The sequence below is a fragment of the Perognathus longimembris genome, chromosome 7 (assembly GCF_023159225.1).
Source record: "Perognathus longimembris pacificus isolate PPM17 chromosome 7, ASM2315922v1, whole genome shotgun sequence".
Taxonomy (NCBI): domain Eukaryota; kingdom Metazoa; phylum Chordata; class Mammalia; order Rodentia; family Heteromyidae; genus Perognathus; species Perognathus longimembris.
In genome coordinates, this window is record NC_063167.1 from 46,821,967 (window position 1) to 46,966,145 (window position 144,179).

At 41.1% G+C, this 144,179-nt stretch overlaps 3 protein-coding genes and 2 pseudogenes across 8 annotated transcripts; 3 read left to right on the forward strand and 2 right to left on the reverse strand.

The window, feature by feature from the left end:
* Positions 1–6,848: 6,848 nt before the first annotated feature.
* On the forward strand, positions 6,849–70,935 carry Il12rb2 (interleukin 12 receptor subunit beta 2). Of its 2 annotated transcripts, XM_048351545.1 has the most exons (15): positions 6,849–6,924; positions 8,647–8,916; positions 11,723–11,837; positions 12,878–13,062; positions 15,121–15,263; positions 18,509–18,659; positions 27,818–27,897; positions 44,412–44,631; positions 48,979–49,179; positions 50,222–50,320; positions 50,408–50,566; positions 56,707–56,844; positions 59,695–59,785; positions 64,123–64,222; positions 69,554–70,935. In XM_048351545.1, exons 1-15 carry the CDS (start codon positions 6,849–6,851, stop codon positions 70,088–70,090), a joined length of 2,565 nt encoding a protein of 854 aa, XP_048207502.1. In that variant the 3' UTR covers positions 70,091–70,935. The 2 variants fall into 2 exon arrangements, with proteins under 2 accessions (XP_048207502.1, XP_048207503.1); XM_048351546.1 differs by lacking the exons at positions 50,222–50,320; positions 50,408–50,566.
* Positions 70,936–80,155: 9,220 nt separating this feature from the next.
* Positions 80,156–96,396, reverse strand: Serbp1 (SERPINE1 mRNA binding protein 1). Of its 5 annotated transcripts, none has more exons than XM_048351551.1 (8): positions 95,971–96,395; positions 92,254–92,404; positions 91,168–91,308; positions 90,973–91,044; positions 90,345–90,419; positions 88,210–88,387; positions 83,996–84,169; positions 80,156–82,273 (listed from the first exon to the last, which is right to left on the reverse strand). In XM_048351551.1, exons 1-8 carry the CDS (start codon positions 96,281–96,283, stop codon positions 82,217–82,219), a joined length of 1,161 nt encoding a protein of 386 aa, XP_048207508.1. In that variant the 5' UTR covers positions 96,284–96,395; the 3' UTR covers positions 80,156–82,216. The 5 variants fall into 5 exon arrangements, with proteins under 5 accessions (XP_048207508.1, XP_048207505.1, XP_048207507.1 ...); XM_048351548.1 differs by having other exon boundaries at positions 90,345–90,464; XM_048351550.1 differs by having other exon boundaries at positions 90,973–91,062.
* Positions 96,397–118,175: 21,779 nt separating this feature from the next.
* LOC125354321 (NADH dehydrogenase [ubiquinone] 1 alpha subcomplex assembly factor 4-like) lies at positions 118,176–119,385 on the reverse strand. The gene has a single exon (XM_048349935.1). The coding sequence runs from the start codon at positions 119,368–119,370 to the stop codon at positions 118,792–118,794; it is 579 nt and encodes a 192-aa protein (XP_048205892.1). The 5' UTR covers positions 119,371–119,385; the 3' UTR covers positions 118,176–118,791.
* An 8,776-nt stretch (positions 119,386–128,161) lies between these two features.
* LOC125354322 lies at positions 128,162–128,600 on the forward strand (annotated as a pseudogene).
* Positions 128,601–130,745: 2,145 nt separating this feature from the next.
* Positions 130,746–132,086, forward strand: LOC125354323 (annotated as a pseudogene).
* Positions 132,087–144,179: the final 12,093 nt, after the last annotated feature.

Below are 144,179 nucleotides of genomic sequence, written 5' to 3' on the forward strand. Positions count from 1 at the left end.
CTAAGGATCATGGTTTGAAGACAGCTTGGGCAAAAGTCTCCATGAGACTCTTATCTCAAACTCACCTCTCAAAAAAACTGGAAGTAGAGCTGTGGCTCAAAGAACTCAGGTACAGTGTCCAGGCCCTGAGTTCAAGCCCCACAACCAACAAAAAAGAAAGAAAGAAAGTATGCTAGGTATGTGACTCATAGTCAAAATCTTAACTATGTAGGAGGCAGAGATCAAGAGGATTACTGAAGCTACCTTGGGCAAAAAGTTAGTTCATCTCAACCTACAAAAAAAGCTCGGTGCTGAATGTAATGGCACACATTTGTCATCCTAAACACCCACAAAGTGTAAATGGGAAGATCACAGCAAGGCCAGCCCAGGCAAAAATGAGACCCTGTTCAAAAATATCAAAGGCACGGGCTGGGAATATGGCCTAGGGGCAAAGAGTGCTTGCCTCCTACACATGAAGCTCTTGGTTCAATTCCCCAGCACCACATATATGGAAAACGGCCAGAAGGGGCGCTTGTGGCTCAGGTGGCAGAGTGGTAGCCTTGAGCGGGAAGAAGCCAGGGACAGTGCTCAGGCCCTGAGTCCAAGGCCCAGAACTGGCCAAAAAAAAAAAAAAAAAAATCAAAGGCAAAGTGAGATGGAGGCATGGCTCAAGTGGTAAAGTTCCTACCCAATAAGCATGAGGCTCTGAGTTTAAAGGAAGGAGGGAAGAAATGAAACCCCAAAGAAGCCATTCATTACATACTAAGTTGGAAAACTAACAATAAACGGCCAAAATATTACTAAAGAACAAGAGTTATTCTAGCAAGGTCTATATAGTATTCTCTCAGTCTCAACTTTCCATCCTTGAAGATGAGGATAAAAACTTTTCTTCTAGCACAAGAGAGTTTCTTTCATAAAGGGTAAATAAGAGTGAGATAAAGTCTCAAGAACTTTCGTGTCTGGGCTGGCTTTGAACCCCTATCAGGTCTGTTTCCTGAGTAGCTAGGATTACAGGAGTGAGCCATCAGTGCCCAGCTGAGGAGAGCATCCTTTAATCTCTTCACTACAGTATTAAAAACTTGCCAATGATGCCAGCCATAATGTAGCAGAAATGAATGTAGCTTATGAAAGTAAACTAGCAATGAAATAGAAGGATTAGGAAAACCCTGCCTAATTGTATTCCTGTTGCTTGCCTCAGATTGTGGCCCCTGCCCCTCAAGAGCTTGGCAAGCAGTGGCTAAAACAGGAAGGACCTCAATAAATCACTTCTACTTAGTGTGGTAGGTGTTAAGATAGGAAGATGCTGGATGCTACAAGAATACAGAGAGGAGGTTTTGGTCTGACCTGAAAATGCAAGTAAGGCCACATGAGCGGCTCTGTTGAGGAGCATGTCAGCAGCATTATCCCTGGATCTCCGCAGTGGTTTCTGGCTGGCCTGGGGGAGAAGCCATAAGTCACTTCCACCATGGACATGTTTCCTGTGGCAGGGATTTGTCTACTGCCTTCTCCAGTTCCACATGGCTGTTTGCAGCTGCCCTTGTCTTGTCTCTATGGGCAGGGGCCTGCAGCTTTGCCATCAACACTCCCTCTCAGGAAGGCTCTTCTTGAGCCCCAGCTCCTCCTAGAAAGCACTCCCTGACCAGCTCTTCTCTGGCCTCTGTTGCCTCTTATCTGTTCTTCTGTAGTGACTATGTGAAAATGCATGTTCCCACCTCCCTGGTTGTCAGTTTCTGCACTCCAGAATGTTGTTTCCCTATGAACTATAATCCTGTCTGTCTTGTACCCCTATTTTCTGAAACGTAGCAGTGGTTTCATTACCAGAGTGGCCTGACAATGTAAGGAGAACCACATGAATTAGAGACACAGAGCATGATAGGCATAGGAAGTTCAGAGACACTGTTTGCTCAGAATTGTTACATGATGGGATGTCAGCAGACAGTGGTGGAATTTATTCCCAGATGCCATTGTATGCCTAGACCTTGAATGTGTGGGTTAGATTGGGAGGGGGCAGCTAATTTTGAATTAAATGTGCATTTCTCAGACATTTTAAACCAAGACTCATAACAATTACATTTTATGCTGACTGTAAACTGAAGTTCACGCCTAGCTTTTGGAGGCCACTGCATTCCTTGGCTCATAGCCCCTTCCTTCATTTCAAACTCAGCAGTGGGAGTTGAGTCCTTCTTGCATCATGTCTCTCTGACCAAGTCTTCTATCTTCCTTTTGTACTTTTGGGGACTCACATGATGTGATTGGCTCAATGTGGGCAATCCAAGATAATCTCCAGGCCATTAACTTTAATCACATATCCACGTTGCCATGTCAGGTAACAGAGACACAAGGTCCTGGGGATTAGAGATGGACTCTTCAGTTGTTCTTTCTCCCTGCCATTTGGAGATTTCTATAGCTCTTATTCTTTCGTCTCCCTCCTCACTCTCCTTAAGGACACTTATTGGCACTAACTTTCATCTGGTGTTAAATGCAGTGAACAATAGTCAACGTTCTTCTTATCATAGTCTATGTTCTAATATAGGAGACAAATAACAAGTAATTAAGAAACCAGATAGTTACAGATTGTGCCATGAAGACTGTAAATAATATGATGAATAGAGAATAATAAGGAAGATTATGTTGATCAGAGAGAACCAGGAAGAGGCTCTCTGATATGATCTGACATAAGTCAGTCAGAGCATATGGGAGGACACAGGCAGCCAAGGGCCTATATCTTCCCAAGAACACCTGAAGGCCAGTGGAAAGGATACAGGTGCAGGGGTGGGAGAGGTCGTGCCATGGCTGAGAGACATTGTATGATAAGGACTTTGGATTATATTCTAACAGCAATGAGAATCCACTGGAAAGTTTTACATTGTGGTCATGTAGAGTGAGTTTCTAAAAGGTAGTTGGTGCTGTAAAAATGACTTCCAAAGGTCAAGGATGGGACATGTTAGAGGGCTTTTATAATCTAAGGAAGAGATGTTACCGGTTGAGACAGTAGGGTGGAAAGAAGGGGTAACTGCTGGTATTGTAGCAACATAGAAACCTGATTGTCATTCACAGAGATAGAAAAGTCTTGGGAAAGAACTGGTTTGGAGAGAGGGGCCAAGAATATGACTTGAATTGGTTAATATTGAGAAGACTGTTAGACATCCAACGGGTAGTGATACTAAGGCCACAGATAGGGGACCAGAGCTCCGAGGCATATTTGAGTTGTAGATCTGCATCTGAGGGGCTTTAGCTGCATCTGAATCTGAGGGGCCAAGGGACTGGATGACATTCCTATGGAGAAAGTAGAAATAAAGCAAAACCTATATCCTGAGTGTGCTAAGGGCCTCATAGTGTTACATTAACAGAATGCAGAAGAGCACCCAGCAGAGACTACACACAAGATGCTTATGCTACTAGGGTCTTCCAGAATGATGACCAGGCTATAGGAGGGGTCAAAGTGACCCTTTTTAGAGCCATATGGGGAGCAAGAATGCTGAGTCTCTGTGAATTAGAAAATAAGACCTTTGGGAGCCGATTAGACCACAGGGAAAATCCCATATGTGTAGATTAGTGCCTGGGCTGTCTTGCTCTATCTACCATGTGAGGACCCAGCTAGAGAGCACCAAGAACCAGAAAACAAGTCTTCATCAGATACAGAATCACATAGCATCTTTTTCATCTTTTTTTTTTTTTTTTTTTTGCCAGTCCTGGGGCTTGGACTCAGGGCCTGAGCACTGTCCCTGGCTTCTTTTTTTTTTTTTTTGCTCAAGGCCAGCACTCTGCCACTTGAGCCGCAGAACCACTTCTGGCCGTTTTCTAGATATGTGGTGCTGGAGAATCTAACTCAGGGCTTCATGTATACAAGGTGAGCTCTCTTGCCACTAGGCCATATTCCCAGCCCTCACATAGCATCTTGATTTGGGACTTTTCAGTCTCAGATGGCTACATGTACATGACCCACCAGCTCCTCTCCAGGTCTTCTGAATGTGTTGTTGTTTCCTTTATTTGTCTGTTTGTTGTTTTGCTTTCTAGTCCAGGCTGCCTGGCATTATACATGAGTGCCACTGCATGTGTCTTCCAGCCTTCTGTTGGCGCTCAGAAGCTTCACTAAAATGGGGGTTTGCATTTTTGCTAAAAGCCCTGGAAAAACTGGGATTCCAGGGAACATTCCTGAATATACTCAAGGCAGTTTATGACAAACCAACAGCAAGCATAACTCTAAATGGTGAAAAACTAAAGCCATTCCCTTTAAAATCAGGAACAAGGCAGGGATGTCCACTCTCTCCCCTGCTCTTCAACATAGTACTAGAATTCCTAGCCAGAGCAATTAGGCAAGAAGAGAATATAAAGGGGATCCAAATAGGAAAAGATGAAGTTAAACTTTCTCTCTTCGCAGATGACATGATCCTATACCTAAAGAATCCCATAGACTCTACCCCCAAGCTACTAGAGCTGATACAAAACTTTGGCAAAGTTGCAGGATATAAAATAAACCTTCAAAAATCAACGGCCTTTCTCTATGCTAACAACCCGAAGACCGAGGCTGAAGTCAGGAAAGCAACTCCTTTTGCAATAGCCCCCAAAAACATAAAATACCTAGGAATAACCTTAACCAAAGAAGTGAAAGACCTCTTTGAAGAGAACTTTAAAAGCTTGAAAAATGAAATTAGGTCAGAACTAAGAAAATGGAAAAACCTCCCATGCTCCTGGATTGGGAGGATTAATGTAATCAAAATGGCAATATTGCCAAAGGCTATCTACAAATTCAATGCAATACCCATTAATATCCCAACACCATTCTTTAATGAAATAGAGGAAGCAATCCAGAAATTCATATGGAACAATAAAAGACCTAGAATAGCAAAAACACTCCTAAGCAGAAAGAACAGTGCTGGAGGAATTACAATACCCAACTTCAAGCTGTATTATAAAGCTATAGTAATAAAAACAGCTTGGTATTGGCACCGGAACAGGCCTGAAGACCAATGGAACAGAATTGAAGACCCAGAATTAAACCCACAGAACTATGCCTACTTAATCTTTGATAAAGGAGCTAAAACAATAGTATGGAAGAAAGATAGCCTCTTTAACAAGTGGTGCTGGCAAAACTGGCTCAACACATGCAACAAACTAAAACTAGATCCTTATATATCACCCTGCACCAAAATCAATTCCAAATGGATTAAAGACCTTGAAATCAAAACAGGCACCCTGAAGACACTAAAGGAAGGAGTAGGAGAAACACTTGGGCTCCTTGGCACAGGACAGAACTTCCTTAACAAAGACCCTGAAAGGCTGCAAATCAAAGAAAGGTTGGACAAATGGGACTGCATCAAACTCCAGAGCTTCTGCACGGCAAAGGACATAGCTCTCAAGATAAACAGAAAGCCCACAGACTGGGAGAAGATCTTTACCGGACATTCAACAGACAAAGGCCTCATCTCTAAAATATATGCAGAACTAAAAAAATTACCTTCTTCCAAAACAAAACTGCAAAGAACCAATAGCCCCCTCATCAAGTGGGCTAAAGACTTACAAAGAAACTTCTCTGATGAGGAAATGAGAATGGCCAATAGACATATGAAAAAATGCTCTACATCACTGGCCATAAAGGAAATGCAAATCAAAACAACATTGAGATTCCATCTCACCCCAGCAAGAATGTCATATATCAAGAAAACTAATAATAACAATTGTTGGAGGGGATGTGGCCAAAAGGGAACCCTACTTCATTGTTGGTGGGAATGTAAACTGGTTCAGCCACTCTGACAAGCAGTATGGAGATTCCTCAGAAGGCTCAATATAGAACTCCCCTATGACCCAGCAGCCCCACTGTTGGGTATCTATCCAAAAGCCCACAAACAAAATCACAGTAATGCCACCAGCACAACAATGTTCATCGCAGCACAATTTGTCATAGCGAGAAGCTGGAACCAACCCAGATGCCCCTCCATAGATGAATGGATCACGAAAATGTGGTACATTTACACAATGGAATTTTATGCCTCTATCAGAAAGAATGACATTGTTCCATTTGTAAGGAAATGGAAGGACTTGGAAAAAGTTATACTAAGTGAAGTGAGCCAGACCCAAAGAAACATGGACTCTATGGCCTCCCTTATTGGGAATAATTAGTACAGGTTTAGGCAAGCCATAGCTTGCCAAGTAGGCCAAATAGCTATACCCTTGGAAACACATAAGATGATGCTAATTGAAATGAACTCCATGTTATGGAAACAAGTGATATATCACAGTTGTAACTACTTTCAACGTCCTATGTGTATGTGTAGTTTCTATTATTGATAATGTTTTGTATCACCTTCCTATGTTTGTACCTACACTATCTCTGTAATCTTACCTGAGTATATTGGAAACCGTGTTTACTGGTATTGGAAGTAGGAAATTCAAAGGGAATACAAAATTCGAGAGACACAGGGTAAAAAAAGAGAAATAACTACAAAAGCAATACTTGCAAAACTCTTTGGTGTAAGTGAACTGAACAACTGGGGGGGGAGGGAAAGGGGGGGAGGGAGGGGGGCATGAGGGACAAGGCAACAAACAGTACAAGAAATGTATCCAATGCCCAACGTATGATACTGTAACCTCTCTGTACGTCAGTTTGATAATAAAAATTTGAGAAAAAAAAATAAAAAATAAATAAAATGGGGGTTTGAAGTTGCTGAGATTCTTCTGCTTACTAATAGGAAATTTATTTTTCATTATAAAAATGACAAACAAAATCTTAACATGGAGAAACACAAACTGCTGCTTTAAGCTCCTCTGAATAATTTGGGTTCTGGTATTTCCTGAATGTATTTTGCATGAATGAATTTGTTTTCTTTTACAAGGAGAAAAACAGAGTTGGATTCCGAAGTTGATTGTTGATGGCACTTGCTGTTAGAGAATGCACACTGGCACTTGTTTTTATAACCACGTGGCTGTTAATTAAAGCAAATTTAGGTAAGGTACTTATATAAACTGATATGCATAAGGATTTGTCCCTTAAACTCTCAATTACAGATGCACTTATGGTAAATGTCCCAAGTGGCCTTTTATAGTCAGTGTTTTGTTGTTTAAATGTAGGGTTCTAGTTCTATAACTAATGCTCATTTTATTTCATTAATTTAATGATTTATTTAAGAGTCCAGTTATATCAATTGCTTTTAAGAAAGTGACTGGGCAACTCAGTTAGGCGTCATGAATGCATGGTGTACATGAAAGTCCATTGTATCACAAGGCTGCTCCAGGGGAGGATGTGATCTAGAGGTTCAAAGCAAGCCTGTGCAGAAAAGCCTACAAGACTCCATATACATAAACAGCAAAAAGGTAGAGTGGAGGTATGGCTCAAGTGGTAGAGTGCCAACTAAACAAATGGGAGGTCTCAAGTTCAAACTCTCATACTCCCCCCCAAAAAAGGACTTTTTTTTTTAAAGATTGAGAGTTTGTTTTTGGTTTTCAAACCCGTTCGAATCAAAGATCAAACATGGAAGACTAAGGGTGAGACTTCATTTTTATTTAAAAATAATTTTCATTATTCTTTACTTGACTTAAATAACTTCAAAAAATTCATCTTGTTAGTTGATCCAAGCAATCCTCCAGTTACTTACTCATCCTGGTAAAACACTGTCATTGGAGGCTCCATATCACATTTGAAAATTAAGAGTGAATCTGTATTGCCCAGATTCTTTTCATTGAAGCTTGTCAGTGAAATGTTTCTAGAAATAAGCAAAGGGCCTCTGTTTTAAACAGGGGCTTAACATGGTATCTAGAATGCAGGATATAATACAGACAACTCCTCTGAAAATAGGAATGCATTTGTGTCATTTATATCATCTTAGTGAAATACTGAAATATGAATTGCAAATCCTAATTTTCTTCCTCCTTTCTCTTCCTTCAACCTCTCTCCCTCTCCCTCTCCCTTTCCCTCTCCCTCTCCCTCTCCCTCTCCCTCTCCCTCTCCCTCTCCCTCTCTTTCTCTCGTTCTCTTTTATTTTTCTGAACCAGGTTCTCATTACATAGCCAAGGCTCTCCTGGAACTCTCAATTCCCCTGCCTCAGCCTCCCAAGTGCTGGAATTACAGGCCCACGTCACTATGTCAGCCTCCCAGATTTCCATCCTTGACACCAATTATACTCACAACAGAGCCTTTTAATATTTTCTTTGTCATAAAATAATGAAAATTATACATCTCTTATATTGATAAAACAATGTAAATGACACATATTTGATACTGCTCATATATGTATTAAGAAAAAGAATTATTCCTAAAAAATCTTCCTGAGGTTTGCAGTAGTCTTTTAAACTGGTCTCTTGTGTTTTTGTTCTTGCTATGAGGATTGAAGTAAGCCATTATAAATGACACACAGCCATGGAAAGCAGTGTGATTTATTCTGGGAAGCCTTTTCTAGTCTGGTGAATAATTTGCTTATAAGAAAGGCTGGTTTTTCCTGGGACTGTGTTCCTGAATGTTCTTCAAATTCTACTTGGTCACCATTTTCCTACTGATAGTTCTAACTAGAGCATTAGTGTTTTGAGAAGGATGCATACTTAATTCAAACACAGGCTTTAGTATGGCTGCCTTTGTTCTCACCATACCTCACTACTTCTTCCATAGCAATGGGGATGATGGGTGGATTTCATTTTACACTCCAGGCTGACATGACGCCCTCCTTCCACCTGCAGATGTATGCCCGGAAGGCGATGTCACAGCAATGCCTTCCCAGGAGATCTCCCTTGGGTCAGCCATCAATATTTCCTGTTCTCTGAAGAACAATATCAGTGCTACCAGGTTAATCCTCTACAAGAACAAGAAAGAAATTGCTTCTCACCGAGGTGATTCCATCAGTGCCCCAGTCACTGATCTCCCCCTGGGGAAAACCGTGTTTGACTGCAAGCTGGTCTCTGCCAACACGGCCAAGAGACACGTGTGTGGAGTCGAGGTCTCAGTTGGAGGTGAATGGTTTTTCCGAATTCCTAAAGAAATGATGGTGCTGGTTGTGTGTTAAGCAGAAACCAGACACAAGAGAGAATTCTTCCTTCTCTCACCACATGATGTATTTTATTTTGATTACTTAGTGACAACCTCCAGAGTAGAATTAGGGTCTTATTTATCCCTCTCCTTTCTTTCTCTTTCTCTCCCTCCCTTCTTTTTTTTTCTTCTCTTTGGTTTCTCCCTCTCCTCTCTCACTCCTCTCTTCCTCTCTCTTTCTCCTTTCTCTTTTCTCATCTTTCATTCCTCTTTATCTTTGCTTTCACCCCCTTTCCTTTCTCTCCTCTCCCTTCTCCCTCCTCTCTCTTTGCTCTCTCTTCTCTCCCCTTTCCCTTCTCTCTTTCTCTTTTCCCTTCTTTTTCCTCTTTTACTTTCCCTCTCCTCTCTCCTCTCTCACTCCTCTCTTCTCCCTAACCCCCCTCTTCTCTTTCATTTCTTCTCTGTTTCCTCCTCTTCACTCTTTCCTTTCTCTCCTCTCCCTCTTCTCTCCACTCTCTTTGCTCTCTCTTCTCTCTTTGTTCTCTTCTCTTTTCTCTCTCTCCCTCTCTCTCGTACTTATTTAGCTGCTGCCCTTGAACTTCAGTGCTGGGAAGGAAATGGATGTCTGCAATCATACCATAGTACCTCTTTGACTTTGGAAGCTGGTCTAAAGCTACAACCTCCTCAGAAGAAGGACAAAGATCTCTTTCAATGTATACAGCTCATACTGACAGTACATGGCTAAACACCTCTCCCCTCCCTTACTTCATACACAGTCATTCTTCCATCCATGCTTACCCCTGATCCCTGGTACCACTTATAGCAAAGATTAAAACAATGACCATACTTATAGTCTTTCCTTGGCTTCTCTAGGAAACTTCCTGGACATGCTAATACTTCAAAGAAGAAAGGGACTTGTATAGTCCCCAGGGAAGCAAGAGTGAGGAGGGGAGCCTAAAAAAGAGTGAAGTGAAAAATAGGTCATGGGAGATGGTTCTGAGATGAGTCTCTAGTGGGTTTCGTTGCCATGCAAACATCATAGAGTACTTTCACAAACTGAATGCTTATGACATCATTGGGCCATATGATCCTATGAGACCACTGCCAAATATGTGATCTGTAATTGACCAACACATCATCATGGGGCACAGCATGGTATAAAGTACTGATGTTACTGAGCTGGTAATAGTTTCAACAGAAAGCGTACCTGGTTACTGGGCCTTTTAGGGACATCCTCAGAAAGAGCATATGAAGCTGTGAGCTTCTGGCTCATGCCTGTAATCCTAGCTATTCAGAAGGCTGAGATCAAATCAAGATTTGAAGCCAAACTGGACAAGAAAGTCCGTGAGACTCTTAACTGCAGTTAACCACCAAAATGCCAGAAGTGGAACTATGGCTCCACTAGCCTTGGGCAAAAAAAAATCTCAGGGACAGCACCCAGGCCCTGAGTTTCAGTCCTAGGACTGTCACCAGAAAAAAAAAAATGATGTAAAAAGGAAATAGAAAATATACTCTAAACTTTTAAAAAAAGACAGGCAAGCAAACATTAATCAAAAATACAGGACAACAAAATAAACACCTAAACTCTAAAACATAGATTTTGAAGGAAAAAAAGAAATAATCATTACAGAAATAATTCAGGAAAAATTTCCCAAGTGGAAAGATCAGCACTCATAGAATATTAACACATTGAGGATCCAGAAGGATGAATGAAATACATCTCAGTGGATGGTAACACATGCTACACACCTATAAGTCCAACTACTCAGGAAGCAAAAGTAGGAGAACGGTGGTCTGAGTCCAGCCTGGGCAAAAGTATGAGACCCTAGATGAGATAAGTGGGTAGACAGTTTGACAGTGTTTATCATGTGAATGGACACAATCTCTCTCTCTCTTTTTTTTTAAAATTCTGTCAGTCATGGAGCTTGAACTCAGGGCCTGGGTGCTATCCCTGAGTTCTTTTGTTCAAGGCTAGTGCCCTACCACTTTCAGGCACAGTCCCAGTTTTCTGGCGGTTAATTGGAGATAAGAGTCTCACAGACTTTACTGTTCCAAATGGTTTTGAACCTCAGATCTCAGCTAGGATTGCAAGTGAGAGCCACCTAAAGCTGATGGCTCTAAATTTTAAGTGTATTTTGGGAGCTTTGTTTGGGTTGATTCATTTGTTTTTAAACAGGTCTTACTATGTAGCCTAGGCAGGCCTCAAACTCATGATCCTCCTCCTTCAGCCTCCCTAGTACTTGGATTAGAGTTATACATTATCATATGTGGCTTAAAGGTTTCTAATACTGACTTGGCTTCACTCTTATGCTAACTTATTATCTCCAGGATGGTGGAGCTGGTACTGGGTGCACCTGCCCTTTTAGATGGTAGAATATAGACAAAGGGTTGGACTTGTCAACCATACCTGGGCTGAACATTGGTTCCACCACCTCATAATTTTGTATTCCTTGATCCTTTGGTTCATCTCTCTGAGTCTTTAATTTTTCTCTTTGATAAAATTCTGATAATAATATCACAGAATACTGTGCTACCTCATTGAGAAGAGCTGCACATAAGATCCCTAGCCTACGACTTGATAGATAGTAAGTGATTAATTGATATTTGCCCCTATTATTACTCTTCTTATAAGAAATTCATGCCTTTAGGGGAAAATTTGAACCTGATGGAATCTGTTTTCACCTAGATTGGGGAGGATTTGTGAACTTGTTGGTGAATCTTAACAATTCAGACTGCAATCTCCCCCACGTGATATTTCGAAATGCAAAGTCTTGCTATTTCTTTCTAAAGTTGTTCCAGAGCAGCCTCAAAACTTGTCTTGTGAACAGAAGGGAGAAAATGGGACTGTGGCCTGCATGTGGAGCCCTGGGCGAGACACTCATCTAAACACCAATTATATGTTACAGTGAGTGGAGACTGCATACGGATGACCTTTTAGCTATGCCTAACAGTCCATCTCTACCAGGGGGAAGCAGAATTGGATTCTCTAGACAATTAGATTCCGAGAAAAAATAATTCTCAGGTTCATCAATGCAATCTCATTTAATCACCCAAACTGGGAGATGTAACCTCTGAGTCCTGAGCTCCCAGAGTTTCCTTTGGGTCACCAAGGCCCAAATAAAGGATGCTTGTCCCTGCTCTAGTTGTAGTCTTGGAGTTATAACTCTCTCTTGTCATTGTTTTTCACTAGCTTGGAGAGGTTTCTCTTTAAGACATAGTTGGCTTATGGTAGAGTCCACAGGGGAGATTCTGTTCCTTGGAGTAGATTCCACAATCCCATCACAGACTGAGCTGATGGGCCCTGTAGCTGAGTGTGCAGGACTTGGGGAAGAGCACATGAATGACCACTGCTTTAGCCGCTGAGATACCAGGAGCTGACATTACTGTGTAGTAGATGATGCAGTGGTTACAGAGTCTTCAATAAAGGCTGAAACTCCCCTGGGGAGCCAAAATGACAGCCTTGACTTTCAGAATTCAGTGTAGGCACATTTACTCATATATATGAACATCAAAAAATAAATATGTTATATCAAAAAATGGATGAAATACAGTTTTATTTATGAGAACACAATGCAAATATTCCTGTGGTGTATCTCCTATTAACACTAAGCTTTAAAAACTCTAAAGTTTTAGAGGTTGTAAGCATGGCTCAATTGATAGAACACCAGCCAATGAACAAAGCGTCAGGTACCAAGATTGAATCCCAGTCTTGGAACAAAGGAAGGAAGGAGGGAAGGAAGGAAAAGGAAGGAAGGAAGGAAGAAAGGAAGGAAGGAAGGAAGGAAGGAAGGAAGGAAGGAAGGAAGGAAGGAAGGAAGGAAGGAAGGAAGGAAGAAAGGAAGGGATAAAAAAATTCTAAAGTTTTAAATGTTTTGTTCTTTTATACTAAAAAGAGAAAGTAGCTCTTAAAGTATTGTGCTAAATGCAATTGTGTTTTGTTTATAGGTTAAATGGACCAAAAAATTTAACTTTGCAGAAGCATTGCAATGGGCATTACTGCAAGCGCCTGGACCTTGAAGCCAGCCTTACCCCTGAGTTACCTGAATCCATGTACACAGCCAAGATCACGGCCACCAATCGTCTTGGAAATTCCTCTTCACTTCTGTCTACATTTACATTCTCTGACATAGGTACATTTCACCTCACCTTTTGGCATTGTTGTTCACTGACACATGATACTTATTTTAAAACCATTCACAACTTCATGTGTGCACACACACACACACGCACACACACATGCACTACTGTTGAGACCTGAACTTGGAGTCTTGTGCTGTTACGTGGCTTTTCTGCTTAAGGCTGGTGTTGTACCACTTGAACCATACCTCCATCTCCAGCTTTTCTGGTGGTTAATTGAGGATAAGAGTCTCATGGACTATTATGCCTAGCTTGGCTTTGAACCATGATCCTCAGATCTCAGCCTCCTGAGTAGCTATGCGTACAGGTGTGAGCCACCAACACCCAGCTGAAATCATTCATATCTTCTGTGTGTAGTTATAAGAGGGATAAAGGCTAATGGTAAGTAGCTTATAGGCACAGGGGAGAGATAAAAGTTACTGTGATGTAAGTAAAAGGCACATAACTCTAATGAAGAGATGGTTTTACAAATAAACTCTACTAGAAAAATAGATGCCTGACTTCAAACCTCATGAATTCATCTATCACCTATGGTATCATTCACTGGAAAGAGACATTCAAGGAGCTTAGTTTAGGCTGGGCACAGTGGTCCGTGCCTGTAATTCTAGTTGTTTAAGAGATAGAAATGAAGAGAATAACTGTTGAAGGCCAGGGAAAAAAGTTCATCAAATTCCGTTTCAACCAATAGCTGAGTATGGTCCTGTGCATCTGTCATCCCATCTATGAGGGAAACTGAACCAGGCAAAAAGTTCATGATGAGATCCTATTGCAGCAAAAAACAGTTGAACATGGTAGTATGCACTTATCATCCCATATACTTCAGGAAATGTAAATGGGAGGATTGTAGTCCAGACCAACTAGGGGAAAGGTGAGATCCTGTCTCAGAAATAACCAGAGCTAGAGCTGGGTGATCATGGTGCATGCCTGTAATCAATCCTAGCTACTCAGGAGGGTGATATGTGAGAATCATAGTTCAGAGCCAGCTCTGGCAAAGAAAAGTCCATAAGACTCCAATTAGCCAGTAAAAAGCTGGAAACTGAATTATGACTCAAGGCTCAAGTGGTAGAGAGCTATCTTTAAGCAAAAAGGAAAGGCTCAAGGTCAGCACCCAGGCCTCTGAGTTAAGCTCCAGAATCAGCATGTGCACAGGCACATACACACACACACACACACACACACACAGAGAGAGAGAGAGAGAGAGAGAGAGAGAGAGAGAGAGAGAGAGAGAGAGAGAGAGAGAACTAAAAGGGCTGGATATGGACCATGAAACCCTGAGTTCAAACCTCAATAGCACCAAAAAAAGAAGAAGAAAACAGTATTTTATCCCAATGGCTACTCCATAGTCCAGAGATTAGATGTGTGTGTAATTTCTGAGCAAGGTAAAAACTATAAATAGAATTATCGAAGGGCAAAAACATATTGCTCTGAAAATACCCCTATCCCTCTCATCAGCTTAAAAGCTGGTCTCAGCTAGTGTAATTGGTCCAATTGTACCAGAAGCCATTTTCAGACAGCCCAAATTCTGGCCAAACCAAATAATCCTGGGCTTCTGGGCTGCCTGAAGTTTCCACCTCCCCCTGGGAGTCTCTCTTCTCCTTTCCTGCCACTCCTCCCTTCATACATACTGCTACCTATGCATCTGCTCATAGGCATTCACTGAACTCTTTTCTCCACTCTTCTCCCCATCCTGCCTTGTATCTCCTCACAAATACTCATCTCTCAGCCACCTTCTCTACTACCCCAGCCCCCTGTTCTATTCTTCTATTCCCACTGCTATGAATTTTCCTACCAACATTTCTTTACCTCCTGAGGCAATCACCACTAGCCACCTCTGCCTTCTCTGCCACTGGAACCCTTGGGATTGGCACATTGGTTTTCATTAAGTTATGAGCATAAGCAAAGCCAACACATCCACTAGCTCATAAACATAAAATTGGATTAAGGGATGTGTAGGTAAAATCAACTCTTTTTTCTTATAGCTCATGTAAGTATATAAGGTGATTACTGACTATAGTCTGACTTGTACTTTTTTTCTTTGTCTTGGTCACTAGTGAGGCCTCTCCCTCCATGGGACATCAGAATCAGCTTTCTCAATGCTTCTTCGAGCAGATGCACCCTTCAATGGAAAGATGAGGGCTGGGTATTGCTCAATCGACTTAGATATCGGCCCCATAGCAGCAGGTTCTGGAATATGGTAATGTTCTTTAAAGGGAAGGGGACATAATTAAGGGGTTCTCAGTATTGTTGCGCAGACTTCTGGCTTACTGTATGAGAAAAATATGGATTTGGGAGTATTTAGCCTGACTACAAATGAGTTCAAGACCAGCCTGAGATATGTAGTGAGACACTGTTGAAAGGAAGGAAGGGAGGGAGGGAGGGAGGGAGGGAAGGAGGGAGGGAGGGAGGGAGGGAGGGAGGGAGGGAGGGAGGGAGGGAGGGAGGGAGGGAGGGAAGGAGGGAGGGAGGGAGGGAGGGAGGGAAAGAGAGAGAAAAGGGAAGGGGAGGAGGAAAATGAGGAGGGAGAGTAGGAGAAGGGGGAGGATCAGGAAGGAGGAAGATACACAGCCTGAAGGTATACCTTGGAGATCTATCAGATAACCATGTATACTTCTATTTATTAAGAAATACCAGTCAGTATGGTAAAGACACATCCACATCCATGCTCATTGCTGCACTATTCACAATGGCCAAGTTGTAGAAACAGCCTACATGCCCTACAGTAGATGAGTGGGTTTTTTAAAATGCAGTATATATACACAATGGAATTTACTCATCCATTAGAGAGAATAATATATGTCACTTGCAGGGAAATAGACCTAGAACAAATCACGTTGTATGAGATAAGCCAAGCTCTGAGCAACACATGGCATAGGTTTTTCTCTCATATGTAGAAGCTAGATCTAAACTATAACTGGACATGATAACTTATACAAGACCCTAAGCAATCACACACAAGCAAACAGGCTGAAGGAGGATACTCTTAGGGGAGGAAACCTGAAGACATACCTCTTCAGAACATCTAACCTGCTATTTATTAAAACACATTCTAGAAAATAGAAGCATGAGTTTTGTTGTTTGTTTTCCTTTTCAGTTTTTTTGGGGGGTGGGGCAAAAGGAGGGTGCAGAAGTGGAGGGAGGAGAAAAATCATGATATCCAATAAACACTGGCTACTCTGGAGGCTGAGCTCTAAGGAGCTCAGTTTGAAGCGAGCCTGGGCAAGAAAGTCAATGAGATGTTTATCTCCAATTAAGCACTAGAAAAGCCAGAAGTAGAACTGTAGCTCAAGTGGTAGAGCAGTAGACTTGAGCAAAAAAGGCTCAGAGATAGTGTCCAGGCCCTGAGTTCAAGCTCCAGGATTGGACAAAAAAAATCACGATCACTAATTCTGAATTTTTTAATATTTTCTTTTTTTTATGTAGTTGTACAAAAGAGTTGCCATTCAATAAAGCATTTCATGAATACAGTGCATCTTGATCTATGTCACCCCTTTCAACATTCTCATCCACACCTTCCCCTCACTTTTCTTAATTTTTAGGATATATATATATAATACCATATTATATATATAATGATTCTGAATTTCTTAACTCACAGGTTTTTGTAAACCAATATTAATTTTCTACAGTTATTTTTAAAGAATTTATTTTTCCTTATTTTTCTACCTCCTGCCCCCATTATTGTGTTTTAACATTTTTTAAACATTAGAAAGAGGGGCTGGGGATATGGCCTAGTGGCGAGAGAGCTCGCCTCGTATACATGAGGCCCTGGCTTCGATTCCCCAGCACTACATATACAGAAAACGGCCAGAAGTGGCACTGTGGCTCAAGTGGCAGAGTGCTAGCCTTGAGCAAAAATGAAGCCAGGGACAGTGCTCAGGCCCTGAGTCCAAGGCCCAGGACTGGCAAAAACAAACAAACAAAAAAAAAAAAACATTAGAAAGAAATATTACAGGGAGAATGTCCACAAAACCTTACAGAGAACTAAATATTCCAAAGAAAAGAGATATATAATTTGATATAATAAATGAATAACTTTTTGCAATAAAAAATTCGATTCTAATTCCTTCCAGAATTTTTGTAAAACCCAATGACTGATGAAAATCACAAAAGATCGGTTCTACAGGGGGCTGATACTTAGGATGGATTAACTAATGAAAATTTCCTTTTGAAGCCAGTTGTATGTCTGTGTTAAAACATTCATCATATGCTAACTGTAACCAAATGAATAATTATTTCTAGTGTAGAAACCTCTCCAAGGCTTTTGAAAATTGATAGTTTTCAACTTTCAATTCTTAGCTGATTTCATGATCCCCCTGGGAACCTAAACAGATGAGATCTGTCCCAAGAGATTTTGTTTCTGCTTTTGCTCTTCAACAAGAAGTTATTATTCTAGGTTGACATATTCTCAGTAACCAGTCACTGATACTTCTCACTGAATAGTGGATTTGAAGAGTCAAAAAGGTCACAGGTTCTGGTTTCTCCCTTTAAAAAAAAGTCGGTTGTGGGGCTTGACCTCAGGGCCTGAGTACTGTCCCTGAGCTCTTTTGCTCAAGGTTAGTGTTCTATCTACCTACCACTTTGAGCCACAGCTCCACTTCTAGTTTTCTGGTGATTATTTGGAGACAAGAATCTCGCAGACTTTCTTACCTGGGCTGGCTTCAAATTACAATCTTCAGATCTCAGCCTCCTGAGTAGCTAGGATTACAGGTGTGAGCCACCAGCGCCTGGCTTGGTTTCTTCCTTTTATGTTAAAAGTCTTTATGTTAATTTGGTATAACCAATTTAAAAAACACCTTATGTGTCCAGCTATTCCATTATGTTCTTCTATGAGATTAACTGACTAGTTCTCATAAATACCATGTGGTATTTGTCACTAGGGGTCAAGCAAGGATAGATGGAAAGAAATTCAGTAAGATGCATCAACACATGGTAGACTGGACAGACCCATTTCTGATTCTTCTTCAGCCCAATAGAGAGACTATAAGTTAGCATAGTTTATGGTGCATTTCCAGTAGCCAGAAGAGTATGAAATGATAACATACAAAAAAGATTAGTGTTTGAGCCAGGTGCTGGTGGCTCAAGCTGTAATCCTAACTATTCAGGAGGCTGAGATCTGAGGATCAAGGGTCAAAGATAGCCCAAGCAGGAAAGTCTGTGAGACTCTTATCTCCAATTAACTACCAGAAAACTGGAAGTAGAGCTGTGGCTCAAGTGGTAGAGCACCAGCCCTGAGCACAAAAGCTCAGGGACAGTGTCCAGGCCCTGAGTTCGAGCCTTACAACCAACCAAAACAAGCAAACAAAAGATTAGTATTTGAAGACATGGAAATGCTTATTACCCTGATTGATGATTATACATTGTATACATTCATTGAACCATAATGTAACCCATAAAAACATACAAATATACATTCAATAAAAAAATCTTTTCTGATTAAAGGTTAATATCACAAATGCCCAAAGAAAACATGATTTGCTGGATCTAAAGCCATTTACAGAATATGAATTTCAGATTTCCTCTAAACTACATCTTTATCAAGGAAGCTGGAGTGAGTGGAGTGAATCATTGAGAGTACAAACACCAGAGGCAGGTAAGTGTTGGGGAAGGGGGAGGGAAAAGAGTAAACACAAAGAGAAAACATAAGGATTTCCTCAGAATAGAATCTCAGAAATACTGGTACTGAATTTTAAAAATATGACTGCCTTAATTGATGCTTAATCAACTTTGACCAGTAAATTTTGGCATTAAGCCATGAGATTGTTCAGGGACATATGTATATTGATAGAATTTTTAGCAGTAGATAAAATGCCACTCATCACAAGTGTACTAACTTATACCTTGTAATGTTTCATTAAACTCTTTCCCTATTTCTCTATGGTCTCCATAACTCTGTGATTCTACACAGCTATAAACTAGCAATGAATCACTCCTTTCTCTGTAAACCTTGATGAATTTTATCATTTTTTATTCTCTGATACTTAAAAAGACTCTATAAGACATACTTAAACTTGAAAGTAAGCTCTGAAGAATATATATATGTGCATGTATGTATATATATTATTTTCTTTTTTGGGTACTGAGGATTGAACCCAGGATACAGTACTTGCAAGGCAAGTGCTTTGCTACTGAGTTACATCACAGCCCTGAAGACAATATTTTAAAATAAAAGCAATATCCAACAATATTTCCTCCTTCAAATATTATAATATTGCAATTCTTTAAGCTTTTGGTGCTCAGATGAACATACCACACCCAACAGCTATCAAAAGTATATCAGGTATAATTTTGGGTCTGATGGACTTTTTGCTAAATATTATGATTTTATTGGTGTAAAGCAAACATTTCATTGAAACACAAATACTTACATAAACTTAATGTCCGTATTAATGGATCTTTAAAGAAACAATAAGTAGCTGTTTCACCAGAAGCCTGTAACTCACATCTGTAATCCTAGCTACTCTAGAGGCTGAAATCTGAGAATCATGGTTCAAAGCTAGATGAGCAAGAAAAGCCTGTGAGATTCTTATCTCCAATTATCCACCAAAAAGTCAGGAAGTGGAAGCTGTGGCTCAAGTGTTAAAGCACTAGCCTTGAGTGAAAAAGCTAAGTGACAGTGCCCAGGCCCTGACTTCAAGTCCTAGTACCAGGGCATGCATACACACACACACACACACACACACACACACACACACACACACACACACACACACACACACACACCTATCTGAATATTCATTTTTAAGAGCCAGGTTGTTCAGTCAGTGGGTGAGAAGTGGGCAGAGCTGGTGGAGGAGCTGCTTTATCTACCAGGACTGTCTGATTAAAAGATTAGCTTCTCATTACAAAGGTAACCTACATCCTCAAAGACCCAGTGGCTATTGATCCCTTTCTTGGAGCTGTGTCGGTCAACAAGATTTTTTTTTTTTAAGGTGTTTTTTGTTTTGCTTTTTTGCCAGTCCTGGGGATTGGACTCAGGGCCTGAGCACTGCTCCTGCCTTCTTTTTGCTCAAGGCTAGCACTCTGCCATTTGAGCCATAGCTCCACTTCTGGCCATTTTCTATATATGTGGTGCTGGGGAATTGAACCCAGGGCTTCATGTATGGGAGGCAAGCACTTTTGCCACTAGGCCATATTCCCAGCCCCGGTCAGCAAGATTATTTACATTTCAGAATGGCTAGGTATGGACCCTTGAAGAGGTCCTCTACTGGCTTGTGCTAGTAAAGGGATAAACTAAACAAGTTCTTACAAACATGGTAAACTTCTGGAAACATCATACTGTGCTTTCACTAATGTGGAAACAATTATTTGACTGGCTGACGTAAGTGGCTGATTTTCTGTCACTGAAATATCCAAGCAGCATTTTGAAAGCTCGCCAGGGTGCTGCTATGCCCAGAGAAGGCCATGTTGAATGCAAAGCAGTAACTGACCAGGGCCTCTCACAACATTGTGTAAGTAGCTGTAGGGTTGTTGAGTCTGGGATTTGCAACGCATCTTTAAATTAACATCTTAATTTTGACAACCAATGTTCGACAGTGCAAGAGTGACTAAAATACACAAAGTTCCCATGGAAACCCTAGATCATTGTGAAATTTGACATGAATTGGAGCTAAGGTGATAGTCCTGTTACTGATGTTATAAATGGCAGTTATGTACACTCCTGTTGCCAAACGTGAGAGAAGAGACACACATTACATAGTTACTCAAGTACATAAAAGTGTAGGAAAGATAATTTATTAAATTAAACATGAGGTATTCTTAAGAAATAAGCAAAAGTACACTGAATTCAATTAAATCTTATTAGTATAATGATGAGGAATGTGTGAGTCTCATGTTAGATACATGGTGAATCAATTTAAAATATTCAAGTTTGAATAGTACAGGTAAAGGAGAAAGAAGTAAATCAAAATTTTATACAGATACACTGGGAGCTGGTGGCTCACATCTGTAATCCTAGTTATTCAGGAGTCTGAGATCTAAAGGATCTTGGTTCGAAGCCAGCCTACAGTTAATGAGCAAAAAGCTGAAAGTGGAGGTGTGACTCAAGTGATAGAGTGTTAATCTTGAGCAAAAAAAAGCTAATCAAGAGTTTGAGGCCCTGCATTCAAGCCTCCGTAGCAACACACACACACACACACACACACACACACACACACACACACGTCTAATATTTTAATGGAAATAAAATAGTATATCAATACCTCTCAAAAAAATCCACAATTGGCTGGGAATGTGGCTTTGTGGTAGAGTGCTTGCCTAGCATGCATGAAGCCCTGGGTTCGATTCCTCAGTACCACATAAACCGAAAAAGCCAGAAGTGCTGTGTGGCTCAATTGGTAGAGTGCTAGACTTGAGCAAAAGAAGCTCAGGGACAGTGCTCAGGCCGAGTTCAAGCCCCAGGACCGGAAAAAGAAAAAATCCACAATTAATGCCATGATATAAAACAGTTCGTAATTTTTGTAAATTTGATTAGAGGAAAAAAACCCATTGCTTTTGATCTGGAACTTCTTAATGTAAGAAAATTAATAATCCATGTTTTTGGAATTCCTCCCAATGTGCAAGAATCTAAATGCTTTTTCCTGAAAATTATGAATGTGTGCATATGTGAAGAAGCCTTTTAGTGGCATTCTTTGAACTCTTATGGTTTTGGTAATCAATGCCACTTAGAAATAATGTTTCAGAGGCATACAAGGTCCTAAAAGAGCATTATACCTAGCAAACCATTTGTAGAATAATCTTATTTTCTTCCTATATTAATTTCATTTCTCTATATTTAAAATTAATCTATTTAAAACATGACAGTGAATCACCTCTCACTTTTTGATAAAATGTCTCAAATTAATGTTGATCCATTTGCTTCCTGATTGTCATTATAATCCAGAGTTTTGCCTTTTATTTTTCTTTTCTTTCTTTCTTTCTTTCTTTCTTTCTTTCTTTCTTTCTTTTTTTTTTTTTTTCCGCTGTTAGTCTTGAGGCTTGCACTCAGGGCTTGGGCGCTATCCCCAAGTTTTTTTACTTAAGGCTAATGCCCTAGCACTTGAGCCACAGCTCCACTTCTATCTTTTTTGGTGCTTAACTGGAGATTATTGATTAAGAGTCTCATGGACTTCCCTGCTTGAGCTGGCTTGGAACCATAATCCTTAGGTCTCAAACTCCTGAGTAACTAAGATTACAGGTATGAGCCACCAGCTCTTGACTGAGCTTTGCCTTTTTTTTTTTTTTCTCAAATTTTTATTATCAAACTGACGGAGCTTTGCCTTTTTATACATAGTCAAAGTAACATATATTTTTTTAAATACCTCATGACTTAGGTTTTGTTTGTAAATACAGATAAACAATCCTTAATGTTCCATATTTTACATCCTAGTCCGTGGTAGTTATTAACAGGCTGATAAATACATGGCATCATGTTAGACTGAACTCTAAAATAGGGACTTGCAAATTCTTGTCATTCTTATTCATATTTAGTAAATACCTTTTTAAAGCATTTACCTCTTAGCTTTACAACTCCTTTGAGACAAGGCAATAAATCTAAGGTCCTATGAAATAAACCTCAGTCATAGAGTATAGCAACTCACAATGGTCATGATTCAGTCGTGGGCTGAGAGCAGATCCAGGAGACCATTTCTTTCCTCAAAGTAAATACCCCAAACTCAACACACAACGAGCACCTTGCCCTTACCTTGCTCTTACTACACTCCATGGGCTCCCTTTCTGTCTCAATCTCCCTTTCCTCAGTTTGATCTCTCTGTGGCTTATTGTTGGGCTGTTCACTCTTACTCTACACCATGGTTTTCACCCTTCACCACTGTTTCGGTAATCAGTTTCTTTATGAAACACTAACTGATGTAAACTTAAAAGGTGTGAAGTTTTTTTTCACACTTCTTTCTTTTAACCCTTTGAAGGTGTACTCATGTGTAACGACATTTAAAATATTACTCATAAGCTTTTTTTAGGTACTCTCTAAAACTGTGAATGATTTATGATTGAGCTCTTTCTCTTGTGGTTTTTTGATGGTTAATTGGAAATAAGAGTTACATGGACTTTTTTTCTTCCCCAGGATGGCTTTAACTCTCGATCCTCAGATCTTAGCTTCCTGAGTAGCTAGGATTATAGGTGTGAGCCACTGGTGCCTGGCTCAAAATTAGGTTTGAATACAGGTATCACAGCCCAGAGACTGTGCATCAAGGAGCCCAGGAGGTGAATGGCTCCTCTTTGTCTTGATGCTCTGAGCAGGAATTGATCAGGAGAAGGCAAAAATAAGCCTACCATGTTTCATGTGGCCTGCTACCTGCAAGTTCTCAAGCAAGGCCTTTGCCATATTTTCCTCTCGGTTCAGGTCTCCAATCTCACAGTAGAGAGTTCTCCTCTTTTCCTCAGTGTCCACTAAAACAATGATAACAACAACAAACAGACAAACATGCACAATCCTACTTTCTCTTGTTTAGCTTGTTCTTAAAGGATATTGGTGTATATCAAATGGAACACTGGAAAAGATTTCATCATGACATTTCCACATACCTCACTTTGCTCAGATTCACTCCTTTATGACTTTCTCATTCCCTCTACTCCTGCCCCTTGAGCTATTGCTTTCTGCCCTGTGATTCCATTGCTGATCTCAGAGGCCTGCACTTGGCTTGACTTAAGATGTGAATGCCAGTCTGAGAAGCAACACAGGGCCCGGCTCTGCTTTGTGTACCACATGTATTGTTTTTGTAGAGTCCTGTGATCTCAGCATCCTAGGAAGAATGTGTGCCTAGGAAGTGGCTGAAAACCGTCTCCTTTCTTTGGTTGCCTGTGCCTTTTTTCTTTTTCTATCTGGGCTCATTTGTACATAGATGTCCCAAGTCTGCTTCCTGGGCCACACTGCAAGGTGCTGAGGAAGTGGTTTTCAGAATGTTTACTGGGAACTTGCCTCTCAGTTTTCTCTGCAAAGGTAGATAGAACCTTTGGGATGGAGAGATTGGGGGGGAAAAGGCATTAGGAAAGAACAGAGAGGATGTTTAAAAAAAACAAAACAAAGAAAAGAGGACACAGCGGCAGAAAAAAGTGACAAAGGCAGAGAAAAAGCATCAAGAGGCCTGGAATAGAAGGATCATAGAGAAAGCACAACATTTCTCAGAACCAGGCAATTGTGTGACACAGAGCAAGAACTGTGGACTGGGATCACATGTTCCTGTGGCTTCTAGAATTCATAGTTCTGGGCCATTGAACTAAGTCCCTTAACCTCTCAGCAGTTCCAATTTCAAAGGATGAGAACAAAAACTGCTAGAATTGCTGAGAGCTTGCCAGGTGCTATTACTCTTTTGTTTAATTTTCAGGGCAGCCTATATCATGTGATATAGAGAAATATTCTAGTTTGACAGATGAGGAAGTTGGCCAAAGGTCACGGTTGGTGTGTGTTTAAGATCACAGAGCCAGGTTTGGCTTGTAGACGCCTGCCAGGCCCTGTGCTCACAACCACTGTCTGAGCTAAGCCCTCACTGAAGCTCTGTCATATACTCACGGGCTGTGACATGATTGTGATGGGCTGCCATCCAGAAAGGGCTGCCATGTTGCCTCCCCAGCTTCCCCCTCAAGCCTAGTTTACTTCTGCAGAAGGATGCACCCTTGGCCAAAACTCAGGCAAGCAAGCACACAGAGCAGGCAGGCTGCTCCCCATCCATGCCTAGTACAGCAGATTCTGCCCCTCTGCTCAAATTGTCCCAGCTCAGGTTCATGATTGACTGCTGTGAAGAAGGTAAGATTGCATTAAATGGCCATTGGGACAGAGTCCAGGCCCTATTCAAGCCCTTAGACTGAGCAAAGAAAGGGACTTTGAGATAAGACTAACAGTACACAAGTAGTCTAAAAACATATACCCTCTGCTATTTTCTTGAACAATCTGAGATGCCTTAAAAAAAAATCTTACATTTCAAAAAATCCTTATCCTAAAGAAGATTTTCCCCCCTTTCTTTCCTTGCTGATATTGCCTTAGCAGAATAATTAACAAGGCTGGGAACATGGCTTAGTGGCAAGGGTGCTTGACTCCTATACATGAGGCCCTAGGTTCAGTTCCCAAGCACCACATATATAGAAAATGGCCAGAGGTGGCGCTGTGGCTCAAGTGGAAGAGTGCTAGCCTTGAGCAAAAAGGAGGCAGGGACAGTGCTCAGGCCCTGAGTCCAAGGCCCAGGACTGGCAAAAAAAAAAAAAAAAAAGAATAATGAACAAGCTACCAGACCAATGTATGATTTTTATTTTTGCCAGTCCTGGGGCTTGAACTCAGGACCTGGACACTGTCCCTGAGGTTCTTTTGCTCAAGGCTAGCACATCATGCATGCTAGGCAAACACTCTACCACTAAGCCACTTTCCCAACCCATCATCTTAAGTTTTGTTTTTTGTTTTTGTTTCTTTTTTTTTGTCAGTTGTAGGGCTTGAATTCAGGGCTTGGGTGCTCAATCACTGAGCTGCTTTGTGCTCAAGGCTAGCACTCTACCATTGAGCTAAAGAGCCACTTTTATATGAACTTTTAAGCAACCCACTTTGATAGAAGAGATGACCTTCACAATTCCCTCGCTTTTATTTTCTATTTTCTTCAAACTCTTTTTTTTTTTTTTTTTTTTTTTGGCCAGTCCTGGGCCTTGGACTCAGGGCCTGACCACTGTCCCTGGCTTCTTCCCGCTCAAGGCTTAGCACTCTGCCACTTGAGCCACAGCGCCGCTTCTGGCCGTTTTCTGTATATGTGGTGCTGGGGAATCGAACCTAGGGCCTCGTGTATCCGAGGCAGGCACTCTTGCCACTAGGCTATATCCCCAGCCCCTTCTTCAAACTCTTTTAATGCTATTTTATTGGCAGCTGTATTAAACAATTAGTATGAAACACAAGTTTGGATAGGGAAGTCTCTATGAATCTATGAATTAGTCTCCATATGAGTTAGTCCCACAACACCCAATTAAAGCCATTGTCCCTATTACAACAATGAAGGACATTAGAATTGAAGGCAGCACTACCTTCCATTTTCTAACAAGCTAGCAAGAGGGTCATTTACATCTGGTTCTGCTCTATTTAACCACAAAAGCCCCAAGCAAATGTCCCCCACAATACCAGCAGACTTCAGCTCTAGCAGGGCTGAGAGCAGATGCATTCCCATCTCCTCAGAAGATGGGCTTTCCCTGCACCCAGGTACATTTCCCAGGAACTTGAGTGCTCCTGCTGCCTAGAGAGGAACAGGGCTAAGTTAGAATGAATGGATGGTGATTTAATGACTAAGGTGGCTTTCATCAACCTCAGGAAACAGTAGTGACACTGTCCTTGGATGAGGGTAATCACGCATGCCATGCCAGCAGGATCCATGGTCCATCTCAGAGGGAAGGAGACAATCTAAGGTTTGGGGCAACCTGCTGCACATGCATAACAACTGCTTTTATTTAAAGTGCAAACAGAGGCTGGCAATGTGGCTTAGTGTTAGAGTGCTTGCCTAGCATGCATGAAGCCCTGAGTTTGATTCCTCAGGAAAACAAACAGAAGCACTGTGGCTCAAGTGGTAGATCACTAGCCTTGAGCAAAAGAAGCTCAGGGCAGGCTGGGAATAAGGCCTAGTGGCAAGAGTGCTTGCCTCACATACATGACGCCCTCGTTTCGATTCCCCAGCACCACATATATAGAAAATGGCCAGAAGTGGTGCTGAGGCTCAGGTTGCAGAGTGCTAGCCTTGAGCAAAAAGAAGCCAGGGACAGTGCTCAGGACTGGCAATAAAGTGCAAATAGAATACTTTATCCATTGCAACCATGTATTTGTCCCACCACACTGAGTTTCAACAGCTATGACCTGTCTTAAATCTTTTACCCCCAGTATGGTTACCTCAGAATGACTGCTTTGAGGCCTCACGAGGCCATCCAAGCACACCAGAGTAGTGGGCTCCCCTAACTCTAAACAGAATTTTCCTTTTCCCTTTTGCCTCTTATCTCTGCTGCCTTCTCTTATCAAGGTGGTAGAACTTTCTAGAAATTGCCATATGCCTAGATGGAACTTTCTGTTCCAAAGGACGCTCATATTTGACCACTGTCTCAAAGCCTGATTCTCACTTCTTTCACCAGTTCAGCCTACATTTGGGCATTAAAAAGATAATTTTAACCAATTTGTTCATTTGGTCACTCATTATTTAACAACTATTTCTAAACGTTGTTCTAAGTGTTAAGAATGATATAAGATATATATAGGCTGTCCATTCAAGCATTTCTTTGTCTAGTGATCAAAAACTAAAGTATTGCACCTCAAGGTGAATTCAAGAGCAGAGATAAATACAAATTTTTTCATTTGTATTTGTGTTCTACAGGTTCTTTTTAATAATATGTAAATATTTTTCCTGTATCATTACTTTTCTGTCAAGAGTTTTTTCCCATTTCATTACAAAAATAAATGGCCACACATTTATCATTTTTAAATATTTTATTATTCCTTAGGTTTTTATTAATTACTTATGTACAAAGGAAATCATGCATTCATATGTTTTAAGGGTAAGTTAGGAAATGAATCTCCTCATTATTTTTCAAAACTTTCACAACTTTTGGGCCAAAGATATTCATGCTCACGGTTATTTTTTATTGTTTTGTTTTAATTTGGGAAAAAAATACAAAATAAAATACTCATAAACAAGACATTGAATGTATCCTATAATCCTGTTTCTAGAATCATTTATTGAATGACCAATTGACTTGTAAAATTGTCCTATTTTATATGAAAATACTTTCCTCCCTCCTTCAAATCAGAGCCTACTGGAACATTGGATGTCTGGTACACGAAGCAATACATTGACTACAATAGACAACAGATTTCTGTTTTCTGGAAGGTAAGTTTTCAAGGTCAACTTAAAACTCAAGGAAATTCTATGCAAATTATTCTATATTTTCAAGACAGTGGCTTTGCTATGTAGTTTCTGATTTTTTTTTTTTTGACTTCTGGTTTTTCTTTTTTTATTGTCAAACTGATATACAGAGAAGTTACAGTTTCATACTTTAGGCATTGGATACATTTTTCGTACTGTTTGTTACCTCCTCCCTCATTCCCCCCTCCCCCCTCCCCCTTTCCCTTTTCCCCATGAGTTGTCCAGCAGAATTACACTAAACAGTTTTGCAAGTATTGCTTTTGTAATCGTTTGTCTTTTCTACTCTGTGTCTCTCAATTTTGGTATTCCCTTACAGTTTCCTAGTTCTAATACCTGTATACACGGTTTCCAATGTACTCAGATAAGATACAGAGATAGTGAAGGTACGACGACAGGAAGGGCATACAAGAGGATCATCAATAATAGAAGCTACGGTTTCACATCACATGTTGAAATAATCACAACAGTGATATATCACTCATTTCCATAACATGGAGTTCATTTCACTTAGCATCATCTTTTGTGTTCATAAGGGTATAGCTATTGGGCTCTTGTGATCCTCTGCTGTGACTAGCCTAAACCTGTGCTAATTATTCCCTATGAGGAAGACCATAGACTCCATGTTTCTTTGGGTCTGGCTCACTTCACTTAGTATAATTTTTTCCAAGTCCTTCCATTTCCTTACAAATGGGGCAATGCCATTCTTGCTGATAGAGGCATAAAATTCCATTATGTATATGTACCACATTTTGCTGATCCATTCGTCTACTGAGGGGCATCTGGGTTGGTTCCAAATTTTAGCTATGACAAATTGTGTTCTTTTGGGTAGATGCCCAAAAGTGGGGCTTCTGGGTCATAGGGGAGCTCTATGTTTAGCCTTCTGAGGAATGAAAAAGTGCTCTAAATCACTGGCCATAAAAGAAATGCAAATCAAAACAACATTGAGATTCCATCTCACCCCAGTAAGAATGTCCTGTATCAAGAAAACTAACAATAACAAATGTTGGAGGGGATGTGGCCAAAAGGAAACCCTACTTCATTGTTGGTGGGAATGTAAACTGGTTCAGCCACTCTGGCAAGCAGTATGGAGATTCCTCAGAAGGCTAAACATCGAGACTCTTATGTCCAATTAACTAGCAAAATTCCAGAACTGAAGGTGTGCCTCAAGTAACAGCATGCCTGCCTTAAGCAAAAAGCTAAGAAACAGCCCTTAAGCCCTGAGTTCAAGCACACACACACACACACACACACACACACACACACACACACACACACCCTCCAACATTTGTCATTGTTAATTTTCTTGATATAGGACATCTTACTGGGGTGAGATGGAATCTCAATGTTGTTTTGATTTGCATTTCTTTTATGGCCAGTGGTGTAGAGCACTTTTTCATATGTCTCTTGGCCATTCTCATTTCCTCATCAGAGAAGTCTCTTTTCAAGTTTTTAGCCCACTTTTTGATGGGGCTATTGGTTCTTTGCAGTTTTGTTTTGGAGGAATGTAATTTTTTAGTTCTGCATATATTTTAGATATGAGGCCTTTTTCCATTGTATGGCCAGTAAAGATCTTTTCCCAATCAGTGGGTTTTCTGTTTATCTTGTGAGCTATGTCCTTTGCCCTGCAGAAGCTCTGCAGTTTGATGCAGTTCCATTTATCCAACCTTTCTTTGATTTGTCACATTTCTGGGTCTTTGTTAAGAAAGTTCTGTCCTGTGCCAAGGAGCCCAAGTGTTTCTCCTACTCCTTCCTTTAGTGTTTTCATTGTATCTTTTTTTATTTCGAGGTCTTTGATCCCTTTAGAATTGATTTTGGTGCAGGTGATATATAACAATCTACTTTTAGTTTGTTGCATGTGTTGAACCAGTTTTGCCAGCACCATTTGTTAAAGAGGCTGTCTTTCTTCCATCCTATTTTTTTAGATCCTTTATCAAAGATTAAGTAGGCATAGTTCTGTGGGTTCATTTCTGGGTTTTCAATTCTGTTCCATTGGTCTTCAGGCCTGTTCCGGTGCCAATGCCAAGCTGTTTTTATTACTATAGCTTTATAATACAGCTTGAAGTTGGGTATTGTAATTCCTCCAGCACTGTTCTTTCTGCTTAGGATTGTTTTTGCTATTCTGGGTCTTTTATTGTTCCATTTCTAGATTGCTTCCTCTATTTCATTAAAAAATTGTGTTGGGATATTAATGGGTATTGTATTGAATTTGTAGATAGCCTTTGGCAATATTGCCATTTTGATTATATTAATCCTCCCAATCCAGGAGCATGGGAGGTTTTTCCATTTCTTTAGTTCTGCCTTAATTTTGTTTTTCATGTTTTTAAAGTTCTCATCATAGAGGTCTTTTACTTCTTTTGTTAAGGTTATTCCAAGGTACTTTATGTTTTTTGAGGCTATTGAAAAAGGAGCTGCTTTCCTGATTTCAGCCTCAGCATTCAGATCATTAGCATATAGAAATGCCATTGATTTTTGAGGGTTTATTTTATATCCTGCAACTTTGCCAAAGTTTTGGATCTAGTAGCTTGGGAGTAGAGTCTATGGGTTTCTTTAGGTATAGGATCATATCATCTGTGAGAAAGATTAACTTCATCTTTTCCTATTTGGATCCCCTTTATATTTTCTTCTTGCCTAATTGCTCTGGCTAGGAATTCTAGTACTATGTTGAAGAGAAGGGGAGAAACCGGACATCCCTGTCTTGCTCCTGATTTTAAAGGGAATGGCTTTAGTTTTTCACCATTTAGAATTATACTTGCTGTTGGTTTGTCATAAACTGCCTTTATTATATTCAGGAGTGTTCCCTGGAATCCCAGTTTTTCCAGGTCTTTTAGCATAAATGGGTGTGCCTTTTCTGCATCCAGAGATATAACCATGTGGTTCTTTACCTTGCTCCGGTTGATGTGGTGGATTATATTAATTGACTTGCATGTATATTGAACCAACTTTGCATCCCTGGGATGAGTCCAGTTTGATCATGGTGTATGCTTTTTTTTTGATGACCTGTTGGAGTCGATTGGCCAGAATTTTGTTGAGAATTTTTGCGTCTGTGTTCATCAGTTAAATTGGTCTATAGTTCTCTTTCCATGATGAGTCCTTACCTGGTTTTGTGATGAGGGTTATACTGGCTTCATAGAATCTGTCTGGTAGTGAACTTTCTCTTTCAATTTCATTGAAGAGTTTGAGAAATATTGGTGTGAGTACTGTTTTGAAGGCCTTGTAGAATTCTGCTTTAAATCCGTCTGTACCTGGGCTTTTCTTGGATGGGAGATCACGTATTGCCGTTTCTATTTCAATGCAGCATATGGGTCTGTTCAGAAGGTTTAAGTCTTCATGGTTGAGTTTGTGGATATCAATTTTTTCTAGGAAATCATCCATTTCTTCCAGGTTCTCGAATTTGTTGCCATAAAGGTTTGCAAAATAGTCCCTTATTGTGTTCTGAATTTTGGTTGTTTCTGTGGTGATGTTACCTGTTTCATCTATGATCTTGTTTATCTGGGTTTGCTGCTTTCGTTTTTTGGTCAGGTTTGCTAGGGGTCTGTCTATCTTGTTAATTTTTTCAAAGAACCAACTCTTTGTTTTGTTGATTCTTTTGATGGTGTTTTTTTTTTATTTCTAATTCATTTAATTCTGATTTAATTTTAATTATTTGCTTCCGGCTATTGACTTGGGGTTTGGCTTGCTGTTCTCTTTCAAGGAGATTAAGGTGCTTCCTTAAGTTGTTGAGTTGTGTTTCTCCAGTTTGTTGATGTAGGCAATCAGAGATATAAATTTCCCTCTGAGTACTGCCTTTGCTGTGTCCCAAAGGAGCTGGTACTTTGTGTACTCATCTTGGTTGAATTCCATAAACATTTCAATTTCTGTTCTAATTTCTTCAATGACCCACTGATGGTTCAGCAGTGTGTTGTTTAGTCTCCATGTATTGTAGGATTTTCTGCGGTGGCTGTTTGAGTTGAGCCCTAATTTTATTCCATGTGGTCTGAGAGAATGCAGGGAATGGTTTTGATACTTCTGAATTTGTACAGATTATCTTTGTGCCTTAAGATGTGATATATTTTGGAGAATGTTCCATGTGTTGCCGAAAAGAATGTGTATTCAGTTGTTGCTGGATGGAATATTCTGTAGATGTCGGTTAAGTCTAGTTGGTCTATGCAGTTGTTTAGTTCTGAGGTTTCTTTATTAGGTTTTTGGCGTGTTCATCTGTCCAGAGGTGATAGTGGAGTGTTAAAGTCCCCAACTATCAATGTGTTTGGGTCTGTGAGTGTTTTTAGAGTCAGTAGTGTTTGTTTGATGAAGTTGGGTGTTCCTGTATTTGGTGTGTAGATATTTAGGATGGCTATATCCTCCTGAAGGAGAGATCCCTTTATTAGTATGTAGTAACCTTCTTTGTCTCTTCTTACCATTTTTAATTTGAAGTCAATTTTATCTGATACTAAGATTGCAACGCCAGTCTGCTTATGGGGGCCATTTGTTTGACAGATTTTATTCCAGCCTTTCACTTTTAGATGTTTACGTTTGCTGGACAGATGTGTCTCTTGGAGGCAGCAGAAAGATGGATCTTGATTTTTGATCCAACTTATGAGCCTATGTCGTTTGATTGGAGAATTAAGTCCATTAGTGGTGAGAGTTAGGATTGAGAGATGATTGTTTGTTCCTTTCATTATATCTATCTTGTTAAAAGCTGTGTCTTCCCATTTCTTGATCTAAGATTCTGGTTTTCTATCTAGGGTTCATTTCTCTGTATTGGGATCTTGATTATGGGTTTTCTGTAAAGCTGGTTTGGTGGAGATGTATTGTTTCAGTTTTTCCTTACTGTGGAAGACTTTTATTTGACCTTCGGCTATGAATGAGAGTTTAGCTGGGTACAGTATTCTTGGTTGGTAGTTATTTTTATTTAGGGTTTGGTATACCTCATTCCAGGCTCTCCTTGCTTTCATGATTTCTGCTGAGAAGTCCGGGGTAATTCTGATTGCTTTTCCTTTATATGTGATTGTTTTCTTCTCCCTAACAGCTTTAAGGATTCTTTCCTTGGACTCTATTGATCCTGTTTTGATCATAATGTGTCGGTGGGATGTCCTATTCTGGTCTGGTCAGTTTGGGGTTCTAAATGCTTCTTGTATCTGTATAGGCCTATCCTTCTGGATATTTGGGAAGTTCTCGGCTAATATTCTGTTAAATAGGTTTCCTATTCCATTAACTTCTTTCTCCAGGTTTTCCTCAATACTTATTATCCTTAAATTGGGCTTCCTGATTGTGTCTTGAAGCTCCTGGAAGTGGTCTGTTTTGTCGATTGGATTGGTTTTGTATTAATTTTTTTATCTTTCACCATAGATTCTAGGGAATCTTCAGCTCCTGAGATTTGATCCTCTGCTTCAGTTAGTCGGGACTCTTGGGTAGCTACTTGGTTTCGAATCTCTTTTCCTTCTGACTGGACTTTACTGATGATTTCCATGTCCTTGCTATACTTATCTCTTAGGTCCTGCATGGACTTCTTTACTTCATTAACTTCATTAATTTGGTTGTGAGTGCTGTCTCTCAAATCTTTTGGCTGGGTAACTATCTTTTCATTTGACTCTTGAAGTTCAATTATCTTTCTATTTCTGGAGGTCATGAAATTCTCCATTAATTTTTGCTTTGCCTCCTCGTGCTCTAGAATAGTTGACTGAAGAGATTCAAACTTTTCATTTATCATTTTTATCGGTAGACTTTGTAGAGCATTTTGAGGGTTCTCTTCTATGTCTTTGATTGACTGCTCTGCTTCCTGCTTGTTTTGAGTGTGAGATGAGACTCCATTGTTTGCCATCTTTCTTGTGTTTCTTCTGCCCATTTGGATTGGGAATGCCAATCTACAAGCACTTGTGAGCACCGTTTAAGACACTATTGTGTAAATCTTAGAAGTTCACAATTATATACAGATACCTTGTATACCTGTGTATAAAATTAGATCTGGTGTTCCTAAAGAATACAATTTTGATATACCAACCAATCCTGAACCCTGTATTAGGTAGTTACTTATTTACAACCCTAAGAGCAATTTTTGATCTTATATTGAGTTCTTTTTGGACTGGCTGGCTTTGTCTTTGGACCCCTTTGATTCACTCTGATTCAGCAGGGATACCCTCTATCCATTAACCAGGGGTCAATGGAATCTGGAGGTCCTGGAAGTAAGTCCAGGAGGGTAAGTTAGAGGTAGTAAGGAGAATAGAGTAAAATGTATGAGGGGAGGGGTGATGATTTGGTTTAGTTTCAGTGATGTGGAAATGTGGAGAAGAGTAGAATCAGCAGAAAGAACAAGGTGAAAATGATAGACAATGGAGTGTTAGCAGAAAAGAGTGGAGGTGTTATTCATAGGAAGGTAAAATTTTTAAAGAAAGAGAATGTGAAGAGAGAAAAAGAAAAAATAGTGGAAGACAAATGCACAAAACAGAGAAAAGTTATTTAAAAATAAAAGGAAAAAAAACAGTAAAATGAACAACCAAAAAAAAAAATTTGATAAAAACAAACAGGTAAAAATGTAAAACAAAAAACCAATGACGTTTCAGAAATGAAAAAAAAAAAAAAAACACTTAAAAAAAATGTTTTGAGGGGCTGGGGATATAGCCTAGTGGCAAGAGTGCCTGCCTCGGATACACGAGGCCCTAGGTTCAATTCCCCAGCACCACATATACAGAAAACGGCCAGAAGCGGCGCTGTGGCTCAAGTGGCAGAGTGCTATGCTAGCCTTGAGCGGGAAGAAGCCAGGGACAGTGCTCAGGCCCTGAGTCCAAGGCCCAGGACTGGCCAAAAAAAAAATGTTTTGAAAAAAATGGAGTCTTCCTTGTTTGGGTGGGCTTTCTACAGTCTCTGGCTTCCTTGCGATGGTCTGCAGTCTATTTTGCTTGGCTAGTTTGACTCGCTTTCAGTTTGCAGGGGGTGGATCTGCTCTGACCCTCCTCCCCTGTTAGTGAAATCCTGGGGCTCTGTAGTTCACACAGCTTGCAGGTAGGCCTTGGGCGTCCACTGTAGATGGGGATGTGAACAGTCTTGGGAACCGTGGCTGCTCCCATCTGCTGTGGGGTCACTGCCTTTAACACCCGGCTTTGAATAGGCTGTGGACTCAGCAGGGTGGGGCGCCTCTGGCCTGGTTTACCCGGCTGAGAGTCGCTTGCCTGGGGAAGGTTCCTCCCTCCTGGGCAGAGCAGCCTCCTGGGCAGAGCTAGCTATGAAATTCAGCTCCATTTCAGGCTGGGAATTGTGCTTCCTCTGTGACAGGACTGTTTATCTGTCTCGGGAACTGTTTCTTCTCCCATCTGGTTGTTCCGTGCAGCTGGTAGCTGCTCTCTGCTTTCGGTTTTAATTTAGAAATTCTGGCGAGCAGGGCGGGGCACCGCTGGCTGAGTTCACACGAGTGTGTGAGCTGCAGCCCAGGATGAGCCTCCCACCTGGGCAGGGGGGGGCGCTCTCCTGGGCGGAGCTGGCTCTCACTGATTGGTCCCTCTTGCCCTTTTCAAAGATGGCTCCTTTGTCCTCGCTTTCCCCAGGCCCACTTTAGTTCCAGTCTGATTTGACCCTATGCCAGTGTCAAAGATGGCGCTTTGCTCAGGTGGTGGGGGAAGGGCTACCTTCAAGGACCTGCTCTGTGGGCGCCAGTGAGAATGTCTTTTGTGGGGTACTCATGCTTTCTCTGCAATTTTGGCCCATCCGTGCACAGCCTGCAATCCACATCTGTCCGCCACCGTCTGGAGGATTTCTCCCTGGTCGCCGTTGTGTGCTTTAGGTGCGCAGAGTGCAGGGCACTGTGCTGGCACCAGCACTGGCATGGCGGCAGGTCACCACCCAGAGCTCAAGTCTGTGTTTTCAGGCCACCAAAATCTATTTTTCCTTTCTGGCCAGAATCCCTGTACTCTTATAACTTACTTAGGCTGTCTTTCTAGGAGTGAAAGTTTCCCTGGAGTGGGAAAACTGTGATGTCGGAGGGAGCTCAGCTAGGGCTCTGCTGCTCCTCCACCATCTTCCTGGAAGTCTCCTGGTTTCTGATTTTGTTAGTTTATTTTCTCAGTCATATCCAGAATTCCTGAGGGCCAGGCCCATTACCTTTGTCAGGTAAGAGCAGGAGATTTCACTACATATGTCACTTCCTTTATTTCCCCTTCTTGTCAGATCAAGGTCCTTTTCTGTCTCTGGCATTTTAGTCCTCTGATTTCAGTTATTCCATTTTCTCTGACTTTTAGCCATCTTTCCAACCAACTTCCTTCCCTAAGTATGCCTAGCTATGACTGTGCTGCCTTCTTCACTCACCAGCTGGGGAATGAATGAACGGTGAGAAGCTGTGGATATCACTGTTAGTAATATATGTTCTCCATAATCATTGAAAGAGAGTACAATCAGATTGCTAGCAGTAGAAAACAATATAAATAACAATAGGAAGTGATCTTTCCTTAAGAATGGTGGCAAAACAGAAATAAATTGAACCACTTTCAGAACACAAGGAGCCTCACTTTATCGTTTCAGACTGAAAGTTTCTCCAAGTGCTGAAAGCCACTATTTCCATTTCATTTAATCTTGAGAAGACCCCCATGGGTCTGAGGGAGATTTTCCTATAACAGGAAACCTCCAGTGTCAGAGAGAGAAAGTGCCCGCTCACAGTCACCCAGTCACTAAGCACAGAATGGGGACTGAGCCCCATCTTGGACCTCTCTTGCATACTCCATGACTCATCTTTGTTGAACCTATTTGAATTGAACTACTGATTGGCATGCTTATGAGAAGAGGTTTCCTGGTGAGACACACTTCACTTTTCATCTCAAAATTCACATCCTTTCACTCATCCTTCTCCAGTGGAAGACAAAGAAACACTTTTGAATTATTCACCCACTGAGCTGGAAGCCTAAAGAGTCACAGTCATGACGATGAAGTCCTCTCTTGGATTTAGGTCATTGCAATCTTCTTCAAGGTTAAGAAATAACTTCCTTCTTCCTCTTTTACTCTCATTCTCTCTTCACATGAAATGTCTGGTATAAGAACGACTACTAAAAATAGCCTGGTGAATCATGATCAAGCTCTTTGAAACTAATACTGCAGCTCAAAATTTATTTGAAAAGAAACCCACTTTTAATAAGACGATTCTTAAAGCAGGATTTGCAAAGCAGCCATCATTTGTGAATATTATAAAAAGAATCCAGCTGGATTCTTGACTTCTGGTACTCATTTTCACAAGGAAGTAACTGAGGAGAAGCAAAATTCCTCCTCTCTGGAAGATTCTTCCCCTGAAAGGGTCCTCTACAATGATCTAGAAGATTTGTCATGCTGATCCATTTCATGCCCCTTTTCTCAAGATCTTCCACAGGCAAAAGAAAGTCATTATATGGGCAATCAGCCAAACCAATAAGGCCATAGTGGGGATCAAAAAATGAGAGAACACAGATGTTAAAAATCACAAGTGCCATCAAGGTAAAGGTAGATAGCAATACATCCTGGATGTTTATCCTAACGGTCAGAGCTACCTACCCATGCCATGCTTCTTCATTCCTCATGGTGGCAAAGAGACTTTCTACTCTGCACTTCAGGGTACTCTGAAAGCAATGCCAGATGGAAGTCTAATGCTTCTTTAACTACAACTATTTCAGCAAATGTGCCATGCAAACTCTTCTCTACTGCCCATTTTGGTCTGGCTTAGAAAGTTGAGGTGCTAAGTGATTCCTCAAGTTCTAAGGGACTTCAGTACCCTTCTACTCTACCCTCTCTCTCATAAGCATCCAGTCTACTACTGCAAGGTCAGACAGAAGTCTGCAGGGACACTGCAGTGTATGCAGGTAGCCTCTGTTGTGATCAGGCTTTGTTCTTTCTTTTTGTTGGTCATGGGGCTTGAACTCAGAGCTTGGGCATTATCCCTGAACTTCTGGTTTCACATTTTTTAGGCCAGCCTGGACTGTAATCCTCCTTCTTCACATTCTACATAGCCAAGGTTACAGCTGTTGTCCATTATGCTGGCTTGTTTGTTGAGATGAGTATCTTGCTAACTTTTGCCCAGGCCAGCAAGAACCTTAAACCTCTTTCATAGCATAAGCCACAACATCGGTTAACACTGTTGTTTATGGTACAGAACACTTGCTGTGTGGCCCCTGACAGGTGGACCAAGATGAATCGAGGGCTGGTGTCTTGGAATTCACAGTGTGAGGATAGGTGTAGGAGCACGATGACGAGGACTCAGAATTAGGGAGTTCAAAGGTCAGCAGGAAGGATGGTGATTAGCTCGTGGGTGAAAAATGGATGAGGGACATCACAGTAATGCTGAAGCTGACCCTAGATGTCCACCACCACAAAGGCGGGAGAACTGGAGACCATTGCTTCATTAACCAAAGCTCTAGTGAAGCACCACTGCGTAGAAATGTCAAGTAAGCCATAACAGTGAGTACCATGCACACTTCAAAATGCATTTTGTTGAGAATGGAATATGAGCCTGTGACATGGACAAGAGGGCAGGGAGCATGGATGGCAGGGAAGTTCAAGTTTTTCTCTCATAAAAGATTTCCTTATCTTCCTAGTCTTCTAGCTGCAAAACAAGAGAGAAACCATTACACCAGGGTAACTCAAATGTAGTTCAATTGGCTCAGTGTATCAGAAAAACAGCAGCCCAGGTGGCAAGCTACCTAGGTCCAACATCCAGCTTCCTACCAAATGGCTGTGCAATCTTGAGCAATGTGTTCAACCTCTCTGTGCCTTTCTGTTCAACTTTTCCCTGTGCATAAGAATAATAATAGGGGGGCTAGGAATATGGCCTAGTGGCAAGAGTGCTTGACTTGTATACATGAAGACCTGGGTTTGATTCCCCAGCACTACATATATAGAAAACGGCCAGAAGTGGTGCTGTGGCTCAAGTGGCAGAGTGCTAGCCTTGAGCAAAAAGAAGCCAGGGACAGTGCTCAGGCCCTGAGTCCAAGGCCCAGGACTGGCCAAAAAAAAAAAAAAAAAAGAATATAATAGGGGGGCTGGGAATATGTCCTAGTGGCAGGAGTGCCTGCCTTGTATACATGAAGCCCTGGGTTCGATTCCTCAGCACAACATATATAGAAAACTGCCAGAAGTGGTGCTGTGGCTCAAGTGGTAGAGTGCTAGCCTTGAGCAAAAAGAAGCCAGGGACAGTGCTCAGGCCCTGAGTTTAAGCCCCACCACTGGCAAAAAAAGAAGAAGAAGAAGAAGAAGAAGAAGAAGAAGAAGAAGAAGAAGAAGAAGAAGAAGAAGAAGAAGAAGAAGAAGAAGAAGAATAGGGACTTCCGTGAGATTAACAAGGTCATTGTGAAAAGCGTGTGTTAGGTTATTATGATAAAGTTAACAGTGAGCATGAGCCTGGGGATGTGAAGATGAGCTGACAGGCTAGGGTGAGATAGATCCATAGATGGAAGAGTTCAGTGAAGTGAGTTTTGAAATGCTAGTGTCCTACATAGGAAGTAGTTAGCATGCACCTCTTGTCCTAGCTCTTCAAGAGGCTGAGTGGGGGTAGAATCTCTTGAGCCCCAAAACTGGAGGTCAGCCCAGGAAACATAGCAAGCAAGACTGTACCTGGAAAAAAAAAAAAAGAACAAGAAAAAGTTGGAGTTACTTCTTCACTTTGGATTGGGATTGCTGAGAGCTGCCATGATTTCCAGAACCAAGGTGCCCAGGACTAAATGTATTCGTTGTGTGTACTTTGGAGGTACCAGGGCTGCAGAATGCATGGAGAGATGTGGAAGGATCACAGGAGTGCAGCCAGTGAAGCACCATCATGAGAGCCCGTGCCTGACCACCATAACTGAGGACTCACCACAAGTCTTAGGTCTGCATGTGCCATGTGTACTCTTCAGAACAGCTTATGTCACCCAATGCTCCGGTAGCTTCCAGTGTGCACAAAATTATCCTCAGCTTATAAGTGAGAACACAGAGCCACATAAGGCTCAAGAAAGAAAACTGGCCTAAAATCAGATGCTATGTGGTGAAGCAAGAAAGCTAAAGGTTTCTTGAATGAGATTTGAGGCTGGGGATATAATTCAGTGAGAGAACCCTTGCCTAGCACCTAGGAGACCGTGGATTCATTCTTCAGCCTAGGCCCCAGGTTCAAGCCCCAGTGACACCAAAGATAAATATTGTGATGTGCGAGATTTTTTTCTTTTTCTTTTTTTTCAAATTTTTATTATCAAACTGATGTACAGAAAGGTTACAGTTTCATACGTTAGGCACTGGATACATTTCTTGTACAGTTTGTTACCTTGTCCATCATACCCCCCTCCCTCCTCCCCCTTTCCCTCCCTCCCCCCCCCCCACGGAGGTGTTCAGTTCACTTACACCAAACAGTTTTGCAAGTATTGCTTTTGTAGTTGTTTGTCTTTTTTTACCCTGTGTCTCTCAAACTTGGTATTCCCATTCAATTTCCTACTTCCAATACCAGCATACACAGTTTCCAATATACTCAGATAAGATTACAGAAATAGTGTAGGTACAACCACAGGAAGGTGATACAAGAACATCATCAATAATAGAAGCTACAGATACACATAGGACGTTGAAAGTAGTTACAACTATTTCCATAACGTGGAGTTCATTTCACTTAGCATCATCTTATGTGTTCATAAGGGTATAGCTATTGGGCCTTGTGATGCTCTGCTATGACTTGCCTAAATCTGTACTAATTATTCCCAATAAGGGAGACCATAGAGTCCATGTTTCTTTGGGTCTGGCTCACTTCACTTAGTATAATTTTTTCCAAGTCCTTCCATTTCCTTATAAATGGGACAATGTCATTCTTTCTGATAGAAGCATAAAATTCCATTGTGTATATGTACCACATTTTCCTGATCCATTCGTCTACTGAGGGGCATCTGGGCTGGTTCCAGCTTCTCGCTATGACAAATTGTGCTGCAATGAACATTGTTGTGCCGATGGCATTACGGTGATTTTGTTTGTGGTCTTTTGGATACCCAAAAGTGGGGCTGCTGGGTCATAGGGGAGCTCTATATTTAGCCTTCTGAGGAATCTCCATACTGCTTGCCAGAGTGGCTGAACCAGTTTACATTCCCACCAACAATGAAGTAGGGTTCCCTTTTGGCCACATCCCCTCCAACAATTGTTATTGTTAGTTTTCTTGATATATGACATTCTTACTGGGGTGAGATGGAATCTCAATGTTGTTTTGATTTGCATTTCTTTTATGGCCAGTGGTGTAGAGCACTTTTTCTATTTTTTTGTGTAGACAGCCTTTTGAGGCAGAACTATTCCAATAGGTTTATTAAGAGATTCTCACCATCGTTTCTCAGATGCACCTCGGTCAGAGATTTCCATATCAGGTTTCAGTCATTTCCTCCAAAACAACAAAGCAGAAAGGAAATGGATGGGGGAACCAGCAGGGCAGCCTTTGCATTTTCTCATCCTCTGGCCTGCAGGAAAGTAGGACCGTAGGGCCACTGGGTTCCAGGTGTTGCTCCCAGGGACATAGGATGTCCACCTAGGGTAACTCCCTTCTCCCTCTCATCCACCAGAGGGCACCCTAAAATCTCACGTGCCTCCCCTGTGGGACTGCTTGAGACAGCTCCTAGCTTCTCTTAACTCAGGTCACCATCAGAATAAGGGGTTACACGGGCTAAATGTGACAGTGGATGCAGTTTCTGGCTTGGGATGACTAATAAATATTTCCTTTTCTCCTGTCACATGAGCATTAGAGTCATCTAGCTCCCCAGCACAGAGTTCTCTGGGTTCACAGCTTGTCTCCTATAACTCAGAGCCTGCTGACCTTGGTAGAAAAAGAATTCTGGGGTTCTACCCTCCTTGATCTGTTGAATGTATGACTGCTGATGTGATATGACAGAACACGTCACAACAGCCCGATTCGAGTTGCTTTGCAACTTGGGGCAGGAAGGTGGCTGGGATCCCAATGCTGACACAATTCCTGAACCTACCAGTTCACTGCCACCTGTAGCTTCAGGAGCAGTGATTCACAGGAGGGAGACAGCTTGGCATTCCCTATGTCCCCTTCCCTCCCTTCCTCCTCCTTTCCCTCTCCTTCTCTTCTTCTTTCTTCTCCCACACTATTAAAAACCAGACTGTTTCCAGTAACTTCAGGAGACTTAAGATTTAATTCTTGTTTTCATGTGCTTTTTTTTTTAAGGCTTCTGTTCCACAGACCCATTTAATATGTTTTCCAATTTGCTTAAGGAGGCCACCTACCCAAGCCTGACATTTTATATAAGCATAACTCCCAGGATGCCACATTTACTTGTCTAACCACTTCAACCTCACCTCATCTTTTCACTCATCTTCTAAGCTCCAAAACATGAGATCTGAAGTGGGATACTCACCCAGGGGAAGCCCCAGTCCAGGCCCTTTAATGTGTCCTGGAGACCTCTATAAGCTTCTGGCCTGTCCTTCCATTCAGCAGATGTTAGGACCAGCTGCACTTCTGCAGGGGTGGCTATACAAGTTCCCTGTAACTTTTACCCATCTTTTGGTATTTTATTCTTGGATTGAGTAAGATGTCTGGGTATATGAGGGATAATGAGAGGGAGATAATACAGGCTGATTTGCAAGGTGCTGTGGGGTTTTCTTCTATTAGTCTTTCTTTCCTTACTTGTTAAAGCAGGGCTTAAACTTCTTGGGTCACTGGAAGTAGGAACTTTGTTTTGCTTTTTGCTTTGTGGGTTTTTTATGGGGGAATCCTGGGACTTGAACTCAGGGCTTGGGCACTATTTCTGAGCTTCTTTTGTTCAAAGCTAGTACAGCGCTCTACCACTTGAGCCACAGCCCTACTTCTGGCTTTTTTTTTGGCGGGGGAAGGGTGGTGTATAGGAAGATAAGAGTCTCATAGATTCTCCTGCCCAGGCTGGCTTTGAACTATGATCCTCAGATCTCAGACTCCTGAATAGCTAGGATTCTAGGTGTGAGCTATCAGTGCCCAGCACTGGAAGAGGGAACTGTGCAAGCTTGTTTAACTCTTGGGTAGCACTGGGGGTGAGGTGCAGAGGAGGAGTAATACACTTCTGCTTGGTCTACAGAGCAGATGGAAGGATAGAATGAGAAATAATTGAGGGGTTGTCTTCAATAATGCTAACTTCCGGAACTTTAGGTAAAAGCAGAATGGACACCGAAGGATTCCCTAGGAACCTGCCATTCACCTGGTACACTGACCAGGGTGACCAGGGTTGTTATTTATTTTTATTTTTTGCTTTTGCTAGTACCAGGGCTTGAACCCAGGGCCTCACACTCACTCGGCTTTGCCTACTTAGCTGGTTCTCTATTACTTGAGCCACATGTGCAGCTTGGGTTTTTGCTGCTTAGCTACAGATAGAGTCTACTGGGCTTTTCTGCATAGGTTGGCTTTGCATGGTGAATCCTCTGGGTCTCAGTAGCCAGGATTACAGGTGTAACTCACTGGCTCCCGCTAACCATGGCAAAAGATTTTATTTTAGGCCTTGTACATCCAAAAGAGTCCCCAATGCAGATGCGTTGTGTTGCTGTGGCTCCCAGAAATAACAATGCAAAAATCCAGAGGCTCCCAGATGAATTCACAGCAAGCGTGCAGCTGTTGAGCCAAACAGAAGTCTTGAATCAGCAAATAAGTGCATTCTCTCCCAGAATGCTAACTGCTTTGGGAGTCAAATTATAATCAGAAAGTCATTTTATTCACTTAAAGTGAAAAATAGAGATCGGAAGTGAGCTAGCATTCTTGATAGCTCAGCCTTTCGGATAGATGGACCACTTAGGAAATCAAGTTACTAGACTTTTTGGTGAGACAGGAACCAGAGCAGGAGGCATTTGCTGTGCCTAAGGTGTTTCTTTCAGCACATGAAGCTTGAGCCCCTGTGTTGGGAGAAGATGGGCACCGTGAGCATCCCACACACATCCATTTTCTGGGTTTCTGTCTCCCAAACAAGGTTGTAAGTAATTTGTTTTCACTGTACTTTTTGGGGTTACTTCCAAATGACCTCAATTGGAATCGTCTCAGTTCCAAAACTTATTAAGCACACATTTATGAGCAGTTTCTTGATTTCTTAGCACAGACAGCTAGTTCATTTCCTCAGGTATAGATTGTTCAGCTCTTGAACATCTTGGGTTTGATGGTTTGAGCAGTCTTATATTTTCTATAGAAAGCTCTCTCTCTCTCTCTCTGTGTGTGTGTGTGTGTGTGTGTGTGTGTGTGTTTCACAGATTTAGAAGTGGAGACCTACAGGGACTGAGCATCTGTCCTGGGTCCGTGCTATTGTTCAGATCCCATGCTGTCTTACTTGTCAGATTGAACTGCTTTCTACTCCTAAGTTTCATCTAGAAGAAAAGAAGGAAAAAGTCCATGTGACTTTTTAGCATTATCTTTCAACAATGATTAATGTGAGTCCTTGGGCAGAACTATGAAGTGGAGATGAGAAGGCGTAAATGGAAAGGCCATTCAGATATAGCCACCTAACATAGGCACACGTAGGCCCAGGCTGAGAGCATCCAGTGACCTTGCCAGAGAGGAAATAGTAAGTGGATGTGTTTTATTGCAGAATCTGAGTATGTCAGAGGCAAGAGGACAAATGCTGTGCTATCGAATAACCTTGCAGGAGGTGACAGGGAAGAAAATTACACTACAGAACATCACAAGCCATACCTCCTGGACATGGGTCATTCCCAGAAATGGGACTTGGACTGTGGCTGTGTCTGCAGTCAACTCGAGAGGAAGTTCCCTGCCCACTCGTATTGAGATAACGGACCTGTGCAGCACTGGTGAGTCCTGATCCTTTGTGCTCACCTGTGGAAACAAACTGTCCTGATTATCTTTTACCTTCTGTGGGCCCAACCCAAGGCCTGGCCTGAGGAGCTGTCTTTTCTAATCAGCTATGTGTGGTCTTGGTCAAGTGACCTCACACCTCTGCACTCCCATTTCTTCCTCTCTAAAAGAGGAATTATATTACCTCTCTTGCAGGTCATCATAAGATTAAATACATAAAGCCAGGTACTGTTAGCGCTCACCTCTGTAATTCTAGCTACTCAGAAGACTGAGATCTGAGGATCACAGTTCAAAGCCATGCCAGGTGGGCAAATCCACAAGATTCTTATCTCTAATTAAACAGCAAGAAGGTATAGGTAGAAATGTGGCTCAAGTGGTAGAATGCCAGCCTTGAGCAGAAAAAGAAAGATGAGAACATAAACCCCTGAGTTCAACCCCCAGTACCAGCACAAAAATTACATTTAATTTAAAAATTAAGTATGTAGCAGGTACTTGATAAAAATAGTTATATTAAATTGAATACTGACATTTTTTCAATTAGACTAAGTTTTATAGACACAGAATAACACATATTGTTAAATTCTGCATAAAACATTTTGGATTTACTTTCCAAACCTTTTTTCAACCAATAATATTAAAATGAGACTCTTGACTGTGATATACCTATAAAACTCTGCTCTACCATGGCTCTTTACACAAATTTAAATATGCACCCAATTATTTTCTTCAAAAAACTCCCAGTGAGACGGAGAGTCTCACATTTATAGTCATATTCTCGAAAAAATAACTTGTTAGAATAAAAGCTCATGATATCCAAGAAAATGGGTGTTAACACTACCACTCAAGATCTGTATTCTAGAAGAATTCATTGCCAAGACCATCAATCAGCCTAACATTTAAAAAAATGACTAAATCAAATAAAACTATAATTAGACCCTTTCTTAAAATTCAGTGTAATAATTTTAGGTACATGTGGGTCTAGCACATTCATTTTAAAGAAATGTTTACCAAAACATTATAATCCCATATCCATTGTTAAATCTTGGTTCTGTTTCTTCTCAGTTGCATATCAGCAAGCCAAGGCTCAAATAGATGATGAAATGACTAGGGAAGAAAAGCTAAACCTGGACATGGCCTTAAGCTCTCTCATTCACTAGGCACGGCCCCTAGAAGTTAGAACTGACTACAGAGACTTAATTATCTTCTTATGTGAAAGATGTTCACAGAAAGATAGCTTAGGGTGGATGACAGCTTTGTGACTTCAGGCCTCTAGTCTCCTCTTTCGTTCTCTCTGCCAAGCCTGGCTCTCATTCCCAACATGGAACTGGTCCAAGATGGCTGCCAGAGCTGTGTTTCCTTCTCAGCAGCAGAAGAGAAAGAAGGAAGAAGGGCTCAGTTTCACTCTGAAGAATTCTGCAGCCAGGGGCTGATGGCTCACGGCTGTAATCCTAGCTACTCAGGAGGCTGAGACCTAAGGCTTTCAGTTCAAAGCCAACTTGGGCAGGAAAGTCCATGAGACTCTTATCTCCAATAAACTACTCAGTAAAATGCCACTGTAGCTCAAGTGGTAGATAGAGCACTAGCCTTGAGTACAAAGAGGCTCAGGGACAGCACTGAGGCCCTGAGTTAAAGCTCTAGAACAGGCAAAAAAAAATTAGGAAAAAAATTAAAACAAAAAGCTTAAAGGGAAAGGGCTGAGGTTGTGGAATGCTTGCTTACTGTGCTTACAGTACTATGTGCTTATACCATATACACACCAAAAAAGTTATAAAAGGAGCGATAAAAATATGAAAATCTGTTTGGCTTAACTAGAAATCATTGAAATACAAAGTCTGAAAACCAAGGAAGACCAAGTCAAATTGACAGCATAAGTAGACTGGAGTACCTACTGGATACTGGTGAAGACATAGGGGGGAAGAAATACTGTTGGTAGCTGTAGGTGGGCGGCACAATGTCATTTGACAATAGATAACCAACTTGAAATATGCACATACTTTTGACCAAGGAATTTTACCTTTAGAACTTTATCTTCTGCAAATAATAAGTGTCACAATATAAGTGCAAATATGTCTGTTGAAAATTGTTTCAAGTGGTGAAATACTGTGCCAAAAATGTACAACAATAGGGAATGGACTGTTTTAATGTACCAGGACCCTCACTGTCTTAATCTCATACTAGCATTCAAGTGACAAGGTGAATATATTTTTATTGACATGGAATGATACACAATCTAAGTGACAGAATACATTTCCAAAAATGTACACTGGACAATGCCATCCATTTAAAATATGTAAATATTTACATGAGCTTGTGTTTTCCACAGAGGAAAAACAAGTCTAGAAAACATGAAGATGTTAACAGAGATCCTCTTTGTGTCATTGGATTACAGGTGACTTTTCTACCTGTTTGTACTTTTGGTAGTACTGGGGATTGAACCCAGGGCCCCTCACTTGCTAGGTATGTGCTCTATCCCTCAACCTACACCCCCAGTCCTTTCACTTTCAGTGTGCTTTCTCAGAAAAGGTTTCACACTTTGGTCTGAGCCAATCTCAGACCAAGATCCTCCTATTTCTGTCTCCCAAATAGCTGGATTGCAGGCGAGTACCACTACATCTGCCTCCTTTACTGTGTAATTATTCAATTTGTCTTCAATGAATAGGAATCATATTAAAAAAAAAAAAAACCTTTCACGTAAAGTCTGTGATAATACCCTGGTGGGTTTCTGTTTTTATTTTTTCTGTCAGTCCTAGAACTTGAACTCAAGGCCTGGATGCTGTCTCTAAGCTATTTTGCTCCTGGCTAGTGTTCTACCATTTGAGCCACAGCTCAACTTCTGGCTTTTTAGTTGTTAATTAGAGATGAACATTCCTGCCCATCTAGATTGAACCATGATCCACAGAACTCAGCCTCCTGAGTAGCTAGAATGACAGGTATGAGCCATCAGTGCCCAGCTTACCTGCTGGGATTTTTTTTTTGTTTTTGTTTTTGTTTTTTTGGCCAGTCCTGGGCCTTGGACTCAGGGCCTGAGCACCATCCCTGGCTTCTTCCCGCTCAAGGCTAGCACTCTGCCACCTGAGCCACAGCGCCCCTTCTGGCCGTTTTCCATATATGTGGTGCTGGGGAATCGAACCAAGAGCTCCATGTGTAGGAGGCAAGCACTCTTGCTACTAGGCCTATTCTCAGCCCTTATCTGCTGTTTTAAAAATGTAGTGTGTTACGAGGCCCTAGGTTCGATTCCCCAGCACCACATATACAGAAAACGGCCAGAAGCGGCGCTGTGGCTCAAGTGGCAGAGTGCTAGCCTTGAGCGGGAAGAAGCCAGGGACAGTGCTCAGGCCCTGAGTCCAAGGCCCAGGACTGGCAAAAAAAAAAAAAAAAAAATGTAGTGTGTTAAAGCCAGACGTGAAGGTGTGTGTCTGTCATTTCAGCACTTGGGGTGTGGTGTCACGAAGATCACGAATTTGAGGCCAGCCTGGAATATATAGTGAGTCCCTATCTCAAAAAACCTGAAACCTCACTGCATAATAGGTCTGAAAGTTACAAAACTTATAAATTGTATAGCATCCTTCCAGGTTCTTTACTTAGATTTGGTAACAACTTATGAAAGGGACACATCCATCATTTTAGAGTTGACCTCCTCACCTGTGTTCCTGCCTGAAAAGGAAAGACCATGCCTCCACATTATTTATGTAGGTTTATATTGATTTGGAGGGAGCAGGTACATTTTTTTTTTTTTGCAAAAGGCATCTGACACAGTATTGCAAGAAAATTAAAGATGTATGGGAGGGGGAAACTGGGAGAGAGCAACATAAAGGGTGACATTGCCCAAAAGGTTCTCATTACCTGACTTATGAAATGGGCACCAGTCTGTAGGAATGAACTAGATTTACAAAGCAGGAGGATGGATATATGCCACACACATAAGGTCAAGTTTAAAAAAAAATAAGAAAGAAAATGTGTTCAATTTATCTGTCATGTATATTTCATGAAAATCCAACAAGCAACCACAAAGGCACACTAGTTTTTAAGGATGCATATGTCTACACAGATGTATGGGAAGTGAATTAGAAGGCTTCTCACTAAATTCACTAGAGTAGACACATGTGAGAACACAGGCATAGAATGTGAAGGGGAAAATAATTCTACAAATAATATTCCACAAGGGCTCTGCACAGCTTGTTAGTTCTTCAAGGCCCAAGAAATGGGATGAACTTAAACCAGTGACTCAGAAGTCCTCAGATTGGTTCTTCCCAAATGGTGGCTGGGATGAGCTGTTGTCATTTTCTGTGTTTATCTTCACTGTTTTTTGGGTTTTTTTGCCTCCTCTTTTTTCCTACATAAAGGGTCTCTGACCCCTCACAAGGTCTCTGCAAACTCAGAGGACATGAAAGACATTGTGGTGGCCTGGCAGCCTCCCAGAAATGCTACCTCTGCTGTTCAGGAGTATGTGGTGGAATGGAAGTTGCTCCATCCAGAGGCCAGCATGCAGTCCCCTCTAAACTGGCTGCGGGTTCCCTCCTACAATGTGTCAGCTCTGATCTCAGGTATGTCCACCTTCCTTCTAGAGGGATACCCTGTCCAGTTGTCCAGTTTTTTTTGGTGGTGCTGCAGGCACCTTGCCTGCAGCCTTCAATGATCACAATGAGATAATGGTGACCTAGAACCCATTATAATAACACTGCACAATCCACTACTGCAGCCATAGAACAACTGCTCAACTTAAATATCATGCTGCTGGCACAGTGCCAACAAGACAAAAGAAAAACAGAAACACAGAAGCATGCCTGAGGTAGAGTGATTCTGTAGATGTGATAAGTGGTTTGGTCTTTGGAAATTCATTTAACTTAAAGCAACCATGTGCATTGTCATCATTTTAAACCATTACACAGGTAAGGAAACTAAGATATCTCTATTCCCAATTCTGCTACTTGTGACTAGTGTGATAATTAATCCAGAGTCATGTATGTAATACCTGCTGTCTATAATCCTCAGGTTCATGATGCAAGTGGTTAGAATCAAGTGAGAGAAGGCAGCTCAAAAATATAGTAAAGTAATTGAACAGCTGGGCACTAGTGGCTCACAGCTGTAATTCTAGCTACTCAGGAAGCTAGCCCAAGCAAGAAAGTTCAAAAGACTCTTATCTCCAGTTAACCACCAAAAAGACAAAAAGTGGGGCTGTAGTATAAGTGGTAGAGCACTAGCCTAGAGCAAAACAAGCTAAGGCGCAGTGCCCGGGTCTTGAGTTCAAGCCCAGTCCCAGAACAATAATATAACGGCTCTTTGTGTGACTCAGCATTCCTGTTTAAGAACATGCTTGGTCAGAAGCTGGTGGCTCACACCTGTAATCCTAGCTACTCAGGAGGCTGAGATCTGAGGATCTCAGTTCAAAGCAAGCCCAGGCAGGAAAGTCTGTGAGACACTTATCTCCTATTAGCCACCAGAAAACTAGAAATGGCACTATGGCTCAAAGTGATAGAGCATTAGCCTTGAACAAAAATGCTCAGGGACAGTGCCCAGGCCATGAGTTTAAGCCCCACAACTAACAAAATAGAAAAAAAAAAAAAAGGAATATCTTTTTCCTTGCAGAAAACATAAAGCCCTACGTGTGTTATGAGATCCGCGTGCATGCGCTGTCGGAGGGTGGAAGGGGATGCAGCTGTGTCCATGGTAGCTCCAAGAACAAAGGTGAGCCTGGCAATTTCTACTAAGCTTTGCTTTCAGTCAATGAGTGGGACTCAGAAGGTGACAGAACCTCCTGTGTCTTCTTTGCAGCACCACTGAGTGGCCCCCACATCAATGTCATCACAGAGGAAAGTGGGGGTGCTCTTGTTTCCTGGAACCACGTCCCAGTCCAAGACCAAATGGGCTGCATCCTCCATTACAGGATATACTGGAAGGAGCAAGACGCCAGGTCCCTACCTGAATTCTGTGGTATGTATGAAAACCAAGTTCAGAGGGGCCTCTTGCTGGCATGTCAGGAAAACACAGCTTGCTCACGGACACAGCTACACAAAAGTGCTAGCATGAGCCAGGCACTAAGTAAGGACTGCATCAATACTTGTCAGATGAATGAGTGAAGAAAAATAGAAGACCCTCAAGTGCACATATATAAAATTGTTAAATATATGTATGTGCCAGTTTGCTAAGGATACATAAATGAAGTAAGTGGACTAGGCTGTCAAAGGACTTACTCACAGGGTGAGGGAACATTTCAAAAAGCCATAAAGATCCAGATGTGGTATGGTGGTGGCACACCTGTAATCCCAGAATTAAAGGAAGCTAAAGCAGGAAGATCACAAGATTGAAGCTAACCAGGGCTATATAGTATGACTCTGTCTCAAAAGAAGGTATGTAGGTAGGTAGGTATATAGAATTTTTAATAGAGCAATAAATGTACATCAGTACTAACCATAAAGACCCTTAAAGTTTGTAAGGAAGACATTGAAAGAATTTCTTAAATCCCTATATTTGCAGTTACTATCATAGCTGGATAAAATATAACAGTTTAAACAACTTTCTGATCTATAGTTATTCTATAACTCTCATGTCAAAGCAATTAAATTCTGGCTCGAGCATTATCTCAAATGATCTGATGATTTACTTGCAGTGTAGCTACCATAGTCATTGAGAGATCAGATGTTCCTATCTTTGACTTAGTCAGAGCTTCATTTTTATTTCTTGGCTTGACCTTCCCTTTGTCTCAAGAGCAGTTGGCTAGCTTTCAGTAGCATGTATCATAAAGAGGGACATTTTTATTCCTCCATGAGAGTAAATAGGTCCAAGAATAAAGGTAATGAAGCCATGCTGGATGTACTGCAGCCTGCAGGAGGGCTTTCCCAAGCAAACTTTAGTAGTTTGTCTTTTCTCTTGACCTCAGGAGATTCACAGGGATGTTTTCCTAAAAATGATGGCTTTCAAAGTTAGTTCATTTTTTATTATATAAATAAAACTTGCTGAGCATGATGACTCACACCTGGAATTCTAGCTTCTCAGTTGGCTGAGATCTGAAGTTCAAAGCAAGGCTAAAAATATGTAAGACTTCATCTCCAAATAACCAGCAAGAAAGCTGGCTCAAGTGGTACAGTTCCATCCATTAGCAAGCAAGCGGAGCAAGTGTGAGGCCCTGAGTTCAAACTCTAATACCCCAAACAAAACAAACAACATAGGGCTGGGAATATGGCCTAGTGGTAAAGTGATCGCCTCGTATACATGAAGCCCTGGGTTCCATTCCTCAGCACCACATATTCAGAAAACGCCGGAAGTGGCACTGTGGCTCAAGTGGCAGAGCAAAAAGAAGCCAGGGGCAGTGCTCAGGCCCTGAGTTCAAGCCCCAGGACTGGCAACAAAACCAAACCAAACAAAAAAACAACATAAAACTTTCCACTTGATTAAAAAACTATTTAAATATCTCCAGAAGATATAAAATGAAAATTCTCCCTTCCTTCTCACTTATGCTCTTGGCAGTTCTTTATGCATTTCTCAAGAAAAAAATTAATGCATATGCAAGACTACATCTGGAGTTGCTTTCTATATTCTAATCTACACTTTACTTTTAGTACTCAGTGACACACCCTAGAGATCTTTCCACATCAATCCATGTGGATTTATCTTATTGCCCTGTGTGTGTGTTTTTGAGAGAGAGAGAGAGAGAGAGAGAGAGAGAGAGAGAGAGAGAGAGAGAGAGAGAGAGACAGATTCCTAGGGCTTGAGCCTAGGTACTGCCCCTGGGATTTTTTGTTCATAGTGTTCTACCACTTGAGCCACAGCTTTACTTCTGGCATTTTGCTGGTTAATTTGAGATAAGAGGCTCACAGACTCCTGCTTGGGCAGTCTTCAAACGTCAATCCTCAGATCTCAGCCTCTTGAGTTCTTATTTCCTTTTTAACATGTTCTGCAGTATTCCATTACAAAGCCTTACAGTCATTGTTTAATTAGTCCACCATTAATAAACAAAATGGATCACTAGATTGATAAACAGAACAAATCACTACTTCCCACTAAGCTTATCAGTTCCAAAATGTACTCCAAGGGGTCATCATCTAATCATTTGACTTGATTCATCATGGGTCATTTGGAATTCTTCAGGTGAGATTTGCCCCTGCAATAATTTTCATTTTGGCAGAATTTAAACTGAGGTGTCTGCTTACAACCAGAAAGATCAATGTGGTCATTTCCTGTTTTCAAGAAGAAACATTCTTGTAGATATGGAAGAAAATCCTCATCTTATTTTGCCACAAATCTGATGCATCTAAAACTTATGATTTTAAAATAAACTAAAGGTGCTAGTGCTGTTGGCTCACACCTGTAATCCTAGCTACTCAGGAGGCTGAGATCCGAGGATCACAGTTCAAAGCCAGCTGAGGCAGGAAAGTCTGTGACACTCATATCTCTAATAAACTATCAAAAAAAAGCTGGACATGGAGCTATGGCTCAAGTGGTAGACTGCTAGCCTTGAGTACAAAACCTCAGGAACAGCACCCAGGCCCTAGATTCAAGCCCTCCATCACTTTTAAGAAAAAAAGTTCAAGTGGAGGAGAGGTACAGATTCATAGTCCTGTGTTATAACAGTTTGGATGAAATTTCTCTTTCAGTGGCACATCCTGATGAAGCAACCCATTCGTGACAGTCAGAGAGTTCAGTGTACAGAAAGTGGCAGGAAGCTCACTGTGGAGCTGCCACAAGCTCACCACTACTTGCTGCACGTGGCAACCAGAAACCAATAGGGAACCTGAAGAGCAGTTTCTAAGGAGAGGGATCAGCAAATGAGGGCAGGGTCCATGGAGAAAGAGCTCCATCCTATTTGGGGTTAGCACTCCTGGCCCAGCAGCAGTGCCAAGGTGCTGTTAGTAGCAAAAAGCTGTGGGCCTTGGCCCTGCCTGGACAGGGGGGCCTTTGGTATCTGCAGTTCAGAGTTCCATGGGGCACTCTGGAGCCCAGCCATTTCTCAAGGGGTCGCTAGACAGAGTGATGTGCACAATGCTACAGTGGCAAGCCCCCCTCCATTGCTAATAGCACACGATGCTTTCTTCCTACCCAATCATCTTAGCCAACAGGCTAAGTAAAAGGTCAGGAGCCATACATTTGGCTCACCACTATCTCCCCCATTAGTCGACAGCAAATGGACGAATACGATCCTTAAGGAATAACTCATTTCCACGAACAATGCAGTTGTTTTGCCTGGTTCCCTTGACCATCCTACCCACAGCCCTCTAGCTGGCAGACAACTCCCATACCTTCCTAAACAAACAGAACTACCTGAGTCTAAAGCTGCCCTCTGCCAAGGTGTTGGGCCCCCTATCTCTGCAGGGCATCACAGCTCAGAGGCAGCAGGACCAGTTTTTCCTGCCTGACTTCTTCCTCCCATTACACAACTCAGCCTATTTTGCCAACCAAACTGCTGACTCCTCAGCCTCATCGCTGCTCCCCCTATTGAGCTGCTATTTTTGTTCTTCAAATATACACGTGTGCATGGGCCCAGCCTCCATCCAATCTCTTCCCTTCTTCCCTTCTGTTCCACCATTGCACACTCCCCCAGTTCGGCTGGGCTCCGGACTCCTGTACACAGTTGGGCAGTTGATTCCCTGTTGCCCGTTGATGCTTTGCTGCAGCAAGATGAGCAGAAGCTCTTTCTAAAATTAATGTTTTAATCCCTTGCTTTAGGAATGGGAAAAGGGTTTTTGTTCTTTTGTTGTATTATTTCTTTTTTAGCTCAGTCATATGGCTTAAGTCTATGCAAGCAATTTTACCAGGTTAGAGTAGACATGGGAATTTCCCAGAAGATAACTTTTCTCAATAGGATAGCAAATGAAAAAATTGCTCTCATAATCACAGCTGTAGAATGATCAGCTGGGGCCTCAGCCCCTGTGGGTGGAGAGGAGGGACCACCCCAGAACTCCATCTCTAGCTACCCATAATAAGCAGAGTGGATGGATAGAGGAAGTGACCTGTTTTTTCCATTAAATGGTAAACTGTTAGATGCAAAGAGTCTGCCTTTGGGCTGGGAATATGGCCTAGTGGTAAAGTGCTCACCTCGTGTACATGAAGCCCTAGGTTCCATTCTTCAGCACCACATATATAGAGAAAAAGGCAGAAGTGGCTTTGTGGCTCAAGTGGTAGAGTGCTAGCCTTGAGCAAAAAGAAGCCAGGTACAGTGCTCCAGCCCTGATTCCAAGCCAGAGGACTGGCAAAAAAATAAATAAATAAGAGAGAGAGAGAGAGAGAGAGAGAGAGAGAGAGAGAGAGAGAGAGAGAGAGAGAGAGAGAGAGAGAGAATACAAAGAGTCTGCCTTTGTATGTCAGAGACCACTCCAGTCAGTCACCGAGATTCTGGAGGCTGCCAAGGTTGACATGCAGAAGATCACTGAGTGTGCTATGAGTTGTGAACCGCATTGTGAGACTGAGACAAAGTGCTGAGTTCTATCTCCAGTCTGATCACTGGTACAGACCCAGGACATCATTAGGAGCTAACAGCTAGCTAGGACTGCTCACATTCTGGTTTTGACTTTATAAGCCTCCCCAGCACTTTTTTTTTTTCAGCACAAGGGCTTGAACTCAAGGCCTAACAAACTTGCTCTGCTGGCACTCTACCAGTTGAACCATACCTTCCGTCTGGCATTGTGCTGGTTATTATGGAGATGGAATCTCACAAACTTTTCTTCCTGGGCTGGCTTTGAACCACAATCTTTGCTGGAATTGTAGGTATACACTACTACTCCCAGCATTCCTCCCCAGCTCTTGAGAGGTCACCCTAAAACTATACCTAGCAGAATTGGAGGAAGAGACTGATGGCTTACTATAGGCAACCAACACTTGTGCTTCTTGGAAGAGAAAAACAGCATTGGAACACTGCTCCAAAAGCAAAAATCTTCCCTCCAGAGAAACTGCAGGCATGTTGAGAGCATAAGGAACTGGAAGTCCAGACTTATGCTGCAGAATAAATCGCATCTCAGAACCATTGTGACAGTTTTTAGGGATCTTAAATCAAATCAAAACAGATTGTAAATGTTAAGGCCTGTAAATTCAGGACCCAGAGCCTGCAGAAAGAAAAGTGCACAAAGCATGAAGGTTCACATTTATAAGCCCAATTATTCAGGAGGGAGAGAATGGGAGGATCACAGTTTGAGATTAACCCAGGCAAAGAGTTCACGAGGCCTCATCTCAACAGAAAGAGCTGAGTGTGGAGGGTACAACTGTCATCCCAGCTATACAGAAAGTGTAAATGAAAAGATCATGGTCAAGGCTAGTTTGGGTAGAAATATGAAATTCTATCCAAAAAAAATAATGAAAACACAAAGGGATAGAAGCATGGCTGAAGCGGTAGAGTGCCTGCTTAGCAAATACAAAGCCACTGAAGGTAAAAGAAAAAAGGGAGCAAAGTCAATTTTGAAATGATAATATGTCAAATTTAACTCATTAGTAAACTTAGTTTTGAAAAATACTCCCATTACTTTGAAATCAATTTGTACACTGAATTCCCTCCTCTAAAATGCCGAAATATAGCTGGGGTCAGTGGCTCATGCTAGTAATCGTAGCTGCTCAGAAGACTGAGATCTGAGGACCAAGCTTTGAAGTCACCTCAAGAAGAAAAGTCAAAGACTACCTCTAATTAATCATCAAAGAGCTGGCTAGAGGCATAAGGCATGGCTCAAGTGGTAGAGCACTGGTGTTGCCTGAAAAAGCTAAGAGAAAGCCTCCAAACCTCAGTACCAGCACACACACACACACACACACACACACACATACTACTTGATTACAAACTTCATATTAAGAGGAAACCAGAGAACTCATTCCACTTAAGTAATCTCAAGGGCAAAATGACAAAAAAAAAATTTCTTTCAGATGATTTTTAACATGGGAAAAGTATCTGAAATACTATGTAGGGAGGCCTCCACAAATGACAGTGCTGAGACCTATGAAACTATGAAGTGCTGAGAAATTAGGATTGTGCTTTTTGAAATTAGGGTTGTGCTTTTTTCCTCTTTCAAGCTAAATGAAGCATTAACAAACATAAATAAGCAAAAGGCTGCATTCAGCTGTTTTCTGAACACATGTCTTCTTCATCTGCCTTTCAGAAATTCCTTACAGCCCCTCCCAAAACTCACTTCCAATTAATAAGCTCCATGCTAGAGTGACCTACGTCCTGTGGATGACAGCTCTGACAGCCTCTGGTGAAAGTCCCCCAGGAAATGAGAGGGGATTTTGTCTACAAGGTAAGAGGTGGCTCTCAAGAGAGAGCGAGCATGAGTACATTGGTATACGGTATTTAGCCATGGAGATAATCAGATTTTCCTAGATTCAGGAATTACTTCTCACTGCCACATTTCATTAACGCTGTTTTCTGAAATGATAGAGCCCTCCTATGCCACTGTCTGCTTGGAGACAGTGTCAACTTTTCAAAGCTGCGAAGTGTTCCCGGATGCACTCCGTCTTCTCTTCATACTGCACTGTTTTGACCCCTACTCCAAACTCTGCATCTAGTAGGCAGGGCCAATATCTGTTTATCTCTTTTTAGAATGGTACTCAGTACATAGTACTTACTCATTAAGTATCTGTGCCAAGTATGCACTCATGAATGCCTGGTGTCCATGTGGCTCTTGCTTGTAATCCCAGCTATTCAGGAGGCTGAAACCTGAGGATCATGGTTCTGAGGCCAAACTGGGAAGGAAAGTCAGTGAAAATTTTATCTCTGACCACCAAAAAGCCAGAAGTAAGAGCTGTGGCTCGAGTGGTAGGGCACTGAGTTTAATACCAGCAGAGAGAGGGTGTGTGTGTCACCAAATGAGTGATTCATGCAAGAGGCATCTGCTGATCAGGGCATCTGCTGTGTTAGTTCCTTCTGAGCAAGCCCTTGTCTCATCTCTCATGAAAGTTAACTTGGGAGGAAATCTGTGGACTCCTCATATTCCTACCCATGCTTTCTGCAGATTACACCCATCTGCCTAGGAGGGAAAACAGACGCTGAAGAAATGTCAGATCCTACCCATTGTGTGGGGCGGGAAAAGGCATCTCCATCAACTCCCATCCCATTCAGCCCTGGCAGCACTCCCCTCATAGGGCCTACCAGGGTTCTGCCTCTACCTCCACTCTTGTCTCCCAGCCTGCCCTTCAATCAGAAGAATCTGTAAGGCATGCACTACTATACTGACATTTCATCCTTTTTAAGAAATTTTACTTTAATTCTTGGATAGAGTCGATTAGCCCAAGCTGGCCTGAATCTCACCATCCTCCTGTCTTAGCCTTCTGTGCTGGGATTTCAGATGTGTGCCACTATATCTGGCTATATTCCATCTCTTATAGGTCATCTATAGTTCTCCACGGATCTTCAAGACCAGCGTGTTGCTGGTTATTTTGGACCTGGGGTTTGGCACGGAACTGGCTTTGAATCTTTTTTTTTTTTTTTTTGCCAGTCCTGGGCCTTGGACTCAGGGCCTGAGCACTGTCCCTGGCTTCTTTTTGCTCAAGGCTAGCACTCTGCCACTTGAGCCACAGCGCCACTTCTGGCCATTTTCTATATACGTGGTGCTAAGGAGTTAAACCCAGGGCTTCATGTATACGAGGCAAGCGCTCTTGCCACTAGGCCATATTCCCAGCCCAGCTTTGAATCTTAATCCTCCTGATCTGTCTCCTGAGTAACTTGGATTGTATGTGTGGGCCAAAGGCATCCAGTTTACCTCTTAATTTGATCTCTTGCCATTTTCAAAATTTCTTCAGCTACCTATGAGGCAGTGAACCATGCTAGACTGCCCAAGAATATTATTCATGTCTGCTTATTTACAATAGTCCATGGCATTGGGTTTACTGCTTCCTCTTCACACAGCGTCTCCTGGACTGTAGTTATGACTTTTTTTTTTTAGAATAAAACAAAACCCTTTTGTTTCCATTTCTGAAGTTCATTTTGATATATACTACTTTGTGTGACAAGATGCATATAGGCATCACACCTTTATGTTCCTCTCCTAAGAATATGTAGTCATGACTTCTTAAGAGCAGAAACCAAGGGGCTGGGAATGTGGCTAGTGGTAGAGTGCTTGCCTCTATACATGAAGCCCTGGGTTTGATTCCTCAGCATCACATATATAGAAAGAGCCAGAAGTGATGCCGTGGCTCAATTGGTAGAGTGCCAGTCTTGAGCAAAAAGAAGCCAGGGACAGTGCTCAGACCCTGAGTTCAAGCCCCAGGACTGGCAAAAAATAAAAATAAAAATAAAAAAAGAGTAGAACCTTTGCCCAGTATTGGAGCTCACACCTGTAATCGTAGTGACTCAGGAGACTGAGACCTGAGACTCACAGTAGGAAGCCAGCTGGGGCAGGATAGACCATGAGACTCTAATCTCCAGTTAGTCAGCAAAAAGCCAAAAGTAGAACTGTGGCTTAAGTGGTAAAGTACCAGTTTTGAGTGGAAAAAGCTGAGCATGTAATGCCCTGAGTTCAAGCCCCAATATGGGCTAGGAAAAAAAAAATAAGCAGGACCCTGTACTGTTTATCTTGTATCTCAGCACCTAACAGGGCCAGCCTGATCTGTGGTTAGTGCTCAGTGTTGGATGGGTTAATAAGTAGTGAAATGCTGTCATCCTTTTCATGAGAAGGAATAGGCACAATTTCAAAGACCTGGCCTACATAGAAACCTTACCTCATGGTTTGATAAAATAAAAAAACTATCACTCCTTGGGGATTTTTTTTTCTGTTTGTATACATTGGCATACTTTCTAAACATACCATCTTCAATCTTCATAACTGCACAGTAGATGCCCATTTGCATGTAATAGGTGAATAAACTGAGGTCCACAGATCCCACATCTGTTAGTAATAAAGCTGAGAGTTTGGAGCTCAGAGTTCCAAATTCACAACTGGCACTGTGAGATTGGAGAGCCCCTTTAGGGCTGGAGTTCCTCGCAGCACCACAGAATAAGCCCCCGTAAAGCCTTTTGTCTCTAAGCAAATGAACAAAAATGGATGGGTTTTGTTTCTGTGCTCAGCTACCCAGGAGGTGTGGCTAGGGTTCAGAGAATTTTGAAATTGTCATTGAAGACAACTCATTAACAGGATTTGCTAACTTTTCAGGTAAAGGCACTTGGAAACCCTTTGTGGGATCAAGCATTTGCATTGCCATTGTCATCGTGGGCATCTTCTCCACACAGTACTTCCGGCAAAAGTGAGTGGGTTACCCTTGCCAATTTGGTAACTGTATGTTTTTAAAATAGTAAGTATTGTTGCTATGGGTCAGGTGAATAGAAATGCTGGTACATTACTGGTGGCACAAAAAATTTATCCATCCTTTTTGGGTGGCAACATGTGTCACATTTTAAATGTGTATCTTTGACCTAGGGATTCCTAACTAGATATTTATGTATGCAGACATTTAGTGAGAAATGTTTAGTGAACTGTTTTTCATAAAGAAACATTGGAAAAAATGTAAATGCACAACGATATGGGATTGGTTAACAAAACCCTGTATATCTCAAAACACATTCTATAATCCATAAAGAGGATATAGAAGAAAATTGAGTGTTACCGATTGCTATATTGCATTTTATTTTTTATTACTTTACTGAGGTTTTAGAGGTGATATACAGTGGGGTTACTATTACATATTCCAGGTGATAAGTACATTTCTTTCCTTTTTGCTTAGTATCATGTTTCCTCATTCTCTCCCATTCCTTCTCTCCCATCTCCACCCATGAGTTTCTTGGTTCACTTCTACCAATGTCTAGTGCAGCCAGTGGGCTCTGCTGCTGCACATTTTCACCCACTTTCCACTGATTTTGTGTCCTCTCTCCACCCTCCCTCAGACGTGCACATGTATACACCGTATATGAGGTAAAGAGTACAGAGCCATTTAAAAAATGGTAAGAAAAATTATGAAAAGGTTTTTTGTTTCCTTATCTTTGGAGCTCAGTTTGGTATGTAAATTATTTTATATGCATATAAAGAGATACTTGGGTTTTACAATTTGATGCTTTTCTCCTAACACTATCTATCCTCTTTTGGTCTCACTGTATATGAGTGTCTAGAATCCTGTATACTTTGGGTTTTAAATCTAATACCTGCATATCAGGGAGAAGATGCACCATTTGTCTCTCTGATCTTGGCTTACTTACCTCACTCAACATGACTTGTCCTAGTTCCATTTCCCTGTGTATGCTATTATTTTATCTTTTCTAATGGTTATGTAAAATTCCATTGTACATAGGATCCATTTTTTTGATCCATTCCATATCTTGGTTATTGTGAACAGTGCAGTAATGAACATGGAAGTGCAGGTGTCCTTGTCACATCCCAGTTCATGATGCTCAGGGTAGACGCCTAGGAGTGGTATGGCTGGGTAGTAGGGAAGGACTATGTTTAGTTTTTTGAGGAATCTCCAGATTGCTTTCCAGAATGGTTGTATTAGTTTATATTCCCATCAGCAGTGCAGTAGGGTTCCTCTTTCTCCACATCCCCACCAGCATTTGTTGTCTAAATTCAGAATACTGACCATTCAAACTGGGGTAAGATGGTATCTCAGGGTTGTTTTTATTTGCATTTCCTTTATGGCCAGGGATGATGAATGATGAACATTTCCTTATGTGTTTCGTTGCCATTTTTACCTCTTCTTCTGAGAAGTCCCTCTTTAGCTCCCTTGCCCATTTAGTAATTGGCTTATTAGATTTGGGATGGATTTGTTTCTTGAGCTCCCTGTATATACCAGATACTAGGCCTTTGTCTGATATATTGCTGATAAAGATCTTTTCCCAATTGGTTGGATATCTTTCTAGTTTAGTCATTATGTCTTTAGCTGTGCAGAAACTTTTTATTTTAATGTAGTCCCATTTGTAGAGTCTCTCTCCAATCTGTTGTACCCCCAGAAGCTATAATGCACTTTAAAAAGCAAGTTATAACATAGTATATTATCTTTAAAAAGTAGTGTATACCCACATACATATACAAGATAAACATATAAATTGATTGCCTAAAGTCAAAACAGTAAGATTTTAAACTTCTAACAGTTCTCATCCAAGTAAAGGAAGTAGTCATAAAAGGATACTCCCTACTTCCCTAGGACCTAGGCTCCTTCTACTTTTCTGCTCCACTATCCTGACATAGCTTACATCCTCAAGTTTATCTCATGTTCCTTTGGCTGAAGAAACACCAGCCACCACACGTGCATTCTACAACCACAAGGAAGAAAGAAGGTGCCCATACTCCCCTTTAAAGAAGCCATGAAGAAATTACACCAGACATTTCTGTAGCATCCCATGGGACAGCATTTCATGAGCAAAGGAGTCTTAAAATGGTAGTCTTTTAGCTGGGTGCTGGTGGCTCACACCTGAAATCCTAGTTTCAGGAGGTTGAGATCTGAGGATCATGGTTCAAAGCCAGCCCAGACAGGAAAATTCAGGAGATTCTCATCTCCAATAAACTACCAATAATGCCAAACATGGAGCTGCCTGAGCAAAAAAAGCTCAGGTACAGTGCCCAGGCCATGCATTCAAGCACCAGCATGGGCACAAAAACCAAAACCAAACAAACAAAAAACCTGTGGTCTTTTAACAGGGCTTGTTCTCAGTCATCCCAATAAGTCAGGATCATCTTTCTAGAAAATAGGGAACATAAATATCAGGTGGCAATTAATAACTATCCCAAAGATATAGAAGAATAATGTTGATTATATCTGGAGATAGAATCGTAAGAATTTTTTTATTACTATATTTTCTAAATTTCTTTAGTACACACAAAAGTTAATTCATGGTTCAATACAACGCTTCCTACAGATACCAAATAAAATGATAGATGCATTGAACTTATCTGTCAGGCCATACATTTACTAAAGACCCAACATGTGTCAGGTACTTCAAAACAGAGCTCTTTTTAGGTAGACTTTGGAACAGCTTAACCCCAGAGTCAACTAGGACAGCTTTATTTTTTTTTTTTTGCCAGTCCTGGGCCTTTGACTCAGGGCCTGAGCACCACTGTCCCTGGCTTCTTTTTGCTCAAGGCTAGCACTCTACCACTTGAGCCACAGCGCCACTTGTGGCCATTTTCTATATATGTGGTGCTGGGGAATTGAACCCAGGGCTTCATGTATACGAGGCAAATGCTCTTGCCACTAGACCATATCCCCAGCCCAGAGTCAACTAGGAATACATGCATCCTCTTCACAGAAACAGTCAGGTAGAGTGAAGGCTAACCTACCTATTTCTTTAAAAAAAAATAATGAAAGAAAGCAAACAAAGAAGGGCTGGGAATGTGGCTTAGTGGTAGAGTGCTTGCCTAAATGCATGAAGCCTTGGGTTCAATTCCTTGGTACCACATAACAGAAAGAGCCAAAAGTAGTGTTGTGGCTCAAGTGGTAGAGTGCTAGCCTTGAGCAAAAGAAGCCCAGGCCCTGAGCTCATGCCTCTAAACTGGCCAAAAAAAAAAAAAGGACCCAAAATAGAGTGGTTTCAATAAGAGTTCAATTTTTCCTAGGTTGTGGTCAGCTGTGATCAATATAGTCATTGTGAACCTACTTTTGCATCTCATTGGCCAATCATTACCTGCCCATTGTCTCCATGAACATGGTCTATACCACATCACAGACCACAGACACTTCTGCTCTCATTTCTGTTGAGAAAACACATTGCTTTGCATTACATAACCATCTTCACCCAAGTTAAAAAAACTGTATGTTTATTTTTTGTATCAAAGCCACATTTAAAATTATTTCATATTACTCATTTTTTAAGAAGGCAAAATATCTAACTCATACGTACTTACAAGAAGTTTTAATATTTTTTCTCTTTCCACATCATAAAAACCTGTGTTTCCTTTGCCCATTAAAGGCAATCACTGTTAATAGTTCAGATATGGCCCTAGAAAATGTTTTGGCATTTTTTAAACATGGTTATGTTCAAGCTATTCATACCATTGGTATGAATATTTTTTTTAATTGTATATATTTTTTGTCTTTTTGGGGGGAGTGGGGGTACTAGGGATCAAACCCAGAATATTGCATTTGCTAGGCAAGCGCTTTGCCACTGAGCTACATCCCAGCCCCGTTGTTTTCTAATAAACATTTTTCATATAATTTATCAGTCATTGCAAACTTTGTAAACATTCTAATTCTCACCAGTAATTCTGCTCTGGGCACAGCCCATGTCTTCCTGTTTGTTGTTATGTCCCCAGCATGAGGCACCGATGGTCACATATTTAGGGGTTTAGTCAATATTTGCTAAATGAATGCATGGCTGGACAGAGATAGATTGTTAAAACTGTGTCAGCCAAAATTCTATAGTTTATTTAGCAAACCCCAAGTAGCTGCATCATGACTCGTCAATCCAAATGTCACAGAACCGTGTTCTAACCTTGGCTAATGTGTTGTCTTTGCCTCTCAGGCTGGTGTTTTATCCTCCCCATGCAGAGGCAACCTCCTCTCTGAAATCACTGCGTAAAAAGCTGGGCTTTCATGCCACTGTGCACGTTTCACCCAGCATCATTGGTTTGTTGTTGTTGTTTTTTTTCAATCTGTAGGGTGTTTGTTCTCCTTTCGGCCCTCAAACCTCAGTGGTGCAGCACAGAAATCCCAGATCCAGCAAACAGCACTTGGGCCAAGAAATATCCCATTGTGGAGGTAAGGCAGGAAGGGGCAGGAAGTGGGGTCCCAGTGATGACCACATCTGATTCCCAATGTAGTTACAAGGAAACCTAGGGCTGAGATCCTATGGAAAAGCTCATGACACTCATGATGAATGATGGATGAAACATAGCTTTTGGTTCTCTTCCTGGACTCAACAGCAACTCATGCACTGGGACCTCTGAAGCTTATGAACAAAAGACTAAACAGTGGGCTGGGGATATAGCCTAGTGGCAAGAGTGCCTGCCTCGGATACACGAGGCCCTAGGTTCGATTCCCCAGCACCACATATACAGAAAACGGCCAGAAGCGGCGCTGTGGCTCAAGTGGCAGAGTGCTAGCCTTGAGCGGGAAGAAGCCAGGGACAGTGCTCAGGCCCTGAGTCCAAGGCCCAGGACTGGCCAAAAAAAAAAAAAAAAAAAGACTAAACAGTGCATGTTTCAATTCTTCACAGGCCTTACATTCCCCTCCTTACCTTATTTTAAAAGAAGCACGTTAACTTTGCTATTAGCATCCCATTTTTGCCACTGCACTAGCCTGAGCATTAAACTCACCCAAATTCAAGATAATGCAAGCTCTTGACTTTCCCAGTCCTGTCAGAGCACAGTACAGACACACACTTTGGGATGTGGCGAGAAGCTAGAAAGTCATTCCATTATGCAAAGGAAAGATTTTAAAGGGGTGGTGCCCAGCTGGCAGGGGACAAACTGAGAGGAAAGGGAGCTGCTGCTGTGTAAGACAGCAGTAACAGCCCACAGCAGGCAAGATGGATCATCTCTGAAGCAAGTCTGCAAACTTAAAGCAACTATATTATGGAGTGATTAAGCAGAGAAACCAGGGGAGGCTAGAGGCATGCCAATAATCCCTTCCATTGCCTGAGCCTTTGGCAGCCTCAGGCTCACTTTTTCAGACCTTACAAGCCCCTCCTCCTCCAAGATTCTGCTCATGAATTACCCAGTAGCTTCTGTCATCCACCCCCTTCCTTACGCCAGAAGCCAGTAGCCCAGCTTCTGCTTAGGGAAGCTGATCCCAGCCTCATCTGCACTTTAGTGTTTTTGGAATCCAGCCTGGAGTCGATGTACTTCTACCACTTCCTACACATGTGGGCAATTTTCCCACCTCTAAGTCCTAGATTCATCCTCCGTATAGCAAGAATCAACATCTCTTATGCACACTGTCATGAGGATTAAATAAGATGTCTTGTATAGCACAGGAGCCACACACTGCAAAAAACATTCACTTTCCTCCCAGGAAGACCCATAGGTCAAGATTCCTTTGTTTTGCCAAACTGGCCCAGTTGTTAAAATAGCACAAATAGTGACTATGACATAAATGTATGTATGTGTTATATATTACATGCTAATGTAGTATATAATTGTGGTATCTCTCATATATGCATTAGTATAATTCACATAATACATGCTACTTTCTATGTGGCACGCATTTAAAAATATTGCATACATGTTAACAGTCTATACAATAGCTATAAGAGATCGTGCTATTACTATCCTCATTTTTCAGATGAGAACATTGAGAACACGGAGGACCAAGTAACAACACATAGGTATAAATGTAGATCCTGGATTCAAATCCAAGCAAGCTATACTACACACCACTGCACTGTAGACCATCATACTACACAATCCAGCAGAAGATGAACAGTGCTTCTAGAGGTCTATACCTCACTAGAGAGGTTTCCATACACTAGGTAAAAATATTCACATGAATTATGGGAATACTTCATGAGCACCAATGCTTAGAGAATGCCATTACCTGTGTTAGAACAGATTAAAGTAGCAAGAGTTAAACCAGATGAGCTTGAAGGTTTCGTCCAGTGCTAAGGTTCTACAGTCCTAAATGCTTATAATAGCACAAGGAGAAGCATCTCTGGGTGGGTGTCGATATTGGCCTCCAAGCTGCAGCTTTGGCATCATACCCTCTATCTGACTCTGCCTTGGAGATACAGAGGCATACAGATCCATAAGCCTAAATTGCTCAGAAAGAAGCACAAAGGGTTAGTCGGTAAGATAGGAAGGTAACTGAGATTGGCATGCATACACCCAAAGTCACAGAGCATAAGTACATTCATTGCAGCATTACATACAGAACAACACACTGAACACAGAGTAAAGCCCATCCAGTTATATCCATATAACAGGGTAGTGTCAAGCTAGACCTACATTTCACTTGAAGATCATCAAGATACTTAAAAGCAAAAATAAGCAAAGTCTAGGTATGTGCTATACTCCAGGCACCAAGGAAGCTGATGCACGAGGATGGCAAGTTTGAGGCCAGTCTGGGCTACATAGTGAGACTTTATCCCAAATCAACCAAACTAAAATAAGTACAATTGGGGGCTGGGAATGTGGCTTAGTGGTAGCGTGCTTGCCTAGCATGTATGAAGCCGTGGGTTTGATTCCTCAGCACCACATAAACAGAAAAAGCCAGAAGTGGCACTGTGGCTCAAGTGGTAGACTTCTAGCCTTGAGCAAAGAGGCCAGGGACAGTGTTCAGGCCCTGAGTCCAAGCCCCAGGACTGGCAAAAAAAAAAAAAAAAAAAAAAAAAAAGAAGTAGTAGTATAATTGTCTGAAGTGAGTTTCACTTGTTGAGAAACAAAAGGGTTTTTTATATATACCCATGCATCTGCCTTTGGGGAAAAGGCTAGGAATGTGAAAACTTGATTTTCATCATATATTAATTTTAAACTTTTTTAATTTTGAAAAATCAGTATATATTCCTGCAAAAATAGTGTATTAGAAAGTTGAAAAAAATTAAGGACTTTAAACATGATCTCAAGATAAAAAGTCTTTAGGCAGCCTCACAACTGCATGTGGTTGAGCCTTGAAGTAGGTTGACTATTTTTTGTATGCTAGTCCTTAGGCTTGAACTTAATTAAGGCTTCACACTTGTGGCTTCTTGCTTAAGATTGGTGCTCTACCACTTGAGGTACAGCCCCACTTCTGGCATTTTTCTAGTTAATTAGAAATAAGACTGCCACAGACTTTTCTACCTGGGCTAGCTTGAACAGCAATCCTCAGATCTCAGCCTTCTGGGTAGCTAGGATTACAGGCATGAACCACCAGCACTCGACAAAAGGACTGAATTTAAAGAATCAAATGTTCTCCTGATGCCTGCCTGACACAGACATCAGACTGTTTCACCACCAGCAAAATATGCTTTGAGCTCTCAGGACTTACATTCTCTACCATTTCCTAAGATGTAACAAACAAACAAAAAACATGTGCCTAGGGCTGGGAATATGGCCTAGTGGTAGAGTGCTCGCCTTGTATACATGAAGACCTGGGTTTGATTCCTCAGCACCACATATATAGAAAAGGCCAGAAGTAGCACTGTGACTCAAGAGTGCTAGCCTTGAGCAAAAAGAAGCCAGGGACAGTGCTCAGGCCGAGTTCAAGCCCTAGGATTGGCAAAACAAAAAAGAAAAGAAAAAAAACGTGTGCTTTAAAATTTTAAAGATCTAGCTCTGAAGGAAAGGCTAAATCAGAAAAGAGATCACTGGGATGTTATCCAGCTTGTAAAAGTTTAAGATAGTGACCAAGAGGTTCCCAGTCAATGGGGGTCTGAAAGGCTTACTGCAGGGCTTCCCAGAGATCCTGTTCTGGGAAAGCTTTGAGGATTAGCCTGTCAGAGTTGTCAGCCTTTAATGGAGGCAGAGGAACACATCACCTTTTGCAAAATAACCACCCCTTCCCACAACCAGTATAATCGCTACCACAGCTATGGCAGCTGCACTTTGGCAACTCTGCTTCCCACAGCTGCCAGCTGTATTCCAGTCCAGATCAAGGTGCCAGTGCCAGTTTGGGTTGTGAGTAAAATAGGAAAGACTTCAAAAATGACACACATGCAACCTTTTCTCCAGCTTAGGAGAGTCTTTGGGAAGTCTGACAAAACCCTTAACTGACTTTCTTCACACTTGCCAAGACCAAGGCACAAGGAGGAGACATCAGAGGCTGATCAGACCAAATCCTCACACACAACTTGTCATTTGACAAGAACTATAACCCAGAGAGGTTCATCAAGCTTCCTCTGGAGTTGAGATTAATCTTCAGGGTTTGACCTGTCCCAAGGCTATTTTTCATCATCTTTCTCCTTCCTTAAGACCTGGTCTACAAGAGCAGATTGATGTGGTTAAAAAATAAGTATCATCATATATCAAAAACTTAAGGGTGCTTTCTTCACTGCTGGAGGATTCCAGTGGGAAGACTTAAGGGGCTAATGAAAGGGGAAGGAGGCAAGCAGGGGATGGTGGAACAAATATGCAAGGAGAAATATGTTGGTATGCTGTGAAGAGGGTGCAAAGAAATTCTGATCTAGGGCTGAAGGAGGAATCTGTGAGCTGGAAGGTGGAGGAAGTAGCAGAAAACCTGAAATCCTGTAAGGACTTGAAATCAGGAACTGGCAGAATTTTGAAATAAAAGAGGACATTACAGAGCTGATGATCAATCGAAGCAAAAGAACTAACAAAATTATAGGCAAATTCTCTCAGTAACAAACAAAGCTAAGCTAATAGGGACAAAGAATGAAAATGTCTCCCAGAGGAGTTATTCAAGTGGTTGGTCTTCCTTAAAAGCAAATGTGATGAGGGTATTACTTTACCTGAAACCTTCTAGGAGATCCACCATATTTCAAGCCCCTTAAAATTCCACGAGAGGATGTGACCCCCTCCTACTTCCAAAGCCCATGCTTTCCAGTAATAAGAAATAACCATGGAGGTTGGGAATGTGGCCTAGCATGACCTAGCATGATCTAGTTCTTGCCTACCATGCATGAAGCCCTGGGTTTGACTCCTCAGCACCACATATATAGAAAAATCCACAAGTGGTGCTGTGGCTTAAGTGGTAGGGTACTAGCCTTGAGGAAAAAGAAGCCAGGGACTGTACCCAGGCCCTGAGTTCAAGCCTCAGGACTGCCCCCCCCCAAAAAAAAAAAAACTATGGCATTAAGAATGTAGCTAAGTAGTAAAACACTTATCACCATGTCCTACCTGGGAATGCTCCATGTTCCTCAGGATTCACCCTAGAGGCAAGATCTGCCTCTACTTTGTACCCATGGAACTGGTGCCCTCCACCCTAGAGGAAAAGCATGTAGCACAGCACTGATTCATACTAGAAACACTGGCTGGAGGTTGAGCTGGGGAGTGACTCAATTCCCAGCATGAAGAAGAGATGGGATTAAGCAGTCTCTGGCTCCACTACTTCCCTAACCAATGTTATCTCACAGAGTAGGAAATGGACCCAGTGTCAGACCTGGAGATGTAGACTGTCAAGGTGAGCTACTCTGTACTAAGCCTCATTCTTCTCCCTCAGGGAAGGATGCAGCTGCCCAGGGACTGGATCCCCATAGCCTGGTGTGCTCCTGAAGAGCCCGAACCCCTGGTCATCAATGAAGTTCTTCAAGTGACCCCAATCTTCCCACACTCACAATGCACCAACTGGCCAAAAATGGGGAGAGGTGTGCAAGGTCACTTCACTTCTAAGAAACACATAGTGTATAGTGCCTCCAGCCTACCACCTTCAAGAGCTGTTACAGCCGAGACAAGACAGCTAGCAGATTTGTACAAGGTGCTGGGAAGCAGGGGTCCTGACTCAAGGCCAGGAAACCCAGCCAGTCCCTTGACAGTCCTCCCAGTGGACTACCTACCCAACCATGAGGGCTACTTACCTTCCAACGTAGAGGAGCTCCCTCCACAGGAGGCACCTCTCACCGACCCTTTGGAAGAATTGGAGCCACAGCATATCTCTCTCTCTATCTTTGCATCTCGTTCCCTTCACCCACTCACCTCCTGTGGTGAAAAGCTGACTCTGGATCAGTTAAAGATGGGGTGTGACTCCCTCCTACACTAAGTTTAAAATCTGGAAAGCCAATGTTGTTTCCAAACCAGCCCAGCATGCCCCATCTATCCACCCCTACTCACCATCTTTGGTAGCATCAGCTCTGGCTGTAGCTAGAGGTCAGGCCAGCGAGTTCTTGGCTCTAAGAGCTTGCCTTTCCCAGGGCCTTACAATTACATCCTCCAACATGTAGACCTAGGGAATGGAACCTGGGATCCTGGCAACTTCTTAGCTATACTTACCAGGAAGGGAAAAAGCGACTGGCAGCAGCAAAGATCCAGATCATTCATACAATAACTACCTATAAAGTATGTACTATTCAACAGAATTGAAGGCATAGAAATTCTGTCTACAGTCAACAGAGTAGACAATATTCACATTGGCTGTTAATCCCTTAGTCTGTCTAGCATGACCATGGAAATGAATTTTTATAGTGAATAGCCACACATGGCTTATAGCTGCTATACAGAATGCAACTCTAGAAGGTGGATAAATTAGAAAGCCCTCAAAACAAACAAGATTAATAAGAGGTAAATACAACTCAAGTGTACCATACACATTAATGAAATATGATGAAACCCCTTATGATGCACAATATGTCAATAAAATATTTTTCAACCAACCTAGTTTTATGGCTGAGACCTAAGACGCTGGTGAACTCTTATATATAAGGGCAGTTGGGATGGTCATGACTATCTTTAGACACTTTTTCCCCAACTTTCCTAGTTGGTTTCTTCTTATTTTTTTTGTCAGTTGTGGGGGTTGAACTCAAGGCCTGGTCACTGTAGTGTTTTTGCTCATAGCTAGAGCTCTACCATTTTGAGTCACAACTCCATTTCCAGTTTTTGAGTGGTTAATTGGAGATTAGAGTCTCACGGGGACTTTTGCCCATACTGGCTTCAAACCATGATCCTAAGATCTTAGCCTACTGAGTAGCTAGGATTACAGGTGTGAGCCACCAGCATCAGGCAATTTTCCTAGTTTTTAAAGTTTTGTTTTGCCTTCAACAAACTATAGGTAGCTTGTAATTATTAAAGCCACTAAAGGACCTCTGCAAGCCAGTTTTACTCTGCATCTCTTGGAAAGGGCTCTTTCTTGCTTCCCTTCCTTTCTGCTACAGCAGGTGTTGACTGAAGCACTGAAGTTTCTAACAGCCCAGCCTCCTAGGTTATGCTTACAAGCTGTCCCTTTCTCTGAAGGCTTTTTGCCCTTACTACTGATGATTCCAAGCTGGCCCTCATATAGCACAAATTGGGCCTGGAAGACACTTCTTTCTTATAACATAAACTAGGAACATGCCAGTAAAAACATTTTTTAATTGACTTAGGTTTATGGATGAGGACATAAGACATTGGTGAGTACTATTTTTTTTGCCAGTCCTGGGGCTTGCACTCAGGGCTTGGGCACTGTCTCTGAGCTCCTACTGCTCAAGGGTTGCACTCTACCACTTGAGCCACAGTACCACTTGCAGCTTTTTGTTTATGTGGTATTGAGGAACTGAACCCAGGGCTTCATGCATGCTAGGCAAGCACTCTACCACTAAGACACATTCCTAGTTCTGTAAGTTTTGTTGTTGTTGCTGTTCAATTTTTCCTTTGCTGCTTTCTTTTCATCCTAACTTTTCTACTTCCACTGATATTAATGTCCTGGGGCCAGAGAAAGCGATATGCCAAGCCAGTCAATTCCCCATATTTGATTCTTGGAGTTAATTTTGCATATTTTTCTATCTGATGCAGTTTGTCCCTGTCCTGAGATTAAAGCTCAAGTAAGTCTCCAAAGAGGCTTATTTTCTTCTTCCTTGGCCATAGGACTAGTCTATACCCATATTAGACCATTTTATGAAAGCATTCCCTCATATAAGAGAGCAATAAAGTCTCCACTATCCCTCTACATTAAAAAAAAAAAAAGCAATTCAGGATGGGTTTGTAGTTTACTGGCACAGTAAATGCCAAGAAGAGGTCTTAATTTTGATCTTTAGCAGTGGTTAAAAAAAAAATCAACTGGCTGAATGATGAAAAGAAACAAGTTAAAATAAATTTCCAGTAGACTGAAAGTAAATTTTACAGACTCGGTACCGTGGCACAAGTCTAATCCCAGATACAGGGGAGGTAGAGATTGGGAAGACCTTGTTGGAGCTAGTCCAGGCAACAAAATTTAAGACCCTATCTGAAAAATAAGCAAAAAAAAAAAAAAAAAAAAAAAAAAAAGGATTGGAGGTTCGAGAGGCAGAACATCTGACTAACATAGTGCTGAGTTCAAACCCTAGAGGCACAAAACTAAAAAAAAAAAAAATCAATTTGTAAAAATCAGGTATCTGCAACATATCAAAGTGACTTAATAAGGCATATTTTACAGATCAATATGAAGCCAATACTTCACAGCCTAAGTGAACAACTCACAAAGTACATACTAATGCCCAGTATGTGTGAAGTCATCTGTAATCAAAGAAATGGATACTAATTCTATTAAATATTTCTAAACAGATTAACAGATTGTTGAAAAATCTAGCCAGCAATAATATCAGTATTATGTAAGTTAGTATTAATCAGGGAATATGGTGTTAGTTCTTGAAGGGCAGCTGGGTCATTTTTCAGTAAAATTTGAATAAGCAACTCACTAAACTGAATGGATTCCTCAACGGCGCAAATTTAAAGGGTAGAAGATTGGAGAGTCTCAAATGCCCTTTAGTAAAGGACCTAGTGAAATAATATCTGTATAATCAAACACTAAACTTCACAAAATCTGATTCTACCAGTTCTTAGATATGCCAACACTTTAAATTCTAAAGAGGAAAAATGCTAATTAATGTATAATATGCCATTATGTCCTAAGAGCATTTTTCTTAAGTGGTTCTAGAGATGAAACCCAGCCTTGTGGTTCCTAGGCAAACATTCTGAACAACATCTGAACAAGATCCCCAAACCTTGTTTCACATTTGAATATGTCTGAAATTAGGACACAGGTTGGAACTGACAAAAGCACAGTAAAATCCCAGTGAAAAGGGAAAAAAAAAGCCTACTTGACAAGATGGTCAGTTACAAGTAACAAATGGAAGCATTTCACAAACCAACACAAAATCTAAAATCTCAAAAATGCTATTTCTAGCTACAAATTATAAATTTACATTCTTTTATTCTAAAAGACTCATTACTCTTACACTCAACAAAGTCTACGAAAATATTATTTCTATTCAAACGTGGTCAATAGGTCTAGAGACAGACACTGTCTTTGTGGCTTCTTTCTTACTTCAAGGTGGTGACTGCCCTCAAGCTCTCCATCCTCCTGCCTCAAGCCTTCTAAATACAGTACTGGGATCAAAAGTGAGCACCATCACACCCGCCTGGTGGCCCATGTATCTACAGTTCTCTTCCTTGTGTCTGCACTTTCAATGACCCTTAGTACTCCTTCAGGCAGCAGAAAAGATAAAGATAACATATATCAAGTGAGAAGTGTTAAGACTGTAACAGATGTCTTTGATATCCAGCTTACAGAACAAGTTACTTTTCAAACCAAATTCTCATTTAAATAGACGTATAATAATTTTCCCACCAAAACTACTAGAAATTTAACCCTATTATGAGGAATTAGGAGGTGATTAGACCAAGAAGTTTCCTGAGAGATTACTCCACTCATAGATGAATTATCTCTTGGATGAGCCCCTCTGGCCACTGGTTACCCTGTGCTGCCTCAGGATTAAGTCTTCCATCTGCAAAAACCTCATTAGGTCTGGCAGCCCAACAATGGGCTAGTACACCCCCAAAGAGCCAAATATACCATTTTCCTTATAAATTACCCAGTCTTAGACGTTATGTTCTAGCAATAGAAAATATAACATGACATCTAACACAGATATGTAAGGTTTTCCAAGGCTATGCTAAGTCCTTCCCACCAGCTAGGCTGGATGTGATCATTATTACAAATGAGAAAACAAAAGAGTAGTAACAGAAGTCACACAATACTAGGTCATTTTCAAAGGTCTCTACTGCTCTGTACCACCATTTCCAGGAATGTGGTTGATCTACAATCAGTTGGGTTTGGCTATAGTTAAATGTGATTCTACGAAAGTCTAAATATTTTTGAGAATCTCTGAAATCAACCAAGGCCAAAAGTTTTACTATGCAAGCAAGAATTGGCATTTCCATTGCTCCTAAACTCAGTTTATTCTTGGTCCTTGTAAAATCAACCTAAAAACCAGGCACATCCAATAACAGCAAGACAAATTTGACATTCTTAAATCTGCTAATGCATTTAAACAGCTAACATAAATCCTACAAGCCACATGTTAAACTACTACTCTCAAGGAAGTTTTACTTTAAGGAAACTACAATAAATGGAGTGTTGAAAGCCAGGGACATGTTACGCTTTTTTGGAGGAAGAATGGTTTTGAGTTAGGGTCTCACTATGAAGCTAAGGATGGACTTATTAAACTCATGATCCTATATCAGCCATGCCTGTCTCATATCTTTTAAACATGCCCTTCCTTTGTCATTAAAATCATATAATTCGGCCCAATTCACCCAGTCACTTTTTCCTAAACAATAAAGACTAATTCGAGGGCAAAAATACAGGTTCCATTTGACTGAAGTTTTATAACTTGCCTAAGTTATTCAAACACAAATACCTTTTACTCTAAGTAATCTAGCTATTCTGTCACTTTCATATATATATGTATGTATGTATATATATACATACATACATATATATATGAAGTCAAAACCAGTTAAACGTTGGTTCCTCTAAGACTTTAACTCTAGAAGCATCCAAACATGCCAAAGTCCCTTTTAGTCAATGGAGGCCACTTGTCTACATTTTCTGTCAGATGAGATTTAAACTTTCCAGTTTCAGACATGTGGCCCCCTCAGATAGGTTGCATTATTTATAAACACAGTGGGGCTAAAAAGAAATCTATTTTCCAGGGCTGGGGATATGGCCTAGTGGCAAAGAGTGCTTGTCTTGTATACATGAGGCCCTGGGTTCAATTCCCCAGCACCACATATACAGAAAATGGCCAGAAGTGGCACTGTGGCTCAAGTGGCAGAGTGCTAGCCTTGAGCAAAAACAGAAGCCAGGGACAGTGCTCAGGCCCTGAGTCCAAGCCCCAGGACTGGCCAACAAACAAACAAAAACAAAAAAAACCTATTTTCCAAGGACTGAATCTCTGGTTAAAATATGCACATTCATTACTTTTTGGGTATTTTCCCTAGTATAAAAGACTTAGGGGGAAAGAGGAGCAGTGCCTCATGCCTCTACTCCAAGCTACTCAAGAGGCTGAGATCTAAGGATAGAGGTTCAAAGCCAGCCTGGGAAGGTAAGTCCACGAGATTTTATCTATAATTAACTACCAAAGATTCCAGAAGTGGAGCCCGTGGGAGGGGTAGAGCACTAGCCTTGCGCAAAAAAGCTCTGTGACAGGGTCTGGGACCTGAATTCAAGCTCTAGGACTGCCACAAACAATAATTTGTCAAAGCATTTTAAAAATTTGTTGAAAATTAATAAAACGAGCTGGAAGCGGTGACTCAAATCTGTCTGTAGTCCTAGCTACTTTGAAGGCAGAGATTGAAAAATCAAGGTTTGGTCAGAGTCCAGCCCAGCCCACTCATCTCAACCAATGGTTGAACACAAAAGCACAAACTTGTCATATCCAGAAAAGCACAAGTAGGATTACAGTCCAGGCCCACCAGGCTGCAAGGTTCAAAAGTAACCAAGAGGTTGGAGATTTTGTTTAGGTAGTAGAGTAGGAAGCCCTAAGTTCAACAGCCTAAGACAACGTACCCACTCCTCTAATAGTCTCAATTCACACAGATGGTTCAAGTGTTAAAAGTATGAAACTCCAAGTTAAAGTCCTACCGACTATCACTGCAGAATTACCACAAAGTTCACATAAAATGTGCTACTCCATAATTAGTCCTGAGAAAGTTACTTTTATAACCTGAGTGTTTTTCTTTTCTTTTGCTAGTCCTGGGCCTTGAACTCAGGGCCTGAGCACTGTCCCTGGCTTCCTTTTTTTTTTTTGCTCAAGTATAGCACTCTGCCACTTGGAGTCTCCCTAGATATTACAGGGAAATGGGGTGTCCCAAGACTCCTATTAAAAACTAAACCTTAACTATATGGTCACAAAAGGAGTAAAAAAAGAGTATCTTTTCACAACACTGTAGAAAAAGCATTTCCTAAACTTTTCCTTCACTTATACAGCTCAATTTGACTATTAATTCTGTAAACATGCTTATCCCCCTCTACTCTACAGCAGGGTAGCTTTCAGAAGCTCCAAACAGCTTTAAAAATTGACATCCAGTTTTGATATGCTAGTAACAAAGTAAAATAATTTGTCAAAACAATCTCTCCAACCGGTTGCTGGTGGTTCACACCTATAATCCTAGCTACTCAGGAGGCTAAGATCTGAGGATGGCAGTTCAAAGCCAGCCTGGGCAGGAAAGTCCATGAGACTCATCTCCAGTTAACCACCAGAAAACCGGAAGTGGCACTATGGCTCAAGTGGTAGAGCATTATAAGCCTTGAGCTGCAGAGCTCAGGTCCAGAGTTCAAGCCCCAAGGACCAATTACCTCCCCCCCCCCCCCCCGAATCTGATTAAAGCCCTAAAGACATGAGCAGAGAAGGGGATTGGAGGCATGAGAAAACATCCAAGCTCCTCTCTATAACTAGGGGGTACTGGTTACGCTCAATTACATTTATTAGCAATTTTACTCCCTGGTAAGTTCATTTAGCTACATAGCATCAAGAACTCTCCTGTCAACAAACTTCCATCTTTTGCAGAATAAATGATAAATGACCAAATGTTTACTTGACACCTTACCTCAAGGTAAAATATACTGTGACAAACTAAATACTTAGAAGCACACCATATGCCTGGCTAGGTGTTATTTCACCATGACTTGTGGCCAATAACTGCCTGAAGAGCCTTACTGCCAGGCACTGGTGGCTCAGGCCGGTAATCCAAGCTACACAGGAACCCAAGATTAAGAAAGCCTGAAGTGAAACTATGGCTCAAGTGGTACAGGATTAGTCTTGAGCCCCAAACTCAGGGACAACACCAAGGCCAAGTAAAGCCCTGGGATCAGCTAAACAAAAGCAAAACAAAACACACCATTGCTGCTGCTTAGGAGGATGAAATCTGAGGATGCCTCTGTTCAGTCAGCCAAAGCCAGCTTGGGCAGAAAAAGCACACACAACTCATAGTACAAGTTTGTTAGAAAAACATGGAGCTGTACGCTGTAACCCTCTTGAGACTGAGGCAGGAAGACCTTGAGTTTAAGGATGGCATGGGATACCTAAGACCGTGCTACATGTGTTTAGTTTCATGTACCACAAAGGCTTAAAATGCTAAACCACATGATAAAAACCCACTCACCCTCTTGGAGGTAGACCTCTTCCCAAAATAGCCTTAATAGTCTTGAAAAAAAAATTGAAAATTCCAAATGTGAGCTTGTCTTAAAAGTGTTGTCATCGGTATATAGCTGCTGAATATGCCTTTGCAGATTACACCCCAGGCTTGAAACAAGGAATAATCAAAATTCAATTTTCTCAGACATTACTCATTGACTTAACATTCAGTACTAATGTCAAAAAAATTAATGTAGTTAAATGTCAGAAACCAAATTAAACTGAGGTTTATTTTGGTGGTACTAAGCCTTGAACTCAGGGCTTGGGGCTCACTATACTTATCAGCTGATACTCTACCACTTGAGTCATCCTTTTAGCCCCAACTAGCATCCTTCCAAATGTTCTTCAGCTTCCTTAACATCTAAAATTACAATGCCCAGCTGTTACACAAACTCTTTAGTCTTTGCCCAGGCTTAAGAAAACCAATACCCTTTTCTGGAAGAAAATGGCTGAGTTCCAAGCAGAGTTTCAGTAATGTAGTACAAACCAATAAAAACTCAGTAAGTTAACCCTATTTTCCTCAGCTGATATAACACTCGTGGAAACACTACCATCCTTTCATTTTCCCTATTTCATACCAGGAATGCAATGTATTTAAAGTACAAAGCCACAAAGTCCACTAATCATCTGGCAGAACCCATCACCCACAGTTTAAGCTCATAACAAAGTCTGTACTTACTTGCACTTACGCTCAAATGGGCCCCATGTCATTTTTCTTCCATTTATTAGAGAAATGACTCACATTGAATGCATAATACTATAAATTTACATTCTGTGTAATTGGTGTTTGCTGTCAGATTCTTTCTACATGTTTCACTAGGCACCATGCTGGCTTCAAACTCAATATTCTGCCTAGCCTCCTCAAACGAGGGCCTCCAAATTAAATGAGTATTCTAAACTCAAGTAGCCATTAATTAAAGACCTCGCTTAAGTTATGGAAGAAAAACACCTTTCCTTGCCTATATAAAAAGGCATGTTTAAGACTCCTGGAAAAATTTGCATAACAGAAAGCTTAACATGGTGCCACTAAACATCACATAACCATGACATTTGAATTCTTAGCAGACTAAGTTTTCAAAAAATAGGTAAGCAGCAAGCTATACAATCTTGTCCAAAAATACACTAAGTTTTGCTTTTAACCTTTTAAAACTATAAAGGCCATTTGTAGCTCAGAAACATGTCAAAGGCCACAGGTTGACATTTGCTCACATCTTAAATACAGCATTTTATCTAAATGACCCTCCATTCCAGTGAACATGATTCTGAAGCCCAGATGTTGATGGCTTTAACCGAGCCAAGTTTTCTGGGAAGTGTTTGGGTTAAACATTGCTTTCCCCGTATTCTTGGATGTATTTAGCCCTAAAGATACCTGCATTATCTTACCTTTAAAGCAAACTACAAGGCACTAGCAGCTTTGTCTTTTAAGTCTTTAAATGTCTGTTGAGTTCCTTCACCTGACAGCTCTTTCTTACAGGCTTATTTTTAAAGTTCAACAAGCAATATTTAGATGTTGCATGCAACTCATTAACATTTTTAGCAATCATCCCTAGCAATTAGAAAATATGAATTAATAATTCTTCCTCCAACCCGTATGAAAAATGACTCAAATACTGCCAGTATTTTGTTTTCATTTTCAACACAAAACTGAGTTAAAGAACTCAAGGAACTGGTGATACATTTAAAATATCTCAATAACTCCACAGGCTGAAAAACAGTACTATGCCAATTAAGTATGAATCCCAACCACTTCAATATAAGCTGGAAATGTCTTAAAATTTCAGCTTTTCAACTTATAAGCATTCAATTCAGAGAAAATTCAATGAAGGCTAGATGCTGGTGTTTCACACCTGCAATCCTAGGTACTCAGACAGCTGAGGATCAGTTCCAAGCAGCCTAGAAGAGGGGGGAAGAGGGGGGAGTCTGAAAAGCTTATCTTCAACTAACTACCAAAAAAGCAAAAAGTAGAGCTATGGCTCAAATGGTAAGGCACTAGCCTTGAGCACAAAAGCTCAGGGGCATTCTCCAGGCTGAGTTCAAGCCCCAGGACAGGCATAAAGGTGCGCGCGCGCGCACACACACAAACATTAAAGAGTATCAGTATCAATATCTTAGGAATCTGTTTCCTTTAAGGGAATCTCTCAAGAGCAGTGGCTGGGAATTTGATTTCTGGCAAGGGCAACATGAAACCAATGCAGGCAGGCCACCCTGGGCAGCCAGTAAGAATACATGCAGTCCCATTACATTCCAAATGATTACAACTCATTGACTGGTTCATCTCCACCCCTGCTCTGGATTATCAGTCAGTTTGTCACTAAACAACATTTACTATGATTTCTAACAGAAAATAGCCAGCTGTTCTATCAGCCCTTGAAATTTATATTTTACCTAAATTTTTTATCCAACTTTGTCATCACAGCCATTTCTCCCAATAATTTCTTACCACTGAAAAATTTTTAAATGAGCATTAGGAAACAATGTCTGAGAAAGGGGGGAGGAGGAAGAAAGAGGAATAATCATGATCAAAAAGCACTGTATAAATATTTTAAGTGATGTCAATTAAAAAAATCTATTTCAAAAAAGTCAAGCAAGTGAGCATTGCCTTGGGGGTATACAGATCAGAAATCAGAAAACATAATAAATGGGCTCCTATTTGATTGCTTTTTATGACTTTTAAGAAGTGAGCATGAAAATAAATCTTTATTTTCAGTTATTACCCACCAATAAAGGTTCACAGTTTTAGCTCTTGACACAAAGTGAACTAGGAGGCAAATTCACATCCATCAGATACAACTAATGGACCAACTATTTCAAGTTTAAGCTACCTTCAAGCTTGCAACATACCAAATATTGCTGTGTTCTCTGGTGACAATGGCTGACAGCTAACACAACTTGTGTTTTAATAGATATTTTCTAAAGTATTGCGGGAAATCAGGGTCTTGTAAGTGCTACATGTTCACAAGAAATGTAGACACTTCATACCGATTTAAGAGTAAATATGCTGCAATCGCAAAATAGCCCATATAAGCTAAATTCATACCTGACTGGGTAGCAAGTATGTTTATAGATTATAAAATTAGACAATAGCACCAGTGCAGAACATGCTCAACATCATAAGTTCTAAAACACCAGCACACGTTTGTTTATCCATCATTAAAAAACAATCACCCCCTTTCTAAGATGTCAAGACTATTAGTAGGTAACTAGATCAATAAAATCTTATCAAATGAATAACTTGTACTGTACAATATTTTCTAGAATGGTTTTCTACAAGGGTATGTGAAAACAAATCTACTAAATAGCAGACGTGTTACGATTTAAGATCTCCAATATTTTAAAAACAGGACACAGAGGTAGAAAATTACTGACAAAACTGAATAACAAATGAGTTTAAACTTTAAATTCCTTCCCTGTTTAACCAATAATGTGGCAGGGCTTTTTAAATATCCCAGAAAACCTCTTGATAATTCTACTTATGTACTTTTAAAACTAGTGGTATTGCTCCCATTCAAGGAATTAATTCATTACCTAACTTTCTAACGGAGGAAGAAGGAAAATACTTATTCAACTCCAGTGGAACATTCACCTATAAACTTCAGGCCAAATAATACAGATTATAAACACTAATATTTTTGGTTTACATTTTATGGATGGTGCTGCTGTTTCAACCTTGTAAAGCTAATTTCCAAACATTAAAAATCAAAATACTCTCCCCTCTCACCACACTAACCAGTGAGTGCCCTTTGGTGTCTTCAGAATAAGAAGGGTGTACCATTTTGACTTGGGGATCTTTCATACATCAATTATAGCAAGTGGCTAGACACAATTTATGAAGTTTAAATGTTATGCATTAACCCAAATTATTCCACCGTCTGTTGGGAAGGAGAGGGAAAAACTCATTCCCACAAAATGCCTTCACTTGACAGGATATATCTATCAAGAGTAAGTAGCTTAAACACGTTTTACTAATAAGGTATCTAGTTTAGCTTTTAGATGGGAAAGCCACACATTTGAAAGGTAAATGTAATTGTGTATCAGATATAATTCGAACCTAATGAACCATGCAGGAACAAGGGTTAATAAACCAATGTGCTTTGAATTTGTTCAAGTACTGATATATCTGTATATAAAGATTTAGCGTATATAACAGCTATATGAGAAGTGAAAAGATTTCTCCCCAAAAACGAAAATATTAAAACTAAGTTAAAATACATAAAGTAGTTAGTATTCCACACAGCATAAAATCTGACAAATCAAAGTTTAAATGTCCCAGTTGACTATGTGTGAAAATGCAAAGCAGGTATTAAAACTGAAAATGTCCGATATTTATACCAGTCTGTATATTAGAGGAACATCTAAATCCTTAATTAAAAAACACAAATGAAGGGAAAGCTTTAAACTGGTACACACTGTTCACACCTATATTTCAAGTTTGGAAATGCATATTTGCAAGCAGCAATACAAAAGTATTCATGAAGAATGCATAATCTCTGAAAATTATGAAAACATCCCTGCTACCAATACATTTCTAAATACAAAACTGACTACCATTTTTGTTACTTCTGAGTAGCGAGAGAAGTTCATTTTTAAAACAGATAAAATTCAGTCTTTAGGTGTGAATGGTATGAATGACAGTCTTTTTTTTTTTTTAAATTTCTTAGTTGTTTGGGATCCTTAAGCATGCAAAAGCTTTTAGAACAGGATGGTCCACAAAGGAACCAAGGTTGTCATATGGCATCCAGTTAAGCCAGAGCTGGGAATGCCTCTGGGTCATCCACATCAGGAGCAGAAGCACTTGACTGAAAAAAAAAAAAAAAAACAAATCACAATCCTCAAATTTTGAAAATATACTACCAATATCCACATTTAACCAAAGAACTCTTAAAACATACTTTGAATATAGTGGGTAGTATTAAGTCAGAAAGCAATCACAATTACTTTCAATAAACCTTATTTTCAATTACTATCATGACTTAAAATTCCCTACAATAACAGATGTCTCCTGTTCCTTTTTATTATCCAGGGCATTTTTCTATGCAAGCTAGCCAACACTCTACCTTCACTACTTTTTTATTGGACCACAGAGTCTTACTATGTAGCCCAGACTAGCCTCAAACAAATCTGAGATCCTCCTACTTCTTTACTCTCTTGAGTATTGGAACGGGAATTCATCATTACACCTAGCTTACTTATTTTCCTAATAAATCATTGTTACATAGGAGTAACACACAGTCTAAGAAACCACTTAACAAGAAACCACCAAGCCACATAGTCCACGTATTTAAAAAAAAACACAAAAACAGGATAGAGAGCATATCTACCTATCTAATAATTAAGCATAAGGCACAGTACAGATTCATAGGCCAATACTACCCAAATAAAAAACATGGATGTAGGGCTGGGAATTGGCCTAGTGGCAAGAGTGCTTGCCTCACATACATGAAGCCCTGGGTTCGATTCCCCAGCACCACATATATAGAAAACGGCCAGAAGTGGCGCTGTGGCTCAAGTGGCAGAGTGCTAGCCTTGAGCAAAAAGAAGCCAGGGACAATGCTCAGGCCCTGAGTCCAAGCCCCAGGACTGCCCCCCCCCCCAAAAAACATGGATGTGGGCTGGGAATGTGGTCTAGTGGTAGAATGCTCGCCTAGCAGGCATGAAACCCTGGGTTTGATTCCTCAGCACCACACATACAGAAAAAAACAGAAGTAGTGCTGTGGCTCAAGTGGTAGAGTGCTAGTCTTGAGCAAAAAAAGAAGCCAAAGGCAGTGCTCAGGCCCTGAGTTCAAGCCCCAGGACTGGCAAAAAAAAAAAAAAAAAGCCAGCTGTCAGAGTTTAGTAGAAACAAAAAAAAATGGTCTTACAAATGTCAAACAATGAACAGTATAATGGACAGGCTATAAAAAGTAATGAGGAATTACCAAAATAAAGGGAATAGACTGGTATTTCAAGTAAGCCCAGCAAATGCCAAGACTGAAGCTGATTTTCCATACCTGAATTCTCTCATCCATTAAATGTTACGTAGAGAATAAAAATGACCTCAGTACAGAAAAAAACCAGCACAATACTGTCACCAACGCCTAATAATTCAATGATTAAGTGTGGCTAATTTGACTGTACTGTTAACACTACTCAAAGTAAGCTGAGCAAGGGTAGCTATAAACCTAGTTACTCAGGAGGCTGAGATTTGAGGATCATGGTTTGAAACCAGCCTGAGCAGGAAGGGCCATGAGATTCTTCTCTAATAAACTACTAAGAAAAAGCTGGAAGCAGCACTGTGGCTCAAGTGGCAGATCAAGTTCAGGGACAGTGCCCAGACTCTGTATTCAAGCTCCAGGATATTTTTTGGGGGGGGAGGGGAATGTTAACAGGGGGATGATTTGAACAGAAATATATCCTAAAATATAGCTTTCTAAAAGACTATTTTAAAAAACAAAAAAAGCCTAATTTTATTTTGCTTCTAACATTCTGAAAGAATTCAGACAGTGATTAACTTAAAAGGGAAAAAGAAGTCCTACAATTACCTTGTCAGTCCTACTGCCACGGTTTGGACGTCCACCACGTCCACGTCCACCTCGTCCTCCCCTGCCACCACGTCCTGGGCGGCCTAGGTCACCAAAATTGATCTCCAGCTGAGATGTTATATCATTTGCTGGTTTCCGGAAATGATGGTCCATAACCGAATCTTCAGCATGAGCCTAAAAATGTCAAGAATACTGGGCAATATACAAGGAAAGCAATACTGCCATCTAAGTGATGAGTTTTCTACTAAAAGACCAACTATTCAACCTACTTTACGTGAAGAAATCTTTCTCTATAGGTAATAAAGTCAGCTTTGGGTTCAGCTACCATTATCCTTAAAATAAGAATGCCCTTAAACTTCCTTCTATCTCAAACTACTCTGAATTCCAAGTGTTACTGACTGACTTCAGTATTAAAGTGGCTGGTCCCCACTCTAGAACTACTTAATGGCAATCTTTGGCAGTGAAATCTGTAAATGTGTACCCAAAGTATCCACTAGTAATTATACAATGTTGAAATACATCTTAATTCTTCAAAACTAGCACCTGGGAAGACATGTACAGATTTTAGGTTTGTCCATTCATATACATGTTGGACATCTTTAAATATAAAATCCAAAGTTTGGATTTCAAAACATTCAATCAACCTATGAAGCTTAAAATCTAATTTGAAAAGCTATGTACACATAAAACCACACCTTAAATATACCAAAATAATTCTTCATTTTGATTGAACTGTGTCTTCCCCTTGCTAGATACTTGCTACCACTCCTCTGGTCCTTTTTTTTGCATTAGTTATATTTGAGTATGATAGTTAAGATCTGCCTTCCTAGAAATGTTCCCCCGTGTCACTCATAAACTTTTTTTATGCATAAATTGGCCTCAAGCCACAATCCAATTTGTATGTTCCAAGTAGCTAGGATTATAGTTTAAGCCATCACTTGTAAGCCAATGAACTTTCTTGAAAATGAAAAGTTGGTAAAATTTAGATATTTTGTATGTGTAGCTATATCACTTACTCAGGGACACTAAGTAACAGGAAAGCAAAGCTTGAAAAATAATAAGTTTTCTTGTTTAAGAACAAAGAATTAGCCCAACTATGCAACCTGTACTCAATGTGAATGAATATATCCATCATTATTTTATATTGCTTAATATCAAACTTTTTATATATCTGGAACAAAGAAGTGTTTTGTCTTCTGGTTGAAAATTTTGCTTATGCTAATTAAAGGCACATTATTCCTTTCTCTAAGTTCATGTATAACCCTCCTTTTTGAAGGGAAAAAGAACAAGTTGTTCTTTCTGAATAAACTTAAAATATTACAGCTGTTGGTAATTAAGTGTTATCTTTACATTTTTATCACCTGATACCCAAATCACCACTGTGTCAAGCCATCTCAAAGGCAGGGTTATTAATTTTAAAGGAACCTAAAAATCAAATAGATATAAATATGAAAAAAAGAAACTTTAGAAAATTACAATCAGGGGATGGGAATATGGCCTAGTGGCAAGAGTGCTTGCCTCCCATACATGAAGCCCTGTATTGGATTCCTCAGCACCACATATATAGAAAACAGCTAGAAATGGCGCTGTGGCTCAAGTGGCAAAGTGCTAGCCTTGAGCAAAAAAGAAGCCAGGGACAGTGCTCAGGCCCTGAGTCCAAGCCCTAGGACTGGCAAAAATAAATAAATAAATAAATAACAAATCAATTCTATATACTGTGTTCTGTGTCTAAATGTTTTTATCTCAAACCAATATACCAACTAATTGATCAGAATTTATTATAAAATTTTAGAACAGAAAAGCAAAAAAGCCTGGAGTTTTACTAAAGTTTAAAAAAACCTAAAGCTGGGCCCTGGTGGCCCATTGTCTGTTATCCTAGCTATTTGCAAAACTAAGAGCTGAAGATAGTGGTTCAAAGTCAGCAGGAACAAGCAAATGCAAGAGACTCTTCTTACAATTAACAAACAAAAAAGCTTAAAGTGGAGCCATGCACAGCACAAGTGTAAGAGTACTAGCCTTGAGCAAAGGAGCTCAAAGGCAGTGAGTGCAGTGCCCAGGCACTATAAGCCCTACTACTGATACATGCACATAGATGGAAAGAAAAGAGAAAGGGAAAGAAAAAGAAAATAGAGGAAGGAAGAGAGGGTAAAGCAAGTCAAGTGCCAGTGGTTCATGCCTGTAATTCTAGCAATCAGAATACTGATATCTGAAAGATGAGATTCAAGGCCAGTCTGGCCAAGTCTTTTAAAACTTTTATCTCCAAAACAAGCAGCAAAAGCTCTCTAGCAAACATGACTCAAGTGGTCTGCAAAACCATGGGTATGGTTGGGCCTTAAAATTGGGTTATTTACACAGATGCTTACAAAATATATAAAAATTTCAAGGTTTTAATAAATCCACCTTAAATTACAAATAGAATTTATAGAAAAGTCCAAGAATTATCTTAAGAGCTTAGTAAAAGATGGTTCCCAGGAGCTGGGAATATTGCCTAGTGGTAAAGAGTTTGCCCTGTATACATAAGGCCTGGATTCGATTCCTCAGCACCACATATATAGAAAAACCTAGAAATGGCGCTGTGGCTCAAGTGATAGAGTGCTAACCTTGAGCAAAACGAAGCCAGGATCAGTGCCCAGGCCCTGAGTTCAAGCCCAGGACTGCGGCTTCACACAGGTGTTTCACAATTAGTTCAAATAAGCAATCTCTCTAACATGAACCTTCACAGCTCCAGAATCAAACATTCTATAATTGCTCTGCTGACATAATTATGATCTCACGTCAAATACTGAAGATCCAATGCCAGCCAATAAAGCAGATTTGAGAAGTTCATTTTGCTGGGCACTGGGTGCACTGGTAGCTCAAGCTCATAATCCTATTCAGGATGCTGAGCTGAGGTTCACAACTTAATTTAATGCCAGCCCTGGGCAGAAAAGTACAAGACTAGCATCTCCCAATTCACCAACAAAAAGCTGAATTGGGTGTCGATCAAGAGGTAGAGCACCAGCCACAAGTGAAAAACTGAGGTCCTGAGTTCAAGCCCCAGCACAGGAACCAAAGGCAAAACAAAAAGCCTTCTAATGGAACAAAATAGCTTTTTTCTGTAAGACATTTAAGTTTGCATTTGTTATCTTGATGGAGTTGTTAAAACCACTTGACTTTTCAATATCTATTTCATAATATTCACTGTCTCCAGATATCTTTTTGCTTATTAAAACTAAATTACTTTTACAATCTTACTGAGTTGGCTGTAAAGGTACTCAGTGGTAGATTGCACACACACCAAAAGCCCTTAGTTCAAGCCTCAGCACTAAATAACAATAGAATGTTATTGAATCTTTCAATTATGCCCATGTAACATTTAACTATGTAACATATTACTTTACCTTAGGATAATAGGATTTATGCTGATTTCTGCTACAGCCAATTTATGACGTAAGTACATACCTCTAAAGGTCAAAAGAAGCTGATAGGGAAAAAGAATTTAGTAGAATAATGGCTAAGGTCTCATACTTATCAAATCTTAATCAGAGATGGCACTGTGGCCTTTTTCTAACATGCCCCAAGGCTTTTAAAATAAAGGCTACTGAATCAAATCACCAACATGCATTTCTCAAATACTTTCATTAATTTGCATGCTACCTAAAAAAAGGAAACCTAATATAAGTTAATCATTTGGTCTTGTAAAAAACTTCATACCTTGGGGCTGGGAATATGGCCAAGTGGTAGAGTGCTTGCCTAGCATGCATGAAGCCCTGGGCTCGATTCCTCAGCACCACATATACAGAAAAAGCCATCAGTGGCGCTGTGGCTCAAGTAGTAGTGTGCCAGCCTTGAGCAAAAAGAAGCCAGGGACAGTGCTCAGGCTAAGTTCAAGCCCCAGAACTGGCACCAAAAAAAAAAAAGGAAGATTTCTTACCTTAGTAAGATTAACTTTACCAAGTCCTATTGTAAACGCCATGGACAGCTAATCTTGAAAGGTATTAATAAGAAAGCCTAATATTTTAGAAAATGTCATTTAGAGAAATGTTAGCATTTCAACCTAACAGAAGAATCCTTTAATGAATCCAAGTAAAATTCCAAAACAAAGTCCAACTTATCAGCCCCCAATGATCTAAGTGAATACCTTTGTGTTTTATACAAATTATCATTGTAAAATCTAAAGCAAAGGTACAAACTCATTGAGGTCACAGTTAAAACACCACAAATCTTAATTTTACCTCTTCACTCTTTGATTTATGAAGAACAAATCCCTTCTTCCATTGCCCATCAGCACCTTCATTTGGTTTCCGAATATTAAATTCAACTTTTGCCCGGTCTTTATTTTGAATAGCCTTCCACTCATCCAGTGTCATCTCTTTTGGACCCTCTTCCTTAACTTCTTCAACCTCATTCTCCCTGAAAAAAAGATGTTTCAATTTTGTAACCGGTAGGTAGCTTAGTCTAATTTAATGAGCTTTCAAACTTACAATTATAAAAAAATTCTGGCTAGAAAGACTGCAAAACTCATAATTCTTTATATAATCCAATATTTTAACGTTAACATGGCAGAGACAGATCAGTGAACATACACAACCTAGGAATATACAATTGACTTTCTTATTGGCCTGAGCTTGACTTAGGGTCTCACTCTTGCTCATGGTTACCACTTGAGCCACACCTTGTCTCCACTGTTCTGGTTTATAGATGGAGTACTGCACTTTTCTACAAAGGCAGGCCTTGAACTGTGATCTTCCTCGTTTAGCCTTGTGATTAGCTAGTATTATAGGCATAAGCCACTGACACCTGGCTTTAAACCACTTTAAACCCTCTTATGTAATTAATACTCTTGGCCTATAGTCTCCTGAAGGACATTTACTTTCCACAACCCAATATATAACTCATAACATACATGAAGCAAAGATTTAGTAAGAATGCATAGTAAAGCTACCAGGTTTCATATTATGCAGTATAAGAAAACTGATCTTTTTATTTCAGCAACTAGCACCTGATGCAAAATAAACCAAAAGCCAAGTTTCTACCAACCTGTAGAGACAGAAGACTAAGGTTTCACTAGTAATCTATTCACAAAACTGGTTTTCAACACAATACCAAATTACTTACTTCTAAATATAACTCTTATGATTAGAACTTAGCATAGCTGAACACCATGAGTTATGTATGACACCTGTACTCAAGGAGTAAGGTAAAGTCTAAATACTAAATCATACAAAAGCTCTGGAAACGTCACAAACTAAGCTTTGTTTCACTTCTACTACCACATACAAGATATAATATTACTAAGAAGATTTTGATAAGCATCATTACCTTCTTGATTCCCAAATTTATTTATTCCTGCACAGAGCCAAAGGTATGTACTTAATGTCCTATCAATATTATCATTCACTTCTGGTAAACAATTACAATTTTTGTGGATCTTGTTGAAAGTGTCCCAAACATAGGTGTTCTGATAAAGTTGTTTTCAGCACTTTGGGGTTACTTAATCCTACACAGGGTTCATGAAAGTCACCATCACAATTCCATTGCTTACAATACAAAATTAGGACTCTATAGTTTCATATAAATTTACATTACCCCAAGTACAAAATATCACCCTGTATTTTGATTTACTCTTTCCAACAGTACGTAATTTTCTCTTATGCCAGAAAGTCGAGGAATGACACCCTTTCTTGTCATTGCCAGTGTTTCACCCTAAGAGCAATTCTACCCATAAAAAGGAAATCTTTAGAAAGAATTCCTTTTTTGACTGATTTCAATGTGGTCTAGTTGAGAATATCTATTCTAAATAAAAAGATAAACCCACAGAGTAGAACACAACCCTATTAGCCAGCCATATTTACAGTCAACTGATTTTTGCAAAGATATCAAGAACATATATTGGAGAAAGGACTGTCTTTTCAATATATACATTTCTAGGAAAAGTGGATGAATTCAGCACAAGGCTGAGAAGAGTTCTATACTAGAATTGCTACAACTTGATTTTAATCAGGGTACTTATAGGTCAAATGTATAGAACCCTTCCCCTATTCTCCATCCTTGGATTTCAACAGTTATTTTTGTGATTAGTGTTAATAGGTTTTACCAAAGTAGTTCAGCTCTTAATTTCCTAAGATGCATGACAGTAGTAAAACAACTAATCAAACAAAAATAATAAGTCAGGCAATCCCAGCACTCAATAAACTGAAGAGGATCACAAGTTCAAGACATTCTGGGCTTTATACACAGCAAGCACCCAAGTCAAAATAAAACAAAACCTCTCTTACTGTCATGAAGTAACAGTACTGAATCTATGAGTTAACTTACTGGAAAAAACCCAAACTCACTTCAGTGTTGAACCATCACACAAACCACTTACTTATTTTCAGTGTCTGCCACTGGGTGTTCTTCACCTTCAGGTGTTTCCTCAGTCACATTTGTTTGATCCAAGTCACTGCAATTATAAGATATTTGTTTCTGAATGTATTTGGGGGACTCTCTAAGGAAAGAAAGAAAAGAAAGGCATCTAGGTCCATTTACATGTAACCAAAGAGTTCTTTACACAAAACAGAAAATTTCACATTTTTAAAGCATTCCCACTAAATTTACTCCCTAGAAGACCTCTAAGATAAAACAAACAATAAAAGTTATGATAGCTAACATAGTTTTAAAACAAAACTTTACTGTCATATATGGAAAGGCTAAAATTAAAGGAACTATATTGCAGGCACAATGAAATGAGAATATCCAAACGTCAAACATGTAGGGCTTCAGAAAAGCTTCAATAATAATAATAATATGTATATAAAATATACATATATATACTTAGGGATAGAAAAACTGATCATGATATAAAACAAAACCCTTCTCAAGACATTATTTAAGCAATAGCTTTGATAAAGTATCCATTCTTGTCAGGAGCAAAATTTCAGTATCACTAAGCTTCTAAAACATTCTAAGTTCACTTTTATTGAAGTAATTTAACTTAAAAAAATCAGAATACCAACGTTAATTCATCTTTGACAGTTCCCCAGTTGTGAGATCCGCTACCTCCACGCTTGTCCTCATGCTTCAGACCACTGTAATGTGAAAAAGAACTAACAAAACTGAGTTAACATAATACTCTTTAGTTCTAGAAATTCAAATTTTGTTTATTAATACATTAATATCTAAAAAAATGAAATAATCAACATAAGACTTACGATCTATCACTTCCACTATGCCTATCAAATTCACGTTTGCCACGAGAATCAAATCCATCTCCTCGGCCCATTCCACGTCCACGACCTCCTCGCCCCCTTCCAAGACCACCGCGGCCTCGAATAGGTCGGTCAATAATCGGTCTACAAACAAATTGACAATTACAGCTCCAAAGTTTCCAGAAAAAGGAGTAAGATACCTATTCAAAGGCTTGTAAATACAGAATATGCTTACTGACTCATAACTCAACAGCTAAACACATATTTTAGAAAATATAAGTCCATTTCCAAACACAAAGGACATTTTGGTACACTGGATATTGTATATATGCTTATCTGAACTAGGGAAGGGAAAGAAAAATGAGGGTGTAACAAATTAGACAAGAAATGTACTCACTACCTTATTATGTAACTATACCCCCTCTGTACATCACCTTGTCAATAAAATTTAATTAAAAAAAAGAAAAAAAGAAAATCTAAGTCCATTTCCAAACAGAATCAAGAAGACCTATGAAGCAACATTATTTGGCCTTCTTTAAACATTATTGCTAGTGCCATGTATATTTTCAGTGCTATTCACTATTAAACTATTTACAAATACACAAAACTTTAAACACATTTAACCAACATAAAAATTACTGGTATAGAGGGGCTGGGGATATGGCCTAGTGGCAGCAGTGCCTGCCTCATATACATGAGGCCCTGGGTTCGATTCCCCAGCACCACATATACAGAAAATGGCCAGAAGTGGCGCTGTGGCTCAAGTGGCAGAGTGCTGGCCTTGAGCAAAAAGAAGCCAGGGACAGTGCTCAGGCCCAGAGTCCAAGCCCCAGGACTGGCCAAAAAAAAAAAAAAGAAAAAAAAAAAGAAAAAATTACTGGTATAGAGGCTGGGAATATGGCCTCCTACTGGTAAAGAGATCAAAGTTTGAATGTTTAATCCAGAATCTAATTACAACAATGAACACATAGGTTTCTCTAAAAAGCAAACAAATAAATCAGCTATACCGATACTGGAAAATATGGCCAATTTACAGCTTCATGCTAACTAGAAAGTAATGAAACATGAAGAAATATTTTTAAAACTCACTTATCAACTGAAAATTCGCCTCCTTCACCCTTTTCTTCGAGTGGCTTTTCAAATCTTCTTTCACGAGGTGGTCGCCTTTCTGGTCTTCTATCAATTATTTTCCCTTCACCCTGAAGTTGTTGATCAGGTCTTCTTCCAACTCGTCTTATTCCTAATAATAAATAACCAGCACAATAAATCATTTTTTGCAATTGAAATTTAGGCCCTGATTAATTAAAAACCCCAGTGTATAACCAAGTACTTTAGGGAAATTTCTCATCAATCATGACCTTGTTTTAACTTTCTCTCGTTTGCCAAGTTATCCCTCAGGTATCTACAATTATTCTGACTTGGATGTCATTTGGGTAACCCTACTCCTCCTCTCAAGAATTTTTTAGATGTCACACACAGTCTCTAGTGATTAATACTGAAAAAAGTGAGCATCTATATTATATTTTATGTAACCTGGGAAGAAATGGAATACTCCTACTTCTTTAAAATTACAAATGTGAAAGAAAAACGAAGGACATTTAAGACCTCTACAGAGCATCACCAGTTTAGAATAAAAGTTCTGAGTTACAGACCCTGTCTCAGATTAACAGTAAAACATCTATTTAACCAGAAAAAAGTACCATTCTTCCCTATCTCCATTACATAAAGTGCATGCAATCTCACAACTTTTTCTTAAAATATACTATTATAGAGGCATGGCTCAGGTGGTAGAGTGGCAGGCAATGAGCAAATGTTTCAGATACCAAATTGGAGCCCCAGACTCAGGGGGGGGAAAAAACCTTTATGTAACCATTAGTAAATAATTCAGTTATTAAAATGGTCTCTTTTTAAGGCTTGCCCTTATGTGTCTTTGCTTTTGAATTCCTAAAAACAGAAAGACCCTCCCTTAAGTAAAATGCAATTAAGAGCTGTGGATACAGCTCAGTGGCATGTTAGCAGGTATAAGACCCTGGGTTTAAATCCCAGCATAGAAGAAAAAAAGAATGTAATTAACATGTAGTAACTAAATAATTTACTGATTTTCCTATTTACTGCTTTTCTCCAAAGTAATTAGAATGAACCAAGAGTCCTCAAAAAAGGAACCAATATGAATTACTGGTACTCAAGACAGAAGGTTAAGTAAATGACTAAGATTTCAAGTATGCTGTAATTCCCAAATCAGTGTCCAACAAATCAAAAACACCGCTGAGATATGATTTTAAGATCTTACATTATTTCACTATTTCTAAGGAAGTAGGACACTATTGGGACACACCCAACTGTTCAAAACTGCACACCACTTCAGCCATACAAATATGCACCTCTTTAATAAACTTTCAAGTTCATTCTCTGTAAACTCTCAGGGCAGACAAAAAATGCAGATCTCATACCAGAGCATTTAAATAAATTTCATCACAGGTATAAAGTATTAGGGAGAAGCTACGTAACCAGTCCTCCTAATAATTTCCAAGCCAAACACACCCAATGAACAATGGCTTGCTTCCCCACCCAATATTCAACATTAGGCCTACAGAATCTAAAAATCATAAAACCCAGCTGGGGATATGGCTCAGCAATAAAGTACTTGAATACCATGTAATCTGCTGAGTTCCATCATTAGAACCACAAAAAACTCAATGAAAAATGACTAACTTTTTAAATGCAAGCTTATTTTGAGGTACTTTACACTTGCAAGTTGCACTCAAATTAGGCGTTATTTTTTTATACACTCTGTGATATTCTAAATTGACAAGCTACAATACAAAATTCATTTAAGGCAAGTTTAGAGCACCTAAGGCCCGGTGTTAGAACCTATTACAAAAGGCAAAACACATGAGAGAATAACAATTGTTCCCACTATAATGGGCGGGAACTTTGTTTACAGGTATATCACCCAATACACAAAAAAAATGACTAATAGCCAATAAAATCTGAAAATAATTATTTTCCATTCAACACTTCGTCTACACTTATAAGCCTGTGTTTTTTCATCTTTATGTTAAAAACTGTTTTGAGGGTGGGGGATATAGTTGAGAACTGCTGCATGACAAGTGTTGATTTCCATACCCAACACATTGAGGAGTTGTGAGGGGGAGACATCCACTAAAATACTAAGGAACATGGTAACTAATCTGAAATGGTTTTTCCAAGCAAAGAATGATTATGTAAGTGTCAATTCAAGTTTTATACCAAAAGTTACATCTATTTATAAACTATTTCCCTACATTTCTAACTGCAGAGGTTATTTCAGAGATGAACTTCACAATCAAAACAAGAGACATTGAAACCATGTCTCAGGTTTTAAACACTTTAAAGGAGTGAACCTGTCTACCTAGTACTTAGGAAATTGTTTTTAGATCCAACTTATTCATGTTCTTTCTAATTAGTGTGATCAAAGAGTTAAATTTAAGCAGTTTAATTACACCAACTGTGCTCCTCCTAACACAAAAATTAGATGTTTTATTCACAACTGTGTGGTAGACTGCCATAAGCTTAACTGGCTGAATACTTTATAGCCGATGTGTTGTATAAATTCTTGCTAATACTCCAGTAGGTTTTCCCCTCCAAACACATAATTTTACACAAGAATTCCTGCGTTTAATTCACCATCTAGGTCCAAGATTTTTGTATTCCTAGACTCATTAAAGTTCTTTTTAAAAAATTCCCTACACCAAAGCTGCTATAAACAAGCCCTTCCAGGAGCACGTGGTAGTAAGACTAACTTCAACTTTCAACGTGTAAAGGCACTCTCCAACACTCAGAGGTTAGGTCTCAAGTGCTACACCTACTTGCTACAGATTATTCATGCTTTCTTATTCCAATTGTACGGTTGCTTTTCATCCACAAATCAGTAACAAGGAAGAATGAAAAACTGAAACCTGCAGTGCCAGAACAGCGAAGTCCTGACCACGCTTCAGGCACATGTAGAGAGAGGGGAAGCTACAGACTACACTGCTCTGCGGCGGAACACTGACAGCCGCACTCCCCGTTTCACCCACGAGGCCCAGAAACCGTAAATGCAGGAAACCGGGGGAATGGATGGGCCACGAGGGCTGTTCTGTAACACCCAATCCTCATTTGGAACTCCCGCTTCACCAAATGGAGCCAAATCTCTTCCTTCTCAACAGTTTAATCCACTTCAGCAAGTTAGAACGAGATTCCAAGAGTCAGGGGACTAGGAGTGGGGACAATAAAGCACGTGCGGTACTCCAAACAGCACCTGTTCCAACCACACCTGATAGCCCCTGGTGCAAACTCCGAGCACCAGTTTTTCACTTAGGGTGACCCGCACCACCGAGGGGCAAGACGACAGAGCTAGAGCCCGAAGCAAACACAAGCACTTCCCAGGAGCACACGGAGGGAAAAGCTCTGCCCGGGAAAAAGCTGTGGCTACTAGGGCTCTTGCTAGGAACGAAAGGCTGCAGAAAGATCCCGCCCGCCAGCTCGCCCGCCGGGGAATCGGCGGGAAGGCTCCGGCCCGCAGGACCCGACTCCTCGCCCAGGCTTAGGCGGGAACGGCGTGGCTCCGCGAATCTTACAGGCAGTGGCGTGAACTTGGGGTCGGCCACCTCGGTCCCAGCACCTTCGCGGGACCTGGCTTTTGTCGCCTGGGGGAAACGTGCGGAGAGGAGGGCCGAGTCTCCGAGAGATCCTCGGAACTTGCCTACAAGCAAGTGGCGGCCTTGAGTCCCCCCCCGGCTCCTTCCCTCTGTCCCCGATGTTCCCTGCCTGCCACCCCGGCTTTACCTTCTTTCTTTAACGCCACGGGCGGCTGCGTCTCCTCCTTCTTGTCAGCCACGCCGACATTGGGGGGAAGCGGGTTCTTGCGGTCTTTCTGGGACTCTTTACGCAGCTGCTTGCCCGCCGCGTTGGAGTTGGTCTGGGCCGCGGCCTGAGCAGCGCTCTTGGCCCCAGGGCCCCCAACGCCGCCCCCGCCGGCTTCTTTTTTCTTGTTCTCTGCTGCCTTCAGCACCTCGAAGGGGTCCGATTCGTCGTCAAATAACTGGTCGAATCGGTTGGTGACCACGCAGCCGAAGCCTTCCTGTAGGTGCCCAGGCATGATGGTGGCTCGGCGGCGCGTTCCTCCACGGATTGCAGCGGGCCGCGCGAGCCAACAGCGCCTGCTTCAGCTCTTCCCACAAGATGGCCGGGCCGAGAGAGGGGGGCCGTCTTCTCTTCCGGCGCCAGGCACACATCCGGGAGCGGCCGGTGTCGCGCTGCACCATGGGGTGTGTAGGCCAGTGTCGTCTGTATTGAGGCCACTGACCGAGACGGGACTTCAATTCCCAGCAGCCATCGAGCGACCACTCTTCGCGCGCGCCCGAGAGGCGGGATCTTAGGGAGCGATTGAAGCGTGCGAGCTGAGGGAGGGGAAATCCTGATGGTGGGCGGAGTCCTGCCACCTGCTCTTGTCACCCTGAAACTCGCTAGGTCTTGTCGGTGAAAACAGGAAAACGTGACGGCATCTTTGGCTCAAGAAAGTGTACTGTGTCTCCGGTTTCACTCTCCCGGCCTTCAAGGCCGGAGCTAACTTTCTCCACCTCTCGGGGAGAGTCAAGGTGACTCCGAGACCTCGCAACAGGAGACAAACTTCCGGGGGTGGGAGGTGAGGCGCCGCACCAGCCTCCCGTAGGCTGCGTCCGCTCGGCTGCTCGTCCCAAGCTGCGCGCTGGCTGGAGCCGGAGGCGGGAAAAGGGGTGGTCCTCCATCACGAGCCGTGCTGCTTCTGGTTGGGAGGCGCCATGCGAGGTGTCCTCTCAGGGGCAGGAACCGGGGAAGCAGAGCTAATCAAACAGCCACATGGAGCCATCCCTCGCGAGTGCTGGCACTCCTTGCAGGACTTGGCGACCGGTGCTGTACCCAGTGGTTGACTCCTGATCTGCGGCGCTAGACGCAAGTCTCCAGAAAGCAGTGTTTTGTAGAAATGTTTTCTACAGTCGATCCAATTAATTGTCCATGAGCCTTCGACAACCCCAAGCTTAGGTGACTGCAGTGTATGTGAAATGCGCTAAGAAATAATATGATAGAGCCTCTTGAGTATGTATGTGAAGGAAGGAAAATACATCCGAAATTATTTAACAGTGACTAAAAGAGTTGGCAGTTGAGAATATAAGTCCCATTGGGGCAATACGGTGTCAATGAATATTTCAGCCCATTTGGGTAACACTATATTTTGGTGTGTCATAATTTTAAAATCTTTCTTCGTTGACACCAAATATAGAAAATGTATCTCTCTCGAGTGCCAGATGGTAGGACTACTTCAATCTCAGTATTTTAGGTGAGTAGGTTCGCTTTTCACTGGCGATGAAAGCATTTCAGAGACTAAAAATGACTTACCAGGTTTGCACCCTCTGTAGGTGCTGGAGCCCGGCATTAGCAGGGATTAGGGGTTTTTGGTGTTTTTTTTTTTTTACCCAACTGATATATTGACAATTATTTAATTTCCAGTTTCTAATAAGTGTAAACTTTGTTGCACATCGTTAAGTTTTGCATCAGCAATACTGAACAGATTTCTAATGGCCTAACAAGGAACGTGAAAGACAGTTACATTGCAGTCATGTAGCAGCAAGCCTTAAGATTTTGTTTTTCAGTCCTCTCCCACTGCTCAGAATGACTTGGTTGCCTGTTGCCAGTCCTCTCCCCCCACCCCCCATCTCACCTTCCCTTCCTGAGGGTCTGGTTCTTCTGACTCTTACCAAGAGACAAGGCTCTTGACTATTCTTTTCTCATGTTTTGAAAATACCTCAGATGATGTTATTCTGAGCAAAAAATGTTCACCCAAAATACCATGCTGAAACCTTTTGGTGTAATTAATACAGGAAAGTAAAACAGGCTTTGTTGCAGAGGGTGGGAGGTATGGAAAGGGGCTGGGTTAAAAGGGGAGTAAATGAGAATATGATCCAAGCAATTTGTTTGCATGTATGAAAACACAACATTGAAATTGTTTTAAGAGAGGAGGGGGTAAGAAAGAGTGGTGAAGTGGAGGCGTTGTTGATTGTTGTAGATTGTATACATATATGAAAAGGTTTGCTAATTAGAAAAAAATAATTCAGGAACACTTTGCAAAATTGTACTCAAATTATTCCTATTCACCAAGGGTTATTAGTATCTGCGGTTCTGAGCTATGTCCTAAAGCCTCTCTTCCTTACTTTCTGACCACTGGCCCTAAAACAATATTGATAGTTAAACCAGGTGCTAAAAGCACTACATGCATGATCTCACTTGATCTTCACATCAACTCTATCAGAAAGAAGTTACTCCTGTTTCAAGGTGAAGAAAATGAAGCACAACAATGATGAGCTTACTCATCCACACTATAATAGGGGGAGTGAAGAGATCCTGTCTGTAGTAATTTTTCTCATCCATCACAGATCATTGGTTTTCCCAAACAGATCTTCACAACCACCAATCATTACTGTAATAAAAAAAAAGTGTGAAAATAAACTGGGATTTAGCTGACTAGGACTTTATAAGATTAAATTTAAGCTCCTCAGAGAATTTATCCACTAAATAACTACAATGTTAGGAATAAACATTTGAGGAAAAGGGGAGAAAACTATAAAAACTTTCAAATTCTTTTTTCCATGTCTGAAATTCTGTAATCAAAAAAAAAAAGATTCAAAGCCGTGTGTGTGTGTGTGTGTGTGTGTGCGCACACTTGAGTGCACGCCAGTCATAGACCTTGAACTCTGGGCCTGGGCACTGCCCTAGAGGTTTGTTTGTTTTTGTTTTTGTTTTTTCTCAAGGCTAGTGTTCCACCACAGCCACAGCTCCACTTCTTGCTTTTTTGATGGTTAATTGGAAATAAGAGTCTCACAGTCTTTCCTCCCCAGGCTGGCTTCCAACTGTGATCTTCAGATCTCAGCTTCCTGAGTAGCTAGGAGTGAGCCGCCAACACACCTGCTCAAAGCCCATTTTTAAAGTATGTAAGTAAAGCTACAACTGGCAAGCCTTTTATATGTTGTTATTTGTTATTTATTTTCTTTATCCTAAGAAATCAAAATAGTATTTAGGGCAGAGGAAGTAGCTAAGTGGTAATTATGTAATATGCATGAGGCCATGGTTTTAAAACCACAGCATCATACAACACAAGCAATACACAAAGACACACAACACACAAATATAGTCTTTTTTTTTTTTAGTGAAACTGGGGTTTGAATTCATGTCTCAAGCACTGTATTACTTGAGCCACACACCCTAGTCCAAATATAGTCTTTAAAATATTCAAAACTTCCTATTTTCAATAGGAAAATTTTGGTAGAAAAATCCCCAAAGGAAAAAAGACTTCTTAGCAGACTTTTATTAAAATTCAAGGCATGATTTGTAAAGCAACAGGTTTGTTATGAGATGTCACTGATTAGAAATGTAGTATAAATACCATGTCTGCAGTAATACTTGAATCACATGTGTTCGCTAAAAAATACTCAAGCAGCTTCACAGTCTTAACTGTATACAGCAAGCCTCTCTAAAGAGGGCTCTAGCAATAAATGCTGAAACTATCCCACTATCTTAATGAAATACTCAAGGTAGTTGCTTAATGTTAACAACATTGATAAATAAAATATCCTTTTAGGACACTAATGCTCAATTCTGTTACATTACATATAATCTTGTTTTTACCTTTGTGTGTGTGAGTGTGTGTGTGTGTGTGTGTGTGTGTGTGTGTGTGTGTGTGTTATGGGGGATTGAATCCAGGGCCTTGTTCTTTTTTTGTTTGTTTTTTGCCAGTCCTGGGGCTTGAACTTAGGGCCTGAGCACGGTCCCTGGCTTCTTTTTGCTCAAGGCTAGCACTCTACCACTTGTGTCACAGCGCCACTTCTGGCTTTTTTCTATATATGTGGTGCTGAGGAATCCAACCCAGGGCTTCATGTATTCGAGGCAAGCATTCTACCACTAGGCCATATCCCCAGCCCCCCAGGGCCTTGTTCTTGTTAGGTAGTTGCTGAACTACGTGAGCCACCCTTCCAGTCCTTACCCATTTCATAATAATCTCAATTCCCTATGCCTGTTAATAATAACTAATAACAATATTACAATCTTAGTGCTTACCATGTTCTAAACATTATGCTAAATATCTTACATACCTTACTTCCTTGAATTCTCAGAACAACATTATGAAATAAATAGCATATACGAAAACTAAGTCACTATCACAAAGTCACATTGACTGAAAGAGTCCAGGCAGCCTGTTCTTATAGCATAGGCACCCAACTAGTATACTGTATTATATGGAGAGGGAAAAGCATTTCTCCCTTCCATGGTTACCACATGTAGCAAAATAAAACTGTCACTCATTTATAACACTTATTTACATAAAAGTAAATGAGACTGATTTTTTGGTGTACTCTTATTACATAAAGCATTTTTAATTAAAAATAAATAAATAAAAGTGATTCTAATTTCTAGTGAGGACAAACCCTCTATGCCTCAGATTGGAATGCTAAGTATAATATTGCAGGTGGGGGTTCTTGCTAAAGTTAGAGTATCAAAGCTAAATATAGAAATATTACATGCTGTTTTGCTATCTCAAACTTACTTTGAAGCCTGAGCCTCTTGATTTTAAACTTCTGTTTTCCCTACTCTATGTGCTTTCCAAACAACAAAAAAATTAAAAATAATTTTAAAAAGTATTTTTCCTGTGTGTATCCCCTAAATAATAACAAAATTTTAAAGTACTAAGATACTATTCATGTCTAAAGGTCAACTATCTACTGAATACTATTCAGTTCAGTAGTGTTTAATCTATTCACCAAGTTGTATAACCATCATAGTTATCTGATCTTAGAACATTTTTATCACCCCAAAAAGAAGTCCATACCATTAGCAGTTGCTCCTCATTCCCTCCACCCCCAGCCCTAGGCAACCACTAATGTACTCTCTTTCTCATGCACTTAACCTATTCTGCAAGTTTCATATAAATACAGTCACACAATGTGTGATATTTTATGCCTGGCTTATTTTAGGTGTCATGATGTTTTTAAGGTTCATGCATTTTGTAGCATGAATCAATACTTCATTGCTTCTTATGACTAGATGTTGTTTCATTGCTTGAATAGATTACGTTGATGGAAATGTGGCTATTTGCATGTCTTGACTATTAGGAATGATGGCATGAATATTGGTTTACAAATTTTATGTGTAGCTGGGTGTAAAAGTGGTTGCATAACTCTGAATACAATAAACAACACAGACTTAAAGTCCAAGTGGGTCAGTTATGTGGTATGTGAATTTTATCTTGATAAAAGATTTTAAGACAAAAGCACCTCATTCAAAACCCTACCTGCTCTCTTGCATGAGCCTCTGACCATCTTCAAATCTCAGAATACTCCCATACTGAATGTTTATATATAGGTACTTCATGGATAATAGATCATAACAAAACAAAGAAGGATTGCTATCCACAGTAAACATGAAATCAGCAAATGGAATTCATTTGTATGAAGCTCCAAAAACTCAAGCTTTTTCAGTTATACTGCCAATACAGTGGTCTCTTGTCTACTGTCATTAGCTGTTATACCCCCAATTATCCATGGTTTCATTTCTACAGTTTTGGTTTACATGATGGAGAGTTAACAGAAACCCTGTAAACCATCCATTGCAGTCTGAAAATGTTAAATGGAAAAATTCCTGAAGTAAATAATTCGTAATTTGTTTTCTCTTTTTCCCTCTTTTGTTTTACCTTGCTAGGGATCAAACATGGGCCATGCTAGGCAAGTACTCTGCCACTAAATGACACACTTAACCCCCACAAGTTTTCATTATATGATGTTCTGAACAACATGATGGAATCTCTTGTTATTTTGTGCTGTCCCACCCAGAATGTAAATCATCCCTTTGTCCAACATAACCATGCTGTGTGAGTTACCTGCCTGTTAGTCATTGAGCAGTTCTTTCAGCTATCAGAATGACTGAGTGTTGCAATGATTATGTATAAGATTTAGTACTATCCAGGGTTTCAGGCATCTACTGTGGATTTTGGAAAGGTATATCCTTAACAAGTGAAGATTATAATACGAAATTTTTCCAATGAGATATTATTATTGGATAGATAATATAGGATATTATCTCCCTTCCTTTCTACTCTAGTCAGTCATTATATTCCAGTTGGTCTTCTTGTCATCCTCCACACACCTACTTTTCTCCATCCTTGTGGCCAACACTCTATGGCATTTCTCACCAGGAGTATTTCTGTACTGGAATCCTGACTTAAGATCTCATTTCATTTGGATCCTATTACTTTGTTTGAGCCTATTATTCTAAACATTTTTCATTGTTTTCACTACATATAAGGATAAAATAAAAATTCTATTGCGACTGCCAAGCTGGTGCCAAATTTTTTCCTACCCATATGTCATGTACCCAACCTTCACTGGATCCATAATACTCCTCTCCTTCATTCTTCCATATGTGTCCTGTGCTCATGCACATGTCACAGACCCTTTACCTATAACCTTTTCTGCTCTAGTTATTCATTGGCAAATTTCTTCTCCAGCAGGCCTCTCCTTGTGTCACTTCTGTGACAAGCCTCTCTTGTCTTCCCAGTTATTACTATGCTGCCCTGGCCTTGTTTTTGTGCTCACCTTTTCTAATAGTTTGCAAATATTTGCAGTAAGGAATACACCCTGTACCTAGTGCTTAGTATATGAAGGTCTAGTGAAGGAATCAAAGTATCCTCAGCTATGAGGCCTAGTATACTTCTTTTCCCTAAACATCTACTTAATAATGCCTTGGCACTTACTACATGCCAGACACTGTTTTCAGTATTCCCTATGAATATAATCTTATTATAACCATGTGAGGTCAATATATTCAGTAATCCATTTTACATATGAGACCTCAGACACTGAAAGGTTAAATAACAAGTTGTGTAACTTTGAACAAGTAATTGTCAAATACACAATTTAAGCAATTCATGCTAGTTCCCAACACATCTGAAATGATGCCATGTTGCATATGTACCTATAATGAGGGATTTAATAAATAGAATTTCTTCCACTTTCTTCAGGAGTAGAGCCCCTCAGCCTAATTAAGGAGGGAGGATAGAAGATTCACTTAAAACTGTAATGCACTTAATATCTTGTAGGAATCCTGTGGTTGGTTTTCTTGGAAATGGTCAAAATATGGTGAGAATTTCAGAGATATTACAGGCAACAGTAAACAATTGTGAATTAGTTGATCATTCTGAGAGAAGGTAGATCCTGGTCTATATGTTGAGGCTGTTTTGTTTTGTTTTCTTTTTGAAACCAGAACTTATGCTTTTGCCCATAGTTTATGGTACTCTACTACTTGAGCCATGCCTTCAGCCTCTAGTCTGTATGGAGGTGATGCAAACTTGGCTCTCCTGAGCTACCAAGGAATGAAGACTCCTATCAAATCATCACCTGCTTCTATCAAATCATCACCTGCTTCACAACCTTATGACATGGGAACAGTTCTGAATATCTCCAAGCTTTAGTTGTCTCATCTATTAAGTAGGGATATAATTAAGAGTGTGAATATTCAACAAGTTAGCACATTTACAACATTTGTATCAAATGGGCATCTAGTTAAGGTCTGAGAAAAAGAGAAGAGAAGAAGAAAGAAAAAGAAAAAGTGAAAAGAGGAAGGGAAGGGAAGAGAAAGATAAAGAAGGAAAGGTTTGTCCTTGGGGTGGAACACCAGAGCCAAAAGACTGTAACAGTATCTTCAGGGACCTTTGCCAGACAAATACAAGAGAAAGAAGAAAGGGTCTAAGCCTCTCCTGCTATTTTTCAGTTAAGTCTGGAAATTTAGGTGGGAAACACTAATATGAAATGTTGAAGACATCACACACAACCAACCACCTCAGAGATTCTCCCAAGATCAGTAAAAGGTGCCTGACCATAGAGTTGTACTTAAAGAACTCCTCTCTTATATGGAATTTAAATAGCTTTTCAAATTAGAACCTTTCTAGCTCAGAGGAAATTCTATGAGCAGTTTTAAGGCCCTACTTATTTTCTTTCTCTCAAACTTCTTTTGCTTCCCCTTCCACCTTAAGCTATCTATTTCCCCCTCCCTCCCCAACAACATTTTTAATGCATGACCAAAGTCCTCAAGTTCCTTTTTGTTTATTTTGAGAGGAAATGGTTAAGAATGAAAGTAAAAGAAAGCAGAGAATTAGTCAGTCCCTTTGGCTGCATGCAGGAAAAATGGCAAATGGCAGAGGTCATGCTGGAAGGGAGTAGTCCACCACAGCATAACCTGGTATGAAACCACAGCCTGAGAATAGCCTGGCTCTAGGAATTCTTCTTGACCAAGTCCTACAAGCAGACTGGTAATACAGTACAGCTTCGAGCTTCTCAATCATTCCCTAAACACCCTGTGGTCTCTGAGCACATGCAGAGAACTTGGATATACATATGCTTTCATCCATCTGGGAGACCATGCAGCATCATGAGGAAGCATCTGTCATTTTGGGTCCTGGTCCATTGTTTACCACCTTAAGTGATTTTGCATAAATTGCTTATACTAAACAAACCCCCATCTACCTCTTTCTATTTATCCATCCATCCATCCTCTCTAACTTGCTGTCAGCATATTACTCTAATGCATCCAAGCCTTGTATTTCTTTCTTCCTTTTTTTTTTGGGGGGGGGGGTGCAGTCCTGGGGCTTGAACTCAGGGCCTGAGCACAGTCCCTGGCTTCTTTTTGCTCAAGGCTTGCACTCAAGAACTTGAGCCACAGCACCACTGCTGGCTTTTTCTGTATATGTGGAGCTTAGGAATGGAACCCAGGGCTTTATGTATGCAAGGCAAGCACTTTACCACTAAGCCATATTCACAGCCCAAGCCTTGTATTTCTTACTGTGGTGTTTTTTTTTTTGTTTTGTTTTTTAGTACCTGTCCTGGGGCTTGAACTCAGGCCATCCCTGAGTGTTTTTGCTCAATGCTAATGTTCTACCACTTGAGCCACAGCTCTACTTCTAACTTTCTTGTCTATAAGAGTCTCATGGACTTTCCTGCCTGGGCTGGCTTCAAACCATAATCCTCAGATCTCAGCCTCCTGAGTAGCTAGGATTATAGGATGAGCCACTGGTTCCTGGTGTATATCCTGTTTATAAAAATAGGAATAAACCATTTACTCATTAAATGTTAGCTATCTCTACTGGTGTTGCCAGCTCTCAACATCTACAGGCAAAAAAACACAAAAAACAAAACAACAACAACAACAACAAAACCCTCTTCCTACAGTGTTTAGCACAGAGGTTGTGGACTAGTGTAAGTTTATTTCTTGGAGTTTTTTGTTTGTTTGTTTTTGTCAATCCTGGGGCTTGAACTCAGGGCCTGGGCACTGTCCCTGAGCTTCTTTTGCTCAAGGCTAGCACTCTACCACTAGAGCACAGCACCTCCTGTGGCTTTTTCTGTTTATGTGATACTGAGCAATTGTACTCAGGGCTTCATGAATGCCTAGGCAAGCACTCTAACACCAAGCCATATTCCCAGCTCTATAAGTTTATTTATGTCCTGTCTACACCAGTAAGTCACCCCAGAGAAACTGGGTAGCTTTGGAACTGAACCCATTTCAGAGGAAAGGAAAAATTAGTTTCTAAAAGTAAATAACTAGAATCAGATAAGTGATACACTTAATAATAGTTCCTATATCATTTTCTAAGTATATCATCCCACTTAATCAGCCCTAGGGAGTATTATTACTCCTATTTTATATAGAAACTGAGACTCTCAGAGGCTTACCTTCTGAGGAAAAAGAAGGTGGGATTTATTCCTAGCATTATCAAATTGCAAACTTTCTTCTTTTGGAGTCTTGGAGATAAAATCTTCAAGATTAAACAGTATAATCTAGGAAAGCTCAGTATTTTTCCTAACATGCACCTATGTAAGAGCTCAAAGAGTAATTTTTCTCAGTACCCTTTGACCCCATCTGGAGATGTGTTTTCCCTAAGCACACTTCTCAATAAGGCATGTGCTTGAATTGCAGAGATTCTGAGCAAGACTTATTTTCCATCCTATTAGAAACCAAAGCTGGGTTCCAGTGGCTTGTGCCTATAATCCTAGCTGCTCAGGAGACTAAGATATGAGGATTGAAGTTTGAAAACAGCCTGTGCAGGAGAATCTGTGAGCCTCTGATCTCCCAATTAACCACCAAAAAGCTGGAAATAGAGCTGTGGCTCAAGTGCTAGACTGCTAACTTTGAGCAAAAAGCTAAGGGAAAGCTCCCAGGCTCTAAGTCAGGCCCTAGTAATTGACCCTCCTCCCCCCCCTAAAAAAGAAAGAAATCAAAAGACAGGGTTGATACTCTGAAGCTGTCTTATCTATGTATACAAGATAATGAATGCCTACAGATTGGGCAGAGTTTATAGAGAAGCCTGAGGAACACAGCTTCCAATCAAGCACTGTTAAGTCTCAAATGCCCCACTGACAGAAAGTACTATCTAAGGATAAAGACAATGCTCATCCCACATGCTCTTTTGCAATGTGATCTTGCAAATCCCCCATCAAAAGGTAGAATCTATGTGAGGTAATATGTAGATTTGTAAGTTCGACGTAGCCATTCCACAGTGTTTACATATTTCAAAACAATGTATTTTACACAATAAATGCATACAAATTTTGTTTGTCAGTGAAAAAAAAAGAGGTGGTGTCTTTTTTCTTATCCTTGAATCTGGGCTTGCCTGATCAATAGAATGTGTTGCAAGTGACATTCTGGGTCTTCAGAGGTGGGGTCAGCTTCTGCTTGGGGTTCTTGGAACACTCCTTGAGATCCTCTCTGTGAGAAATTCAAGACTCATAGACAAGTCATTTGGAGCCAGAAAGTAACAACCCCAGGAGATCTCCAAGTCTACAGCTAACCTTGGCTGTCAATCCTGTGAGTCAACCATCTTGGACATCCAGTCTACTCAGGTCTTCAAAGGAGAGCAACCTCAGCAAGTGGGAGCACCAGAAAGTTCAGGGCTCAATGCAAAACAAGAACTTGGAATTCTGCATTCACTCATATGAAAGATTTAAAGCATCAACAACAAAGCACTGAATCAAGCATGAAGCCCTTTGAGCATGGGGCCCTGTGTGATTGAATAGGCTACATGCTATCAAACTGACTCTGGCCAGAGACTGATTGAGAACACTTGGGAGACCTTCCCAGTGGAGGCCAGCCAACCCACAAAACCATGAGACACAATGACCCAGTTATTTTAATTCACTAAGTTTGTGTGGGGGTTTGTTATGGGAGCAATAGATAATCAGAACATGGCTATGAGACTCTTGCAGGTAGCCCTACCCAGAAAAATGAGCAAGTCTATGAAAAGGACCCTCTGCTTATGTACATACAAAGAGGCTGATTGTCCACAGTGAAACACATAAAGCCCAGATCCAGATGCAAGGTTTCCACTAGTATCAATCTCATTTGGACAGATACTACAAGAGAGGCAGACAGTGAACTGTCCTCAGAAATTGCTGCAAGAAGAGACATTACCATTAGAAATAAAAGCTCCAAGTATAAATGAAGTTGTACTCTGAGTTTGATTCACTGGGACAACAGAAAAAAAAAGCTGGGAATGCTTGATTATGTCTTTCAAGTACAGAGGAAAAGGAGAACGGTTCCCAGGGAGATATACATGGTCTCATTTTCTCAAAGGTACAAAGATTTTATTTTATGAATGAGTTGAGTTACTTCCATGTGTATCTGGGGCAAGTAAGCCAAGAGAACAACTGTAAATTACTAAAGAAAGAGGAATTGATCACTGGGATCTTTTCTTTTTGGCAGTACTAGGATTTGATCTCAGAGCCTCTTGCTTGCTAGGCTGGCATTCTATGACTTCAACAACACCTCTGGCCTTACCTTTTGCCGTGTTTGTTTTGTTCTGACTTTTTGAGATAAGAACTCTCAAGCTTTTTTTTTTGACTGGGCTGACCTTGAACTGTGATCCTTCTGTTCTTAGCCTCCCAAGTAGCCAGGATGAAAAGCATGAGCCACTGATACCCTGGCACCACTAGGATCTTCTATTAAAAATAAATTATGGGGGCTGGGAATATGGCCTAGTGGCAAGAGTGCTTGCCGCATATACATGAAGCCCTGGGTTCAATTCCCCAGCACCACATATATAGAAAACGGCCAGAAGTGGCGCTGCGGCTCCAGTGGCAGAGTGCTAGAGAAAAGAAGCCAGGGATAGTGCTCAGGCCCTGTGTCCAAGGCCCAGGACTGGCAAAATAAATAAATAAAAATAATAAAAATAATAAATTATGGTGGAAACAGGGCTCGACACAGTGTATGTGTTGGAGAAAAACTTCTGTGAATTTCTTTTTTTTTTTTTTTGCCAGTCCTGGGGCTTGAACTCAGGGCCTGGCTACCACTTGAGCCACAGCGCCACTTCTGGCTTTTTTTTATATATATGTGGTGCTTGGGAATGGAACCCAGGGCTTCATGTATGCGAGGCAAGCACTCTAGCACTAGGCCATATTCCCAACCCCCTGTGAATTTCTTTTCCCTTTCATTTTCTTCCTCCCTTCCCTTTATCCCCTCCTCTCTCTGTCACGTTCTCTCTATCTCACATGTGTGTTATTAGTAATTGAGCCCAGAATCTCATGCTTAAGCCATACCTCCAGTCCTTTTTTAGTTATTAAACTTTTTTTCTGTTTTAGATAAGGGTTCACGCTTTTTGTCTGGGCTGGCTTTAAACCACAAGTCTACTTCTACCTCCTTAGCTGCTGGGCTGGGCTAAGCCTGCTTCAGCACTCCAGCATGGCTTGCCTAACCTCTCTGTCTCTCTGTCTCTGTCTCTCTCTCTCTCTCTCTCTCTCTCTCTCTCTCTCTCTCTCTCTCTCTCTCTCTCTCTCCTTTCTTTCTGCAGGGTGCTGGTAGTTCACACCCATAATCTTATCTATTCAGGGAACTGAGATCTGAGGATCAATGTTCAAAGCCAACCTAGGCAGGAAAGTCAATGAAACTCTTATTTCCAATTAACCATCAGAAAACTGAAAGTAGTACTGTGCCTCAAAGTAGTAGAGTGCTAGCCTTGAACAAAAAAGCTCAGGGACAGTGCCCAGGCCTTGAGTTCAAGCCCCACATTGATAAACAACAACAACAACAAAAAAGACAATGTCTCGCTATATAGCCCAGCCTGGCTTAGAACTCACAATCATCCTGCCTCAGCTTCTCCTGAGTGCTGGGATCCACTATGCTTGTTCATATCTTCATGTCTTTTTTGATGGTGTTATCCCACATTTCTTAAGGAATTCAAGGCATTCAACAAAGCATTTCACAAATTTCTTAAGGACATGAAAAAAATATGTGTCACAGGTCTGTACCATTAGGTGTTTTGTAGTATAACTGTGTAAATAATTCATGATGAACACAAAACGCTAGAAGGAATAGCCCACTCAACTAGCATCTTTGCTATGTATGCTTGGACAGAGGGCCTTTTTCACGGGCTTGCTGCTTTTAGCATTTTTCTGGTCAGGGGTAGCAGCAGCAGCTTTGTGTGAATGTTTCGATTACTATTGGTGCATAACAAGCCATGCCAAAACTTAGTGGATTATCTAGCATTGTGGAATCAAGAATGGGTTTTGGTGACATTGCTTTACAACCTGCTGGTAGTAACTTTAGGGAAACCACCTCTCTCAACCATAGCTCATAAAGGCTAGGCATGGAGTAGCTAAGCAGAAAAACCTAAGGACAATTGGCTATGTTCACTCCCCAGAGAACTGGAGCAGGTGGTTCCTCTGCCAGGGAGACAATGACAGTAAGAGGCAGGAAACAGCCAAAAGGAAAAGCTTTTAGAGAAAGAGGAGAGTTCCCAGGTAGCACTTGGCCCAGGAGAAAGTCTTTTGTTTTTCTCCCTAACAAACTTTGTCTTTAATATACACACACACACACACACACACACACACACACACACACACACACACACTGTTACAGGGTTCAAGGGAGGGGATTCCCCGTCCCTCCAAGAGTCCACCACTCAGAGACAGTCTCAAGTAAAAAGATGGATTTACTGGGGAAGCAAAAAGTAAATTGCCCAACCAGGGACACAGTGCAGACTTGGGAGCTGCCACTGTAACCCTGAGCAATCCTCAAATTGGGGTTTATAAAGGTAAAAACATAGCACAGATCTAGGGGCTTGATGCAGGGGGTAGAGCACCCAATAAGTTCATAGATATAGGAGGTTAACACAGGGGGATAGAGCAAGCAACAAACAAGTTAAGCAAACCATTTACAGAAGCAGAATTTTGGGGTCAGGTTGACCTAATCTCCCCCCAACATTTCCTTACCATGTTTCCCTAATCAAGATGGCATCAGCTGTACTCCCTACAACAACACATACACACACACACACACACACACACACACACACACACACACACACACACACACACACACACACACACACCCCACATATACCACATGGAGGTATGGAGATTGAACCCAAGACCTTGTACATTCTTGGAAAATGTTCTACCACTGAGCTGTATCTTTAGCCCTTGGTGGTTTGAGAGAAAGACTCACTATATAACTCAGACTGGCCTTGAACTTGCTATGTATGGTAGAACAACCTCAAACTCACAATTCTTCTGTTCTACCTCCTAAGTGGTAAGATTAACAGGTATCACTACTACACTCCGCTCTGAAAGATTTTAGACACAAAGATCTTAATGGCCCATTTTCCACTCATTGGAAAAAAACCAGGGAAGTCAAACAGTGGTGCCCCATGCCTGTATTTCTAGCTATTCAGAAGGTAGAGATCTGAGGCTCCAGGTTAGAAGCCAACCAGGGACGGAAAATCCATGAGACTCTTATCTCTTAACCACCAAAAATAAATGTCACAAGTAGAGCTGTAGCTCAAGTGGTAGAATGCCAGTCTTAAGTGACAAAGCTCAGGGACAGCATCCATGCCCTGAGTTCAAGTCCCAGTCGCGACACACACAGTCACTGACTATTAGAACCTTTAGAGAGATTTTGACTGGAAGGAGAGTCATGACTCCTGATGTATATTCTATTACTAATAGGCTCATGAATAAAATACAAGGGAAATAAAAATTCAACAACAGAAACATGCAATGTGGAGGAAATCTATGCTTGAAGGACTCAACTTGGAACAGCTTCAGAAACAAAACTGTGTAGCTGATAGATTAGCATTAAAACAGGAAAGCAAGAAATCCAAGGATAGTCCAGAGATGGATGAATGGAGAGAGAGAGAGAGAATATCAAGGTTCTGTAAGTTCACACATGACACAGGACCTGAACTTCTGTAAACCTCTGAGAGAAGGTAAATGAGTACCAGGCTCAGAATTAAGAGGTAGCTGAGGCTCAGACAGTATAGGCACCATTCTTGGATGGAATTCTCCAGAATCAGAAAGATGGTGTGAATATGATGGCCCCATTTCTGAGTTTCTTAATCTAGGGACACTAATTTTCACCTCTAGAAGAAGCTACTGGAAGCTGGGTGCTGGTGATTCATGCCTGCCTGTAATCCTAGCTACTAGGACTGTGGTTCAAAGACAGTCTGGGCAAGAAACTCCATGGGACTCTTATCTCCAGTTAAACACCAAAAAATCTGTAAGTGGATCTGTGGCTCAAATGATAGAGCACTAGCCTTGAGCACAAAAGCTCTGGAACCAAAACAAAAAGCCAAATATCTAAAAACAAAACAAAACAAAAAAGCTGCTGGATGTAATCATCTGTAATATATTTTCCTCTTTCAAGGTTTGTTAGCTTTGTTTTAAAATTCTATATCCCAGGTTTCCAAAGAGGTTTGACAGGTTTTCTTTTTGTATTTACATTTTTATTGTATTAACTCCAGACACTCGTTTATGTCTGGAGGTTTGAGAGGAAGAGATCAGGAAAGCAAGCAAGGAAAATGAGTGATGGATGGGGAGGAAGGTGTCTAGTCTCATTCCCCTCTCTCTCCTGGATCCTGCTCACCCTTCTTTTCTTAGTGCTGCCTTTCCTCTCTACTCTGGCCATTCGAGTTCCAGAGTCAAAGCCATTTCTCCTATCATTTATTTTAATCAAGACCTCCTCTAACCAGAGACATCCTCTCTGGAAAGAAGAAAGCATCCTGGGCCCAAGATGGCCAGTACTGTGTTCCACTCACTTCCAATGTGAAGAAGCACCTGAAGACAAGAATGACACATCTCAACCAAGTATCAAGGTTTGACTCTGGTATTAGAATCCCTGTGATCTTGAGTACTCACTATACATAAGAACTGGCATTTGTCATCAAAACCCTATTAAACCAAATTGCAATGAGAAAATTCCAGTGGATGTTCTCAACAGGTAGCTTCCCCAGTCTCTCTGAGTATCTTCCCTAATCTACAGATAAAAAGCACAAGCTTGGAAGTAAGGCTAAGATAACTTGGAGTAGATATTGAATCTGATCACTGGTTTTCTTATCTAGAAGATGTCAATTTAAATATATGCTGCTAACAAATGTACCAATAAGTAAGAAGGATAAATATTGCAATGTCTGCAGGATACCTATAATCCTGACTACTAAGGAGGCTGAGATCTGAGGATTGCAGTTTGAAGCCAGCCACAACAAGAAAGTCCATGACATTTGTATCTCCAATTAACCACCAAAAAGCCAGAAGTAGAGCTCTTGTTCAAGTGGTAGAGCACCAGTTTTAATAAGCCTAATGAACAGCACCCAGGCCTCCAGCTCAAGCCCCAGAATCAGCGTGTGGCACGCGCGTGCGTGCACACACACACACATTGCAATGTCCTAGTGCAATTAAAAACATTTTTATACAACAATGAAGCTTGAACTCAGGGTCTAACACTTGCTCAGCATTCTTGCTCATGGCTGGTCCTCTACTACTTCAGTCATGCCTCCAGCCTTGCTTTTTTGCTGAATAATGGCAGATGGATTCTCATGGACTTTTCTTCCTGAATTGGCTTTGAACCACAATCCTCTGGATCCCTGCCACCTGAGTATCTAGGGTTATAGGCATGAGCCATTTGTGTCTGACTCAAATGCAGTAACAAATTCAATGTGTATCCTACAAAATTAAGAAGAGTGGGGTTTGGGAGGGGTGGGTGAGAATGATGAATGGGGTAATAACATTATTCAGGACATGTTGTACTCATTAACTCATCTGTTGAAAGGCAACTCCTTTGTACAGCTACTTAAAGATAATAAAATATTTTTAAGTTCTTTCTTTCTTTCTCCTTATATGAATGGTGGTATCAACAAACTGATACCAAAGTTATAAAAGGTAGACAAAGGAGAGAAAGATCTGAAAGTACAGGTCTTCATGCTAAACTTGAAGGGCAAGATGCCTAAAATATCTTTTTTAGATATGAAAAATGTTGGAATGGGAGAAAAGGACAATTTGAAAGAATCTAATTACCTCTTCTAGCTTACTTGACATTTAAGTCACAGCCCTTGCCTTTATTTAATTCCTATTGCTTTCACAACTTTTATGACAGAAACATGCCACCGCAGGAAAGTTTCAGATTTGCAGTCCTCCCTAAAAACAGTAGAGCTTGAGGTCAGCTCCACACATATTGTGTTACCATAAGCATATTTCAAAGCTTCCATTTGATCATCTGTAAAATAATATAACTCTACCTAACTCAACAGGGTCATTAATTTACTCACAGATGTTTTGGGGGCATTCATCACATACCAGGCACTGTGTCAGATGTTGAGGGTAAAGGTAACAAGACAAAAACCCTTCCCTTGGAGACCTTGCATTCTAATGGGAGAGGAAAGAATAAACCAGGAACTGAGTACTTTAGCGAGTGACAAGTGCTATGGAGAAAAATAAAGCCACCAGAGAACTAGGAGTGAGGAAGCATTTATTCTTTCATATAGCGGCTTTGAAAAGGATCCACAATTAGGTGCCCTCTGTATTGTATCTGACACGAAAGAAGAATATCTAGGTTGTCTTGAGAATTAAACGAGGCAATGCAGGAAAATTCTTAGCACCTAGAATACACTGGTTGCTGGATCTACACTGTTGGTGTCTATCCTGTGTTATTGTTGAGAACACTACAACAGGTGAAAAATCTGTCTAGTTTTACCAAAGACTCTCCTAAGGGATCCTTAAGTATTGTGAAATAGAAGAGTGCTGACTCAGGGGACGTGGTACACATGCGCTTTGATGGTGGAAGTAAAATGCCAACTCTATCAGCAAAAGTATTTCTATGGGAGACAGATGTTTTAATCGATCACGAAAGAGAGTGGGAAAAAGATGCTGCACAGTCAGATTCCCATTCTTGGTAACAAATATTCCCAACTCTGAAGTCAGCATATGCATTGAACTCTTCCCCCTCATCAACAATATTAATGGTGGTGATGACATTAATCATACTATTTATTGGTTTGTAAATGCTTTTCTTCCCAAGTCCTCAAGTGTTTTATGGGGCATGACCTAATTCACCCTCACAACTTCCCCAAAGACAGGTCTAGCCCCATTTAATAATGAGGAAACTGACGCATAAAGAAGCTTACTAACCCCTTCAAGGTCAAACAATTATTTAAACAAATCTGGTCTGGATCTCAGGCTTTAGGTTCCAGGTCAGTTCCCTCTGTGCCTGCCTGGCTGTCCCTCTGTATTTCAGAGGTGACATGGTATGGTGTGTACCATCCAAGCAAATTGTGATGGTGGATGTCAAAGTGCCATTTTTGCTTACCACATAGTAATCAGTAAATGCTGGTTTTGCTTTGTTTTTTTGTTTTTTGCCAGTTCTGGGGCTTGAGCTCAGGGCCTGAGCACTGTCCTTGGCTTCTTTTTGCTCAAGGATAGTGCTCTACCACTTGAGCCACAGCGCCACCTCCGGCCTTTTCTATATATGCGGTGCTGAGGAATCGAACCCAGGGCTTCATGTATACAAGGCGAGCACTTTACCACTAGGCCATATTCCCAGCCCCAGTAAATGCTGGTTTTAAGAAACATATTCTTTAGAAAATATCTTCTTTAGTATTTCTAAAATACTATGTATCTAGTACACTTTTCTGCTCATAGATAGCAAACTTACACTTAGAAGTCAAGATGGCATAAATATAATCTTTTGTTGTAAGAGAGGGAAATATACTGAAATAACAAGTGTTCGGTTTTTCTCCATGGAAATCAACAGGAACATAGCAAGGGAACAAATTTAAAAAGAAGCTATCTGAAAAGGCAAACAACTTATTGAATGCCACATAGCTAGTAATAGCAAAGCTAGAACCTGACATCTTATCTATGTGACACTAAAAGTCATCATCTTGCCAAATGCCAGTGCTCCCACTTATAATGCTAAATACTCAAGAGGCAGAGGCTTAGAGGATCTCAGTTCAAAGCCAGCCTGGCAGAAAAGTCTGTAAGCCTTCATCTCCAGTTAATTAGTAATGCTGGAAGGAGGCATGGCTCAAGTGGTAGAGCACCAGCCTTATGCCAAAAGCTGAGCAAAAGCCCAAGGCCCTGAATTCAAGCTGTAATACTGGCACAGAGAACAAAAACAAACAAAAAACTCATCATCTTCCCCAAACCAAACATCCAGTTCATATCAATTTTCTCAGAATGCTGTCTGACTATCCAATGTGAGTCACATATGACCTAATTAACCATTGTTTAAGGTGGTAGAGGGAGGCATGATTTAAGTAGAGGGCCAGCCATGAGCAAGAAAGCTGAGCAAGAACACAAGCCCCCCCCCCCAGACCCCCAGTATTGGTACAAACACACATACACAAAGAAAAATACTATACATAAATTAAAATGGAATGACCAACAATGTTCAACTAATAGGCATGAAAAAGAAAAACAAATAAAAAGTAAAAATAGAGCAGTTAGCTGTAGTGTCTCATACCTATAATCACAGCACTCAGGATGTTGAGCTAAGGTATCATGGGTCTGAGGCCAGCCTTCATTACACAGTTTGTTCCAGGCCAGCCTGGATTACATAGCAAGATCCTGTTACAAACAAATAATAAACAAAAAATAAAAAATAAATGGCAACCAAAGTCCTAATATACTCATAATTACATTCAATATACATGGTCTAAATATGCCAATCAAATGACAGATATTGGAAGAATGAATCTAAAAATGTAAGCCAACAAAATGTTGTTCCTAAGAAATTTCTTTCAAATACTACAATGTATGCAGATTAAAATGAAAAGAATAGAAAGAGATATCACATGAGCATTAATTGAAAGAAAACTTAAGGGGGCAAATTAGGATCTGATAAAGCAGAGTCTAGCACAAAGAAAATTACCAAAAGCAGAGTGAGGGGGGAGGCAATATATAATGACAAAAGATACTGTACCATGAGAATATAGCAACACCAAATACATATGCAACATATAATAGAGTTTCAAAATACATAAAGCATAACTGGTAAAACTGAAAAGTGGAATAGACAAATTCACAATTACAGTTGGAATCTTCGATATATCTATCTTACCTACTGGTAAAACAAGAAGACAAACAATTATCAAGGATATAATTTGTCAACACTATTGACCAGCAGGAACTAATCAATATTTCTAGAATATTCCTCTTTACAATAAAAGAATATACATGCATTTTAAGTAAACATGAATCATCAAGATAGATCACATCCTGGGCCAGCACACATACACACACACACACACACACACACACACACACACACACACAGATGGAGAGAGAAAGAGAGAGAGAGAGAGAGAGAGAGAGGAGAAAAGAAGAGAAGAGAAGAAAAGAAAAGGAAAGAAAGGAAAGGAAATAAGGAAGAAAGAGAAGTTCAAAAAAGTATCAAAATTTGTAGGATACAACAAACACAGAGCTTGGAGACTCTGCTCTGTCTTTTGAATTCCCTGGCACTTACCCCATTCCTTTCTAAAAACACTGAATGTTCTGTTTTAAAACCATTTCATCTGACCTTTCTTATTTCTTAGATTGTAAGGAATTTCTTACTTATTTTTATATGACCAACTGTCTTAGTGCTCAATAAAAATCATTTGAACAAATTAATAATCAGACAGAGCAAGCAATGTAGCTAAATGGAATTGAGACCAAACAATTGCTGTGTGGAGTTGAAAACATTCGGACGATGCAGGGTGAGTAGATCCTTGCACAGTGAGGCCTGTACCACAGGTAGAGATCTGAGCAGCTATGAGTCTGTCTCATTGAGGACCTTCCTTGGATGTACAGCTGCAAAATGTGGAATTTGCTGATGAAAATGAAAACAAAATTCAACATATAGAATCCTATGATTCTCCCCTCAGTAAAAATAATTTCTTTAGTTCAGTAAATCAGGTCCAGCTCTCTCCTGCCTTGGAAAAAACTCCCAGGTCTAATTCATTTACTTGATGATGAAATCTGGGTTCTTCTAGTACACCTTCCCACTTTATAACTGGATACCCTGTAGTCAGTACAGCATTGAGCTGCAAGCTTTTTCTGGAGAGTTGATTGAACCCAGATTTCTCTGAGAAGATCATTTATTAAAAGTGTTTCTAAGCCAGTTGCTGGTGGCTCATGCCTGTAATCCTAGCTACTCAGGAGGCTGAGATCTGGTTCAAAACTAGCCCAGATAACTAAGTTTGTGATGCTCTTATCTCCAATTAACCACCAGAAAACTGGAAGTGGAACTGTGGCTCAAAGTAGTAGAGCTCTAGCCTTGAGCAAAAAGAGCTCAGGGAATGCTCTCAGGCCCCAGAGTTCAAACCACATGACTGACAAAAAAACAACAAAACAAACAAACAAACAAAAACTTAAGTGTTTCTAGCAGACACATAAAGGCAGACATTATTCTAGAAAACAACAAAACAAAACAGCTATTATCAAAAGTTGGAAACCTGTTCCAAAAGTGACTATGCTTAAAGGCTGTCAGTAGTCTGACATTCTTTGAGGTTGATTCTGTTTGTGTAGTATTAAAAGTCTGACAAAATCTATTAACCATATACAGTCTTCGCACATATCCACAGGATTCTTTTTTTTTTTTTAGCCTGGATGAAAAGTTACTTTTAATGTGTACAGTACTTACAGCTTCTTTCAATACTTTTGAACTTATCTTTGTCAAAGCAGGGATTGCTTTCATTTTATAAGAACCACCTTAACTTTATAATGTTATTCCATACTCATTACCAACTCAAAGTAAATTATTTCTGTTAATTCTGATTCCCAAGTAGTAATAAAAAATGTATTTTCTGTCCAGTCTCCTCATTGTCTTTATCTGGGAAACTATATTTTTCTATCTCACCATTGAAGGTATCTTTCTCTAACAAAAAACCATTATGTCTGTACAGGAGTCAAGAGAGCTCTTACTTTCAAATTTCACAACAAAAAATTAATCATCTTCAGTGGAAGAAGATGCTTGAGTTTTAAGTGTAGAATTCTGGCTACCTGATCTGATACAATACTCCTCAGATGAAAAATTATCTTTAATTTACAATAACTTTATAGGTGTGCTGATTAGCCATGCTAATGTATACGCAGGATCAGTACATAAATCAAGTTAACATTTATAACAAAATATATCCTATGAAATAACCCTAGAAACTCTGAACTCAATAAATAGTGTGTTCTCAGACTGGGGGAGCATGAGACACAAAGTGAGTGGTGTAATTTAGTATGCTAAACAGGAGGAAATAAGCAGAGCACAGAGCTAGGAAAAGTCATTTTGTGCTGTTCTTCATTTTGATTGTAGTGCTTTCTTGTCTTCAGGTGAGAAAACTTCAAAAGTAACAAAATATTTGAGTAGAGAATTTACATCATTCAGTTCCAAGTAGTATTCTTGTGCTATTTTCTCAGCAGTCCAAGTTTCTGTGTAAAGTTTATGATTATTGAAAAGCGTAGGTGCCTCTATAATGGAAATTTTGCCTTTAGGAATGCCGGTGACATTCATTTCCGAGTGATGGTCTTTTGGCATTCTCAACTCCTTTGGCAATGGCTTTGGTTGAACTTTTACCTTCAATGAAGGCACGGGATCTCTGGAATCAACATATACATCTTTTAAAAGTGACAGCAGCTTGCTATCTTTTTTAGTAACTTCTCCCTCCATTTCAGGATGATGGTTCATCTGCTCCAGCAGGAGCTTCTTGGTAGAAGGGTGCTTGGGAACCGTGGAGGGCTTCCTCTTGCTGATCTCCTGTTCCACTCGGTTCTCCAGTTTGAAATTCCTGATGGCGCGGAACACCGAAGCCCCCATCTCTTCAGAGCATGATCCCCACGGGGCTTGCGGCGGGCCAGCGTGGGTGACCTTGGGGCGCATGGAGCATGTGCACGTCCCACAGGATTCTTTAGACACATTTAAGTCCTGTTCTTTTCCTTTCCTATTTATAATGGAGTTAATTGGCTAGCTGCAGAGCTTTATTTCTCAAAGGGAATGAGCAAAAAAAAAAAAAAAAGGCTCTCTAGGTTTCATTTCTCTTGAGAGTTTGGTAAATTAGTCTCTTAACATCTGATTATCTCTTGGTATACTTATAATTTAATTTATAAGCCTACAAAATGGATAATCCTTAAATATCTAGTGACAATATCCACATGATGCCATGTCCTGGTTAATTATCTAGATGTTCAGCCAGCTTGCCTGGCCCAAGTAACATGATATTATCCAGGCCTTTCTATTCAGATGAAAATATCCTAGCCAGAGTTCATACCACCTATATGAGAGAGAAATTGAGGGAGGGAGAGAAACAGACACACAGACGGACCAACAGAGTGAGACAGAAAGAAGGGGAAGGAGAGGACCAAGTACAGTTCCAGGATCAAACCCATGGCCTTATGTTCAGTAGGCAGCCACTGAACCACATCCCCAGTTCTCTTTCAGTCTTTGGTGCCTTTGGAAATGCTAACACATGCTTCCTTTACCTTTTATCAGCAATCTCATTTCTACTCCTTAGGACAGTGCGGAGAAGATTTAAACTTTAGTTAAACCCAACATTAAACATCTAAAATGGTAAATTAAAATGAAATAAATGCAACTACATGGCAACATTATTTCTGCACTTATATTTTTCTTCTGTAATCATTACAAAGCAAAACTATAGACAGTATAATCAGCCCTATGGAAAATCTCACTGGAAGAGCCATATTGGAGAGTCAGAGCCCTCCCTCCCCCAAATACTAAGGCTGTGACTCAGGAGCACTTACCTTACCATTTCTAAGTTAAAAGGACTAATGGCTGACTTTATAGTCTCACTCAAGGTGCTTAGAAACTCATGTCAGTATCCATTATCAAGTGCTACCTGTTGGGATTGTCCATTAAAAATCAGAAAGAGGGGCTGGGAATGTGGCTTAGCGGCAGAGTGTTTGCCTAGCATGCACAAAGCCCTGGGTTTGATTCCTTAGCACCACATAAACAGAAAAGGCCAGAAGTGGTGCTGTGGCTCAAGAGGTAGAGTGCGAGCCTTGAGCAAAAAGAAGCCAGGGACAGTGCTCAGGCCCTGAGCCCAAGCCCCGGGACTGGCAAAAACAAAACAAAATGAAACAAAAAACCAGAGAGTCTGTACTGTTGTTCAAGACTGTAATCTTAGCTATTCAGGAGGCTGTGATATGATGTTCAAAATTCAAAGCCACCTCAGGCAGGAAAAGTCCTTGAAACTCTTATCTCCAAATGACCACCTAACTACAGAAAGTGCATCGGTGTCTCAAAGTGGTAGAACACTAGTCTTGAGCAAAAACAAACAAATAAACAAAAAGCTACTCAGGGACAGTGCCCAAGCCCTTCAAGAGGAGGAGGGAAGGGAGGTGGGAATGGAAGAAAGAAAGATCTCACTGTATTCCTAGCTATTCTGGAGGCTGAGATCTGAGGATTGTATTTCAAAGGCAACCTGATTATGTAAACCCACAAGACTCTTATTTCTAATTAGCCACCAAAGAGCTGGAAGTGGAGCTGTGGTTTAAGTAGTAGTGCACTGTCCTTGGGAGTGAGGGGAACAGTGCTTGGCTCTTGAATTCACCCCCAAGAAACACAAAGATCACTGGAACCCGTTTGTCAAGGTTATATACACTCCACAGTGAGCTAAATAACATCAGTAATATTCAACAGTAGTTCAAAGGTTTGTCTTTTGGTCTACTGACATAATTAGTAGTTAGCAAAGTCATATTTCTAACTTAGAAACTATCTTTTTAAATAACATTTTTAATCTCTTTAAGTAGTTCCACAAAAGGTTACCATTCAACATGTCAGTTTATGAATGCTTCTATTGTTCTCTTGCATCCCTCCCTAGAAACTATCTCTTCCCTTAAGGCCTATTTTGGTTTAAGTTATTCATCATTCTATAGAAGCTAGGTTTTTCAGATATTAGTAAATGTTGAAACCTTGTGAAGGTTGTGGGCAAGTTACAGAATATGTGGATCTCGGAGGTGAACTGTTCCAACCGCTGTTTGGGAAGTGTGTATTGAAAATTTTAAGTTCTTCAGACAGGTGAATCTGTCTCTTCTGCATTTGAATTTCCTTCCTGGCTGTCACTCCTAGCTCCTGCTAAGATGCTCAAGTGGTGGTTTTGGAATAGTAAACGACATAGCACAGTACATTACAAGTGCTTTAGCATTTCCCTCACTTCCCTCATTGCCTCACCCACCTTGCTTTCAGTTCTCTGGTAGTACCCCTTTCCATCTTGTCTGTCATATGATACTGTGTAATAATCCAGACTAGTTTTTCTATTTATAGAAGATAGTCCTGTTGCTTTAGCCCCTGCAGGAGCCATTAGTCCTAGTTACGTTCATGTGAAAAACTTACAGAAATATGTTTGTTCTCAAACCCCCCTCTGTCTCTGCCTTGTATCATCACATCAAAAAGTTCACTTTGGGGGCTGGGGATATAGCCTAGTGGCAAGAGCGCTTGTCTCGTATACATGAAGCCCTGGGTTCGATTCCCCAGCACCACATATACAGAAAATGGCCAGAAGTGGCGCTGTGACTCAAGTGGCAGAGTGCTAGCCTTGAGCAAAAAGAAGCCAGGGACAGTGCTCAGGCCCTGAGTCCAAGGCCCAGGACTGGCAAAAAAAAAAAAAAAAAAAAAAAAAAGTTCACTTTGAATAACATGTCTCTCTCCCAGGTCCTTCTTAAATTAGATTTTTTTTTTTTTGTAATTACAAAGGCAATTCATGCTACCTAGAAGTTTCCTAGAATATACAAGATCTAAAAGTATAAATGTACTTTAGTCTCTCTCAGTAAGGTAATAACTACTAATTGATTTTTCTTTCAATGAGTGCGTGTGTGTGTGTGTGTGTGTGTGTGTGTGTGTGTGTGTACCAGTCCACTCCAGTCCTGGGGCTTGAACTCAGGCCCTGGGTGCTGTCCCTGAACTTTAGTGTTCAAGGCTAGTACTTTATCACTTGAGCCACAGCTACACATCTGGCTTGCACTTTTGTTTTTTGTAGTTAATTGAAGATAAGAGTTTCATAGATTTTCCTGCCCAGTTGGCTTTAAACCACAATCCTCAGATTTTAGCCTCCTGAGTAGGTACAATTACAGGCAGGAGTCACTAGTACCCAGCTAGGTTATTTTTTCTTTATAAAGCTTGAAGAGTCTATTAGTGGCATATACAGAGAAGAGACCCTAGCTACCAGAAATGCTTCTGAATAAGATCAACAAGATGGAGGTAGAGCGCTAGCCTTAAGTACAAAGAGTCTCAGGGACAGTGCCCAGACCCTGAGTTCCAGCCCCACAATGACAAAAAAAAAAAAGTTAGCCTGGCACCAGTGGCTCACATCTGTAATCCTAGCTACTCAGAAGGTTGAGATCTGAGGACTATAGTTCAAAGCCAGCCTGGGCAGGAAAGTCCATGAGACTCTTATCTCCAATTAACCACCAGTAAACCACAAGTGGCACTGTGGCTCAAGTGATAGAGTGCTAACCTTGAGCTGAAGAGCTCAGGGACAGTGCCCAGGCCGAGAGTTCAAGTCCCAGGACCAACAAAAATATGGAACCGGATGTTGGTGGCTCATATCTATAATCCTAGTTACTCAGAAGGCTTGGATCTGAGGATCATGGTTTGATGCCAGATGAGCTGGAAAGTCCAAGTGTCTCATCTCCAAATGGACAATGAAAAGCCAAAAGTGGAGTTGTGGCTCAAGTGGTAAAACACTAGCCTTGAACAAAAAAATCTCAGGGACAGTGTTCAGGACCTGAGTTCAAGCCCCAGGACTGGCACCCCCCCCCCCAAAAAAAAAAGAAGGAAGGAAGGGAAAGAGAAGAAAAAGGAAGGAAGGGAGGGAGGGAGGGAGAGAGGGAGGGAGGGAGGGAAAGAAAGAGGCTAACAGAGCAAGAGATAAAGATTCTTGGGAAGAAGTACTTCCGTCAGTTGCCACTGGGCCCAGGCTGGACATGTAGAACAGTCAGTAGCTTTTCTTGAGCCCAGAGCCTGAAGGCTGAGAGGCCTGGACATGACGGTTGCTAGGCTACATGTCAGTTTCTTTTTCATTCACCTTCCCTGAAATTAATGCTTGTGGGGACTCAGATTAGGCCACAGGCTGTGTTTGCTTCTATGGTTAAATGAGTTGCTGAGGTATGGAGATGTTCCTGGCAGTCTTTGCCAAGCATGCCTTCATTAATGAGTACCTGCTTTCAGCAAAAACACATGCATTATATTTAGAGTACTCAGGGAAGTAAGAAAACAAGATTCATTCAGTTACCGTCTATTGAATGACAGCAGACAATAGTGGTTAAGAGCAGAAGCTCTGAAGGCAGCCTACCTGGGGTTCAAGTCTTCTTGCTGTCTGACCTTTGTAAACTTTAACTAGGATTTCTAAGTAAAAACACCAGGTTTGTAGTCTAGACTCTAGTTTAATATCTGAATATACAAATCATTTACCTTCTCCAAGTCTCAGTTTTCTCAGCCATAAAGTGGGATAATTATACCTGTCTTGTCTACCTTACAGGGTTGTCAGTAGGATCAAATAAGATAATGTCATTAAAGCCCTTTATAAATTAGGATATACTATACGAATGCAAGCCATTATTATAGCTAATTCTAGTGACTAGTGAGCAATAAACTGGTGGAACTAACAATCCCATTGTCACCAACCTAAATCTTACAGAGCAATTTCCCAATTCCACCCACTCTACCTTCTAGGCACTTCCACCTACCTTCTCTTGTGACTTTTGTAAAAGACAAGAGAAAGGGAGCAGCACGGTAATTTCCCTAATTAACTTTCTCAATCAGAGCCTATGAAGATAGATCTACAAGCAAAGGAGAATGTGTAGCTGAGTATCAGCACTTTCTTTTTTGATCAGCTCTTAATTAGCCTTGGGGGAAATTTTTTTTTCATTTTGTTTGGTTATTTCAGTTCTGAGTCCAGGGTTATTTTCACACTGCCATGGAGCATTCATAGTAAGACTAAGGAGTTCAGGTCCCTGTTTTGCCACAGTTAGCTATGTGAGGCAAAGATTAAAGTCGGTCACCCTTTGGTCCCTTTCAGTGTCTATAATTCAGAGTCTATAATTCTTTTGGAATTGGGTTTTCTGGCCTTTCTGTCCTCTCCAGACAACTTTTTCCATTCTTTTTAGTAGTGGACGTTGTGATTTGTGCTAGGGTAGGATTAAGAGCAAAGGAAAAATGTTACAAACACAGTAATCACAGGCAGTACCTCCTAAGCTTCTCTCTAAATCCTTCTTCCCTATCTTGTAGTGCTGGAGTTTGTTGAAAAGTTTCTTTTCTGAAGAGTGGGGAGGTTGGAGTGAATTCCTTTTGAGAAACCGAATTAGGTCTTCAGCCCTATTTGTGTTCTCTGTGACTTTCATGAACCTAATTAGTTCAGGTCTTGATTTATCATCTTTAAAATGGGGCTACTGCCTGTCCAGCCTTATTTTTCACGACTGTTGTAGGAAGAAACTACATTTAAAAAAGCTTTGGCTGAGCTAGGCACTGGTGGCTCATGCCTGTAATATAGCTACTCAGGAGGCTGAGACCTAAGAATCATCGTTTGAAGAGAGCCCAGGCAGAATAGTCCCAGTGAGCCTCTTTTCTCCAATTAACCACCACAAAACCAGAAGTGTCACTGTGGCTCAAAGTGATAGAATACTAACTTTGAGCAAAAAAGATATCAGGGACAGTTCCCAGGCCCTAAGTTCAAGGCCCACAACTGACAAAAAAATAAATCAGGCTGGGAATATGGCATAGTGGTAGATTGCTTGCCTAGCATGCATGAAGCACTGGGTTCGATTCCTCAGTACCACATAAACAGAAAAAGCCAGAAGTGGAGATGTGGCTCAAGTGGTAAAGCCCTAGCCTTGAGCAAAAGAAGCTCAGGGACAGTGCCCAGGTCCTGAATTCAAGCCCCAAGACAGGCAAAAAAAAATCAATAAAATAAAATACATAAAAAAAGCATTGGCATTATTGTTTACAACAGGGGTTACTTCTAAAGTTGAGGCATAATAGGATACTTGGAATCACGTGGATATCAAACCAAAATAATAATAATCACAATTGCACAGAGTTTGAAATAAAGTTATAACCAGGTAGCTACTAATTCTTCCCTTCTCCACAACAAATTATTCCCAGGACCTTTGTGTTGGGTTAGTTCTGGAACATTCCTATTATTAAATGATTCAGATTTGCCCCCTTCAAAAAGGCTCAGATGTGGCTGAGGCGGGGGGGGGTGGGAAGCAAAGGAAGGGGTGACATTGTTCAAAAAGGATTGTGTCCATTATCTGACTTATGAAATGGTAACCCCTCTATACAACACCTTAATAACAACAATAAAAGTATATCCAAAAAGGCTCAGCTGTCTAACACATAATTCCCACTGTATACTGTATATAGAAACTTCTAAGTAGAGCCATGGAATCTGGGACTATTCCCTGTATCTGAGCACTATAGGTTCCAAACACAAGTGAAGCATCCATTCTTTAAACACCACTCAGTCACATTGTATTGACAGTGATAGGCAGAACACGGGCCACAGCAGTGCTCATATCAGCTCAGGTCAACCCACTCACATACTTGGAAAGGACTGGCAAGGACAAGTCACTTTACCACTCAGCATAATCATCCTTTGAGGGTATAGGGCTGTCTACCTGGAGGAAAAGAACAACTAAGAGATTCTGTGTGTGAGCTTATATCTCCTCTTCTCATTTTATACTCTCCTTACCCACCCTGCCTCTCTTGGGTGACTTCATCCCAACATTTTCTGACAGTTTCTATCTCTATCCTCAGCCTAAATATTTCCCCTCAGATCTAAGCTACCATCTATTCCACTGCTGGTCCCATTTGCAAGTCCCATTGACAAGTCCTGAGTGGATGTTCCCATGCACATATCCATAAAACAGCCTCTCTTTGCACTAGGAGCTTTCCTTCCAGTGATCTATGTTTGTGAATGATACATTCTCCCCAACAGCATCAACAAAAGGTTAGTCCTTTACATCTCTGTTCCACAACTTAACCAAGGCCTACTATTCTACTTCCTAAATATCTCTAGACTTCATCTCCTTTGCTTCATCTCTGCTGACACTAACTAGTCAACTTCAGACTGTTATTATCTTTTGATGGAATTATTGCAACAGCATCCCAACTGGTTTTCTTACTTCCATCCCTGCCATCACTCCCACCCCAATACATCTTCCACAGCAGGGATGTTCTGAATTGTGCAAGTCTGATCAAGCCACGATTCATAGGCTTACATGTTTAAGTAGCTTCCCATTGCTCAGAGAAGAAAATGTAAATTCTCAAGATGGTCTTGTAGGCCCTGGGCACCTACCTGTCTATGTTACTTCACTTATCATTACTCCCTCCCTTTCATCTGTGTTCTGGATCCTGGAGCTTCCAACCCTGGCCACTCATTAAAGTTACTTGGGAGGCTTTTAAAACATTTCTCAGGGGCTGGGAATATGGCCTATTGGTAGAGTGCTTGCCTTATATACATGAAGCCCTGGGTTCTATTCCTCAGCACCACAGATACAGAAAAAGCCAGAAGTGGCCCTGTGGTTCAAGTGGCAGAGTACTAACTAGCCTTGAGAAAGAAGAAACCAGGGATAAGGCTGGGATGTAGCTCAGTGGCAAAGTGCTTGCCTAGCAAGTGCAACGTCCTGGGTTCGATCCCCAGTACCAAAAAAAAAAAAAAAAAAAAAAAAGAAACCAGGGATAGTGCTCAGGCCCTGAGTTCAAACCCCAGGACTGGAAAAAAAATGTTTTTTTTTTCTCAGATTGAGCTCTAAGACTAGTGAAATCCTAACTTCTACTAGTGGCCAATATATACCAGGCTGCTCATCTGCCCCTCCAAAGCACATTTTCTTTTTTTAAAAAAAAATCCTTCACACATGTTCTTGGCTTTGCTGGAAGCACTCCCCTTTAACTTGGCTTCCCTTGCTGCCACCTTGTCCATTCATTCATTGTTCAGGCCTCAGCTAGGGCATCATGTTGTCCTCTGAGATATCCTTCCAAGCCTGGTACCCAGGGAATTCACCCTGCACATTCCTTTCCTTCTGCCAGTAGTACCGATCATACCACGGCACCCTTGCCTGTGAACTCTGCTAGACCTGGAGTTCTGTAAGGACAGGGCTGGTCCTGCCCTCCTCTCTCCTGCATTCTTAGCAGCTAGTACATCAGGAACATGACATGCTCATGGTGTTTTTAGAAATAACTGGTTGATTATATAAAATTTCAGACTTGCCAATCTCTTGTACTAGAGAGTCTCTACTCATACCCATTCCTGAGTTCCTTTACTGATTCATCTATGAGTTCTTTTTTTTTTTTGTCACTCCTGGGGCTTGACCTCGGGGCCTGAGCACTGTCCCTAGCTTCCTTTTGCTTGAGGATAGCACTCTCCACTTAAGCCACAGTGCCACTTCCGGATTTTTCTGATTATGTGGTGCTGAGGAATCAAGCCCAGGGCTCCATGTATGCTAGGCAAGCACTCTACCACTAAGCCGCATTCCCAGACCCCATAAATTCTTTTTGTTTTGTTTTGTTTGCCAGTCCTGGGGCTTGAACTCCGGGCCTGAGCACTGTCCCTGGCTTCTTTTTGCTCAGGGCTAGCACTCTGCCACTTGAGCCACAGCGCCACTTCTGGCTTTTTCTATATATGTGGTGCTGAGGATTTGATCCCAGGGCCCAGTACATGTTCTCTAGGCCCTTCAGGAAACATGGAGTTGTTTCTTTGGCCACATACATGAGAATCTACAAGAAGGGTGATATCGTAGAAAATCAAGGGAATAGATACTGTTCAGAAAGGGATGCCCCACAAATGTTATCATGACAAAACTGGAAGGGTCTACAATGTTACCCAGCATACTGTTGGCATTGTGAACAAGCAAGTTAAGGGCAAGATACTTGCCAAGAGGATTAATGTGCAAACTGAGCATGTTAAGCACTGTAAGAGCCAAGATAGCTTTTTGAACTGAGTGAAGGAAAATGACAAGAAAAAGAAGGAAGCCAAAGAGAAAGGAACTTGGGTTCAACTGGAGCACCAGCCTGCTCCACCCAGAGAAGCTTTTATAAGAACCAACAGAAAGAAACCTGAAATATAGGAACCTATTCCCTATGAATTCATAGCCTAAGAGATGTTAAAAAAAAAAAAAGACCTCTGGACTATAAAAATGACCTTTAGGGGGCTGGGGATATAGCCTAGTGGCAAGAGTGCCTGCCTCGGATACACGAGGCCCTAGGTTCGATTCCCCAGCACCACATATACAGAAAACGTCCAGAAGCGGCACTGTGGCTCAAGTGGCAGAGTGCTAGCCTTGAGCGGGAAGAAGCCAGGGACAGTGCTCAGGCCCTGAGTCCAAGGCCCAGGACTGGCCAAAAAAAAAAAAAAATGACCTTTAGGGCTGAGAACATGGCTTATTGGTAGAGTACTTGCCTAGCATGCATGAAATACTGGGTTCAATTCTTCAGTACCACATAAATAGAAAAAAAACTGGGCTGGCACTGTGGTACAAGTGGTAGAGTGCTAGCCTTAAGTAAAAGAAGCTCAGAGAAGTGCCCAGGCCCTGAGTTCAAGCCTCAGGATTGGCAAAACAAGTATGGTGTACCTTCCCAACCAAATCTGTAAAGAAAACTGTTTCCCTCCCCCCCCAAAAGACATTAGCTCACAACATCCTTCCTTCCTTCTTTTCTCCCTCTCTTCCTTCTTTCTTTCCTCCCTCCTTCCCTCCCTCCCTCTCTCCCTCCTTCCCTCCCTCCCTTCCTTCCTCTCTCTTTCTTTGCGGTCCTGGGGCTTGAATGCAGGGCCAGAACTCTGTCCCTGAGCCTCTCTGTGCTCAAGGCTAACACTCTACCACATGAGCCACAACATCATCTCCGGCCTTTTCTGTTTATGTGGTACTAAGGAATCAAATCCAGGGTTTCATGAATGCTATGCAAGCACTTTACCACTAAATCACATTCCAAGCCCCATCCATATGTTTTTGAACAAACGTTTGCTACTCTGTTCTTTGATCAGTAGAAACCATCCTGGACATTGATGAAAGCAAACTAAGCAACTCAAGGGCAGCAGTGGAGGAGGAGGAAGAGAAGAAATGAGAGAAAAAGAAGGAACAGATTACACTAAGCAAAAGGAAAAAAAATGTTCATATCACCCAACCTGGAAGGAATTGTTTTATTGCTAATATTCATAGAGTTCATAAGCATTATGAACTAGACAATGACTATTAGTGGGAAGGTTGAAAAAATGTTGAAAGCAAGGAAGGGTGGGTTTGGGGGAGGTAAGGTGGGAGAAAACTGAAGAAGATGGTAACAAGTATGACAAGAAATGTATTCACTACCTTAAATATGTAACTGTAACCCCTTTATACATCATCTTGACAATTAAAAAAAAATCATCCTGAAATGAATTTGGGCTTACTCAGAGGATTTTTTGTTTTTGGTCAGTCATGGGGCTTGAACTCAGGGCCTGGGTGCTGTCCCTGAACTTTTTTGTTCAAATCTAGTGTTCTACCACCCCTTAGCCGCAGTGTTATTTCCGTTTTCTGTTAATTGGAGATAAGAGTCTCATAGACTTTCCTGCCTGGGATGGATTCAAACTGCAATCCTCAGATCTCAACCTTCTGAGTACCTAGGATTATAGGCATGAACCACCAGGGACTGCCAGGGAAAGTACTTCATCTGAGACATATCTGCAGAGAGGCAGAAACAAGGTCTTAAGATTTGTCTGCCTGGGTCACAGACTCATAGCCCAGAGACTTAAGCAGCTTCATCTGTCTTGAGCTCATCCTTTCAGAGAACCAGGCCAAGAACCACTCATGATTAGTTCTAAGGACTCCTCTCTGGATCCCTGAGACCTTGAACTAGAAAAGTAAATAGTTCTATCATATTAGAGTAAGTCCTGCATTGATGACCTTGTAGAAACAAAATGGCTTCTGAAGCATATAATGAATAAAAACGCCTATCGAAATCTCCCCACCCACCCTGCTCAAGGATGCCCTTTCCCCCTACCCTAGTAGGTTTAGTGGATACCTGTGCATAGCAGATAGGCTGAGCTTTAAGGCCACATGTTGGTAAGGGTGCAAGATTTGGGAGCCTAGATGGGTCTTAGCTCTTCTCCAACTCATACCAAGCTGGTTCTACCCATTAAAAGTCTATAAGACCACCAAGAAGGCCTGGTAAGATCCCAACTTCACCTCATATAAATAAGACCAAGGTACTGCTCCTCAGCTCTGCCTGGCTGCCTCAGTGTGCGCCCCTGCAGCCCGCAGCCCGGCACAATGAGGGAGATCGTGTACATGCAGGTGGGCCAGTGTGGCAACCAGATTGGCGCAAAGTTTTGGGAAATTCTAAGAGGGCGAACACAGCATTGACTGCACTGGCAGCTACCACGGAGAAAGCAACCTGCAGCAGCAGAAAATTGACGTGTACTTCAATGAGGCAGCTGGCAACAAGTATGTTCCACGGGCCACCATGGTGGGCCTAGAGCCCGGCACCTTGGACTCTGTGAGGTCAGGACCATTTGGCCAGATCTTCAGGCCAGATAACTTCATATTCGGCCAGAGCAGGGCAGGCAATAACTGGGCCAAGGGCCACTACACAGAGGGAGCGGAGCTGGTGGACTCCGTCCTCGATGTGGTGAGGAGGGAGTCGGAAAGGTGTGACTGTCTCCAGGGCTTCCAGCTGGCCCATTCCCTGGCATGTGGCACGGGCTCGGACATGGGCACCCTGCTCATCAGCAAGATCCAAAAGGAGTACCCAGACCGCATCATAAACACCTTCAGCTTCATGCCCTCGCCCAAGGTGTGCTGTGCTGTAGCCCTACAATGCCACACTGTCTGTCCACCAGTTTTTGGAAAATGCGGATGAAACCTTCTGCATGGACAACGAGGCCCTGTACGACATCTGCTTCCACACCCTGAAGCTGCCCACCCCCCACCTACGGCGACCTCAATCACCTGGTGTCGGCCACCATGAGCGGGGTCACCACCTGCCTGCGCTTCCCGGGCCAGCTGAACGCAGACCTGCACAAGCTGGCCGTCAACATGGTGCCCTTCCCGCGCCTGCACTACTTCATCATGCCGGGCTTCGCCCCTCTCACCAGCAGGGCCAGCCAGCAGTATCGGGCCCTCACGGTACCCGAGCTCACCCAGAAGATGTTTTATGCCAAGAACATGATGGTCGCCTGTGACCCCTGCCAAGGCCACTACCTGACGGCGGCTGCCATCTTCCGAGGCCGCATGTCCATGAAGGAGGTGGACGAGCAGATGTTCAACATGCAGAGCAAGAATAGCAGCTACTTCGTGGAGTGGATCCCCAACAACGTGAAGACAGCCGTGTGCGACATCCCCCCGCGTGGCCTCAAGGTGTCGGCCACCTTCATCGGCAACAACACAGCCATCCAGGAGCCCTTCAAGCGTGTCTCGGAGCAGTTCACCGCCATGTTCCGGCGCAAGGCCTTCCTCCACTAGTACACGGGCGAGAGCATGGACGAGATGGAGTTCACCGAGGCCGACAGCAACATCAACGACCTGGTATCTGAGTACCAGCAGTACCAGGAGGCCACTGCTGATGAGCAGGGGGAGTTTGAAGAAGAGGACTTCGTGGAGGAAGAGGCTTAAGACTTCAGGTTGCCAGCAGCGCACTGGAGTGCCGCAGCCTGCCCTCTGCGTCCCGAGGGAGTGGTGCTTTCCCGAGCTCCTGTCTTGCGGGGTGGCACCGTGCTCCGCTCTGCAATCAGGAACTCTGACAGTGAACGTCCAAATACGGATTTCTCTTAAAAGATTATAATTTCAAAACCCTAGTTATATAAATAAAGAACCTCACGTTTCAAAAAAAAAAAAAAAGACCAAGAGAGTAAAACGAATCAAATGAGAGTGAAAAGAAAGAGGAGAGAAGACAGGGGACAGAGGCAAAGAGAAAATTTTATTACAATAATAACAAAAAGAAGACTGCCCATCATTTGTTGAGTACTTTCATGTGCCAGCTAATGCACTGAACTCACAAAAAACTAACTTTGATCACTTGTGTCACCTCAGCCCTGTGTTCTTAGCCAAGAAGACTGAACTCTGTGCAAGGACACCAGTTGAGAGACAGCTATTGGCTTAGCGATTTGAAACTGTTGAGCAATTTGACTGCTGACTTTAATGGAGATATGGTAAAAGAAACTTGGAAGACAGGAAAGTTTTGAAGAAAACAGAGTGATTCCAAGATGGATATGATTGGAGGAATACCCTTGGGTGTGATGATGATGTCTAGAGAAAGGCTATGATGTACCTGGCTGGTGTGGAAGGGAGTAAAAAAGTTGTGAGCCATCAAAATGGATGAAAAAGTCACCAAAGATTCAGGGAGAGTTTCATTCTTGGGCAGGGTGTGGTGGTTCACATCTGTAATCCCAGCTATTCAAGTGGTATATATCATGAATATTCAAGTACTGATAGCTGAAGGGTTATGGTTCAAAGCCAACCTAGACAGAAGCCAGCCATGAGACTCCATCTCCAATTAATCAGCAAAAAGCAAGGCTGGAGGCCTACTCAAGGGATAGAGCACCAGGCATGAACAGCAGGAAAAAAAATGAGGTCCTATATTCAAATTATCAACCCCCTAAAAAAATAGATGCTACAAAGTGAAAGGTGCAGATGAAGAACTGAGGGAATATTTCAGATTGGGTAGTTCTAGAAGGCCTCAATAATTGACATTTGTGTGGGATAGGAAAGGCAAGGAGTCAGTCATGCAAAAATCAGGGGGAAGAATATTCCAAAGACATAATAGTTTGTTAAAGGCCCTAAATGGGGAGAGACCTGGGGGAGGAAGGAAAGCACAGGCTTAGGGAAGCTGGACATGCTGAACAGCCAGAGGGTGAGTAGAATGAGGTCTGAGACATGGGCAAGGAGTGGATCTTGTGAGGCCTTACTGGTCACAGTTTGTTGTTTGGCTTTTAATCTTGAGATAATGGAAACATGCAAAAGGTTTTAATTAGAGATGATCTGGTATATGTGTGTTTATAAAAGTTATCTTAACCATGGTAGTGAGCTAGAAGGGGGAGATAGGAGTTCCAAGAAAAAAATCAACCAATTTTCACTAATAGTCCTTGGGTTCAGTTTGGTCTTTTTTTCTCTGATCTTGAATTAGAATGCATTTACAAGAGTCAGCTCTCAAGATCAAGAGTATCCGAGGAGTGCACTGCCTGTGGCTGTTTGTAAGAAAGTTAAAAGGGAGGCATAGACCAAACTTCTTATTACAGAGGCTGTGTGTGTTTTCCTTTCCACTGAAAACCAATCAACACAAGAGGAAAAATATTTACTGGAATCTTGCTGCAGAGGATATCACCTTATCTTCTGTTCTAAAGCACCTGTAAGTTCTTGCTCAGTATTTTTATCCTAATGACAAGTTAATCTCTTCCAAGTTTCCTGAACTGATTTCCCTAGGGCTTTGGCTTGGGAAAGCCTCTTTCCTGTTGCCAGACTGGGAAGTGAGACTGACTTCCTTTTTCTTCCCACCACTAGGGCCTTGAGGTAGGAGGTACTTCTCTGGCTCTGTACCAATTCTCTCTAGTCTATGGCTTGTCCTTCGATGGCCTCTGTTCCTTCTGCTCCTTCATTTCCACCAGATTTCATCTGGACAACATGCTGAGGTCAGAATGAGCATGAATGAGCTACAGCATCCAATAGATATGGCTTCGGACCAAAGCCCAGGGAAATGGCAGGCTCTGCCTGTTCCAGCTTGGTTTCCATAAATAACCTACCATAAAGTTCTCAGCAGAAAATGTTGATGATTCAGAGTATGGAGCCAGCCTTTCTTGATACTTCCTTTAGTTCTAGTTGCTATGGCACTGTACTTGAAGGGTACCTACAAGAATGGCTCATGCTAAATGGAGATGTGCTATGTGGTTGGCTCTGCACCACAATCTCTGTAGGCCATCCCACAGGATGCTCATAACATTCTTACAGCAAAGGTATTATCTCTATTTTTACGTGGGAAGCTCTGTGAAGTTGAGTTGCTCATTTACCTAAAGGAATAGAACTGAGATTCTAACCCAGGTGATCAGGCTCCAAAGCCTCAAAGGCCTTAACCATGCCTTGCCTAACTATGACCCTAACCTTCATCTTTTCCCCACTACGAGTTCATTACCTGATATGATTCATTTCAGAAATAGGATAACAAACAACTTCCCGCCATGGACTCAATTAACTAAGTGGAGTTTTTTGGGTTTTTTTTGGCCAGTCCTGGGGCTTGAACTCAGGGCCTGAGCACTGTCCCTGGCTTCTTTTTGCTCAAGGCCAGCATTCTACCACTTCAGCCACAGCACCACTTCTGGCCTTTTCTATATATGTGGTGCTAAGGAATTGAACCCAGGGCTTCATGTATATGGAGCAAGCACTCCACCACCAGGCTGTATTCCCAGCCCCAAAGTGGAGTTTTTTGTTTGTTTTTGTTTTTGAGTATTGGCTCTGAGATACATGGAGTAGGTTCTGGTTGATGGTAGCAAATCCTAGGTGGTAAATTTTATCCAATCAACCTTGTTTCCTTAACTTATAATAGACTTTTAAGTGCCACTTATGAAAGTGTGTTAATATTCAGAATCAGAGATACAATGATGTCAGTGTTTATCATCTCATACATTTACTCCCTTCTGAGTCACGAGATCATTTTTAGTGGGACTGAGATTTTAGAGACTTGGAAAGGAAACTTAAGTTATGATTCAGTATAGTTCTTGAGGAAACACATGGAATTTTTTGGCTATGTATTCTCAACTTTTTGGCTCATTGGCATATCTCTAAGATAAACTTAAAAGCAAATGTCAAACATAATTATTATACATGTAGAAATCCACCTTCCAAGGATATATGTTCCTCATCTGGAACATGAAAGAGTAGACCAGATGTTCCTTAAGGAGCTTTCTATTGCTTGCCTCTTCTGGTTTGTGTATAAACTGAAAAGAGTGAAAAATGGTGACATCCAACTTCTACTTTCCCAATCATGTTATAACTGACCTACACATTGAATGTCTAAAGAGTTCTGTTACCTTGAGCTAGAAAGGATAGGTCAATGTTCTAAAATAGCTGTTCTATGGCTTTCTAGATAAGCTTCACGCCCAAGCATCTACAACTAATCCAAGTCACTGACAAACAAACAAACAAACACAAAATTCTTCCAAGCCTTTGGAGTGTGAATGTGAAAAGGAATAAAAACATAGCACTACATTAAAATAAATGATGGTATTCCAGCAAAATACCAGAAAGCATACGTTACTTTTTGCTTCTTTTTGTGTTGCTTTCCTGTTTTTTGTTTCTCAACATGAATAATCTATGAATGCCATTTACTTAGGCCTCTTTTATTTTAAAAGTCATGCAGTGTTGCAAATAGCATTCTCCAATGCTCAAGTATGTTTGAAGTTATGTTTAATAACAGAACCATGGTGTGGCTAAGAAAAGTCTTAGTGCTCTGGACTGCCACTTAGCTATATAAACCTGAGCAAGTTACTCAACATTGCCAACTCTTCATCTATGAAATGGAAATGTGAATAGTATTTTTTTAATCTCACCTCCACCTCATTCTTCTCTTCCTCTTCACTTCCTTTCTTCTTTTCTCCAACATATTTTGGGCACCTGCAATGTATAGCTCAGGACCTTGGAAATAAGTGTGGTAGTAAACAATGACAAAGTTCTTTTTCTTGTGTATCTAACAATTTAGCTGAAAGAGACATATAGTAAATAAATACCAGTGGATGTTAGATGGCAAGTAAAGTGTGACCAAAAAAGACCCCTGAGGGTGGGGAGTGAGGCTTGAGCTGAGGCGTGAGTTAAATGTTGGGAAGATTTCAGGCAAGGGGGACAACAGCAGGGGCAGCAAATCTAAAGTGAGAACTATACTTGAAGTGAATGTTTGCAACAAAATGAGATGCCTAAGTGGGGAAAGGACATCAACTCACATGGATGAAGTTCTTAGATTTCACCTTAAATGTAATAGGAGGCCACCAGAGGGTGTGAGAAGAACAATACACAATCTGATGTGTGCAAGAAAAGATCCATTTCCAGGCAGATTTCATAGCTGATTGGACCATAGCCAGAGTTGACTTTTTAGGAGTATAATGAGGTTGGCATGATTGTTAGACAGTATGAGGAAAGGGCGTGGCCAGCTCTCTAGCCTTTGAAAAGTAGTTCTTTTCATTTTGTTACTTAACAGTGAAGTTGCCATTCCACCTCTAAGTTTCTGCTCAGATAATGACAAGTCATTGTCTGGAGGCCAAGGAAACAGGGAGAGAAAACAACATCTCTTGAGTATGAGCTCTGTACCATGTCTGTACATATTTTAGCCAAAGTAGAACAAAGCAGTTTGCTTTGAGGAAGGGAAAACAATGGCATCAAATCCTAAAATAGCACATCTGTCTTGTACCAGGTGCAGTGTCCAGCAGTAACCCACAGCTTAGGGCTGGGGTCACTATGAAGGCTTACATTTCACACTGGGATACTAACATCAGGCTCCAGTGGACCACTTTCCCCATGATGGACTTAATGGATCAGATTAACTAGCCACCCTATTGGCTTCAGGTCAACTACCAACTAGTTGTAGACTTTGAGCAAGGTGCTTAACTTCTCTGGGCCTCAGGTTTGTCATGTGTATAGTAGGGATGATAGTGTTAAACTATTTCTCAGGTTATTGGTGGCTAAGGTGAGGTCATGCATGTAAATTCTTTATCCATTATCAATGTGTTGTTTGCATAGTTGAGTTAATGTTCCAACCAGAAGAGCTTGAAGAGTGGAACACATAACTGGTAAATTTCCAGGAGAAACCAAAAGGTCACAAATGTTACAATGCACTGGAAAAAGCAGGGGCTAAGTGAAGACTATGACTACTCAGGAAAAGAGGGGAAAATGTATTTTTTAAGTCTATAGGAAGAAGAGAGAGACAGAAAAGGCATTAAAGAGTTCCAAATTGCCAGGCACCAGTGGCTCATGCCTGTAATTTCAGCTATTCTGGAGGTTGAGATCTGAGGATTGTAGATCAAAGCCAGCCTGGACAGGAGAGTTCACAAGACTCTCATCTCCAATTAACCAGAAAAAAGTTGGAAGTGGAGCTGTAGCTTAAGTGGTAGAGCGCTAGCCTTGAGCACATAAGCTCAAAGACAGCATCAAGCCCTTGAGCTCAAACCCTAGTACCAGAAAAAAAAAAGGTGAAAATGACATTTTGCCTCTCTGTTTTGCCTCTCTATTTTTCCAGAGACCCTTTCTGTTAGAATAGTATCTTTAAACACTGGAGGTGTGGCTTAGGTTGTAAAGCTCCAGCTGCCATGAGCAGAAAATAGTCCAGTAAGAGCCAGAGACCTTGGGTTTAAGCCCCAGTATTGCTAAATAAATAAATGCAAATAAATAGTGTCTTCATATCCAGGCATCTGTGCATGGCCCAAGGCCTTGACTCTCTGAGGAAGAACACTGTCCACTCCCTCTGTGTAGCTAGCTGCACCCTTTTTAAATCAAGTTGGTGAACCCAGTAAGAAAGGTGAAGAATGCCATCACCAGTCTTAGAAGAGCCTGTAGAGCTCCCCAGCTCAAGACCCTCTTTGAACTAATAGGGAACTTCCTATAGGATGAGGAATTAAAAGACTTGTTTCTAGTCCGACTGATTGCCACTGACAGAGCAGAGACCAAATGTAGCCTTGCTTCATTTCCTAAACCAATGTTAGGGGTCACATTTTCTCTCTTCCAGTAAGGATGGGTGAATATTATAGAAATACATAATATATGTATAAAAATAGTATAATGAGATCCACCAAAACCTTAAGGAAATGGTAGAGAAAGAGGGGTTTAGAGAGCATAATATAGGTGGAATAAATTTGGTCAAAGCACATTAGCGTGAATGAAATGAATATAATACTAAAGTCTTTTTCTGCAATTAACATGCTAATTTTTTGTACTGGTCCTGGGGCTTGAACTGAGAGACTGGGTGTGTCCCTGCACTTTAAAAAAGTGTGTGTGTGTGTGTTTGTGTCAAGACAGACTTTTTGCCAGTCGTGGGTCTTAGACTCAGGGCCTGACCACTGTCCCTGGATTCTTTATGCTCAAGGCTAGCACTCTACCACTTGACCCACAGCACCACTTCTGGCTTTTTCTATATGTGTGGTGCTGAGGAATCAAACCCAGGGCTTCATATATGTGAGACAAGCACTCTACCACTAGGCCATATTCCCAGCCCAAGACAGGCTTTTTAAGTCAAGACAGTCTATCACTTGAGTCACAGCTCTACTTCCAGCTTTTTGGTGATTAACTAGAGATAAGGGTCACACTGATTTTCCTGCCCAGACTAGCTTTAAACTTTATCCTCATGTCTCCGCCTCTTGAGTAGCTAGGATTACAGGTATGAATCACTGGTGCCAGGCTAGTTAATAATTTTTTTAAGAAAAAGAATCCCAGTAGAATTTCCTTTGAATGATCAATTGCCCCTAGAACAAAGCTACTCAAGAGAAAAACAGTGTGAGCTGAGTAACAGATATGGATATTTTAGTGGCCATATTTTTTTTTTTTTTTTGGCCAGTCCTGGGCCTTGGACTCAGGGCCCGAGCACCGTCCCTGGCTTCTTCCCGCTCAAGGCTAGCACTCTGCCACTTGAGCCACAGCGCCGCTTCTGGCCGTTTTTTCTGTATATGTGGTGCTGGGGAATCGAACCTAGGGCCTCGTGTATCCGAGGCAGGCACTCTTTGCCACTAGGCTATATCCCCAGCCCACTAGTGGCCATATTTTTAAAAAGAAGCAGGAGTCAGGTGCCAGTGGCTCATGTTTGTAATCCTAGCTACTTAGGAGGCTGAGATCTGAAGATCATGGTTCAAAGCCAACTCAGGCAGGGAAGTCCATGAGACTCTTATCTCCAATTAAAAAATGACTGTACTCAGAAAAAGCTGAAAGTGGGGTTGGGAATATGGCCTAGTGGTTAAAGTGCTTGCTTCATATACATGAAGCCCCGGGTTCAATTCCCCAGCACCACATATATAGAAAAAGCCAGAAGTGGCGCTGTGACTCAAGTGGCAAAGTGCTAGCCTTGAGGAAAAAGAATCCAGGGACAGTGGTCAGGCCCTAAGTCTAAGACCCAGGACTGGCAAAAAGTCTGCCTTGACACACACACACACACACACACACACACTTTTTTAAAGTGCAGGGACACACCCAGTCTCTCAGTTCAAGCCCCAGGACCAGTACAAAAAATTAGCATGTTAATTGCAGAAAAAGACTTTAGTATTATATTCATTTCATTCACGCTAATGTGCTTTGACCAAATTTATTCCACCTATACTATGCTCTCTAAACCCTTCTTTCTCTACCATTTCTTTAAAGTTTTGGTGGATCTCATTATGCTATTAGGCCCCGAGTTCAAGGCCCAGGACTGGCAAACCAAACAAAACCAAACAAAACAAAAAAGGAGGAAGTGATGCTGTGTCTAGCCTTGAGCACAGAGAGGCTCAGGGACAGAGCCAGGCCACAAGATTAAGCCCCAGGACCACCACCAACAACAACAAAAAAAAAGCAGGCCAAATTAATTTGAATAATTTATACTAACCTAATATATACAAAATTCCACTGTCAATATAAACAATTGCTGAGAATACAAATCTCTATAGTTATATATATAAATTATGTATATAAAATATATAATACACTTATAGATAATATATAATATAACATAAATTATATATAATACAATATGTTATATAAATCCATATTTATATATGTATATAAATGCCTCAGAACCTGGCAATTTAGGCCAGATGCATTGCTAATGCTCCCTAGCCTGGTGGAAATGGCTACTATATTGAACAATGTAGCCCTAGATCATTAAGATGTTCTAGGTTTAATTGGTTTAATGGGCTTTAGTTTTTTCCTGTAATTTTATTTTTCTAAAAGCAACTTAAGTCTGCTTTCTAAAAGTGTATATATATTACATAAAATGAGGAATAAACATCCATGATTGATTGTACTTCTCTTGTCAGTAAATCAATTCCTCATTTAATCATTCAGTAAAGCATTCATTTTGTACTTCCTGTGTGCCAGGCATCAGGGACATAGAGATAATGTCCTTACCCTAGTGGGGATTCTATTCTTGTGGGGAAGATCAGAGAGAAGGAAACTGAAAAGGAAACAGCAGGAGAACCTCAGGAAGGGATAAGTGCTGGGAAGATCATAAAGTCAAACCCTGTAATCAGGGGGCTGGGGATATGGCCTAGTGGCAAGAGTGCCTGCCTCGGATACACGAGGCCCTAGGTTCGATTCCCCAGCACCACATATATAGAAAACGGCCAGAAGCGGCGCTGTGGCTCAAGTGGCAGAGTGCTAGCCTTGAGCGGGAAGAAGCCAGGGACAGTGCTCAGGCCCTGAGTCCAAGGCCCAGGACTGGCAAAAAAAAAAAAAAAAAAAAAAAAACCCTGTAGTCAGAATGGATTAAGGAAAACAGGATCTTCTATTTGTTTGTGTGTGTGTGTGTGTGTGTGTGTGTGTGTGTGTGTGTGTGTGTGTGTGTGTCCTGGTCCTGGGGCTTGAACTCAAGGCTTGGGTGCTGTCCTTGAGCTTTTCTGCTCCAAGGCCAGTGCTCTACCACTTTGAGTCACAGCTCCACTTGTGGTTTTCTGGTGGTTATTTGGAGATAAGAGTCTCACAGAGTTACCTGCCTGAGCTGGTTTTCAACTGCAATTTTTAGATCTCAGCCTCCTGAGTCGCTAGGATTACAGGTATGAGTCACCAGTATCCAGCATCCTATTTGATTTTGACTATGGGTGGTCTGACAAGGTGTTACTTGGACTGAGCATAAACAATAAGAAAAAAACTAGCCACAAAAAAATGTTTCAACATATATACTTTCAGGAGTGGGAACAGCTGGTAAAAGATGCTAAGACAGCCGGGCTCTGGTGTCTCATGCCTGTAATCCTATTTACTCAGATGGCTGAGCGTGGAAAGATGGTGGTTTGAGGCCAGCCAATGTAGAAAAGCTTGAGCGATCCTATCTAAAAGATAACCAGCAAAGATCAGGCACCAGTAAGTAGTTCATGCCTATAATCTTAGCTACTCAAGAGGTGGAGCTCTGCTGAACACAGCTTCAAAGCCATCCTGGGGAAGGAAAGTCCTCAAGACTCTTTTTTAAAAAATTTTTTATTGTCAAACTGATGTACAGAGAGGTTAGTTTCATACGTTAGGCATTGGATACATATCTTGTGCTGTTTGTTACCTCCTCCCTCATTCCCCCCTCCCCCTCCCCCTTTCCCTTTCCTTCCCATGAGTTATTCAGTCCATTTACACCAAACAGTTTTGCAAGTATTGCTTTTGTAGTCTTTGTCTTTTTTACCCTGTGTCTCTCAATTTTGGTATTCCCTTTCAGTTTCCTAGTTCTAATACTGAAGTGCCAGACTTTGAAGTCAGGCCCCATTTTACCACGTGAACCCCATTTTAGAATCGAACCCTGAGCCAATCAGATTTGTACCTGTGTCCTAATCTTGCTTGCTTGAACACCTGATTCTTGTAACCTTGTTCTTTGCCTTTATAAGCCCTGTGTAATCACAGCTCGGGGCTCCCTCCTAACCTCCGCTGTGTCGGTTGGTAGGACGAGGCCCGAGTTGCAGCTCGCTTAAATAAAGCCTTGCCTTGCTTTTGCATTTTGGAATGTCTGAGTCTCGGTGGTCTTCTTGGTGGTGGTCTTGCGACTTGGCACAACATTTGGGGTTTCGTCCGGGATGGCCCCAGAGACCCCAGAGACCCCAGAGACCCCAGACTCCGAAGGTAAGAAAATAGGGCAGTTCATTCTGTGTGTCTGTGTCTGTGTGATTTGTAATTTTGTTTTCTGTTTAGGCCAGCCGCTTGAATCTGAACCTGTAGGTAGTGAAGGACCAGCCGGAGTGGACACGCTCGTATGGGCAGTCCTGCGGGACCTCAAGCCCTCCACAGGGGGCTCAGGCTTCCCACTACCACCCTGGACCTGAAGGACTGGACCGGGAGGCCCTTCTAACAGGCGCCTGTCTAGTCCACTCTATATTCGGGGTTGTCTGGTCCGCTCCTACACAGGAACGGGAGAGAGAGCCTCAAGACTGTGGTCTGCCCCCTCACAGGGGCAGGAGAGACTCAGTGAGACTGTGTGGTCTGCCCCCTCACAGGGGCAGGAGAGACACAATCAAACCTGTAAGCCGCGGCTCCCTAAGTCTGTCTGTAAGTGTTGTCTGGTCTTTGTGCCTGTGATTATTTTTGTGTGTTTCTTTCTTGTGCTGTGCCTGACTGACAAATGGATGATGAGGAACGTTCCTTCCACTCCCCTGGACTTGACTTTAGCTCACTGGAAAGATGTACAGGTGACAGCCCACAATCAATCAATCAGTGAGAGTGTCCGCAAAAAAGAACTCTAGGGGGACCCCCACCCAGCCTACTTAACCAGAAAATTATTTGGTGCACTAAAATGTTTTACTAAGACTAAAAATGTTTTACTAAAACTATCAAGCCCTGGAAAATGAGGCTGGAGAATGCTAAAATCATTTGTTAAAGGTTTTTGTCTTAAAATGTACGGCCAATGCTTATTCAGCGCACTTTAAGATCTTTTGAAAATGTATGTGTGTGTGCATGTGTGAGTGTGAACATGTTCAAGACTGCAGTATGATGCAAAACTAAGTTTGTTTAAAGTCAAAGGGTCATCAAGTTTGGGCATTACAAAATGCTTTAAAGGATTTCTCAGGGTTCTTTAAAATTTAAAAAAATCAGCTAAGTGTCAGAAATTTGAATTTTAAAAGATATCCTTTTAAAATATTAAACTAATGGGGGTAGAAGTAAACTCTCTAACTCTGTATGTAGAAATTGCAAAATGGGCCAATGTTTCTCACTAATATATTGGAAAGCTGAATGGATAAGTATTTCTAATTGTAATTCTTGCATTAAGGAAAAATTCAAAGGTCTTCATGCCATGCAGTATCTGTGACTGAAGAAAAAAAAAAGAGGCTCTTTTGAAACAAGCAGCTCGTAGGCAAAGTCGGCACCTGGTTTCAGAATGCCTGTGAGCTTCAGTTTTTCCGATGCAAATAAAAGCTAAAGTGTTGTGTTAGTGTTAAAAAGGCTTTGGAAATCAAGAATACATTTCTAGATAAGAAATTTGGAAGTAAAATTGTCCTAAATAATTATTGCAAAGTGAGAAAAGGAGAATTATGGCTACCAAAATGTTTAATTGCCATTCCAGCTTCTTTGTAGGTTTTTTCTAACAGTTTGCAGCAGGCCCACAGAGAAGCACAGGTGATTCCTACAAGTTTGTCGAGATCTAATACTGACCCTTAATAAGTTCCAGGTAAGAGAGCATGCTTAAAAACTACTTCTGTATGGACCACCTTGTTGCTTCTAATTGGAGTAAAGTGGCCCCTTATAAGACTCATTGATCTGAATCTGCGGTTCGAAGCCAGCCCGGGCAAAGAAAGGTCCCTGTGAGAGACTTGTCTGTAATCAGCCAGCAGAGTGCTGGGAACGGAGTTGTGTGGAGCTCAAAGTGGTAGGGTGCTGGCCTTGAGCTGGAGAGCTGGGGGACAGTGCTCAGGCCCTGAGTCCAAGTCCAGTGGAAAGTCACACCACCTGGGACAAAAGTGATGGAGCATCCAGAGGCAGTAAGCCACTGCTTGGATGGCAGAGATGGTGTCAGATCCTAGAGTCACTCCTGTTTGGCCTTTCAAAGAATAGTTCATAAGCATGCCTTTCCAATGCCCATGTCTGTCT

Excerpts from the sequence above, each read along its gene's own strand:
- Il12rb2 (XM_048351545.1), top strand. The coding sequence starts at position 6,849 with ATGGCACTTGCTGTTAGAGAATGCACACTGGCACTTGTTTTTATAACC. Across the intron at positions 8,917-11,722 it reads AGTCGAGGTCTCAGTTGGAG|TTGTTCCAGAGCAGCCTCAA; the intron begins GTGAATGGTTTT and ends TTCTTTCTAAAG. Across the intron at positions 13,063-15,120 it reads ATTTACATTCTCTGACATAG|TGAGGCCTCTCCCTCCATGG; the intron begins GTACATTTCACC and ends CTTGGTCACTAG.
- Serbp1 (XM_048351547.1), bottom strand. The coding sequence starts at position 96,283 with ATGCCTGGGCACCTACAGGAAGGCTTCGGCTGCGTGGTCACCAACCGA. Across the intron at positions 88,388-90,344 it reads GTGGCAGACACTGAAAATAA|GGAGAATGAGGTTGAAGAAG; the intron begins GTAAGTGGTTTG and ends TCTTTTTTTCAG. Across the intron at positions 82,274-83,995 it reads GTGGCAGTAGGACTGACAAG|TCAAGTGCTTCTGCTCCTGA; the intron begins GTAATTGTAGGA and ends TTTTTTTTTCAG.
- LOC125354321 (XM_048349935.1), bottom strand. The coding sequence starts at position 119,370 with ATGCGCCCCAAGGTCACCCACGCTGGCCCGCCGCAAGCCCCGTGGGGA.